Source organism: Thunnus thynnus, chromosome 20, assembly GCF_963924715.1.
Source record: "Thunnus thynnus chromosome 20, fThuThy2.1, whole genome shotgun sequence".
Taxonomy (NCBI): domain Eukaryota; kingdom Metazoa; phylum Chordata; class Actinopteri; order Scombriformes; family Scombridae; genus Thunnus; species Thunnus thynnus.
Window position 1 is genome coordinate 18449131 of NC_089536.1, and position 126544 is coordinate 18575674.

Sequence of the window (126544 nt, forward strand, 5' to 3'; positions counted from 1 at the left end):
TCTGATGACATTGTAGATGTCCGTATAGCCAATCTGACTCATTGGTAGTTGTGCAACGTATTCTGTGGCAACAGATGGTAGGCTTACATAAATCATGGATTCTTGGCAGTGTGGAAGTCATGTCCATGTTTTCCTACATTACAACACCAACAAACCTCCTCTGTTCTTTCTCTTTCCCCCCGTTTTATGACTTGTTTTACTCTCTGGCCCATTACACAGAATATTTAAGGGGACATTTAGGGCCAAATGTAGATGATGTGGTGACATTTTCCACTCAGGACAATGAAGCAGAAAATGAGACCAAATCTGAGACATGTACACTAAACATCGGCATTTTTGTCCCTCAAAGAGCCGAGGCTTCTTTTCACACTCGCTATTTCACGTCAGAGAGAATTTAGACAGTTCGTACTGTATCTAACACGAGTAAAATAATCTTTAACAAACCTATCATCCTATTATTATTACCTAGTATTTCACCTTGATACCATAGGTTAATTTTTAAATATACATTTTCTTTAACCACTTTTACACGAGACATATCTAGTACACCGAAATAAAAAAATAGAAGAAAAAACACTTAAATTGAGTTTATTTCTATTTTAATTATTTTCAACCACATTTCATGTTTTATTTGAATTATATTTGAATTATTTTTTGTTGTAATAAGGGGTGTCTTTGTATCTTTAATTTATGACATTGTACATTTAAAATAATAATTAGTATTTTAGGTCTACGTTTTGTAGATAATTCACCTCAAAACAAAAATCCTTTTTAAATCCCTTCAATAAATGAACAACTGTTAAAATGTTTTCTGTGACTGAAACAGGAAATGGACTTGGAGGAAAGGGGGAGCTTTTAAAACTATTATAACAAATTTCAGTTTAGTTCAATTGTAGGTCTGTACATATTGAAGAGGCAGAAAGAGACAGAGCATTTTTTTTCCATTCACTCTGTTGTGTTTTACTTAAAGTAAAGAAGAGAAGAAAAAACCGAGGGAAATGAGGAGGTGGACGATGAAGAGGAGCACGGGGACTGAGGAAGAGCCAGGAAAACCACCATGATGATTAACCCTCTTTCCTACAGGCATACACACACACACACACACACACACCGGGTTGTACATTACACGGAGCAGTTCTGGTGGTTATCGCTGATGCTGGTATTTGATATTTGGAATAGTAGAGGAGTCTTGGCCAGCAGGAGGCCGCCTGCCCCGACAGTCAGAATAGGTCAATCATCCTGTAAAGTCTTAGTGGACACAGCAACCCGAGCCACAGACACCTGATAGCTGCTGTGTAGGAATGTGTGTGTGATATTATATGATCTGGATGCAGGGTGGAATTTATACGGGAATGTGTGTGAGAGAGAGAGAGGGAGAGACACTTGATTGCCAAGCTGGCCAATTCTACCCCAGCGACAGTTGGAGAAAAGATTTGTACAGTATATTTATATAAAACAACCAGTACAAACTCGCCTACACACACACACACACACGCACACACACACACATTCCTCAAACTGCCCTGTATGTTCTTTCCTCCTGATGTGTTGTCAGCTACCCTGCAGGGGTCATCAAAATTCCTGTAACCGTACACCTGTCTGGATGTAATACGTACAGTAAATTAACGTGAAACCTGAACAGTGTGACAGTGTTCGAGGATTTATCTCCACACATGCCTCTGTCGCCGCTTTATATGTGAATTGATGCATCATTGGTGATGTTAACAGGCAGGTTGCATTTCCTTACATTTCATCAGATTTTTCTCGAACATACTCCACAGTAAAATAATACTGCACAACCTCACTGCAACTTGATAGCAATAAGACCACAGAACATATTTGCTAAATATCTGTAAATATCTCAAAAGTTTCTTTATTATAAAGGCTTTGATATCTGAAGGAATATTTTGACATTTTTGGAAATGAGCCCCTTTCCTTTCTTGCTAAGAGTTATGTGAGAAGATTGATACCACTCTCGTGTATGTATGCTAAATGTGAAGCTAGAACTAGAAGATAGTTAGCTGAGCATAAAGACTGGAAACAGGTGGAAACAGCTAGCCTAGTTCTGTTCGAAGATTAAAAAACATCAGCCTACTGTCACCATGTTTCACAAACAAGATATAGTTTTCTTTTTGGATAGAGCCATCCTAACTGTGTCCCCCTGTTTACGATCTTCATGCCAAGCTAAGCTAAATGGGTCCTGGCTTTAGCTTCATATTTAGCGTACAGGCATTAGAGTGGTATCATTAGAGTGGTATCTCATTTAACTTTCAGCAAAAAAGTAAATTATTTTCTCCTAAAATGTCCAACTATTCCTCTAAACATAAAATAGCAACTGGGATGCTTCTCCTGAATTTTGGTGTATTTTCTATTTTTATTATTAGTTTTATCTTCCCCTAGATAAGTAAAAGCAACTGTAGTCCTATTTTCACCTGTGAACCTCTTGTAATTCAGGAATTTGTGTGTTTACTGCACAAAACACAGACATAGTGGGTAAATTCCTAATATAGCCTCTTAGCAATTTAGACCATGTCCACACTAAGCCATCTAAACTTGTAAATGCATCTTTTTCTCCCCCAAAAATGGAGCTTTTCCAAAATGGCCTCGAGTGTGTTAATCTGAAACCGTGTTATAGTGTGTAAGGCAGGAATTGGAGCTGTGTAGAAACACTGTCATATCAGTGACAAAACAGTTTGTCAGTAACGTGGCACTTTATTGTTTTTCATTGGTGTTTTATTGGAAGAGAGAGAGGAAGAAACAATGACAATTACAACAATGGCAGATGGCTTCATGCGAGTGCTGTTCTACTTTGATAGCTTATTTAGAGTTAAAAGTTGCAGTCTATCACTTTTCTCTCGCTGAAATTGCTGTCATCTGCTTGCAATAAACAAAATGTCAGGAAGCCGCTGTAGAAACGGAAATAGCATACCGTTTCTTCTTCGCTGGTTTTCTGTGGCTGACTTGCTCATCTGTCCTCCGTGCATGCCTGGTGGGAGGAGAATTACCCGTTTTGCCGTTTTAATGTGGACGGAAGTATTTGCAGAAGCGAGCTGAAACTCCTGCTGTGAGCACATGTGGATTTGCTCGAAAACAGCATTTTAGAATTTAGCCGGCTTAATTTAGCCCAAATCTTAAGATAGCTTCTTTCCAAATGGCTCTCCAAAAAAAAATCCTAATTACTGAGACACTGAACTTATATTACCTAATGACCTGTGTGTTTGGTGAAACATGGGAGGTAATTTGTGGTGGAATTTTTACTTTACAGTTTACACGCATGCCTGATTCAAAGCAATTAAGAACACTGATGACCTCTGCAGATATTACCGATCACAAGAGAAGCCCAGGTAATGGTAGTCCCATGCACAGGGCCAGTGTCAAGACATAGTTACCATGATGATAAATGGCAGAAAATTAATTAACAATTTAGAGAATAATTGGTAAACATCATAATTATTAATAATTCTTAATAGAAGAGGGACAGAGAGCATTTTCTCTGGTGAAAGTAGCCTCAGCGGACCAGTTTCTCATCTTGAAGAAACAAACATTGATGTTATGAGCCATGTAAGACGCACAAAGAGCGAATGGTGATATAGTACAAAGACAACAGCTTTCCTACAATGTCTGCTTTACGTTCTCTGTCTAAATGTCTCTGCCTGTAGTCCCTGAAGCTGAAAGCTGCGCTGCTTGGTCTGTATGACTGACGATTCATCAACTGACAGCGATCCTGAGAGATTAAGACGCCACGCTGAGTGAGCAGAGCTGAAGCAACACACCAGGAATGTACAGTGCAAAATCAATGGAACAGTTAAGCTTCCTATATATCAGACACAGACAACAGAAATCAAGACAGGCGGGGGAAATCCTGGTTATATTTTGGTCTTTTGTTATCCGCATTGACTCAGCAAAGTGTGTGTGTATGTGTGTGTGTGTGTGTTTGCATGAGAAAGTCTGACAGAGGAAGAGACGAGGGATTATGTGTGGATTACGTGCAGTGTGTGTGAGGAAGTTGTTTGGAGAATTTGTGGGTATGTTCTTGTGGTAGTGAAAGCGCAGGATGGGTGTGTGAGTGAGACTGCAGGTTTAGGATCTGGGATTGTGTGTGTGTGCGTGTGTGTGTGTCCCTGGCAGCTGTTTGCCCTGCCCAGAGTGGTCTTGGCAGTGTTTCTTTACTGTAACTGCTCCCACATGTTGGCACAGCCTGGCACAGCAAGGGCACACTTCTCAGGTGCCAGGGGTGTGTGTGGTGTGAGTGTGTGTGTGTGTGTGTGTGTGTGTATGTTTGAGAGAGAGAGAAAGAGAATGAGAGAGCGAGAGAGACTGTTTCCACATCTGTTTGTGAGTTTATGAGTGGGAGTTTGTGAGTGTATCTGGGTAGGTAAAGGTCTGTACAAAGAGTGTGTGTGTGTGTGTGTTTATGCATGTGTGTGTGTGTGTGTGTGTGTGTGTATTCCAAGGGGTTGAGCGGGCCTCTTCCACACAGTGGTGTCAATGAACTGATTTACCAATCATTTAATCATCATTTTACTTTATTTCAGACACTGTGACAAAGATACAAAGACAAAGTGTGTGTGTGTGTGTGTGTGTGTGTGTGTGTGTGTCTGTGTGTGTGACCTGACCACAGACAAATTACTCTCCTCTCTGGAGGGAGTTGCAGAAAAAAACAAAACATTGCAAGTGGAAAGCAAAGGAAAAAAGAAGTTTACCACTAACTTTGTCACCAGCCTGAGTGATTTCTGTCTGTACATCTATGTAGCTATGTGTGTGTGTGTGTGTGTGTGTGTGTGTCCAAATGTGTGTTTGCAAACACGTATATGTGCAAAGCAGTACAGCCTCGTCTGTGCTATTCATGTCACGTTTCTGTTGGCTCAAAGAAAACGTTTCATCTATAATTGTCCCTTCATCTTCCACGGAGGTGTGTGTTAGAGTGTGTGTGTGTTTTTTTGCACAATGTGTCTTTTAGTTCTATAAGTTTGCGTGTCCGTTCAAGTACGCATGCATGAGTGTTGCCTACACATCAGAGGCCTCAGTCATGGGCTTCGTCTCTCAGCGTGTGTGTGTGTGTGTGTGTCGGCGTTTGCGTGCTGATGGCTCTTCACTCTTTCATCTCATCAAGCGTTCATCACTCCGTCCTTCATCAATCACACCATCCGGCAGATCACTCATCAACTGAGCGTCCTGCTTTTAAACGATAAGATCTCTCCGTCCACAGACTCTCTCTGTCTGTAACACACACACACATGCACGCGCACACACACGCACTGTGACGTGGAATGTGATCATAGTGACTTTCGAAGGTATTCTTGCTAACACAGTGGGAGGCCTCCTGCGTAGCACCTACACATTATTCCCCCTCCTCATAACACACACACACACCCTCCAGCTCACTGTTGGTCGCCGGTGCGCACACACACACACAAATGTGTACACACACACACACACAGTTTCCATGGTGACGGATAGGCAGCCATGCAGAATGAGTGCATAGTCCCTTGGGACATCTCCTTTGTCCATCTTTCCATCGTTCTCTTTTAGTGATGACAAGATGTCTCCTCTCTGTCTCTCTCTCCCTTCGGCCTCTGTTCATTATGCATAATGCATGTGTTTCAGTTCATAAGCTAAATTTCATCTGGCCCATCCAGTGGGTTGCAGCACATGCAGTCTTTGTTCCCAAACTCTTTCCTCCAGATTTGCCCAATGTATTGCCATAAACTCTGTTTCAACAATTGCAACTGAGACTTTAATCCCAACTGAACTGGCTCGTCCTGTAACCTCGCCGGTGTTGCAATAAGTGCAGCTTGAATCCATTTGAGTGACAGCTCCTCATTATGACAGAGTAAGTATGGTATGGATGGAAGGAGGGAGGGAGAGAACAGATTGGTTGCTCTGTCAGATTGTGAAAAGAGGCCTCGTCACACTCTGGTTGTGATTTATTCTAAAGACGATACCCTCATTTCCCGTGAGTCACTGCTGCTCGGCATGTTGGGGCTTTGCTGGGCAGAAGAATCGTCGTCAGAACGACACCAACCTGGACAACAGCCACAAGCATCAGTGTTCCTTTCTGGAAGAGTTTGTTAGAAAATCATGCCTGTAGCCTCTACAGTATATGTACAACTCACAGACGTGGACATTTGATCAAGAGGATCTGGGGCAGCATGATGTGTAACCTCCACCAGAGGCTTCTTTGTGGCCGCATATCACATGACCTCCATACTAAGAATGGAAGTCATTTGACCTTAACCAACTTTCTTATGAACTTTCTTTACTTTTTGAAAGTTTTAAGTTATTAAACAGCCCATGGTTGAGTGTCCCAAATGACTTAGCACCTCTAATTTTTTTCTCTTTCAGATGATTTCTGGCCCAACAGTAGAAGTTGAATCGTCCTGGATCAGGGTCCCCCATGAATATATTGTGAAATCTGAATACAAGACTCAAAGACGGTGCCAAATCATTCCAGTCAAGGCCACACTGCAAATGTTAAAAGCTTAACGTTTGTTAGTGCTTGCTGGCTTGCTGGCTGTGAAATGAATGTTGAGTTTGGATGGATTATTTTAGCACTGTGGTCTGGCATTTACATTGATTATCTCGACGCAGGTGTTAATTTCAAACAGTGTGATGACGTTTGGAGGGCTGACACATCTTACTGCCTAGCCTGAGGGAAGCCTGCTTCATTTGGGTCAGACACCATCTTGCTGTAACTCGTTGTTTCATGGTGCCCAACGGGGATCAACTTTGCCGACAGGGTTCAAAAGGCTGTAAATGCTTATTACGAATGTGGTGATGAAGTTGGTAGAACATGATCTCTAGGCCAATGTTTTGATATTTTCAACATCTAATTCTTGGTTTCATGACTGTTTTGACTGACATCTCTTAATAAGTTTTGGGTATGAACTTTTTTTCCCAGACAATCTATCATGAGTCATTGTTTAAGTGATTTTAAATTGTGAAAAAGGCCTCGAATCAGTTGGTTTTCATGCATTTTTTAAATGGAGGCTGGAAAATTTAAGTGTTACTTTCAGAAGTGTAAAGTGCTGTGATTTTTGCCATTTTAAAGCTACTGTATGTAAGTTTTTTTCTTTTCAGTTTATTTTTGTTGTGGTTGTGGAGAGGTGTTGTCAAGGACCTCTGTGACCGAAGCTCACCGCAAAGCATGCCAGCAGTACAGAGATATTCCCTACTCAAGTTTTAAAATGAGTCTCACCCTTCAAACGAATCAGAGATGGCCAAAGTCAGGGGAGCAAGCTCATGGCTGTTAATCATTATCTAAATGCTCTTCTGGCCTACTACTCATCTAGTACTGAGGCTCCAAGCTAGCATTAGCTGCTGGAAGTTGTCTCTATGACTTACTCAGAGGCAAGCAAGCTCCTGATAACTGCATTAGTCAAATCACAAGGATGCAGGTCATCTCATGCTAGCGCAACCTTAATTTCCAGAACTTGCATATTGTAGCTTTAAAGTCTAAATATTTGGGGGGGTTTCTGGACCTGTTCTTTGCTAAAAACTGCCTGGATCAAGTGTTGCAATTTGTATGGACTCTAAGCTGATCTACATCGCTGTTAACAGACAAATAACCTCAGAAAAAGAGACAGTAAATGATACAGTGCAAAAAACTTATCAGTGCAGTTATTTCAGTGATCATGTAAAAGGAGCAACATTGTTATACGTGCAAATGAATCAGTGATGCTGTGAGGATAAATTATTCCCTGCTTCTTTTATTCTGAGACATCTGAAGGCAGTGAAGCACCACATGCATCCTACACATTTGAGTTAGCTGACTTGAATCACACCAGGGTGATTCTATAACTCTGAGACATTTCATATCCGTGAGATATATCTCACATATATTTTTAACACCCAAGCAAGTTTGAAAAAAATGGTACCATTATGTATTGTATCAGCAGGATAAAGATATCCAGCTGTTCCCTGATTAGAAACAATAAGTCATGAAATCTTTTCATCATATTCATTTTGTAAACATCAGATAACCATACAGACATCTGTTGATACTGATTCTTATTTCTTATCATTCATTCAATCATTCGTCACACTTGCTCATACCTGAACTTGCAGTACACAATTTAAAGATTGCAAACTTAATTATAAATCAGCTAATTGAGCAAAGTTTAAAATAAAAAAAAAACTTCCCTACATTGAAAGCTTGGTATGTTCTCCGTCTTTTATCTTAGTAGTGTTTGAGTCTAGAATAGATTTTTTGAAGGTCAGCAGTGTTCATTCAATTGCTTTTTGGCTGATGCCGTATGGTATTTGATTGTATGACTCTATATGAGGGACCAGCCCAAAATCACAAAGATCAAATCAGTTCCTATCAACACGTATAGCTTGAAGTTGACAAGCAGTATTTACAGTACGTTGCATAAAACTTTGCTTTTTCTGCTCATTTAGAAAAGCTACATATCCTGCATCTTTAAAATCTACTACCGGTAACTCAACTGGTTTCCATCAAGATCCCCATTCTGTTTTTGTTGCTCAACCACCCCCTCAAAAAATGCAACAGTACAAAATGTTGTAACACCCGTTCAAGATTGTCATGTTGAGATTGGAATCGGAACGAGGACAGTGAGAGGTAGAGTGCAGTGAAACGGAAAGTTTGTGCAATGTTGGCTGTAACACGGCGAGATGAAGTCAGCCCTCCAACGTGGTTCACTGGACTGGACTGGATTTGTGGAGTAGAACCAGGAGATAATGTGAATGTGACATAGAAGGTGAAAGGAGAAGAGGAGCAGAGTTAGACACAAGTAGGTGTATAGCTGTTGACCTATCCAAAGCGGACTCGCGGAGATCTGATAGTTGGATATGACTAACATTCCCATGAGGGAGGAAGGAAGCATTTGATAAAGGAGCAGTGCATGAAACTCATCTGGGAATTTTATCATGAACACAGGTGCTGTCTGCTTTTGCGCAACAATAGTTGTGAACAGATTACAGTACTTCCTGAACTAATGGTCTTGAGCTCATTGTTGCACAAAAAAGATCCAGCAGGAGCCGGTTGAGGCCATGTGGTCACTAGCCTGAGGTTCGCCCTCCCCACAGGGAAATGTTGAAAATCTGATTACAGATGGGAGATGTTTGGATGTAATCAGGGGAAATGTTAAGAAAATATCATCAGGTTTTAGTCTGCGCTGCCCTACCACCCAGTGACTGTTCACCCACACCACAGGATCCCTAATAAATAAGAGTAAAACTCGACACTTCACTTTTATTGTGCGCGAGTGTGTGTGTATTTGTGTGTGTGTGCGCGTGTGTGTGACCTCCCCCCGTCCTTTGGCACGTGGAACATTTTGCTCTGCTGTTTTTACAAGCCGGGCGTTAAGCTGTCCATCAAATGCCAGGAAAATACCCCGGATCCCTTTCCCCCTATCACACACACATGCACAGATACACACACATCGATTCCCCAGAAACCACAGTCGCAGTAGCGGTAGCTGCTCCTCTGCCAAGCTCTTAAACACGCTGAAACCAACCTCTCCGCTCTTTACGGCCTCTCTCGTACATGAGCCTTCTCTTTTTACATCTCTCCCTCTCTCATCCGTCCTTCCTTTCACCTATCATTCATCGCTCTCTATATCGCTCCCTAAATATCCTTTCTGCTTAGATACAGGCCACGTTATAAGACCGGCACTCTGCTGACTAGATGGACCGTGATACAGCCAGCCTCGTCTGGCCTCACCACCTTAGATTGGCTTGTTGGGAGATATGCTTGTAAATGTAAAATACAGCTTGACATGGTGCTCGGCTCTCTATTACTTCTGCTTTTTACAACCAAAAAAGTGGGTGCAAAGGTTGTGTGTGTATTTGACTGTGTGTGTTTCTGTTTATTACAAGTAAGCCAATATATCAAACTGAAATTATCTTTATTTAATATTTAATATTAAATATTATACATCATGAAGCCTGTTTTGCTGTAAATTCATCCTCATGTGAGGGCTGTATTGCATCCCAGATTAACTTCTACAAAGCCATTTTGGTTATGGTGTTGTAAAGAAGTTTCATCTGTCTGGGTGTTTTGTTTCTGTGTCCCATGATGACCAACAGTAAATAGTTTTAGAGGTTTTTCCACCCTGAAAACAATTAATCTGGGGAAACACTGAATATTCTGGTTTTTTATATTTAAGATTGTGCATTTTTGCCTTTAATTGATCGTGTATAGTCAAGAGAATGACAGGAAATGTTACTTGAACCAGTTTACATGGTACATGTCTACCTAGACCACCGTGGACCGAGAATACTCATACTTTTTTTTTAACCAATTTTTATGATAGACTGTGTACCAGAATGGTTCTTGAGGAATTTATGCATGTCATTGTTCTATTTTGGCATTTTAATATGTAGGACATTCACAATATGTAGGATGCTGCTAATTTGATTTAGACAAAACCTTAGGAAGGAATGCATGTCATTTCTAATTTTTTAGAGCTATCACTGTTTCAAAAAATCAAGTTGGAATGAATTAGAACTAACACACAATTTATTTGGATTAATTCAAATGCAACCCAAGTTGTAGAATATACATTGAACAGTTTATTAGCAGCACCTCTGCTGCTTCACTCGAGTGACAAGATAACCTAAAATCAGCTAACAGCCTTACTTTTATCTGTGATTTTCTGGGGATCTGGGTTCACAGTGGTACATCCAAACTGTTTCCACACATTACTTTTCAGTGTCATTATTATCCGTTTAGCACAGCTTGCTAGTTTTCTTCATTTTGCGTTAGCCATTTTGGGTTAGTAAAGAAACCATAGTTTAGTTCATAGAGCAACAGGCCTTATTGTGAATTTTGAATTCAAACAGGTCAATCCTGAGCAAATACTTTATTTCTTTTTCACTTTTCGAATAGAAAGTGACAGCCTGGCTCAATTCAGACATTCTCCAAAAAATCACGTTTGTAGCCCTGAGAGTTGCAATCAAGAAACATGTTTTTCTCTTACGCTACAACTTTGCATCTGTCAGTGAATGACAATTTAATAGCTAATTTCTTAATCAGGGAAACTGTATGCTTTACAGATGCTGTATGTATTGGCCATCAGCAGTTTCACAACAAAAATCAGTATTGGTCTTAGCCATCCAAAACTCTGTTAAAACCCTGATATATCTATGCATCTGTGAGCATGGGAGAGAGCATACCTAGGGAGAAAGCACTACAGAGAACCATTTGACAAATAAAGGGTTGGAGACAAAGGGGAAAGCTAAAAAGAGGAAAAGCATCACAGGGGCCATGATAGAGAGAAAAACATCAATACTGTGCACATTTAGAGGAAATGAGTGAAGAAGAGAGAGAAAGACAGAGCCATGGGAGAGAGGCGGGGAGCTCCACTGAGAGAGAGAAGGAGGCTTGAGAATCAAGAGGGGAAGTCTAAATGAGATTATCTGAAAGAAGTCGAAGACAATGAAAGTAGGATTCAGGGAAATAGACAAAGGGAAGAGTGGAAGGCTTTCTACAAAATGAGCAGGAGAAAAAAATCCAGCCTCATCAGTGAGGTGTATTCTGCTCAAAGAGATCTTCAGTTTTGCTTTCAGGATGGACATGAAGACTCCATTAATGTGTGAACATAATTGACATCATCATCTCACCTGTGTGTGCACATAAGGTATCCAAGGTGAGAGGCTGAAAGACATATACAGAGAAAGGAAAGAAAGGCTGATATTCTACATTTTTCTTATTGTCAGCAGATCAACAATGCGTTAGTCCAACTCCCAATACTTTCCAACTTCACTATGCTGGTGATGTGCTTTTCATAGCTTTTGGACAACTATGGAGTTCCATAACACAGATGAGCAAGCTGTATCAGGATCCACAGGCAATACTTGTTATCAATTCTTTGTTGGTTATGGTCTTTTGTAGGATTTGTTGACAATAAGAAAAATATAAATATCACCAGCCATGTCCTCTAAACACCAGCATGTGTAAGCTCATGAGGAGCAAAGGCAGAGTTGACTGTATATACTGTGACTTCCAACATGAGCACTTTGGGACCCAAAGAACAATCCTATATAAGGATTTTAATCCCTGGGTGACTGAGGATCGTAGGAATGTAACGCACAGGTCTCAGGTCAGAGCTTACAAGTCTACCTCATTACTGGATCAGGGCCAGTTTTATTGCAAAAGGTCTCAGGTCATGTCGATTCATCCCATCAGGGCCAAGCAGCAGCTACCACGGCTTGAGGCAGAAGTGCAATACCACCAACAGCCGCCAGATGCTGGTTCCAGAAAATCCCTGGCTCCAACTGACTCCTATTCAAAAAGCATCAATTTCTCTAAGTCAGGGGTGTCCAAACTTTTTTTTAAAGAGGGCCAGATCTGATAATGTGAAGATTCCCAGGGGCCAGTGGTCTCTTCTGACATTCTTTAAACAGTAAAAGTTACATACAAGTGCACTGTTCTATAAAAAAATGTATTTTCATTGTCACAATTATCATTTTTTTAAATGGCAATGTAACCAAATCTAAGCCACTCAGGCGTGAACAAATAAAAAAAACAATTCTGCCTTTCTTCCACATCTGGAGTCAGATGACATAGAATAAACTGTATGGGATACCTTAAACTTCCATGAAGTTGATAAAAAATCTTAACCCCATGTTCATTTTAAACGTGACTTATATGAGTAATGCAAAGTCTGTTAACATTTAAGCTTAAAACATATGACTCTTGCTCTTGTCTTTCACAAGATCATTCAGAAAGTAATATTTTGTGTCACATCTACAGGTACAACACCAGCACTTATAGGCAAACCTTATTCAAAAGCTTAATATAATAAGTGCCAGAAGTCCAAGTGCATATATTTATAACTGTGCTTTTGGCTTTTCACTGTTACTATTGACAGATGTTACCATTCAAAACACTCAGAATTTCAGATTGACCAAGAGATGGGTAACTTACTAACACTAATGAGAAGGGTGATACTGAGATCTGGATTTCAGTAGACAGGCCAGGTCTGGTTTGAGGGAATTGGTTGAGATGCGTAAAATGTTACGTGGGTGGAAGTCATTTAGTCTTGACCTCAAGCAGTTCTTGTTTAAGTTCGTGACAGAGAATGTCTTCTCACACAAATATGTGGAGCCAAATAAGCTTAACATTTTCTTTGCAAATGTTCGCATTTCTGGAAACCTGCCTTTATCCAGCTGCCGGTAAAAGTCAACAACAGAAAGCTGCTGGTGTCTGCCACGCCACTCATTGTCACACTGCAGCTCAATGAGCTCCAGCTGCAGCTGTGGCGAAGCATCATGAGGGTCCACGGGGAAGGGAGAAGAAAAAAGCAACATGTCCTTTTCAATAGCTGCAAAATCCCGAAAGTGTTCCTTAAACTCCACAGAAAAAGATCCAATGGCTGCTGCATACCTCTTTGTTTACGCACCAATGTTTTCCTGTAGAAAACTGTCCATGACCTCTTGCAAAGCTAAAAAAATGTGCGGTGCAGGGTTCAGTTTGTGTCAAGTGTCTCTGGAAAAGTTGCAACTTGGTTCCAAAGGCCTTAATGTGCGCATACAGTTGGCTCACCACTGCGTCTTGTCCTTGGAGGCTAACGTTCAACACATTAAGATGCTTCTTTATGTCAACCAAAAAAGCTAAATCTGCTAGCCACACAGCATCTGACAGTTCTTGCATCGGTTGTCCCTTTTCAGCCAAAAAATGTCCAATTTCTTGTCTGAAAAAGAAAAATCGCTGCAGTGCGGAACCCTGACTGAGCCACCTCACATCAGTATGATATACTACATCTCCGTATTCAGCCTGGATGTCAAACAGGAACTGCTTAAACTGGCGATGGTAAAGGGCTTTAGAGTGAATAGAATTGATCGCCTTACCCATGGGTTTCATAACATGATTAAATTTGAGATGTTTTGCGCAGAGAGCCTGCTGGTGAGTTATACAGTGGAGTTTAATGGCGTTACCTCCTTCTTCGCTGACTTTGTTGCAGATCACTGTGGACAATACACTTCGTTAACCAACCATGGCGGGCGCACCATCGGTAATCATCCCACTAACTTTACTCCATGGTAGTTTCATATCATCAACAGCTTCACAAACAGAAACAAATAAATCCGTTCCTCGTTTGGCTTTTAAGGCTTTGGAGGTCAAGCAGCTCCTCTGTTACGTTCATGTCATCGTCAACTTCTCTCAAAAAAATCAGTAACTGTGCAGTGTCAGATGCATCTGTGCTTTCATCACAGGCTAATGAGAAATAATCAAAAGTCACTCCCCTGCCCCCAAGTTGTCTCTGAATATCTGACGATATGTCCTCTATTCTCCGTGCCACAGTGTTACGAGCCAGGCAAACATTAGCAAATTCTTGCTTCTTCTCGGGGCAAATGTTCTCCACCATTTTCATGACACAGTCCTTAATAAACGTACCTTCTGTGAAAGGTTTGCCATGTTTGGCGATTAACATGGCAACTTCGTAGCTTGCCTTGGTGACGGATTCATTTGACTCACAGGCCCACATGAAGAGTCGCTGTTGTGAGGCTAAAGCAGCTTGGAGTTGCTTCACTTTTTCTGCGCGCTCACTCCCTGTTAGCTTGTCGTATGTATTAGCATGTTTTGTCTGGTAGTGTCTCTTTACATTGAATTCCTTAATCAAGGCAACAGTCTCTTGACAAATTAGGCAAACACAATTGCCTCGATTTTCAGCAAAAAAATATTGTAATTCCCATCTCTCCTGGAAGCGGCGTCCCTCACGGTCAACTTTCCTCTTTTTATTTACAGGCGCCATGGCAGAAATTAGCGAGAAGGGTTCACAGCAAGGTCACAGAGCCTGATAGAGTTAAAGTGGTGCTGCCGTCATGAGGTAAAAGGAGAAATTGCATTTTGAACCTTTTATGATTTATTTATTCTGTTTGACAGTCCTAGCGGGCCATAAATAATACATTATAAAACCAAAGCTGCGGGCCACATAAAATCTGACTGCGGACCGTGATTGGCCCCCAGGCCGGACTTTGGACATCCCTGCTCTAAGTCGAATACTAAGTCAATGAGTTTTCAATGAGTTCAAAATAACTGGTGGTTATTTTGGAACACCCCACACCCCTTATTTGGCCCCTCTTTATTTCATCACTATTGTATCAAAAGATCTCGAGCATCTCGAGTACTTAGTCTACAGTATACACACTGAACTTTAATGGTAAACAGTAAGCATTTATAGTACTCAATGAGCCAAGTCATCTGCTCCATAGTGTCACATACTTGATGTCATTCATTCACCAAATAAATAACAATACAATAACATAAAACAGTTTTACATATAAAAACATATAGTTTATTGACTCATACCTCTATGTTACATTCTTAAATTAAGTTTAAATAAGGATTAGTGGATGTTCAAAAATGTGCAAACTGTGCTTGTGCAATTCTGGGTTATGGTGATTATGGACATGCGTACTACTACGTAGCAAAATCCACACAGAAGAGTTAAGACAGCAAGTAAGTGAGAAACAAGCAATGGTGTACAAGCACAATAGCAGATTTCAAAAGTGAAAATTGAAAGAAGAAGCCGAGAAAGAAAAAGCAGGCTGATCTATCACTATCTTGCCTTGCTATTATGACTCCTCTTCTATAACATGGCGGTCTGTTTCCCCAGTAATCATTTAGTTGTCAACTGCAGTGCATTTCGTTGTTGCCGGTTGTTTTAAAGCCGCATTCTTTCACTTCTTTCATTCGCTACTGACGTTACATTATGTTACATCTGATTGTGATGGGCAGCCAGGCTTGCTTTGACTATCTTGCATTCGTGTCCAGCGCTGACTCGTTAAGCCACTGCTGGGCTTTAAACTGGCTCCAATGCGAACCAGTGGGTGACGTCACACCTCACTGCACCCATCTTTATATACAGTCCAACTCTGGCTTTGGTTAAAAAAAAAAGCCACAGGCTCCTTTAGTGAGAATCTGTAGCATGACTTATGCCAAAATTATATTTCTGCACACTACATCTACACACAAAAAGTTGCTCTGGGTAACCATAGATCCCAGAGGAGCCATAGTGTGCATCTCCCAACTCCAAACAATGCGTTGAACAGCCTTACACATCAAATAAGTCGATCCAATTTCCTGTTGTGCAATGGGTTCAAAATGGAACACTGGCTCTGAGCTCTTTAAAGTTTTACCCAAAATCTGTACAACTGCAAAGGACAACATACATGAGAACATCGCCGGAGAGAAGCACGTTCCAACCTTTAATTGTATTTAACAATCTGCAACCTACCTTACAATCTCACAATTTCATTTAGCAGACGCTTTTATCCAAAGCAATGTACATCTGAGATGCACATCTACCAAACAGAAACACACAAAGATTTGAAACAAACTTAATTTACGAATGATCCTCCTAGAAATCCTCCTAGTGTAGGTAGCACATTAAGCATCAATAAACAGTTCAGCTAACATTCACATTTTCAACCACCTAAAATCTAGTTTCTGAAGAGACCACCAGAGGAGAGAAAGAGAAAGTGAGTGTGTGTGTGTGTGTGTGTGTGTGTATAGAGGGTTTTGGTGGGGTCACGTCAACAGACAGTCAGCGATATAATTGCACCTCATTAGGCATACAGATTGGCGCCTTCCACTCCCTCTCCATTTTCCTCGCTCCGGACGACCCCATAGGACGGCTGCCACTCAGAAGAAAGTCATTAACCAATCACAGCGTGGCGTTTGTCACTAAGGGAAAAATAATGATAATCGTAATCCTTAGGATCTCCTAGATAACTCATTTATTTCATTTAAAAGCCAAATTACAGTGCTCAAATGCAGTGGAGGCCACAGTGGCACTCAAAGCAGAGCGTCAGAGAGGGGGCCAGAGCGACGTGTTGTGTCTTCATTAACTGTGCGAGAGGGAACCAAAGACTCTGCACGCAATTAATGCAACATCACAGCGCTAACGTTTATCACTCGCCCCCATACACACACACACACACACACACACACACACACACACACACACACACGTACTGAGTGACACAGACATAACAGCGCACTGCTCATTACTCCTGTGCAGGTCTGGTCTCCATGGTCTAGGTGGTGTGATGGGGGCTGTGGGAGTAGCCTCCCAGTTGTCTGACACACGCGTGTGCGCGCACGCACACACACACACACACACACACACACACACACACACACACAGGCACGTGCATCTAGCTTCACCTGCTATAGGGGATCAGGATGAGGGAAACCTCTGATTCATAGCCTTTTATCTCAGGCACAGACACACAGAAACACACACTCTCTCCGTCTGTCTGTCTCTCTCTCTCTCTTTCACTCTCTCTCTCTCTCAAACACACACAAACACATGCAGTGGAGTCATATCTTGATTAGGCGGCTTAGGTGGTCCTGGGGAAATACACTCATCTCTGTCTGTCTCTCTGCCTCCTCTGGCATGCTGTTATCTCCAGGGTCCAAATGTTTGGAGATATCTTCACACACACCTGATGGCAAACAACCTCAGTTGTCTCCCCGGCCTGTCCTTCTTCTAACAGGCTCCTGCAGCCTTGACCAGACCCACAGCCTGTTTACAAAGGGTCGGCCCCAACATGCTGTTTAGCCCTGTTTGTCAAAAGGGAGAAAGAGAAAGGTAAATGCAAAGGCAGTGAGCTTTACTGGTCCAAAATCCTTTTCTGTAAAATTGGATTCCCGACTATCTGAGGAACTTCATTTACATAGAAAAAATCAATTGTTCAATTTCCACAGAATTTTCTTATTTTTCCTCTTTCCTCATGGATGCTATATTTATTCATTCAGGGTTACATGGAATAATGAACCTCCAATGGCTGGAGGAATTATGACTGTTGTCCATTGGGAACAGAGGAGAAAGTAGGGTAATGTTGTTATAGAGCCAGAAAGTCACAGGAGAAGGAGGTGCAGGTGGTTGAAGGGGTCAACGAAATGATTGACTGTGACACGGGAGCTGTTCATTTCCCATTTCTTACAGTGAACTTTTTTTTTTCAAGCCATGATTGTGCAATAACCATAACCAAGTAGTTCTTTTAACCCAAACCATGATCTTTCTCTAACCCTAACCAAAGTCATTTTTGTGCCCAAACCTAACAGTGTATTTTTGTAAGATCAGAAAAAAACTTTGCAACTTTGATGTTGTAACAGTTTTTGAAGGCACTGATAGAATAATGTTGTCCTGCTGTGGTCGTGTCAGACCAGAAAACAGATGTGTGTCTTTCTGGAGGGCAATTACAAACAACATATTTTGTCGTTTAATTTAAAGGACTTGTTTCTTGACACTTAGGGTTTTAACCTTAAAACCAGCTATTTAACATTTTCACAAGAATTTTTTGAGACAAATGTCTTTATCTTGTGGATATCCAGGAAAGAGCTAAACTGCAGCTTACTCATAGGTTAAGCTTAACTTTAAACTGCACACAGATGCCTAAGAATATATCCTGACTTTCATCCTAATATGTAGGTAGGAAAAAAGACTGAAATTACACAATATCACAAACCCAACCTATCCATTTACAGTGACAATGTGCAGCTGTTTCCCTTGAAGCAGGGAAGTGTATTATAAGACCTGCCTTCCTTCCTCCTCCTCATGTGAAGGAGGAGACGTGGCCATGACAAAAAAAAGACAGATCTGCCGTTGGTCAATGCAGCTTTCTCTTAAATTTACATTTTTGTGGGAGAAGTGAGCAGGCGAAATAATAGAAAGACATAAACTGACTCATGTTGAAATCAACACGTTGTGGAGCAAAGTAACCCAATGGTCAGGTTTTTTTTTTCCTCATTTTATTTTACAAAGCAGTCACCACAGAAAGTATGATGTTTTTTGGTAAATGAGTGCATTTTAACCTAAAAGCCTTCTCTAGTGTATCATATAATTTTCAAGCCTTTAATTTCAGCTGTGACAAAATAACAGGTGCACCTCACAAATTATTGAAAAGGCTTTCAGAGCAGTTGACCCAACCAGCTTCTCCACAGAGACAGAGCATCATAAAACTGTCACAGCAGTGTGATCACCTCCCTTCTTTTCCTATCCCCTGTATACTTATCAAAGACAATAAAATTGAAATGAAATTTAGTAGCTATAGCCGCATGAAGATACCAGATAGATTAACACACCCAAGACACAAGAAAGATAAGTTCCTCGTCAGTTATGTAGATAGTAAAATAACTAAATCAGGTCATCTGGGCAGTATGCAAAACTGACAGAACAGGTTTACTGGACAACTGACGCGTGTTTTACAGATGACAGAGTGTGAAAGGAGAAGTATTTGCATGATGTCATCTTTCCTCAGACCTTATCTTTTAAAGATCATCAGTCAATGCACATGGTGGCATGACTTGTGATGTCGTCCTCCCCTCCAGCAGCAGATCATCAACAGGTAAATTCAGATTCGTGGCTCAGTGGAGACATTCCTCTCCTCTGTAACAGTACCTTATTAAACTTCAGTACAAATAAGACCATCATTTTCAATGTTAATTAACACAATAAAAACTACATAATAAGACCTTCAGATTTTGTCCAAGTTTCCGTATTTGGTGCTCTTACCTAAGTTGTAACTGCTTACGGGAACTATGCCGTCCCTCCAAAGCTGTTTCCCAAACCAGGGGACACCTACTTCAGAGTCCATTTTTCCAAGACCAAAAACAGAACAGTATAGTAGGTTGAAAAGACCTGTCTTAATCCTCTAAAAGTATCCTCCAAACATGATGGCACATATCCAGTGGATACTGAACAGCCCTCAATATTTCAAAAGCCAGTCACTTCAATGTCATGCAGTCCTCGACAACTTGTAAAATGAGGAAATGTTGCAACCATGTTTTTCTTTATGGGGACATAGCATGCTTTTTGCGATTTTCTGTCATTTATATACTGTTAAAATGTCGGATGTCTATGCTAAAAATAGTCAAAGTTCCAAAACTTGAGGTGAACTTATGTGTGAACTTAATGAGTTCTCTATTTGCAAGTTACCTCTACTTCTCCATCGGTAAGACGTCAGATTGTTCGCACATGCCTACGAATGACAGTCAGTTCCATTGTCTTTGTTTCTAAGGGCTCATTTATGCTCCCTTTATGTACGAAAATAAATACATCCATTTCAAATGATGTAACCATCACTGTCCACAAACTTCCATGCATCCTTTATGTTGGCATGGATGTTGAGCAATACATCCACTAGAGTCAGAGTCACAAGTTTCGGACAACAAACATGGCGACAGTGGAGAAGGTCATTACAAGGTACCTGTTAAGAAAGAGGCAAAAGTGGAGGCAGTTTTCCAATACTTTCAGATGTCCGCTGGGGCATTCGATAACTTGCTTTGCCAGGTGAACCATCGCATCAAGCATGGGAATTCACACCATGCGCCTGTGAGTGAGGCTGAGCGACTAGCTGTCACCATCCGCTTTCTCACTTCAGGGATCAGCCAGCAAGCTTTGGCAGCAAGTTACAAGCTGGGTTCTGCAACTGTGAGCTGCATTGTCAGGGAGGTGTGCCATGCTGTATGTGATTGGGCTCAGGGATGAGTTTGTGGCCTTTTCAGAGGAAGAACAGTGGGATGTAATCAGGAGGGAGCTGTGAAATTATCCCAACTGCTTCGGGGCTATAGATGGTAAACATATCAGAGTGAGAGCACCAGCCAACAGTGGCGGTAGTTTATATAACTACTTAAGTTTCTTTAGTTTTATCTTGATGGCAGTCTGTGATGCAAGGTACAAATTCAGATACGTCAATATTGGCGCTTATGGCAGAGAGAGTGATGCTGGAGTCTTCTCGAGAAGCCGCTTTGGATCCCAGCTCATCCAGGGCAAGCTTCATCTTCCACCCACAGCTCCCCTGCCTGGACTGAGATAATCACTCCACCTGTCGTTGTGGGTGATGAAGCATTTCCACAGAAGGTGAACCTGATGCCACCATATTCAGGTCAGTGTACCTCAGATTTTGGTGGACAAGAAAGAAAAAAAAAACACTACAGTACAAAGGAATGCACATATTGTCTTAAAAATGAAGACAATATATTTATTCTCACAATTTTATCAGGTTTTGAAGTCTGTTATGGTATAGTGTATTGTGGCTTGTTTTATTGTACTCTTTTAATTCATTCATTCATTCATTATCATTTACTGATAAAGCATCAGTTGCAATATTTCTTTTACTAGCTGCTTGGCATTAGCTTCAGGAAGCTTACATGTTTAGGTTGGTCATGAAAGTTGCATACATTTTTGTTTGCCAGTGTCTCCTTGCGAATTTCTTCCAGCCTTCGGAGTGATGCATTGTCAAATGGATTTGGTTCCTAGCTTCTCTCTCTTTTTTCTCATGTGATGATGCCCTAGGTGGTGGTGGAGGAGGAGGAGGAGGAGGAGGAGGAGGAGGGCTTGCCACATCAGAGGACGATAATGTACCTGAGCTTGATGCAGGTGAAGAAGATAATTGACAAACTTTAAGTACTGGCCTCCCCATCATGTTCTGGCGGCTAGAACAACAGAGAAGCCACATGCAAGGCATTGGCAGTGTGAATCAATAGGTGCCAAGTTGTTTTTTGTGCAATTCATATTTATTTACAAAGTAGTCAATAAAAACATGAATCATTTATTAACAACCAGGTGTCAAATGATCTCATCTGTCATCATATTACCAATGTTAGTAATTGAGGTTGGTCAGTTGGCTTGGGTTTTGTTATTCTTGCACTCTCTCTCTTTCTCTCTCTGTGTGTATATTTTTCAAAAATGTCTTTTTAGTAAATATTTCTATAAAGTTTAAATCAAAGCAGGTGGACAAAACACCACATTATACGCTATATCTTTGAAATACCAAAACATAAAAAGTCAATTATCTTTCAAAGAATAAACACAAGATCTGCAGTTTTTTTAAGTGCTCATTATATAGTACTCAAAATATAATAGGCCTGAATGTAGTTATCCATCCACTCATTGCAGTCAGCATAGCATATGGTGCTGTATTGAAGAAACATCCCGCTGTTTTCCAAGTACCACAATGTTAAACAAGATACTTATCATGTCGTTATTTGGGTAATTGGTCTCTGTTGTTCGGTGATTAATATATACGTTGATGCATCCCAGATGCTAAAGAATTGGTGGATTCACCAGCTGCATCCCCACTCCGTTTGCCCCAACGATTTCCGGTGGTACTGCTCCATCTAATCCGTATCTGTAAGCTTTAAGAAAATGTGCACAAACACGGACGAAATGAATGCAGAGTATGTACAGAAGGCTCCATCCATACCCGTGTTTAACGTTGAGCATAAATGAGCCTTGAGGTTGTTCCATGGGCTGTTCAAGTTGTCCGCTTGCATATTTTGGATCGTATTCAGCTCAAACATGTAGGGATGTCACTGAGAAGTTTATGTTTTGAGTAAATAAATGAGGAAAAGAAGCGAAATGTTTGTTTGCGTAGCCTCAGGAGAAGGGCAGCTTCTGGAAGCTAACCAATCAGAACAGAGTGGGCTCACTGGGAGGGCAGAGACAGGAGCTTAAACCGCCTGTTTCAGACAGAGGCTGAACTGAGGGGCTGCATTAAGGGCCAGTGTAAGATAAATAAAAAGTGTTTTAAACTGTAAATCATGCAAAGATATTATAGTAGTAACCCCAGAATATGAATATTGATCTGGAAATGTGCATTATATATACTCTTTAAGTTCACATCACTGGTAATAACAAAACATTGACTGAAATAAGGAAAATTTCACCATAAAGTGTGAACAATAGAAGCTTCCTGAGCTGCTTGTTGTTTTCACGACAGATGTCATCTCCATCAACTACACACATAATGACAAGAAACGTATGTTATGGATATATTTACCATTAACCTGGTACGTTATTTTCAATCATATACATAAGTGGAACATTGTGACTACTGTATTGTGGAACTTGCCTTTTATTTATCACTGGCATTCTATCTTTGCTTTTATTATCGCATCTTCCAGCCCCTATTTAAGCAATTACAGAACAAACAGATGTACACACACGCAACATCACATTTACACCTGCTGACCTGGAGGTATTCAGCGCACACAGTCACTATTCAAGGCTGTATGGAGTTGGTTTACACAGCTTGCAATTTCACAGGACGAAGGAATTAACCTTGAATATCTGACTATAATCCTCACTGTACACCGTAGTCTGTAAAGAGGGACATAGCAAGGCGTGACGTCACCCATTGGTTTGTGGTCAGTGCCTTTTCTTTTTGGAGCCAGGACCATCCATAATAAGAAGTGTGGGTGTTGCCTTTCACGCTCTCGAAACACGCCCTGCTACCTCGGACCAAAGCTAAAGCTAACTCACCGGGAACACCGAGTAGTGCACACTTGTGCTAACATTAGCTAACTAACACGGCAGGTATCGTTATCAAGTAACTTACCGAATATTGCGACAGAAGCTCTGTGAGTCCCAGAGCTGGGGGGCGATCTGTCAATTACAGCTGTGACACGGTAGACATCAAAGGTTCTATTCATCTTTATATCTTATTAACGGAGCAATAATTTCCAAAATGACCACCAGCACACTTATTAGAGGGGAAGAATTTGGAGATTGAGACTATAATGACTCGATGGAAAAATTTATTGACTTAGTATTTCATGAGAGAAGTCCATGCTTTTTGAATGGAAAGCTATTGCAGCCAGGTAATTTTTGGGGCCAGCATCTAGCGACCATCAGTGGTACTGCATTTTAAGGGACATCCGCGATGCCTTCAACTTCAAGTGGTGGTTGTTGCCGCTTGCTGTACACACAAATGTGACTTTGTGTGACAGAACATAAACCATGATGAGGAAATTCCTTCAGTGGACCTGCAGCAATAAGACTGAAGGATGACTGACATGAGTACACACAAAAAACACAATTTGCACGTATTCTGTCTTTTTATCTCTCTCTCTCTCTCTCTCTCTCTCTCTCCTTACACACACACACACACACACACACACACACACACACACACACATCTCTGATGTGGTTGAGTTGTCTCTGTTCAGCACGTAATGACTGTGCTATGTGGTTTTTATTTTTCTTACTCCCGTAAAGTTGACTCATGCTCAACTGGTGCTTGTGGGTGTGTGTGTGTCGAAACGCTAACAGAGTTCACTCTTCATGTATTCACAATAACTGATGATGTGGTGTGATCAGTGACTGTAGCCAAAACTATTGCAGACATGTTTAAAAATGAGTTTGAGGAGGAGCTGTTCAATTTTTCAACTGACTGGCCGTTGAAAGCCTGAGCTGCTGTATAAATACACAAATGTGCACATACACACTCACATAGGTGTAGGCTCAAACATACAGATACAGCAACACACACACACACACAGCCTTGTAGCAAATAAGTAACCGATAGAAAGGCAGCATAAAAATAATTCACGCTACTTCATCCTCAATCTTTGTTTAGCTGAACAAAGTCATTTTACCCGTTTTGTTCGCGCACACACACACAAACACTGGCATGAAAACACACACATACACACACAGGGACAGGTATATCATGCATTCTGGGCCTACAGTGCCGAGGCGTTCAGTAATTGAAAACAGGGCTGAATAATCTGAGAGAATGACAGCCCTGAAAGATTATGTGAACTCAAACATTAACACAATTAAGTGTGTGAGCACTGGAGTATGTCGCAGCATTAGACACTGTCTTAATAGTCCCCCAGCACAAAGACAGAGGAATGTGTGTGTGTGTGTGAAAGAGAGAGACAGAGTGCATGCATGACAACCCATATCACCATTGTGTGATGAAGAAAGACCAGAAGCAAAACGGCTGTGTTTAAAGCGCCAAATGTTGCAAAACAAAGAAATATGCTGCCGTTTTAATATCAATTTGACCAGAAATTCAACCAGACTTCTGTGGAACCCTGTGAAGGGAAAAACACAGTGATAACAAATAGTCTTATTTTTTATAGCAGTGATCCGGTTGTTAAAGACAGACGCTTTATCAGACAGTGAGCAAATGATTCAATTGTCTCCTGGTGATTCCGTGCCTTAGCTACAGCCGCCGGGTCGGCGTGGCGACGGCCCAGTTCTGATTTATCTAGCGGGCTGCACTCAGGTGCTGTTTTGTTAACAGGATTGCAGCCATTTATAACTGTGTTTCATTACTGTACTAAGAGCCGATAAGATGATCACTCACACACACACACCAACACACACACACATTCGCACACACAGAGGCGCTAATTCAATCCGCTGACAGGGAAACACGGCAAACAACATCCATTATGGCCTCGGAGCTAATTGGCAATGGGGGGGTGAGGAAAAGGGAGGGAGACAGAGGCGGAGGTGGAGGGCTGGGTGAAGGGAGCTAGAGGAAGCCTGGGTTTGGTGGGGGATTTCTGCAATGAGATGTAAAGTACCTAGAATATTTCCTCTATTTTTCACCATCCATTGTTTGCAGTTATTCATCACATCTATCGCTAAGTCTGACTTTATACCTAAAAACAGGACAAGGCCTCCTCAAAGTGTTAGATGCATCTCTTCTTCCTCCGATCTCCCCCTTCTTTCTTTTTTTAGAAGAAGGGTATTGCCAGGAGGAAAAGTAAAAATGAGAATACCTGTCAATAAAGCACACGCTTCCATCTGACCAGCAGCAAACTGTAAGTCTAAGCCCCAAACAAAAGATGGCATCTCAGCCCCTAGTGTCATCAAACTGGTGGTGACATTTAATAATTCCCTCTCTCCCACTAACCCTCACCCCCTCCCTGCTCGATCACCTGACTCACTATTACAATTAGAGATAAATCTTCTCCTGTACGCAGAAGAAATAGGGAGGGAGAGACAAGGTAGTGATGAATTACCGTCATTCATGCAAAGACAAGATCTTTTAGGATTCCTGCCTTTGACTCTGTTTATTTACTTCCTCCATCACGCCACATCAGCAACAGAGTAATGGTGGATGAATGGCTGGAAAGGCAGGCAGACCATGAGACGGATGGAGTTGCAGGGAGAAATAAATAATATCAGTGGAGGTGTTTGAATCCAGAGAAGGAAAAGAGAGGGACAATTATAATAAAGAGAGAGAAGAGGAAAGAAAAGCACAGCGGGGGTAGGATTTGAATGCCCGGGGAAGAGAGACAGATAAACAGATAGAGGCGAGTAGAGACAGAAGAGGCAGGGAGCGATGGATGAGCAGATTTAGAGGCCAGGAGATAAGAGGGGAGATAAAAGCATGGAGGAAGAGGGAGGGAGAGAGGGGTGTGCTGCACCGTACAATGTTTACATGCACCAATATGTTGTTGAACATGTCTGCTTACTTATGTCATTAGCTAGAGCTACTGAGCATGTACACACAGCGGATGGTGCATGCAGGTACTGAGAAACACCAAAACGCATACACACACCTACACACAAAAACAGAGAGGGAAAGGGTGATGACATGTTGGTAAAAGAAAATTATGTGTTTTAGCAGTTAGACACACCCTTTTCATGTTGGCAGATCCTAATCTTGTTCAAAGGTTTGTGTATCTTGTGAACAGTCTTACACTCTCTTAAAATAATATAAGATAATATACACAGTGATGAAGTACTGACAAAGTGTAGGACACTTTTCAGCCATTTTCTTTCTCTTGTCATGCAAAACACTCTCATAAAATGTCATGAAACGGGCAGGATATTTGAAATCTGTTAGATTTATGTGACAACAACGTAGATTTCACATTTGTTACATAAAAAAGTTGGCTAAAAGTGTTTGGAAAAGTAAAACAACTTTGATGAGACACGTTTGGTTAAAATCACAAAAATATGTTAGCAGCTCTGTGAGACTGTTTAGATGCAGCGGTACTTTGAGCTAAATGCTTATGTCAGCATGCAAACATGCTCACAGTGACCATGCTAACATGTTGAAGCAACGCAGGTTGGCTATAATGTTTAACATGTTCACCCTCTTAGTTTTAACACTACTAATTCAATGCATAACTGCTGCCATTGTCACATTCCTTTTAGGGTTGGCATATGCGATTGCAAAATTGATATCAATCTACAACCTTATGATACACTGTGAAAAATGGCACAAATGTAAAGTAGGGGTGTGCCCGAATACAAACACGTTATTTGGCAAAGCACAAATAGTTGTTTTTTTACGAATATTTGTTTCATACAAATATTTTAAAAATGATTTGTTTCCGGGAAGAAGAAAAAAACATGTCAAATACCAGCACGCAGGTCAGTTACATCACTATCTCAGTCTCTCTCCTCTGCTACGCTGTTATGTCTATCAGCAGGTCTCAACGAGGGGAGTCACATCCACCTGCTACATGACGCACATTTCCTAATTTGGACATCACTCCCAGAGTTAGGGGTGTTCCCCAGAGATAAAGCTGAGCTACTGAGACACGTGAAGTGTTCCCAAGGGACTTCTCCATAACCTGTTGTTCCACTTCTTTCCACAAACTTAGGTTGTAAAAAATAGGCAATAAATGAAAAGTGCACAGCAAGAATCACCTTTGAAGTTCCTCCCTACACATTACACGGAGTACTGTCTCTGTGTCTGTGTTATGGGTGTATAAATAGGTAGAGATCTGTCTGCAATGAAGTGATGAGAAAAGTTTTAGCTCAGTAGTCAGCACAGTTGTCTATAATCTGGGAGACTCCAGTTCGAGACCCAGTGTGAGGACCTCCTTCATAAGGTAGCTTATTCATGAACACTTATTGTAACACTTTCATTTTTTAAAATTAAAACAAATAATAAAAACATAAACAGCTTTTAAACATTTTTATTCAAATACAAATACAAATAATGTTGCTGCCTCAACAAATACAGATACAAATACTGAGCCCTCTGCACATCCCTAATATAAAGTTTAAACAGTTTGTGCTTGATGGGCAAACATGCAAAACCAGTGGTATGCGACTTTAAAACATCTTTCTCTCTCTCATCTCAATAGTTTCCAGGTTGGTGTTTGGTAAGTTCTCATAAATAGCGCTGTCTTTATCAGAAACCAAGCAGCTATTCACTGTGTCCAGTGCATCATATTCAGCCGACATGGAGGTGATATCCAGAGCCATGTAGGAGTCACTGCAGAGGTCAGGAGGCTCTGGGACTGAACCAACACACGTTCTTCTCTTCTTCTTTCTCTTTATTGTGAGGACTAGTATAGCCACCATTATTGCAATAACCAACCCAACACAAATACTCACTACAAGCATTATAGAGAAGGTAAACATGCTTTTGTCTTTGGGTGTCTGGCAGTTCTTGGGTTTTTGGGCTGTGGAGTTGTGAACATCAGAGCTATGTGTCAGATTTTCTTCGCTGTCCTTTTTTGATCCAACGTCAGCCGACACCACAGTGTTTCTGGGACTTCTTTCGACTCTGAGATCGACAGAAGATGAGGAAAAGTTTTCGTAGCCAATCATGGCACAGACATAACTGCCCTTATCCTCATTTCTGATTGGATCCAAAGACAGGAAGGTCAAGTTTACTCGACTGCCATTTAATTGCAGTCTGTTCTTGTACCAGATGTAGTCTGGGTTGGAGTTCAGATTTGTAGTACAGGTGGGGACACAAGTCAGCATTATCTTCTGACCCTCCATCACTGTCCAATTTGCAACTGGCACTTTCTGCCCCCTAAAAATCTTGTCCAGCAGGATCCTCACAGGAGATGCAAAAACATGGAGTCTCACCCCAGGGGTACCTTCACACGTCATGTTGACCCCTGCAACATCTCTAAAAGAGTATTTAAAAAAGTAAACGGATGTGTCACTCTCTTTTAGGTCTTCGAGTTTCAGTGTGCAGTTATTGTTTCCATGTTTATTTTGAAATGAATAAACTGGCATCTGTTTCAGGGGGTTTGTTTTTGAGACAGAATGCAATTCTGTGGATTGTCTGGACCATCTCGACATCCAGATCATCTCAACATTATTGGGATAGGAGCAGGGAAACTCTACAGATGAGCCCTTTAAGGCACACATTGTACGGTTGTAGGTCACACATCGGATTGATGATTGTTGCACTGAAATAAAAATAAACAACCACAAAGTGTACAGGGATTACATGTTTTGTTAGTTACTATGTTGCTTTATTAATATACTTGGGACCATGAGGTGATTTCTAGAAATAACAGCAATGATGTGATGTGATGTGTACCTGCCACAGGAAACAGCACCAGGAAAGAAGTCCAAAATACACTTGCAGCTGCTCTCACTCCCATTGGTGCTTCAACAAAATTTAAAAAAAAAAAAAAAAAAAAAGGGTCTTGAAGGGAACAATATACACTCACAGTCAAGACAGCTTATGTTTTAGCATTTTGGGTTAAATAATTATGAATTGGCATCCAGAAATTAAAAATGGTAATATTAAATAAAGATAAAACAAGGAAAGGATTTCACTCATTTACAAAGGAAGTACACTGCTTAAGATTAAATATAGACTGTTCAAAACTGGCAGCATACAACATGTATTTTCACATAAAACTTTATCTTTGGTCAAGCACTTTTTCTTTTGTCCATAACATTACGCTACAAAGTAAATACACAGCTCAATTAAGATTTAAACTTGTTGTTTATGGTAACTTATCTTAAAGATCGAGCAGGACTGTAAAATCATGTTACAAACATCAAAATTAATAATGAATCACATTAATATCACACTTACATCTTAGATAGTAGTGCGCACTTGTCCGTGATCGTGAACACAACGCAGCAGGTTTGTTGCTGTTGTTTGATGATGCGGGTGTGGCGGCTTTGCCTCATTCACATTCCCCGCCCCCTCCCATCCTCGGTTACCATTACTCACTAAACTTTGCACGCTGGTAGACTATCAATACTGAACCAAAAGAGCTGAATTTACCACACTGATCATACGATTTGGAACAGTATGTATCGTTTACATGCTTCTAAATAGTTTTCAAAGTTGAAAAACTCATATGGGAGAATCAGACGTGTATATAACAACCATGCTTAAAGGATGTGGTGTGGACATACAAAACAAAAATACATGATGCTGTCACCAACATCCGACATTTCCTGTGTTTCGATTTATTTTTACTCCAACCTCTGAACAAAAAAACCCTATTTCTTCTTCCTGTTAAAGAAACATCACGTACCTCTTTACACAGGATACACTTTAATATCTTTTAGCAGATGTGCAGTGTTTTTACCCCCAAGGACATACACTGAAATGGACTAATTTGACATTATTTTCCTACATTTTGATTTAATTTGTAAGAAGTTATCTATGAAATATAATGATAAACTTTAAGGTCTATTAAATGGAGTGAAAGACCTGAACTCAATTTAGATAGATAAGAAGATAAACTACAAAAAATAATTACACTTTTAGCACCAAAGTAGAGAGCAATGCTTTTGATCAAAAGATGTAATTAGAGACAAGATCATTTTACTTTTAATTTTATTTTTTGGTCCAAAATACCACAAAATGGCATTGAGGATTTGCATCAGTCAAAATGTAACAGAGGCTGGATGGTTCTACTTCTTACTGAAAACAGGATATTCATTTATTCCACCCTTTGTGTCATTTTCCTTGACAACAGTATTAGTCCTCCTTCAAGCTTTGCTCTACAAGGCTACGCAGTGTGTAGTTTGATTTTGGACTTTTTTTTTTTTTTTTGCAAGATGAAAAAGCCCCCAGTTCTTTGAGAGACGACGAGGGTTAATTTCTTCACTACCTCCCACAAAGGGTCAGTGTTGTTTAGAACTGGTAGATGGTGACTGACATTTTGGAGCTTATGAAACCACTCTTCAATTCTCTAGCAGTGTGCATCGTCATCTTGGAATATGGGGAAATCATGCACTAAAATGGCCTCATATTGTTCAGCTCTTATAAAGCCATACAAACGACCCATCGGACCTTGCAGACTCTCATTTCACCTGGAGAAACATGAAGACAGCTCATTAGATCATCGTACTTCTGTCCATTGCTCAGGGCTCTAGGTTTTGTGCTACTAACACCAACTGCATCTTTGTGCACTGGCCTTGGTAATAGGCAATTTCTGAATGGCTACCTTGAATACCAGTTTTGTGATGCTCACGCTGCACAGTGATGGCTGACACAAAGTCATGGAGGGGTCAAGAGGTTGATTAAATTCTTCGGTCATTTCTGACAGTATTTCTAGGATGTTTATCCACTTTCCTGTAACAGTAAATCTTATCTTTTTCTATCCTTTTTGCTGAGCATTGACTTCCAACCACTTTAACTATTGGCCCTCTCATCCATTAAATTAATGCATGAAAGAATTTTGTAGCTTTTGTGACAGATGTACCTGTAGGTTGGGCTCATGCTACTATTAAAAACCTCACAAGGACTCTTGTATTATCAAAACATCAACTTCTTCGAAAATGTGTCTTATTCTTAAATTTATGGCTTATTTTTTATCTTCTCAACCCTTAGAAGATCATCTAACCCTTCAGTGAAAGCAAAAAATATAAAAAACATTTAGAGAACGCACCAGCAGCAACACAACAGCTGTGATTTGCAGTTTTTATTGTGTTCAAGGACACTTTCATCTCATATTTACAAAGGAATCTCAATCATCACTCTGCAATTCACTTTGAACAGAACAGTCTTGATGATTTATACATGTTATTGTATGTGTACAATACAGCGGCAGTTATATACAGTAGTAACCTACTGTACATAGCAGAAACAGTGGCAAGCAATTTGGTCATTTAGGCTTTGTTCAAACTAGTGTAGTGCCCGTTCAAAATGTGCGGAACAGGCCTATCTCTCAGTACCTAGAGAGAGTTATGCCCCTCCCCTAAACGCCTCATATGCAGGCTATCAGTAGACACTACAGTTCACGGATGCTCCCTAAACACCTCTCACGCAGAATATCTGGAGACTACAATTTTGAGTTGAGCTTAAGTTGATTGGATGAACTGTAGTGCCTGTTTAAAACGTGCCTGAGACATTCTGCACCATGTCTTGAACATACATACAAAGTTCCCGTGTGTGAGGAACGGGAATAGAGTTTAACTCCCTAAACTTCTTCAATTCATTCTCTATGGTAGTTCTTAACACTACAGATGTAATCCCACCTCCGACCACAATGAGGGTTGCAATGGCAGACTGGTGCTGTCCGTATTTCTGCTTGTTGAATCCACATGCAGAAGACAATGCAGAAGCAACGTTGTTTATGAGGGGTTTTTTATGTTTCTGAACGTGCCCGAGACGTCAAGCTTTAAGTCTTGAATATACATGCCGAGTTTCTTTATCAGTAACATTACACAGTTCAATGGTAGAGCTAAATCAATTAAACGTTTTCAAGTCTTTAATACTAAAGATGTAATCCCACCTCCGATCACAATGTGTGTCGCAATGGCACTGTCCTTTTTTCCTTTCATTGACTCCACAGGCAGAAGAAGAAGAAAATCAACATTTTTAGAGCAATATTTGAGGTATTTTTATATATTTCTCGAGAACTGCTCATCCAAACAACTTCAGTATTAACTTTTAGTATTAATGGAACAAATTGCTGCAAAATTTGAGCATAATCTTCATAATCTAATCTTTATCTGCTGATGGAGATAGCTCAATTGTCATAACATGACGGTTGGTCATGGGGGGGGGGGTCATAACCCCTGTTGCTGTTCAAAGTTGATCATTGGTGATGGCCTCACCTCTTTGTGCTATATCAAAACATTTACTTTCATACAAGTAACACATTTTTTGTAGCCATGCTAGCCACGTGGCTCTATGGTCTGTTGGTGTGTCGGTCGTCAACTTTGGCCCAGATAAAATATTTCAACTTCTATTGGATGGATTGCCGTGCAATTTGGTACAGATATTCATGATCCAGAGAGGATGAAACCTGTAGATCCCCTGACCTCTAGAGCCAACCACAGGTCATAGTTTTCCCCAATCCAGAAGTATCTAAACATCCACTCTATGAATTGTAACAAAATTTTGTTCACATTCATGTTCCCAGACGAAGTATCCTTAAGACTTTGGTGATCCCTAACTTTTTCTCTAGTGCAAACATGAATTTGACAATTGTGGTTTTGAGTTCGATGTCTCGAACAAAACTTTAATTTCTCCAATACTTTTGTTTATGACCAAATACCTGCAAAACAACATTCCCATCTGCCTCAGCTGTGTTGTTTTTATTGCTAATTGCTAAATGTTAGCATGCTAATACATTTAACTGAGGCTGCATTCAGATGGACATTAGCTCTGATCTTGGCTCACTGCAGCTAAAAGGAAGGTGGTTGTCGCTAAAAAAACCTCCACATTCGTTATTGATAAAAGAATGGCTCTTGTCATAGAGAGAGATTGCCCAACTAGAGCTTGTGCAAGGTCAAAAGCATCAAAACCTCAAAGCATTACTTGCTGGGCAGAGTTGCTGGAAAAAATTAGGTACTCCCTTGAAACTGCATGAATCACTGGTCATTATGTTATTGGTACATTTCTGTTTTTGTTTATTGTATAAAAGTTATTTGAACATGGACAAATACATGTTGATATTACCTGTGATATATTCGTATATGTATGTACATCTGTGATACAGCAATATTTAAATATTTCCATCAAACTTTAACCTCTGACTTTTACCCCTTACCTTGAAATAAGAGTCTCAGTGATGATAGAGTGATATTGGGGAGCAGGGGCAATGTCTTTGTTGACTTCATGTCATCTGGAAAGATGCTGCGTTGGCCAATCACATACATGCAAGCACACTCTCCTGGAAGATTAAGTCTTGTGCAAACCTGACCACCCCTGAATGAGACTTTAGCTTTAGACTTGTAATCAGACAATTAATTGAAACATATGAAAAGGCTTATAATTTTAGACAGACATATTGTGGCATGGCATGAGGTTATAGATGTGAAAGACAGCCTTCTGATAATGCCGACATGGCTTTCTCCCTATCACACAGTCTATCCCCAGACAGATTTCAATTAATTATTGTGTCAATGTCACACATTAAACCACTGGCTGGAGAAAAAAATGTTCCTCGGCAAACAAACAAAGCCAAGAATAAACTGATGAATTAATTTATTCTTGAGGCGATGGCAGAGTCAAACCCATGAAAACGGAACCAAACACCAACCATTATTCAGAGCAGGAGCAACGCCGTCTGGTTTGAGTTTATATCTCTATGTGCATGTAATTTGTGCTGTAGCTGATCCGAGTACTGTGTAAACACATTTTAATACACTGGTGGGGGAAAAGAGAGAAGAACATCAGGACAGAGACAAGTGATGGGGTACTGTTCACTTGTTTGTCTTTTTCTGTTCCCACATACTTTTTATATGATGATGGATACAGCACACTCAGCAATATTTCAAGGTATGATAGAGGTACAAAAAAAACCTTTCACGGCAAAAAAAACAGGCTTGGAGCTGCTTAGGCTTGTGTTGACAAATGGGGAGGGAGCATTAAGTACAGTCAGAAATGGCGATGTGAATCCCCTGAAGAATTGGGGGAAAAAAACCTGACTACTTGGTTAGACCATAACCATAACCATAAGGTTGGGTAAGTCTCTCACTGACACACACAAACACACACAAGCTTTCCTTTGAGGAGCCCAGGGCCTAGAGGGAATAATGGTTAGCAACCTGAAAAATGCCCTCATCACAAAAGGCCTCCAACAGTAATAAATGCAATATTTGAGCAAAACACATTAATCCATGCCGGTGCTTCTGTGTGTGTGTGTGTGTGAGAGAGAGAGAGAGAGAGTGTTTTTGCGTGTGTATGTGCACCTGTTTGTGTATTTGTCGGCATATTTGCTGTTATCTGTGAGTGTTTTTGTGTGCCCATGCATACATGCATATATACCCGTGTATGTGAGTGCACGTATGAGTGCCATGCCATTGGTCCAACGGCCCATTATTCGAAACCCTTATAGTTTGAAAAACTTCCCATTGGACCAAAAGCCCATTAGTCCTACGGCCTATTATCCCGAAAACGAAAGCCCATTGCTCCGAAGGCTTTTTGCTCCAAAAATACACACTCTCCCTGGAGTTTTTTGCCCTTAATATCTTCGTGTATTTTGACATGCAAACACGAAGGTACCGTTTACAAAATGCTTGCTTTTTAGAGCATTTAATGCATACTAACCCCAACCCTAACCCTAACCCAAAAGACGACAGAGGTAGAACGCCTAACCATAAATAACGGCAGTGTGTCCAATACCCTTCAGAGCCTTCGGAGCAATGGACGTTTGTTTTTGGGGTAACAGGCCCTCGGATTAATGGGCTTTCAGTCCAATGGGACATTTTTTGAACTATTGGGGTTTCAGAATAATGGGCCTTTGGACCAATGGGCAGCTCCCCCATGTGTATGTAACTCAGAGAGACGAAAAGGATGTGCAAAGTGCTGTGTCGAAAGCAAGCAGTAGTAACACACTTTCAGAGTAAATATTTTCACTCTCACTCTCTTCAGACAACATTCACAATGAGCAACTAATTTTGAAAATGCTGTTTAAATGTGAAAACGACATCTGTCCGCATGAGCGTTTTCAGGTTCACACTGACACACTTGAAAACAGAAAAATGACTAAATCTCTTCTTCTTCTGAAAGGGACATACCACTGATTTTACACATGAAAGAGTTTACTCGTCATGTTCTTCAATGGCTCTGGAGCTTTCTAAAGTTTTAAAGAAACTAATATTTAAAAGACAGCCTACGTTACATACTGGGGGCATGGAGTTTGAAAGACAAGCATTTACCAAAAAAAGAACAGTTGAATGAATAAGACAATCAAGTTGCATTATGGGAATTGTAGGATTCATCATTTTTTGAGCATACTAGTGATTAGATACATTGGCCTCTGCTGCCTCAATTTTGACCACTCTGTAATCTACTGTAATCTGTCTCTCGCAAGCCCGCCAAATTTATGGAAGGGCAATGCTAAATCGACGGAGTACTCCTTAATTGTACAAGAGGGGACCCAAAATTTCCTGGAATTGTTAGGAAAAAACTGTCATGGTGGTGAATCTTCTCCTTTTCAGTCCCAATTTCAGTTTCACCAAGCTGTAGGAATATGCTACCCAGCAGCAAATCCAATACCATCACCCTAATCCCATGCTATCGATGGCTTCTGGGAATTTTTTTGGTCCCTCCTCGTAGGCCCCAACAAGGCTTAAATCATTGTTTTCAAAAAGCTAAGTTTTACTTATTCACAACTAAATGCACAGTCAGTGTTTTCACTCTGGAGACCGTTTGTAGACGTACTTTCTCTTATCACTCATCACTACTCCTCTCACCCAATTTTGCATGTTTAGCCTCCCACTTCTTCTTCTGCTTTCCTCATCTCTATCACTTTCTAATCTGTATACATTTTTTCTCACTCTTTGTCTCTAAATTGTGTATTTTTAGTCACCATTTGGCCTCACCTTGTTCTTCCCTTCATTCTCTTTACTTGGGCTCTTTCCTTCTCTCTCTCCAAACTGTGTATATTTGGGTCTGTCTATGGGGAGTCAGGGGTCATTATTAATCTTGCTAGCTCTCCTTGCTTCAGGCATAACAGCAGGGCAGCATCTGTGTGCGTGTGTGTGTGTGTATGTAAGTGAGAGAGAAAGGAGTGGTTGCGAATGAGTCAGTTACACTGTTCGCGTTAAGGTGTGGGAGAAAATGTTTTTGTGAGTGCACCGTCTGTATGCCGTTTAGGTGTGTGAGCATGTGTGTGTTTGTGCGAAGAGGGAAAGTGCATTTTGCCATGATGGATCATGAGAGACCCACATTCTTAATGCACACTCGCACAAGACAGACACCCATGAGAAATGAAGGAGAGAGAGCGAGTGAGCAGAGAGGGGGAGGGAGTGAGAGAGAGTAACAGAGAAAGGAGAGCGGGAGCAGGGAGAGTCCCTGTTCCTCCTGAACTCATTAACCGTTGTCCTCTCCGCCCTCCCTCCTGCACTCCCACAATGCCGGGTAGCGGCGTGCATCAATAACGCTGGTGACAGCACAAGGGGGACGGGTCAGACAAGCAACCACCATCTCCCTGGTAACCACCACTACGGCCACCATCGCCACAACAACAATTGCTAAGCGCACACGGGGGGTATCCCCCTTCCCCGCTGGCCCAGCTCCCCTCCTGCAGCCATCACACAGCGAGGGCCGCCGTGCCTGCTGCTGCTGGATCAGAAGCAAGCTAAATCCGCAGCACGGCTCCGGCATAGGATGAGGCGAGAAAAAGCTGACTGATCTCGATTCTGAGGTGAACTGAATGGACGGGAGATTCAGTCTGAGCTGAATTTAGCAGCATTATTCAACAATTCAAGAGGAGGAGGAACGGTTTGGGGATGTTCTGTAGGCAGAAATCCCAAAAAGAGTCACTGTAGCTGGCCTGTGAGGCTCACGCAGTATTTCCAGCTGCATGGAAGACACAATCTCAAGAGAAGTTGCCCTACATTGTTGAAAAGCAAATATGCTTGTGCAAGTTCAGGATGTAATGACAAAGGTTTAACATGATTTAAATAAGCCTGATGGTTGCTGGTGATATTTGACCAGTCGACTGAAGGAACTTTCCCCTGGAAACCTTTTGAGGAACTCGCTTCCTCTACCTGTGTTTCCACTGGAGGAACCAGGGTCTAAATTAAAAAGTCCCAAAAAGTCCCTGCTCTCAGGGTAGATTTTCCAAAAATACAGGAACTTTGGGGGGATGACCATTGTTGATTGGTCAGACATAGACACAGAGCTGCTTCAACTTGTGTACTGCTTTATTCATAAAACAAGGAAGTGCTCTCTTATCAATTTAGGACTTTTAGCAAAAGCCCTAGTAAACTTTACGCTACTTGTAGGCCTATGTTGAACAACTTTATTGTTAGACCAATGCCTTTCGGCTTATGGCCTTCATCAGGGTCATCGTGAAACACATTACAAACAACATTTAAATGAATTAGGTATGAAGAAAAAGAAGTCAAAAAGGTAAAAAAAAAAATATATAGCTAAGTGTTGCTGGAGTTTTGACCTCCTTAAACTTTACTCTACTTGGCACTTTACGCTACTTTCCCAGCACAAAATAGCAGACAGACGAAGTTAGTGAGTAACTGGTGAAAAACCCCATTTGGAAAGCTTAAGAGTCAGATATTTTTCTCAGGTCCTGCAAATTAAACGTCAAAATACATTGTTGGTGCATGCACTCATGAACGTTTTCCGATCTGCCAGTAATCGGCAGAACAACAATACTTCTCTGTGCCTTCCAAAACCGTTACAAATCACTGCTGAGAAATAAATATGTTTTATGATGTGACAACACTGTGGTTAAGGTTTGGTTAGGTTTAGAGAATGATCATCGTTTGAGCTAAAATAAGTACTTTGTTAAGGTTAGAGAAACATTGTGGTTTGGGTTAAAATGACGACTGTGAAAGTTTAAGGACCGTAGTCCGATGTTTTGTTGACCCATCCATCCACCCCGATCTCCTCTCTACGCAGTGTTTGTCACTCTTTAATAACGTCCCGTCATTATCACTACATTTACACTTGAAAATAAACAAATTTCTTTTTGGGGCACTTGCTGAAACAACTGATTCTGTTGTTTTTCTTAGGGGACAGTCTCTTTTCTCAGGAGTCCGTGGAGACTATGATGAAGACCAATGTAGACCTAAAAGCAGAGTGGATGTTGGAGTTACATTCACATGGACAGAAATTTGACTAAAAATGCTGCCTTCTGGATGTGGAATTACACATGTTAGCAATTGTACATGTATGTTAGCAAACAGTTGTGATGAGGTAAGGCCAATTCATGCTTTGTGTCTGTGTAAATGTCATCATCCGCCCATGTCCACAAGAGTCCGTGTGGACCCCTCTGCGGACGTCTGGGCGCAGGCCAAAATTTGTGACCACATGGCCTGTACAAGTTGCAACTGCGCCAACTGCACATGTGCTAGAAAAGCAAACAGGAATGAATGTCACATCTACTGTATATATGTACTGTATTCCTGCTCTCATTAAACTGTTGCTTTATTGTTTTCGACTTTCTCTTCTTGTTCAGCAACATACAGAAACTCCTCAGCTGAAAACAGTCCTGGGGGCTGTGTTGGTGTGGGCGTGTTGTTTAAGCACCGGTGAGACAATGAAATACGATCCAGCAAGTCCGGTTGGAGTAACAGATTATTACATTTAAAGGCTGATCAGAAAAACGCATCACAGCGGTTTGTAAAACAGATTGGATTTTACAACTCTGGAAAGTTTTCACGCTGCAATCCTGTTTACTAGTGCGCACATGTGAAACAATTCTCTGAAAAATGTGTACGGAACCAAGCGCGCGACGGTGGTCGGTGTGCAAGTCCACACCTGTCCATGGACGTCGAACGCGGAAAGCATGAATTGGCCTGTGGTAGTGGGGTATCTGTCAATTGTTTTTTCTGCCCCCTAGTGGCAAAAACTCAATGCAGCATTTGTCTGTCATTTCATTTTTATCCTAATGAGCCATTAAATAGAGAGTGGAAGTCCTGCTGCCGCCAAACCAAGGAGGTTTTTGTAGATTTTTCTGAAACACTGGAGAGTTTTCTGTCGATTTTCAAAGCTGAGTTACTGTACTTCATAAAATAAAATCTGAACACCCCATCATTTGAACAAAGTTATTCGAACAATTGTTTTGTTAGCATTCAGCAATTTCCAGCACAGCTCCCAGAGTACCAATGTCAAAGCTTTTAAACTCTTAGGAAGGAACACACCGCACATGTTTTTGGCTCTGAGAATCACCATTTTGTAATTCAGCATTTTGTTAGCTTCTTATGTGACCGGGGTGCCTCACTTTTTATACACTCACTGGGTATTGCATTTTTCGTAAGGAAATATGCCTTAATCGCACCTAATTGAATATTCAACTTTGAGACAGACTCATATTTAGTCTGTCGGGGGGGGGGGGGGGGAAGTAAATAATGTCTTGGAAATGGTAGAAGTTTGTTCAGCAACATTTATCAAACTGTATCAGTGATAAAAATCATGATTTTTAAAAATGAAAAGAATGACGCTTGTAGTGTTGCAACTGAAATAGTTATTTTCTGCTTTAGCTAGTCAACCCCATTAAATATCACTAGCTTAGCAATAATGGACAAAATTATTTTGCAAAGAATAAAATAAAATTTGTAGCCTACACTTAAATATAACTCACTCACTGTTGTCCTCCATTAAATCATGGTCTCTTCATGAGAACAGCCATTAACCTATTTTGCAAGACAGGAATAAAATCTAATGAAGCCTTGTGCAAAATATTTTCCTAAAGACCGGTTTGAAAGATAATGTCATGCATATATGTGTAGTAATAATAATAATAATAATAATAATGTTGCGGAAAAGACCACTAAACTAAGTATCAGAATCCCATCCCATGCAACTAGTAGCAATCCATGTTGTTGTATCTCCTCTCTTGCAGTTTAAAGACAGGGATGAGCTGAGATTATCTTTTACAACCTTGTTTGTTACATTGGTTCATAATACTGCATAACTTTGCATCTCTGTGTTAGAAACGCTAAGATTGTGCATTTTTGATACGTGGATTTCCCTCTTAACTGCACCTGCATATTCACTAGATAGATAGATAGATAGATAGATAGATAGATTGATAGATGATGCAAGAGGCTATACTCTCACAGACCAAATTTGATTAAGCTCTCTTGCCTGTTAATCTTTACTAATATAATTAATTCATTAAAGGTTAACGGTCCTGTCACTGCAAAGCTGCACATATGAACATGGACGCGTATGTGTGTGTGTGTGTGTGTGTGTGTGTGTGTGTGTGTGTGTGCTTTGTATAGTGTGTGAGAGAGAGAAGCGCCTGGCTGCTTCATAAAGAGAAAATGAAGCAACAGAAGGAGCAAACGTCTCGGAAATTGGCGATAAAAACGAAATAACGGGAAACTCCTTGCACAGAGACGTTGACATTGAGTTAAATATATTTAGTAATCATGTTTTATTTCGTATTTTCGTACCGTTAAGAGGATCGGTGTGGAATGTCGCCTCGTGAAAGATGTGAAACGACGACGGCGGCGGCGCGGCTGGCCGTTTCCTCCCGGACGGAAAAACAAGGCGGAGGAGGGGGGCAGATTGTGGCAGCGTGGCCAATAATACAGTGAGACCCTCCACGGGCGGTTCTTAAATGCGGGGTCTCAGCCAATGAGAGCTCGAGTGAGTGTCCGCGCCCCCACGTGGGTCCTGAGCTCCAAACGACAACACCGGGCTGTGGGCCAATCACTGCTGCGCAAGGTGTTAATCTTGACGCGGATTGGCTCGCTGTTTTTTTCACAGAGTCCCCCTCACTCATCACGTTTAGCCCGTTGTTATTAACTCTTTCCTACCACACAGGAAGGAGCTGCTCTGCCCATAAAACACAAACCCGCACTGTAATAACCAAATGTGAATTAATGAATGATTCAGAGGCGGTTTGTTTTTAGAAAGGCGATACATCAGTTAATCCGGACTGTTTCAAAGCTTCGTTTCAGACACATTTAAAGAAAAGCGAGGGTAATGTACTGTACTATACTGGAGCCCGTGGGGCGAATAGAGCAGCCTGCAGCTTTTTAAGCGTGCATGTTGCCCTGGTCATAATCAAATCAGCATGCAAGAAAACCAATGGGATTAAAAGCACATGAGAAATGCATGCTTAGCAGTGAGGTATAACCCACATTTACACATTCAGGCTCTAAAATTGTGGGTCAAACCTGCTCCTGTTATGCCATACAGGCTGCACTACATGAAAGAGAGACACGCTCAGGTACGGGGACTGGAAATGATTGAAACAGGGGGGAAATACTCCTCCCCCGCTCCTCTCGTTTTAATTGCACTGATGTTTTACAGTTGATAACGCTTTCACGTGTTGTTGACGCCGTTCAGTTTCTGCAAAGTCCCCCACCACCACCCCCCAAAAGGAAGAGACATTAAAAGTAGCCATTTTAAATAGCACTATAAAGTCCTTCCCTCCTACGCTATGCAGTCACACAGGCACCAGCATCGACAAACCAAGCATCAATCTTCTCGCTCTCCTTTTTTAACCTCCAAAAAATATATAGGCAAGCTTCTCATAAAGGGGACAAAGTAGAAGGCTGACACCGCCTCTTAGTGGTGGCTTTGGGAATTACATTTGAGAGTATGCCAGGTCAGGGTGTTTGTGTGTGAGTGTGTGTGTAAGGATGCAACTGTCTCAGCATGCAAGGAAACTGCAATTAAAACGTTTATTTTTCTTAATACAGCTCCTAAATGGTTGCATTTTTAATTTTAAATGTAATGAATCATGAATTAAGACACAAATATAAATGCTCCCTTATATATTAAAGCGTATGGTCTAGGCCTGCTCTATGTGAAAAGTGCCCTGAGATGACTTTTGTTGTGATTTGGCACTATATAATTAAAACCGAATTGAATTGAATAGAATATTCTTTAATATTGTCCATCCCAAAAATGTGTCTTAGGAGGAGATAAGTTTAGGTAAAGGGATCAAAGCAGGGGGGGGGACAGGTCTCACACAGAAGAAAACTCCTGCAACTTTCATATTGGAAAGAGGCTGAAAGGTGTGAAAGTATGTTTGGTTCATTTGCATCGAAAGATGTTCTCCTTTTCTTCTCTTGAGCTGACATTTCAGTCAGATAGCAATTACAGTTTGTCACTGAAGCTCTTGCGGGTGACAGCTTCCTCAGACTTATTTTCACCCGTTATCACCCCTATTCATGTAAAAAAAAATACATGTAACAGCTAGAAAAGGGAAAAGAAAGAGAATGATGTAGACGTGACTTGTCATTTTCACTGTCATTCTCATATTTAGATCCTCTTTTTATTTGTGCCATGTCCAGTCTCAGAGAGGTCAGATACAGAACAGCCAGAGGTGGATGATATCAGGATGGTTCTAACAACAATTAGACACAAAATTAGCTTTACATAAAGTCTCCAAGTATTGTGCATGTGTATCCTGAATTCAGATATCTTTGGAAAGAAATAACGTAAATTCTTTGACAACAAACAAGGACCTTTGGAGTTTTGTCAGGTGTTCTCCATCTTGAAAAAACAGCTGTCAAAACAACTTCCTGCAGATTGTTTTTTACTTTTTCCCTTAAAAGTACCTTTTCACCTCAAACAGGGCAAGACAGTTTAGAAATAATCAGAATATATAACAAGGTTAGAGTGTTTTCTTGGTTAGCCATGTTTAATTGGATGACAGGTTGTTATGTATTGCATAAGTATACAATCTGGGTCCTGATACAACTTGATTTTTGCTAAAACTAAGTCAAAAGGTGTCAGAGATAAAGGGAGAAAGAGGAGGAGTAAACAGAAAAAGACATGAACTAAATGAAATAACTGCAGAACCCTTTTACCGCTTGTTTTGGCGTGCTTTGCAACAAGGACAAGCAGTGGACTCAAAGATCTGATCCAGCTGATCTCTCTTTCATCCAGTTCACAACCTCTGGAATTGAAGTGAAGACGAGAGACAGGAGGGAGGGAGGGGGGAGAAAAGTGGGAATAGGATGACTGGAGGAGGAAAATGATGAAGATCATGGATGTGTGTGTGGGAGGGGTGTCTGTAAGAGTAGGGGGACACCGTGGGGTATGAGGCAGCACCCCGCAGTCCCAAGTAATGGCAGAATAGAACTTAATAGGGTAGAAAAAGGCTGGAGGCTGTTAACTCAGAAATGGTCATTTTGAATTCCCCATTCTCTCTCTCAATCACTCTCTTCCCTCTCATCCCGTCTTCCATGCACCTTCTATATCTTTAACTTCCCATCCCTGTCTGCCTGTATAATTTTCCATCTCTCCCACCATTCACCTTTCATCTGTTTCCCCTTCCTCCCTGTTTCCTCCCTTCACCCTCTCATCCACTTCCTCCAGTTCTTTCTGCTACTTCTTGTGCTTCATCTGCTCCTCTACTGCCTCTTCTCCATCCTTCCTTCTTCCCTGCCTCATTCTCTCCTTTCCTTCCCTTCTCTTCTCACCACCCTCCCTCCTTCTCCTCCTCCCTCTGTGTCTCCTTGGAGGAGGTGTAATGATAGCTATTTGAGTGTCATCAGAGGACCGCTGTAATGGCTTCTAAAGCACCATCCCACGGTTGCCACGGTGAACCTGGCACAGCCGCACGTCCCAGAATAAGGGTTGAGAAAAAAAAAAAAACATCTGGTTGGCTATCGACAGGCGTCACCGTGCCGACGGCAGCAGGAGCGCCGGCACATCAGCAGACGATGACGCAGCCCCTGGGGGCCACAGAGAGCGAGCTAATGATGCGTGGGATAGGATACATATGAGGAGGAAGTACAGTAATAGTGATAATAGTGATAGTAATGAAAATAATAGCACTGATAACAATAACAGTATATGACTTTTTTGATTTGTGAGCAGTGTGTCTGCTCCCCCTCCTACTTCCTTTTTTTTCTTCCACCATTCTCTGCTGTATGTTTTTATATGTGTGAGCATGCATGTGTGTGTGTGTGTGTGTGTGTGTGTGTGCACATGTGGTTGTATTTAAGAGACAGTAATAGAAGATTTTGAGTATATGAATATGGGATGTGATTTACAATTCATTTCTGTTATTTTAAGATAAGGAGTTGAGTTCTCAGAAATAATTGCACACACATACACATATGCATTCACACTGCAGCGCCTCTTACCAAGCGGAGATCAGATGGCTTCTTCAAGAAGACAAGCAGGTGAATATTTATAGTGAACGGATTTCATCCACATCAGTAAGCCTGTTTCAGACAGGTAGACTTTAAAGTTTTTAAAATGCTTTTGTCCAGATAGATTTCACAAATAAGATGTGAAAACGTAAACTTATTGTAACCTGCTATTGTCCTTCAATTGTCCCCTTATTTTAATTTGACTGGCAATTGACATGTTGAAAGAAAACATAACAGTTTCAAATCTTAGAATAAGATGAGTTTGCAGGGTTCCCATCAGACTGTATAGTTCTGTACTGGATCTGTTGTCTGCAGAACAGGGACGCCCTCTGTAGGTTCAGTAGAGCCTGGAGTTGTACTGTATATCGTGAAGTAAGTTGTATTGTTTTGTTTTTTATTTGTCTAATTGCGAGATTCAATATTTTTTTTAAAAAAGTTCCTCTCATCTTTTAATGCCATGTATTTAATAGAGGGGTCACCAGTACAAATATGGCACGCTGGCCTTCATGATGAGCTTTGGGCGATTCATTAAATATTCTCACTTAGATATCAACAGTTGATTTAAATCTCTAAAACACTCACTGGTTATCATTTTAATTAGAACTTTTGATTACCTATGTCCAGCACACATATGACAAATATGACAAAAATATGACAAAAGAGGATTTTGTTTTGTCTGTTTTCTATTTCATTTTACATTAAGTTTTTGCCATGATAAATTCTGTAGGGATAGAATAAAAATGCCAGTTGGAAATCCTTTTAACAAGCCTCATTACAGCAAAGTTTCAGACTAGAAACAGGGAAGCCAATCTCAAGTCAGCACCTCAGAAAAGTTGGATGTCTGTCTCTTTTAGTGTTCCAGGAATGGACTCAGTGAACAATCACACCACTCATGTCCTTCAGTATCTGTGTTTGCGTGTGTGTGTTTGTGTGACACGCATTGTTTATCACATTTTGTGTAAAGTGCAGCAGTTCAAGTACGGGTCAGAAGGAGTAAATCTTTGGGTGGGTGGGTGTTTACTATGAACCCTGAGACCCTCCTCTGACCTTTGTGTGTGAGTTTGTGTGTGTATATATGTGTGTGTGTGGTGATGACATGCATGTTGCTGTGGGTCAGTGAGTCTATGTGCATGTTTATAGCCATTGACAAGCAGAGGGGGGAGCATATGTGTGTGTGTATGTGTGTGTGTGTGTGTGTGTGTGTGTGTGTGTGTGTGTCAGAGGAAATGGGGAGGGGTAGTACCGGTAGATTAGCCAGGTTGGGATGATTGGTTTGAGGATTAGATGGATTCAGGAACAGACACGTCTGTTTACTCTGCAAAGAAGACTTATAATAGGCTGATTGGCAAGGTTGATTACTCACACACACACACACACACACACACACACACACACACACACACACACACACACACATATAAACACACCCATATGTTGATTAGCTTGTTATTGTTGCCATCTCCTTTCCCTTTACTTGTCTCCCAAATTCAGATGTAAAGTCCAACTCCCTCAACCTCTCAGACACATTTCCCATTAGGACTGATCCAGAGAGCTTGCAATCAGAGAAGGTGTGTAACTAAACCCCACAGCATAGGCAGGTAAGGGGAGCTGCACTCAGGCAACTACCCCAAAGGCATGGGGGGTGCTCTGGTTACCCGACACTGTGTGTGTGTGTGTGTGTGTGTGTGTGTGTGTGTATGTGTGTGTGTGCGCATTGTTTCTACTTACCTGTCTTTATGTGTCAGAGAGAGAGGCGAGGAGCAGAGCTCAGAATAAAGCAGAGAGGCAGAGAAAGGCAGGATTATACACATGGCAGGTTAGAGAAAGGCAGCGAGAGAGAAGGAGAGGATGGGAGGAAAAAGCGACAGAGAGAGGCTTAAGATTACAGAGGCAAGCACCCTTTGTTGCTGAGTTCAGTTGTGATGGACGGCTTATGTTTAGAGAAAGAGTGAAGGAGTCTTTCAATGCACTACCATAAAATTTGCAGGACCGCTGAGGATGTTCTTCTTCACTGATCAAACTTCTGTCTAACAAATGAGGAACCTGGACTTCAAGGAAGGAGACGAAGAAGAAGGTCAGAGTGTTGAATGTGATAGAAACCTGCAGAAAATAGGAAGCAAATGAGCAGAAGGAGGGGGGAAAAACAAAACCTCAGGGAAGTCAAGTCTTGGGGGACCTAGTGATTGAGCCTTCAGAGTGAATAACACGTCAAGCTAGAACTGGAGAGACGCTGGATGAGAGAGCACTGTTCAACAGCAGAGAGGCAGTAAGAGGAGAGGAGGAGATAAGCAGTTGAGAGCAAAATTAGTGTACAAGGAAAGAGAGGTTGACGCCGGACTCAGGACTGAAGAGAGATCAGGGTTGGTAGAGGGGTTGTGGTGGAGGGGTGCTGGGAGACCCGATCAACAGAACGTGAGAACCCGCAGGAGAAGCAGAGGAGAGGGGCAGAAAAGAAGGGAAAGAAAGAATTACAAGAGGACGCTTGGCGAAAGAAGCCTCTTAAATCTGGGAGCTGGAATTAGAGCCGCAGAAACTACAGAGAGGAAGCCACAAAACCACAGTAAGTAAATTAGGAGAGCTGTGGCTGGAAAAATGTATAATGAAGCCATGGGCGGGGGAAGGAATTTGTGGTCTTGGGAGTGCTTTATATACTGTACCTTAATGAATTGATTTCCTGTCTTTAAGACTTTCTCATTTCATCATTCTCCATGACATCACCTCCATCCTTACTCCTTGCCTCTTAAAAAAAACATGTATTCCCCCTCTTTTATGCATTCCCCTTTCTACTGCATCCTATTTGAGGTCTATTTACCCCTCTCTTTCTGATTTCCCACTATTTCTCTTCCCACCATCCCCAACTTCTCTCACCTTCCTCTCGCTCTGCCACCTCCTGATTTCTGCAGTTGAAGATGCCGTCAAATGGGAATCGTCCCCTGAAGTTGCAGTTCGGTTTAATCAACCATGAGGGTCGCTACCTCACAGCTGAGACCTTTGGCTTCAAGGTACAAACATGACATCTACATATGAAATAAGCACTTTGACATTGTTGTATAGAACAAGACTTTGAGGGATACCTTCCTTGTCCTTCAGGTAAATGCATCTGCACCCAGCTTGAAGAAGAAACAGATATGGACTCTTGAGCAGGACTCTCAGGACACCCAGGTGGTCTACTTGCGCAGCCACCTGGGACGCTACCTGACCTCCGACAAGGATGGCAAGGTCACCTGTGAGGCCGATGGGCACAATTCAGACTGCCGCTTCCTCATCGTGGCTCAGTCAGATGGCCGCTGGGCCCTGCAGTCTGAGCAGCACCTCCGCTTCTTCGGCGGCTCTCGGGACTACCTGTCCTGCTTTGCCCAGGTAATAACAGATGCTGAGCTGTGGTCAGTGCACCTGGCTCTACATCCACAGGCCAACCTACTGTCTGTGGCCCGCAAGCGTTACGCCCATCTCTCCATGGAGGATGGCGAGATTGCTGTGGATCTGAACATTCCCTGGGGAGTGGTAGCACTCCTGACCCTTGTCTACCTGGACGGGAAGTACTGCTTAAAGACCTGTGACAGCCGCTTCCTTAGTAATGATGGGAAGCTCTTGACAGAGAGCGGCAGGGCCACAGCGTACACACTGGAGCTGAAGTGTGGGAAGCTGGCCTTCAAAGACTGTGAAGGGAAGTACTTGTCTCCTATGGGGCCCACAGGCACCTTGAGGTCTGGGCGGTGCTCCAAACCAGGCAAAGATGAACTGTTTGACCTGGAGGAGAGCCACCCGCAGGTGGTTCTGATGGCAGCCAATGGGCGATATGTCTCCATAAGACAAGGTAGGAAAACACAGACACATCATCAAGACATGGTTTGATTTTGCATTGCACGCATTCATGCACAAACTGCAACTCCGGCAGTCTGCTAGGATCCTAAAAGTCTGATTAAATGGACAAAGGTTGACCTTATGTGCCACTGAGGGTGGTCACATGAGCCTTCTGATGACATACACTGACCTACTCATATACATAATGAAGCAGAGGGGCAGCAACAACTACAACTACTACAGTTACTACTACTGGCCCATATACACTTACTGTGCACTGATACACCCCCAGAAAACTGAGCTTACAATGTACAGGAAGTACATTAACTGGTGGACATGCGGAGAATGCATGGTCTAGGGATTCGGCCACTCACAAATGACTGGCAGCTGATAGGGAATTCATCATAATTATGGGTAATGTAGTCTGCACATCAACTTGTGCATCAACATCACATTGGATAGTTGGATCTTTCCAGGAAGACAAGATAGATGAGGCTGATATGAGAGACTATCAGCCTCATCTGGGAGACCTGAGACGAATACGTCATTGGTTTTGCAGGGCTGCCCACTGATATAGATCAGTCCAATGTCTGTATGAAAGCCTCTGCCAGTGAGTGACTTGGCCAAATGACAGATTTATTGTGTATCCATGTTGGAAAGAATTATGTTACCCAGAATATATGTATTTCTCAACTTGTGGAAAAACCTATTTTCCACAGAATTCTATTTTAATTGTCCAAGGAGTTTTATGTGTCAGAATGGGTTTCATATCAATAAAATGGTGGTCATTTCTTTATAGAATGTAACAAATATAATAAGGGGTTGGTGAGAAAGTAGGACATTGTTTTCCCTTTCTTTGACCAAATAATCTATCATAAATGGTGATCTCTCAAAAAAAAAAAAGCCTCTCATTCCTTCTCAAATGTACGCCTTGGCTTTGTTGGGTAATGGTGTTAACACTATTTTCTTTTGCCCCTTGGGCTTACTGAAACAGCTGCTTGGAACATATATGCTGTACAGTAATGCTGTGTTGATACTGTATTATGTATTTACTCTTCAGTCTTGTGACAGGGCTGTTGGAGTGGGTTATTTGATCAGCATGCAGTCATGGCAGCACACTACTATACGGATGGATTACACCTGCTCCACATTGGCTTCAAAGTTATTCCTTATGAAAAACAAGGCTGAATTTCTTTGATCAGCGTAAAAACAAGAAAAACTGTAATTGTGAGGGTCATTTTACATCTAAACAGAAGTGCACTAGAAGTACTTGCCAAGTGTTCAGTTGCTGATGGTTGAAAGGGGTTTGCTGGTCTGATTTGAAACTGGATTTGGGGTGGATTAGCATACACCAACAGTGCTTGTCAGCATACTTGGCTATGACACCCATCCGCAGGCTGCAGATTCTTGTCTGCAGGGTCGAGTTACTCCAGCCCTGGGTGCTGTAACTGAATCTTTCCACGCTCATTGTTCCTGGTTAGCAGTGGGAGCTGCAGGCAGAAACCAAATGACTGGGAGCACTGTAAACTGATTGGTTGAAGGGAAGGAGTGATAAGGTGGAGTATAGAACACATATTCAGTATAGAGTAGCGTCATGTATGCATTGTGTGCATGCATTTACAGAAACACTTACATCATGCTCAACACCCCGTCTCTTCTACACTCTTCCTTTCCCTTTCTCTCTTCCTAACCTCATTCTGCACAAACAAAAGCTTTATCTTTCTGCGACACACTCGCCCACACACACAACCATACTGTCCGGCTGTGGTGAGTGGTGAGGTGAGGTGTGTTGAATTATTGATGAAGTTGGCCCCTGTTCCTGGAAGGCGAGGGGGGAGTCTGCTTTCAGAAACTCAAGCTGCCTCTCACCTGGGGCCAAAGCTTCTGCCCCGCCGAGCCCCCTAATCTAACCCGCTAACCCCAGCCTCAGTCAGAGTGCTGCTGAAAATCAAGGAAACACATTGTTAAAGACGGGGTAAATATGCCGTATTTAGCAACCGAAAAGAGACATCAAGATACCAGACAAGGTTTTTTTGTCATTGTATATGTTTTGCTGCTACCTCATTCCAGTTCAAGCTAGTAGATTGAAAAGGCTTCAATTAAGTTCTCACATATTTTGCCAGGCAGCACAGTTCATGGCACAAAATTATAGCTAGTAATCATGTCATAGACTAGCTATTGATAGGCAACAAATGTTCAGTAGATACCTTCTTCAGCAACTTGTTATTTTGCTTGCACTTGGTAACAATGAAAAAAATGAGCAAGGGAGCATGGATTATAGTTTGCAACCAACAAGGATGAATTATTACATTAGACTAAAAGTGGGATATAATAACAAAATGGAAAATATTTAAGTGCCAGTCCCTAAACTTGTGTAAATATACCTTGTTACCTTCAACCTCTGGGTTCAACATGATGATTCAAGGAGAAAAAGGGGGAAACGGAAAGCAGAGAAAGGAGGATACACATGTAGGAGGACTCTCAAAGGACTTAAGAACAATAGGAGTATGTGTGGAGACAGGTGGGCTCTTCATCCTCCCTAATATCACCAGTGTCTTTACACATAAATTAGCACCTCCGTTTAAGCTCCCTCCAGAGCAGAGGAGTGATGTTGGCCTTCTGTTTTAAAGTGAGTACAAATGTAGTAAATGGGTCTGTGATAAAAGAGGGTCAGCTGTTATAGGGTTGAATTTTCTATCTGTTCTGAGTTGCTCTGTAGTGCCTGCAGTGTGTGTGTGTGCGCGTACGTGTGTGTGTGTGCCTTAACATGTCATGTAGATCTGTCATCATGTCTCTCGTCACCTCTCAGTGTTTCTCGGGTCTAAGTGGTCCACTCTGCCCTGAAAGTGAAAAAGAGATGATACCCCAAAGACACAAACTTTCCATTAACACACACGTTAACATACACACATACATACAGTATACACACACAGGATGCATGCATGCACAGACACACACACACATACACAAAACCCAGGAGCAGATAAGCAAGAAAGAAATGAAGAGACTGAAATAAAACAACAGAAAATGCAGTTGTGAAGGATAAAGGATTGGGAGAAGGAAGAAAATAAGGGACAGGGGGATAGTGGAATCAGCTTACCATTAATAATAGATGTCAGAGCCATCCATCGTTGATGGATTAGTTAGGCCTGCTCCACTTGCAGGCAGCAGGTAGGACAACACCAGAAAGTGGAGCTGGATCCTGGGTCTGATCCAAAATGTGGCACTACTAAGGACACTGTGCGTGTGTGTGTGTGTCTTTGCAGATCCACCGGGGAGTGTATTGATAGGTGTACTGTTCGATGCTGCATAGTTTAACAGTGATCATGGCTATGATGACAACATCTTATTTTGTATGCTTGACCAACTGGTGTTCCAAAGATGGTCATCAACAGAGCTATTGATATCCTCAGATTGGTAGCTTAGATTTCAGCGTATCCAATCTCTTTCTCCCGCATTCTCTGTTTCTTTTCTCTTCCTCCATCCTTCTCTCCTTCCTCTGTCTCCTCGTCTCTCATCTATCAGATAGTGGCAGTGAGGTCCCAGCTGAGCCCTGTCTGAGGATAATTTCTGGGTTGAATTAGTGTGAAATGGACACATGGAATAGGTAGACAAAGCATGACATTGAGTCGGGATGAAAGAGAATGAGAGTGATGGGCCCCCAGGCGTAGGTGCAGAGGAGAGGGGCAGAAATTTATGCTTCAAATGCACTTAAGATCAATGATAATTTAACCAGACAGTTGTATGACCTCATGATATCTAGTTTATCAAGTGTGAATAAGATGTGATTAAAGCGTCCAGGTAGCTCGGTAACCATGACATCTTTGTCGCGTGTCATCCCCCTTTCTCTCTCCTTCAGTGTGTTTCTATGGTCTGATATTAAATTGAAGCAAAAAGCCTCAAAAGAATCTTAAAATAGATGGAATTAGACTGCTTAAACAATATCTAGAGCTTCTTTTTTTTCTGTCAAAAAGGTGTTTATCCAGGCTGGTACGTGCAGGTATGTGCATCTGCGTTGGATTATGCAGATGTAATTCACATCCACCACTTGATGGAATGTATCATGCTGAGCTCAGATTTATTACTTGTGATAGGTCTACACTAACAACACATCTCCATAAAATGTAGGCGAAACCTGGCTTGACCTCAGTAAGGACATGCAGACAATATCTTTGTCATATATTTTTATGGATGGCAATGTCAGCCAGCCAGTCGGCCAGTCCGTCCTCCACTTTGTTCCAGACTGAAATATCCCAACAACTATCAGATTGATTGCCATAAAATTTCATAAAGACATTTATCATTCCCACATGATGAACCCTAATCACTTTAGGGAACCCTTGAATTTTCCTCTGGCACCACCATGAAGTTGACATTTGTAGTTTTGGGTGAAATTTCTCAGTTGTACTTTGTGTTTAGTGCTAATTTGCAAATGTTAGCATGCTAACGCACTAAATTAAGATGGTGAACGTAGTAAGCGTTATACCTGCAAAAAATCAGCATGTTAGTGTTGTCATTGTGATGTTAGCATGCTTATGTTTGCATTTAGCTCAAAGTACTGCTGTGTATGTACTCTCTTTAAAGAAGTCAAAGAACTGTATTGTTCTTTGTAACCCGTGAATTATATTTGGATGGGTTGAAATTACATTTTTCTGCATCTTTTAAATGCAGTCACCTAAAGACACATATGGTTTCAATCTTCTTTTTTTAAAAACTGAGCCAACATTGTCCAATAGAGTTTGGTTCCTATTGGATAAATAAAACTATCTCTCTACATATGGTTATACTTTGGGTGTCCAATATTTGTGAAAGACAAGCAGCTTAAAACAACTCTGTTTGTCGCTTATACATGTATGCATAACATTTCAGGCTGCAACAATATAGTTAGTTAATGTAGATACACTTTTTTGCATATACTCCCTATGTTTGATCATTCATAGCTCCGTTAGCTTGCGGGTTGAGAGGGGTTGGTAATTATCTGTACATCCTGCTAAGTGTGGACCATGAAATCCTTTATTCTTTCATTGAGGGGATTGAGGGATTGGACGGGTAGCACTCGAAAGCTGATTATATCAGAGCCCCACTGTGAAGAGGGCAGATAGGCAGGGCCGGAGGTGGGGTGATGGTGGGAGGTGTGGGTTGAGGGGGTCAGGGGGTAAGGAGGGAGAGGTGGGGGAAGGGAAGAAGGTTGAGAATGATGACGAAAAGAGAGCAGGGGGAGATAAGAGGGGGGTGAAGCATACAGATAGTTATTAAAGGATTAAGAAAATGTATTTGGGATATTATTGGATGCAACTAATTTAGAATTTAGCCTTCTGCAATCTGTCTCTTGGTGGTGAGACAAACAATTGCTTTCTATACTTCTAACAATTATGATAATACTAAGAATTAGCCAGTAAATCACAAAGGACTGTATCATAAATGAGTAAAGGTTCAAACTATAACTTGTCGTTAACATAATGACAAAAAAAAGCTAAAATAAAAAGGTATGATATCAAGGTTATCAGTCATGATTGCAGCATATGGATGAGAGTGATATAAAATACTAAAGTTGCCTATTGACTTGTAAACCTGGAAGTCAAACCACTAAGCAAAGCAGAACGGGATGGATGTCTCTGTGTTTGTGTTGGTTTGAATTTCTCACATGTTTGACACCAACTCTGTTACATATGTTACCAATTAAAATGTTAAAATAATTGGTTTCTAAGCGGTTTCTATAAAATGTTTGTCAATCAGAGGTGTGACTTTTGTTTGAGTGTAAAGTAGTCTCAATGTAATTGATGCAGAGCATTGCGGTGAGAGTGTCATCTCTGTATGGCTGATAACACATAATACTGTGAGAAACATGAGAAACATGCAAACTTGTCTCCATAAGATTTTCCTTCATGGTTAAGTTTAGTGTTACAGTGCATTTATTTTATACACTGTGTATTTTATCCCTAAATGCATCAAGACCCACTATTACTGAACATGTTTTTACCCTAAGAAAGCTTTATGCTTAGCATGTCAGATCAAGTGCGCAGTTTAAGACTGAACCACTTAAAAATAACCTAACATCCTGGGATCAGACGTGATTACCAACTCTTTCATGCTGAGCCAAGTTCAATACAACAATACAACTTGATTAGCAAGCTGCTATGGTGCTGGTTTCCCAAACTACTACTACAACTTATTCAGCAGTAATTGCACATATGCAATATGAAACACTGACATGGAGGGGGAAATTGACTGTCAACAAACACTGTGAGCAGCAGTTGATGGATGCATTCCTCCCACCACTACATAGCCCTTGAGTTTTCATGCTGTATTAATGAAAAGATATGCTCACTCTGCCCCTCCCAGGAGTAAGCCTTGCAGCCAACCAGGAGGATGAAACAGACATGGAGACGTTTCAGATGGAGATTGACAAGGAAACCAGGAAGTGTACATTCCGCACCAGCCAAGGGAACTACTGGGCCCTGGTGGCCCACGGAGGCATCCAGAGTACCGCCACTGAAATGTGAGTGAATGCTCATATATAGACTGTACAGAGGAAAATGAATAAATCAGCTCCACATTTCATATCACAGATATTTGTATACAAAGGAGACTGTCCTGCATGTCTGCATTATGTCACTGGCTAAACCTGAGTGACCTTACTGTCTAAACATGTGTTTAATCCAATGCAACTCTCTGCTATTCTCTATACATTTTGACCTCAGAGTTTATAAGTTATGAAAGGAAATACTCACAAATGTTTTATAATAAATAACAAAGTGGAACCTATGATAATGTCTGTCTGTTATGTCTTTATTTATTAAAAACACAATGTGACAGCTACAACTTACCATCACTGGTTTTCTCACATGATCTCTGCTCCCTAAACGTCACATGTCATCAACTCAGATTTTATAATAAATTAAGTCTCACTTTGTATGCACTCATTATATATTAACAGTATTACCAAGAGCACTTCAAGGCAGGGAAAGTCTCACCTTCTCTCTCTTGTGATGCCCATCTTCAGGTCAGCAAGCACCATGTTTTCAGTGGAGTGGCTTGGCCACAAGGTGGCACTAAAAGCCAGCAATGGAAAATACATCTGCACCAAGAAGAATGGCCAGCTACTTGCTGTCAGTGATTCCCTAGGTTTGTTCCACTGCTTCTTCCTTTTCTACCCAACTTTTCACTAATGTACCTCCTCCCCTCGAAACCACATCTGACCTCTCTAGTTTCCCTCTGATTTTATTTTCATGATTTTGCTGTCATCTTTTGTCAGGTGAGGACGAGCAGCTCACTCTGAAACTGATCAACCGGCCCATGCTGATCCTGAGAGGAGAGAACGGTTTTGTCTGCCACCACAAGAACTCCAACACGCTGGATGCCAGCAGATCCGTCTACGACATTTTCACCCTGCAATTCAGTAATGGGTCCTACCACATTAAAGGTCAGGACACACCCACTCCAACAAGACTGATTTAATCCCTGTATCTCTTTTGCTCTCGTCTCTCAAACTAGGCTCTGTTTAAGAAATGAGAAACATCAAGCGCTAAATAAAACACAAGTATAAGATGTTTGAGAAGTTTCAACCTGTTCAGAGCCATTCACCAGCACATTCCTACTCTGTGTGACTTCCTGCAGGTGTGGATGACCGGTTCTGGTATGTGAACAGTGCTGGGCTGGTGTGCTCAGACGGTGAGACCCCTGAGGATTTTACTCTGGAGCTCCTGGAGCACGGCCGCCTCGCCATCCGTGGCAAGAACGGCAAATACCTGCGTGGAGACCCAGGAGGTACGCTGAAAGGAGACGGACTCAGCCTTAACAGCTCAGCTTTGTGGGAGTATTAATGCAGAACAGAAGCGAGGCCTAAAACTCTTACTCCTGTTATCATAGAGGTGACTGCTAGTCACTACTGCTGGGCCAGCATCAATACTTTATGGAAAACTAAACTCTGTGGCATTATGAGGTGTTGTTGCTCCTCAGCGATGAGGTGCAGCCTCTACTGACTTCATTCCACTCTTTTCCTCTTCCCTGTTGCAACAGAGGACTCACAGAGACAACAAACTCATACAGGGAAGAGAAAGTGCAAGAATGCATATTGAGCCAAGAAAAGTCTTGATGAAATGAACAGTGTTTTGAGCCACTGCTTGTTCTTAAAACAGCAAAATTGGTGTGACTGAACATTAGAGTTTTTGTGTTCTTACTTAACATTTTTTTCCAATTAGCGTTTGCTGAACGATTAAATTGTTGTCTGATCTTAAAGATGGAAAAAAAGTCTTCCTCTCAGTCAAGACATGTAGATTTTACAACATCTTTTCAACCCCTGCAGATGTAAAACGAAGCATCATTGTCATTACAGGTATTACATGAATGACTACAAGGAAACAAAGTGGTGACACAGGTGTGTAATGACACTTGTCACTTATCCAGTCCAAGAAGTGAGTCAGTAGGCCATTTGAGACAGTCACCATTAAGCATGACGTCACCTTTTAAAGGAGTTCAGTCATTAGCATGGTACTACTGTCTGAGGATGTTTATTAGCAGACAAGAATGATTGGGTTTCTAGTAATTGCCTGTAGAAACAGAAGAAGACTGTAGCCAAGACTGTACTGTATATGGTAGCAGAACTAATTGGATCATTTTAACCTGCAGCTGGATGTGGGAGGATTTTTCATTTGTCTCTCTGTTATGTTTTTCTACATTTCTTCTTTCTTTTATGAACTTAGAGATAAAACAATAAACTTGTATGGCTGGTTATGTTTTGTTTTAGTAATGCTGCATTTCTATCAGGATAATAACAATCAAGGCTGATTTAAGGGCACTTTCACACCTTTTAGTTCTGGTCCAGTTCATGTTATGAAGGCTGTAACTCAAGTCAACAATACAATAACCAATTACAAAGTACTACTTTGTGTAATATGCTTTCCTTGTGACTACAGGTAAACAACTGGAATCTGATCATCTACATGCACACATATTTGTAAAATCTTCAAAATAACACAGTGTGAGAAGGAAAAATCACTTTTTGGTTGAACTGCCCACCAGTCATGTACATCCTATAGGGCCATAATCTGTGATTAGGGGTCACAAGTAGACACTGCATTATTTTAGGTGGTCACAAGCCCAAAGAAGTTGGGAAGAACTAATATAAGAAGTATTGAGATTAACTTACTTGGAAATACCTAAATGTGAAAATACTCCGTTACAGGAGTAATGTAGTTCTGTATTTATAAATTACTTAAGTAAAAGTACAATAGTATCAGCAGCAAAATCTGAAGTAAGAGTAGTAGAATGACCCCTGAAAAAGTGTTTCATTACATCGGATTGGAAGTTACTGCTGATACATTACAGTGTAAGAAGCATTTTAATGGTTGAATTGAAGCTAATTGTACTTGGGCATCATGTAAAATCACAATCTTCAAATAACTTAAGCTGTCAAATATATGTTGTGCAGTGCAAAGTGCAAACCAGATAGAAATGTTCCTGAGTGTCCCTGTGATTCAGGAACTTTGGACATGTGGAGACCAGCAGCTTAAACAGCTTACAGTTTGATGCAAGCAGCCATTGCTGTTGCTGTTTTTATGACTTTCATGACTTTTTAAGCAGCTGCTGCCATGGTGATAGCAGGAGGTGCCAACAGTTTCTCACCAGTTATGGTTGCTGTTGTGCTGGTTTTCTTTTTTGGACAGTTACTGGTGGATGAGATCATTGTGTCTCTCTCCAGGTCGGCAACTGCTTTTAAGGAGATAACTGCTGTTACAGCACGATCATTAACAGGAACTGTTCCTGCTGTAGTACAAGCAGGCTTAAGTGCTGATGTATTGTTCTTAATTTGAGCTCAAAGAATCAGTAAGGGCCCAAATCTCATTTTTGCCTGAGGGCCTAAGTTGGCAGGTTAAACTGACCCTGGTTGGAGAAAAGCAAGTTTTGTTTTGTTTTTTGGTTGTCTTAAATGAAAAAAAAAACAGAGCATCAGCCCCCCATAGTTCATCGACACAGATGTTTTCACTTGTTGCCTATTTAGGCCTTTTCTCAGGACTGTGTAGATGTGAACTGGCTGTGAGATGGGACATGTTCACAGTTCTTTTCTGATTTTGTTGACCTCAGCAAACTCCCAGCATGGCTCCACCCAAATTCAATCTGAGAACAGATCTAATTGGCCCAAGTAATCAGCCTAATTTTTCAGGAATATTTGACTAATTTGTTCAGTGTTGAACATGGTGACTCAACAAGCTCCAGTGGCGCAATCGGTCAGCGCGCGGTACTTATAAGACAGTAACCTGCAGAGTGATGCCGAGGTTGTGAGTTCGAGCCTCACCTGGAGCAGCAGAGTTTTAACATGCTGCTGAAGAAAATAACACCATAACTCAAGATACTGATATTAACTGGTAAATCCTGATAATCACACTACTTATTTGAATAACTAAACTACTCTAACAACAAAGACTACATGACTACAGGCCTTCGTTCAGTAGCTGACTCAATTAAAGGAAAGTAGTGCATGTTTGTCCTTTTTCAGAAAAATACTACTGTTGATGCTCACCTTCAAACTGTATCAAGATTCTCTTTAAACTCTCTGTACCAGCCTCACTACTGATGTACTAACTCACACTGATCACAAGACTCATGAATCAACACAATCAAGTCACAAGTATTCAAGGAGCAAAGACATCTGCATGTATTCTGAGCTCTTTTTGAAGGTGTATTGATTTTCACTTGTAAGACTCGTGAGAACGTAGAAATAATAGAAACTGGTTTGGAGTGCTCAGTGGTCCAAGACATTACAGTAGTTTGGATGTATGATGCTTTTCTGTTAATCAACAGCTTTCTAGTGTGAACCACATCATTAGACTTTGAACAGAAGTAAGGGGGCAGCATACATGTATTCCAGTGGTACAGTTGGTTAGTGTATGGTGCTTAGAAGACAGTGAACAGCACAGTGATGTAGAGATTGTGAGTTCAAATCCTCACCAGGAGCGGTTAACTTTTACCTGTGGCAGGTGAGGTGAAATGACAACATTTCCAACTTATAAACACTCAGATGAATCGATCAGTCTACAAATAACTCATGAGAAAACAGTCTGAAAGTTGCCTTTGTGTGTTTCATTTCTAAGATTCTTAACTGATCACAGGGCGGCATCTCTAATGTGAGCATGAAGGAATTTGGTTAAATCACATTAACTAGTACGGCAAAACATGATGTACTCATTAATCATGTTTTGTTTAATTCAGTTTCATTCTCACTGACAAGACCAGTGACCATAAAGTCACATCACTGCCACCTAATGGACAATATGTTCATTTTTGAGATCAAGCGCTGCAAATGGTCAACATTAAAATACATTTTAAAACCTCATAACTGTCCCTTCAAGAAAATACGTAAATTGTGGTGCATCTGTGTCTTTTACAGAAGAGACAATAACAAAGTTAGTATAATAATATGATGATATTATAAAAATAGAGTGGAATAAAATAGTGTTGGTGAAATGAAAATAAAATTTCTTTACTTGTATTTTTGATATACATGCAGCCTATCTCATTGTAATAAAAGACATGACTGTGCATTTTTGTTAAAGGGCATTATAAAAGCACATGAGATCCTCCCGTTATGCTGAGTCATCCTTTATATGACTTCACTGGGTAGCAAGCTGACAGAATATGAGGTATAAATCAATAAAAAAAAAAAAGATATCTCAAAAATAAAATGCTGCATTTGTCTTGGATTTATACTTAATGTTAAATAATTTTATAACAATAATCAATTATGTTTATAAAGTGGCGATTATTTAAGAGATTAGCCTGTGTTAGTCTGTGTATGATCTTGCACAGCATCAAACACCACCGCCAAAGCACCAACACTAGTATAAAACCACACAAGAGATTTAAAACAAGAGCTGCTGCATGTCTTTCCATATGTAAGGGTGGGCGGAGGGGGCATGCAGGGTCACCGTTATTACTGTAGTGGCTTCTAGAAGTGATGAGAGGGATAACCTCACTGGCAGAGGTTACACACTCTCAGAACAGGCTTTCATTGCTTCTTTTTGCCCACAGACACACAGCAGCCAAGTGGCCCAATCCATCTCCAAAATGGTGCAGATTCAATTCCTGGTATAGTTAGCATGTCTTTCAGAAAGGGCTGTTTGGTGCCACTTTTCTGATCTTCAGTGTACAATCAGTTTTGTAATTGTGTAATTGTATAATTTCTCTGTTAGTATCTTGTTCTAGTTTTAATTCCTCCAAAATTATCCAGTCCTGTGTTGAGGAACATGTGGAATTTCTTTCCTAAGACAACCTTCCACTCAAAAATAAAAATAACAACAGAAATGTGTTGTTTCTGCAACTGGCTCCATTCATAACAAGAGCTGATATGCTGTTATGTGAGGGGTTTGACAAACATGTAGAAACAGTCACAGTCTACATAACCCATTTGAAGAGGACTGAACTTTAAATTCTGTTAATAAATATTTGAACAACCTCAAATGAACATCAACAATGCCTCTGTTATATTCATATGTGCCAGTGAGCCAGCATGCACAATACCAGGACTCTGAAACTGCAGAAGCTAATTTGCAGACTTAATTTTATTATTCAGTGCTTTCCCCACTCAAACATATAAAAATGTCTTCTCTGTTTTCATGTTCTATGTTATTTTGGTGAGTCTCTGTACGGTTCAAGTGACAAAAACTCATTTATCTGAGTGTGACTTGCTTGTTTAGTGCTGCTCCAGACAAAACCTGGGCCTAAAATCAGGACTGGATCATCACTGGGGGAACTGCCCAATAGCGCCAGACTCAAAGGGGCCTCGATAGCCTAAAATTCATTGTGTGGCAGTTGGTTTGTGGTAATATAAAGTTGTAATTTTGCACTAGACAATGACAACAAGCTTTATTCAAATGAATTGCTTACTTTTTTATTTGTTGGTCATTCACAATCAAGCCCCTGCAATCTACCAGTCAACTAAATGCATTTGTCTCCAATACCAATCTAATGACACTATGTGAAGCGGAGGGCTTTCACCCAGCTGTAAGACTGAGTCTTCCCATTTGGATTGTAATTGCGTATATTTTTACTCCACCTGAGCTCTTCTCAAGCACACAAACTAACAAAAAATGGTGATGTGAGTGACCATTATTATTACGGCTGTAGAACATACACAACAGCAAAATAATAATGGAAAAATAATCACATGAAGAAGAGAGTTCACAGAAATACAGTAGTTGTTCATTTAATTTATTGTCATGTGACTGGAACCAAATAATCACTCCTATACATCGGCAAATAAGATCATCTTCAAAGTCATGCCACAAATTCTTCTTTGTGTTAAATATAAAATGTTCACACTCAGTATTTACACTAGCACATAGTATTATGGACCATGAGTGGTTATTATTTTTTTAATCAGCTGCAAAGCCAGATAACATAATACGAAGAAAGGCCAAGGGCAGTGGTGTAGGCTCGGCTGAGATAAACATTAAATTATGAGGAGAGGATTTTCTCTCAGTTCTCGGTACACACTGAGGAGAGATCGGGTCATCTGCCCTGCGGACACACCCACACCAGAGGCCCCAGAGATACGACTCTGCTGGATCTGCTGCAAGAGGCGCTGACATGAGAGGAGGGGAAAAGAGTTAAAAAAGACAGAAGCAGGGAGATCATTTTGACAAAAACATAAAAATGGAATATTTATGCAAATGTAGATGTACCCAGTGCATCTCTGTGTTTTTGGCCTGAATGTTTGAGGCAAAATGACAAAAAATATTACAATGGATTACAAAAATATATTTAACACACTGGTCAAATATTGAACATTTTCTTTATTTATAAATGCAGTAGTAAATTAAATTAACTTTAAAAAACAAGCATTTGCTGGTCAGAGCTTCTCATACTTGAAGGTTTGGTTGTTTTTCTTCATGTCACATCATTGTACTTTGAAGACCTTTGGATTTTTTGGCCATTTGTCAGGCAAACTAAGCACTTTGGCCTCTGGGAGCCCTCAGCTGACACTTGACATTATATTTACAGGCTGAATTAATAACTGATCAAACTGATAATCAACACATTTGTCAGTAATGAAATCTAATTATTAACATAATAAAGTTGGTCTTACCTCAGCCTGCTGTGGTACCTGTCTTAAACCTGAATTCTGCATCCCCTTTGAGGAAGCAGCCCTCTCAGGAGCCCTCTGCAACAGAGTCTGCATCAAACACAGCAGATGTTCAAACACGAGAAATTTTAAATATTAATTCTGAGAAACCTCTTTTACCCATTTCTGTGTATCTGAAGGCAGGTACACCCTACATACATCTTTTCATAATCCTCTAGTCTGGGCTAGAGATAAATAAATAAATTACAGTAAGAATTTTCAATAACTAAATAAAATTGAGTTTGGAAAAGAGGATGGAGGTCTATTCTCCATTACATGTTATTATAGTGCTTCAGAGCTTTCCTGCATTAACAAATAGCCTAGAATAGATACAGTATTTTGAGTGTACAATGATGATGATGATACAATTGTGTGTGTGTGTGTGTGTGTGTGTGTGTGTGTGTGTGTGTCAAGTACAACATAAAAGACTCCAGATGTCCCACAAACATCACTGTCTTGTCTAAATGTACTAGTAAGCTTGTGTGTGTTTGTACCTGTACTCTACACAGGACGGCATGGTGCAGCCCACACACTGCCGCCATAGATGAGCTCTCAACCTGAACCTCCACTGTAGCCGGAGAATCCTCCCCTTCATTTACCTGTAGAACAAAGGCGAACAACACCTCCCTGTTTTATCAAATGCATCTACACCATCCAAGATAAAATATACAGGGTAAACTGTTGTGAAATATTAGGTGATGCTTTGCCTCTTTTGCAGTCAGTTTGACTGTGTGTCCGTTCGGATCTTGAGCATGGATCACTGAGCTGTTGATCCTGTCTCCTTGCTGTCCCCTCTTCACTCCTCCAGGACCTTCAGACAACAGCCAATCCAGCAGAGCGAAGCACACATTTGGAGGAGCCAACTTTGCCCCCTGAGGGTCCAAATCTGAGGTTTTCAACATTAGTGTATCCCTTAGCAACTCTGACGACACCCTTACACTTGCCAAATACTGCTCTTTCTCAGGGTTTGCAGCTCTCTCTCCTCCTCCTCCACTGCGCCTCATCTGGCGTGAGATTAAAAAAGCTTTGATGGTATCAGTGGTGGTGATGTTGTGGGATTGAGATGTGCCGTTCTTGTGTGTGGCTGTGGGACTGTTCACCTGCAGGGCATGCAACCAATCCACTGTCAGTGTGTTCAAGGGCAAACTGATACAAGTACTCTGCGAGCCGGGGAAGTTTGCCGCCCCCTCCTCTCCAAGGAGACTCGCGAGTGAGAAGATGAGTGAGCAGCTAACTGTAATGGGGAAGGATGTGTCGCCTGTAGCTGCTAGTGGCAGTGACACCTCTAGCTTTTCTCCTGGATGCAGATTGTGGAAAGGGAATGAAAAATTTATGGAGGAGCTTTCCCCTCCTGCCCTGAGGGAGCAGGAGAGAGGAAACACAGTGAGGTTTAGTGTCCAGCCTCGTTCCAGAATATAAGAACTTCCATTATCCAGGAAACACGTTAAGTTCAAGGAGTCTTTCTGAAGCAATCTGCTCCATGAGGTCACAGCATGACATCTGATTGGCTTCTCCTGGATGGGAGGCTGCTCTACACTGTTTGCACTGGCTGTCAGCAGGAAGCTGATGTTGAGCACCTGATTCAGGTGCCTCAGAGTTTGGTTTTTGGATTTGATGGCAGTTTTCAGAACGGATGCTCTAAAAGGAAAACAAGTAAAAGCACATTTATCTCAATATTTGCTGACTACAATAATTCTACAGTGTTTTGTTTCAGAGTTGTATTACATTAGCAGTCAAAAAGGGGATCATGTTGGGTGTAGCTACCTTTCACAAACGTCCCCGATAGCTGACAGGAGGTCCCGGACGCAGCGGCCCACCTGTGTGGAAAGGAGCGATTTTGCACCGTCTCTCCCCACAGGCGAGGTAATCGTCTGCAGCCGCCCTCTGCTAGACAGCCCCAGCAGCTGGATTTCCCCTGGTATGTAAGAGCGATTTTCAAAGTTAGAAAAAACATTCTAGAGAGCACATAAAAGGAGTTCAGAGTCAGGAGTTAAACAAAGATATAAGATGAGTAGTTAATAAGAAACTGAGGCAGCAATCATTTAGGGCCAATTAAATCACTGTACAACATAATGGCCAGTGAACTCACAGAGTGTCTTAGAGGCAGAAGGCAGAGCAACACAATGGTTCAATAAAAAGTCTTATTACCTCATTGTGATGTCAATCTCTAATCAAATACTCTTATCTGCCACACATATCATATTAGACAATTGTCAAGAATTAGCATCATGCGCTTTGCAACTTGTCTGCTTTTCTAACGTCTTAATTGAGGCAGAAATGAGTTGAAAAACAGACATCACTGCTGATGAAATGATATAAACCAGAGTAGAAAACTCTCATGTTGACGTCCGCAACTAATGATTATTTTCATTAGAGCTGCAACAATTAGTCAAATAATCGATAAGTTGATTGAAAGAAAATTAATTACCTACAATATAATGTGATTAATCGATAAATGGACAATCGATTAATCAAATTAAGTAATTCTTTCAAGCAAAAACACCAAACATTTGATGGCTCCACGTTCTCAAATGTCAGAATTCACTGCTTTTCATGGTTCTTTTATCATAGTAAATTGAATATTTTAGGGTTTTGGACATTTGAAGACATCACCTTGTGCTCTAGAATACTGTGATGGATGTTTTTTTGGTGTTTTCCGATGTTTTAAACGATTAATTGATTGATCAATAAAATAATTGATAATGAGATTAATTGATAATGAAGAGAATCATTAGTTTCAGTTCTAATTTTCATTATTGATTAATCTGTTTAAAATATCAGAAAATAATGAAAACTGTTCATCTGAGTTTCCAAGATGACCTCTTCACATGTCTTATGTTGAGCACCCAACAGTCCAAAACCCAAAGATAATCAGTTCACAGTGATATTAAACATAGAAAGCTGCAAAACCTCACATTAGAGAAGCTTGAGCCAGACAGTGCTTGTCAATTTCTGTTTGATAATTTACTTTTTAGTTTAATTTAATTTTTTGGTGAATATTTTTCTGGCGTTTGACTCATCTATGAATCGACAGATTGTTTCAGGATTATTCAGCTTTCCCTCTTCTACGTGAAACAGAGGCTTGTTGCAGACTTGATTCAAACCTTGACGCAGAGCTAAACAGCATAAAGAGATGATCCACTGGCTTTCAGACGGACCCCGTTTTCATATTTCACTATCATATGACTTAACTTGCAGATAACTGAAACCTGAAATTGAATTAAAATTGAAACAGTGACTGTGAACATTTAGTCAACTTTTTCTAACTTAGTTTTTTGTCAAAGTTGTGTTAAAAGCAGCTTGAAAGAGATGCTTTCAGATATGATGTTGGAAAATACATAAATACATAATGAACACTGTGAAAAGGATCATGTTAACTTAGTGATTTCTTTCATTAAAAAGTTGCTGTTTGGCAGCTGATTCAGATTCTGGAGTTTCCCACAACAACACAATACCATATCTATGGTATGGTTACGGCTGCCAGAAAGGAAATCATTCTAAAAATAAATTCTTTGCATTTGTAAATTGAACATTTCTGTGTGTTTGCTTTGACAATGAGCCTCAGTTTGCTCACCTGCAGAGCTGCATGTAGGTTCAGCCAAGGCAACGACTCTACACACATTCAAACTGGTGGGGCTTTGAAGGGCAGCTGCTGTCTTACTGGATGCCTCCTCATCCCTTCCTGGTTCTGCTCTCCCAGATAATCCCTCTAATAGATCCAGAGCCAGCAGGTCTGAACCAGTGCTGTAGTAAAGACAGTGTTTATCCACACAGGCACACACCACAGGCCCCGGTACACACCCCTCAGTAAAACTGGCTATCATGCCCTTTCCCTCTGGCCCTCCCTTGTCAGCCTTGATCAGCAACACTCTCCCTTGTTCACCCGCAGCCACCAAACACTGTCCCGCACCCGTTTCCATGACAACAGATGCTCGAACAAATACGACCGGCTGCTCAAGGCTATGCATGACTCTGAGACGTGATCCTGGGAGACGCAGAGGTAGGAAACACAGGCGCCCGTCTGGCAGACCACAGAGGATAACCGGTGATTTGGCGAGGGCAGTGTCAATCCCAAACAGAAGTTTAAAGAGGACAGGCTCCAGGGGGGAGTGGCCGTCAGTTAAAGTTGCCTCTGATAAAGAAGTGCAGGAGGAAGATGGTGGTGTTGTATCGCCAGAGTGGACACAAACTAGCACTGGCCTTCTTCCTAGTCCTCCCTTTCCCTCCGTGCTATCATGCACAACAGCTGAGACCAGTGGGAGACTGAATGAACTGAGCATCTCATAGCTGCTAGGCGCTGGCAGTGTTGGTGTTTTGTACACGGTCAACAGCCAGGATGTGTCTCTCTGGGAAAGGTTCAAGAGCGTAGAGCCGACAAGGAGCAGAGATAACACTCCTTCCTCTTCAATGACAAGACACTCTGAGGAGATTTTAACCTGAGCAAGACTTGAGGATACATCAGCCATTGAGGTTTGAAACCTGCAGTGGTGAAAAAGTCAAATGAGTGAGGCATTAAATTTAACAGTTTGTACAACACATGGACAATTCTTCATACATGGACCAGTTTATAAACTATTGTGAATGCTGACAGCCTATATGAAGGCACGGCTCATACCTGGATAGCAGAAATGATGAGCTGACACAGTAAACTCCACTCCTGCAGGCTACATAGAGGAACTGCTTGTCATGGCTCTCAACCAGGTCTCTCACAGCACCAGGAAACTGGAGGACAGCCTGCAAAAAAAGTGACAGAACACAGTAAATCTTAGAAAATGTGGAGACAGATTTTTCTTGACTCTGCAGTGTAATTGTGACACCTGATAAATGTATAATACTGTACACATCAGTTACTTACCCTGAGTTTTCTCTCCTTGGTATTGAAGACATACACCTCTTCACTGCCAGTGCAGATGTACACATCTGTCCCAAAACAGCACTTGACTTTTGTTGTGCATGACGTTGCTGAGAAGCCAAACTCTGCCAAAGTCTCAACAGCACACCTTCCTTCCATAGCCACAACAGAGGAGAAGAAGAAGCAGAAACTGTCGAGTCAGCATATATAACTCACTGTGAACACCTCTTAACTGACTGAGGTGTACGAAGAGTAATTGGTAACGCGAAATAATCCCGAACCGGTTGTTGAAGCTCTCGCAAAGTTCCGCGCGTCGCATTTTGGACCAATAACCGTCAAGAACTACATTACCCATGATGCTGGCCGGCGGATGTGGATTTTATAATCGAAATTCCTGCTCGGCTCATTGAAGAGGATGAGAGAAACATGTTCGGACTTCTTTTGAATACAATTTAATATTTATTGTATATTTGTTCCTTCTTTTTGTTCGACATTTAGCGCCATTAGTCTTCACCATGGATGTAGTCTTGATCCCGACGCGGCGTAGCAACGTAACGAAGAAGTTACGTACAGTACGTGATCTTATCCGCCAATCAAAACAGCCAAAAGAGAACATTCACCAAAATTTGAAAACGCCCTGTAGCTCGGTGGCTGCTTTAACTGGCGGTGATACAAACGTTGTTGACATTTAACCGTATTTAACGCTAAATACGATGGAGCCATTAAACGAAGAGGACATCAAAATGTATTTTTATGAGCACAGGCTGAAGACTTTCGAGGGCTGGCCGTTCGACGAAGACTGCGCGTGTACCCCGCAGAACGTGAGTAAACGTTGAAACGGTTGACTTTTGCTACTGTTAGCTACCACTCGCAGGCTAACACAACAACAATTAACGTCAGCTTTAAAACAAGACAAACACTAATATTCAAATGAAATACGCTGTAACCTTACCTATGGTTTAGCTGTGGGTTTAGTAGATACACTAGTTCACGGTAGTTTTCAAATCCATAACGCAAAGTCGCCTTGTCGTATTTAGTACAAAGCTTAACGCTAACAAGTCAAAGCTTTGAGCTTGTTAGCAGTAAACAAGCATTTAGCTTAAGTACCACAGTGTTGTCGCCCATATGATTATGGTAACTTAGCTCCAATTTGAGGTCAGCTAACAAAGTAACTTAGCCCCAGTTTGTGCGTCACATGTATGGGTCCAGGTGTCATCTGATAATTCGTAATTCAAAAACCGTGTTTGTCATTGTCAGAATCGAAATCTGTGTATTAGCATGTATAACTTACAACATACAATGAGTCTTTGCGTTTGCTCCCAAAAATAATAGCTTTGAAATAACAACAAAAAATAAAAATTATAAATCTTGAAATGTAATATTGACTGTACAAAGAAAATATGGATTGTGCTATGGACAAAGAAATGAAGTGTATGAAATATATGAAGGTGACAAGTGCAAAAATTAAATGTGACGTGCAGAAATAATTAAATTATGTAACAGTGGAGGTTGAATACAATGTACAAGTCTGGTTTGATGAAATATATGAAAATGACCATTGCAGGGTTTAAACAAGGAATGTGAAATGTAAAGTCCAGTTTGATAACAGTACAGTTAAGCTATTTAGTCCTGTGTATAGCTGCATAAATATGTGAGAGACACAAACAAAGTATAAATGCTGTAGTTACTGTTATTATCTAGCTAGCTATTGTGTTGAAGGAGTAACGTTACCAGCGTACCTGAGCTTCAAGGCACAGAGTTGACACAACTAGGGATGCACGTAATGCTTAGTTTCATTATTGACTAATCTTTTAGTCTACTAGGTTAATCTATAAAATGTCAATGTGAATTGACTAATCATTTCCACATATAAATACAAAACCTTTTTTATTTGCATGTCTGTTCATTTGTTTCATCAGATGGCCAAAGCTGGCTTCATCCACACCCCATCAGAGAACAGCCCAGACATCGCTATGTGTTTCTTCTGCCTCAAAGAGCTGGAGGGCTGGGAGCCAGAGGATGACCCAGAGTAAGACGACCATATTACTGGGTGCAGGAGCCAAAACACAAATAAAAGGACAAGAGATTTGTGCTGCTTAAATACTTTGTCATTAAAGTTCCTTTCAATTTTCTAATTAGTCTAATTCTCTTGGGAAATAGGGGAAAGGTGAAATAACAACAAGCTATAAATACAAACACAGTAGTAAAGCAGATTGTAAAGTACGGTGGTCTTACATTTATTATCAGTATATGCATGTAAGGCCAAACCGAGATGATGTCTGCTAATCACAATATCATCAGGGTTATTTTCTCAGACTTTAGAAAGTTCCTCCAGAGCCACAGAAGACATGACTCATCTAATATCTTAAAACTAATTGGTCAACTCCGTGTTCAAATTAGCACAAAATGATTCATGTAAACACATTTATTTAAGGCAGCTAGATATCTCTTGATCCTGGGACATTTTCCCATCTTTCCTGAGCAGGAGACCTGGTGATAAAGAAATACAACTATAAACAAAATAACCAAAGTTCTTTCACGATTAAAAAGACTATTATTACTATTATTATTAGTGTAGAGAAGCCCATTAGTGTTTGCTTTTTTCTTTTTTTTTTGCTGTCCATTTTTGAGGCCATAGTTTAGAATATTTTTAATCACGTAAGTGTACTAAAAGCCAGTGTAGAAAAAACACAGCAGCGCATTTTGCATGGCACGATGTCCGTTTCCTCCATGTGTTCCCAATTTGCATGTAACCCTTGTTAAGTCCCTCATCACTCTCTCTTGTTTTGTTGCCAGAAAGGAGCACAAATCTCACTCGCCGTCCTGTCACTTCATCACCCTGAAGAAAAAAGTGGAAGAGCTGACTGTGGAAGAGTTCGTCAAACTACAGAAGGAGAGACACAAGTTCATCACTGTATGTTCCTCAGAGGACACCTCACTTCCAAATTATTGACTTGCATAATGCTAGATGTAATCATTCCTCTTGTTCATACTGGCTATTAAAAGATCTCCTCCAAATGCCCTTACAGTGTAAGTGATCGGGACAAAGTCCACAGCTGTTGTTTTAGGGGAAAAAATTATTTAAAGGTTTTTCTGAAAATAATATGAGGCTCCAGCCATCTGTGTTAGTCAAATGAAGTGGATATCTTCCAGAGTTAGTCTTTCTAGTTAAAAAAAAAATCCCCTCTGTGTCTCGATGGACAGTGTTTTCCTGGTCAGTTGCAGTTGGAGGATTGTAACAAAAAGAGGGAATTTAGCACTAAAAAGACAGTAACTTTGAAGGATATTGACTTGATCTCACTAATTTGGACGAGTGAAGCCTTTCAGATAAACTTTTAAATACATTTATGCACAGCAGGATTGTGGATTTTGTCCCCCATCATTCACATTGTAAGTTCATTATAAAGGAATCTGATGACCAGTATGAGCAGGAGGAATGATTACAGCAAGAAAAACATGTGTCAGTGTCCGTTTGGGCATATGACTGTTGTTTTAGGACAGACTTGGAAAAATTGTGAACCTATCCTTTAATTGTACAAGCCAGATTAAAGAATGAGCTTGTCAGTATTTTTTTTCTAGTCATCTCTCTTGTCTTTTACCTTTTTTTTTTCACCTTTTTATTTTACAGCTTGACAAAAGTCTACAAATTATCCATTTCTAAGTTCCTGTGAGAGCACAAGACCTTTGCTTTATGTCTGATCCATGTATCCTTTCTCCCACTTACAGAACAAATCCTGTAAAGAGGCCATCACCAAGTTTGAAGATGCAGCCAAATTGAGAAGAGGTGATATTATCAAGACAGCCATGGGTGAAGAGTGACACAAGAAAAGACACAAATTTGTGGTCTCTCATGTCTGTATGTCTACTTTTTTCATGTAGTCTGTTTTTATTCATTAAACATATTATTCTTATTTTCCCTATATTGGATTGTTGTTGTTATTATTATTATTATTATTAGTTAAAGCCCCCCTCCACTCAGAAATGTGTTATGTTGGATGTCCTTTGACACTTTGACACTTTGCATATCTTAAAATCTGCACCTCCCTACCTTTCCAACCATTTTAATCCATTAAAAAAACAACCACTCCCACAACACTAGAAGCAGTCTAACAAATATTATTCCTATGAGATTTAAAACATGTTTTGGGAAAAATACATTTTTATACACAGCTTCATGTCATTGGAACAAGCTGCCTCTCTCACTCAAGCTAAACCCTGTTGTGAGGAGTTTTAAATCAGATCTCAATCATTTTTAGATGTACAATTGCTTCATGTTTTACTGTGTTTGGGTTTTTTAAGTCTAACGTCATTCTTGTTTGGCACTTATTCAATCTTCCATCTTGTGCTCCAATAGAGGACCACAATGGAAATAAGCCTTACTGCTTTTTTTGTGTATTTTAGTCCTTGACAATTTTAAAAATCTTACTTGGAGTCTGTCTTTGTGATCAGCCTGTCATTTATGTGTATACATCTATTGAGAGTGAAATTTTACTAACATGCAGCATCTAGTTGAGTCTGGAAATAATGTGAGAAAGCTATACAACCCATACACTGTAAAGGTTTGGATCTATTATTTTGTTTCTTTTATTGCATCTTTACAATAAAACTAACTTTACTTTTTTATTTTAAAAGCCCCAGACTAATAATTTTGATTGTTGTATCCAGTGTTGCTCATTTACCAACCTGTAAACTCCGTTGTCTTCTCCCGCCATGTCTTGCATATAAATGTGTGTGTGCGCCTCCCGAGTAAAATCAAGTCCCACCCAGACAGAAACTGCTTGCTCTGGCGGAAGGTTGTATCTCTCTGTGCAGCTCTGTGACTTGATTGAAGGATAAGTTCATCTTTTATATATTTAATTTATCACTGCTTCGACAAGAAAGCTTTCGGATAGAATAGAGAGACGAAAACATTGACGTGTGTTTATTTATTTCGCAACTTCTAATGAGCGCGTAAACGTTTTGGAAAGACTGGATTTCGCGTTACGCATGAGTTAAATCTTCACCTGTACAGGATGAGGGTAACTTTTGGCTGTCTGGTGATCGCAGCCGGTATCTGCGGTGCTCTAAGCTTCGCTTTTTTGGCTGCTTCCCTCGGAACCGAGTACTGGTACATCATAGAGATGAATCCAGTCAACATGAGCGACTTTGAGGACATGAGCTCCCACTCGGGACTGTGGAGCATCAACGAAGGTAGGGGACTCATTCGTAACTTTCATAATGATTGAGTTTTCCGTGCCATTTCAGCACCCCGCTGTCTTTAATAACCCAATTAGTGATGAAGATGAAGTGTCAACTATGTGTGTAATTCAGGTGCTTTTTCTCCGTTTCTAATTGCAACATTCAGGTGGGAAGATGTATGCAGACTCCATCGACTCTTTCACAGCTGACTACTCCAGATACTCCGAGACTGAGCTGCGTATGCTTAGTGAGTCCTCTTGCTTTTATGAAATCCATAACACACACACAGTCTTATTGTCAAGACAGCTGTATTGCCGCAAATGCGCCATAATCCATCTGTGTGTGTGTGTGTGTGTGTGCGTGCGTGCGTATGTGTGTGCGTGCAGACATGCACAGTGCCATAGTGGTTGTTCTTCCCCTCAGCCTGGTCCTCTTGTTGTTTGGAGGCATCTGCGGATTGGTCAGCTCCTTGGCTCGGAGCCCTGTCCTCCTCACTGGCACGGCCTCCTACTTCTTCATCTGCAGTAAGTGGAGGTTCAGGTCTGCTCTCACTTTATCCATGTTCAGCTGCAGCCAGTGATGGAGAGTAACTGAGTACATTTACTCAAGTACTGTACTTAAGTATTTCCATTTTATGCTACTTTATACTTCCACTCTGCCACAGTTCAGAGGGAAATATTGTACTTTCTACTCCACTGGATAATGGATAATATAACAAGCTTTTAAAATACAACACATGGTTAAAGATGAAACCAGTGGTTTCCAACCTTTTGGGCTTTTGACGTCTTGCAAAAAGCAGCGTGTAGTCGGGGTAACATTTCAGATGTCTATGAGTTGTTAACAGCTTCATCAAATAGTGATTTTTCCCTCTAAACTTCTCACATGGTTTCATTTCAATAAATGTTCAAATGATTCAATATTTCACCAAAAATCAAAGATTAGAGAAAAACAAAAAACAGATTTGTGTATAAGAACTTTGTTTTTCCTTCTTTCCTCTCCCATTAATCATCTCATGACCCCTCAGATTCATCTGGTGACCTTCTGGAGGGGCCTGACCCCTAGGTTGGGAACCACTGTACTAAACTAGCTAACTGTATATACAGTAGTTCAATCTAGCTCCACCTTAAAACAGTAACATGCTGCTTACACACTAGTGCTTAAGTATTAATAATCTAATGACGTCATATATAATAATATATCAGTCAGAGGGACCAAACCATTACTATTACTGCAATACTTTAACAAGCTCATAATACTTATGTACTTTTACTTAAGTAGTATTTTTCATGCAGGACTTTTACTTGTAATGGAGTATTTTTATATTGCTGTGTTGGTAAAGAATCTGAGTACGTCTTCCGCCACTGGCTGCAGTGAAGGGTTTCACTTCACTTTATGAGATAATTGCTGTATTTGAAAACAGAAAACACTCAGTTGTGGAAGGCTTTTTTTTTGTCCACTAAGATATTTTAGAAGCCATTCAAGACAGGTCCATTACAGCAAAAACCACATCGCTGTGTGGTGCTCATGCATAAAGTGGGGAGTTCCCATCCACACAGTACAGACCGCTGTCTCACAACTACTATGCCTGTGCTTTCTATCCAGAAGACAGTGCTTCTTTTATCTCGTTTAAGTTTCAATGGTGGTTGAAACACTTGAATCACACATTACTGCCACAAATTCACAGGAGTGATGTGTTAACAAAAAATGATATTGCATTAAATCAATTCTGCTTCACATCATTTCCTTCTATGTTAAATAAAACAGGAATCATTAGGTGCTTGTATAAATGAGCAAACAGTCAATTATACCGACACATGTTGTTGATCATTTCACTCAAATGGTTGTGTGTGCGGTGAGGAACATAATGCCTCAGGAGTGTGTACTCAATCTCTGTGCAATCTTCTCATGCTTTTTTTTTTTTTTTCATTGTCAACAGCATTTTCTCTGTAGGTGCGATTAGTAGCAGTGGTTCCTATGGATGGAAAATGCTTTAAATATCTAAATAAATGCTTATTTTTAGGGTGCAATTTAGTTGCACAAAACATTTAAGTCAAAAAATGTGGTAATTATAACACAGTCAATCAATAGATATTGACATAAGAATATAGATAATTGCCAGGTCCCTTTTGTTTGTGAATTTGATTTGATGCTTTTGTTGTTCTGATGGAAATCACAGCAGAAAGAGCACAGGACACATACTTCTATTCTTAGTTTTTTTGTTTTAGATTAGAAAATGGTCACAATCAGTGGAATCAGGAAAACACTAGAAAGTTGTGGAAGGTCTGGTGGAGTCTGTACAGACAGAGTGTGGTAGTAAAGGAAGGCCATGTGGTTAATTTGAGCAGATGGGAGCCTCTTTATGTACAGGGCTGAAATTGACCTCAGTTATTGACCTCATGTGGCCAAAGTGACTGACATTTATTACCACACAAGACTGACTGGTTGTTTGATTCGGCCATATTGGTTAAGTATGCATGAACAGGCAGGTGTGTGTATGTGTGTTATTGCTCTTGGATCTGTTACATCGGAAGTGATTCAGCACATACACTGTCAGATGGATTATGAGAGCTTTTATTGTTCTGTAGGGAGAAACAACAGTGAAGTGAAACTGCTTCAGATACAACTGCATCCCAGATTTGTCTATTTTTCTTTCATACTGTCTCTGATTTCACATTGCTCGTGTGGGACAGTTGAAGATAACGTCTTGTCAAGGATTCCTGAAACCTGCACAGGCCCTGACATCAAATCAGTGGTTTAGGTCACAAAAAGATTATAAACAAAGGATAGTTGGCATATGGTTGTTATAAATGTTATGGTATGTTTTTTTACTATTGATATATGTCTCAATATAGCAAATCTATGCAAAATCACACATAAAATAGCCAAAATGTTATATTTTGCATCAGACAAAATTCTTCATATAAAAGAAAATTTCATTTAATCATTGAATTTGTTTTTAAATTCCAATTTGTTTCAATAATTTTCTGATATAATTTTATAAAACATTGACTCGATACATTCATATTGTAACAATACTTTTGCAGTCTGCCAAAATTGAAAGATAATATTGAATTTGATGGCCAACCCTAATAAGTGTTTAAAAAACTATAAATTAATTACTGTCTCAAAAATAGGAAATAAGTATCAAATCAGCATAAATAGTGACCAGCAGAATATCACATCAAGCTTTTATGTTATATTCACAGCATTTCTCGAGTAAATTGTCTTTATAGATTTTGTGCTGTAATGGTTCATCATTCAACACTATTCTGTCGTTTGAAAGCCAGGAACACAAAAACTGCCGTGAAGTCGTCACTGTGGTTTTAATTTAATCCTGACTCGGTTCACTTCAGTTTGGTCGCGTGACGGACGGTTGAGGAAGGTGAGGATATAAAAAGAGGTTGACTAATTTTCAAAGAAGTAGGCAGTTGAAGTAGTTTTTAAGGGTTTTCACTTTTGTTTTGCATTAATTTCACACAAGTATTTAAAATCTAAAAAACACATTTGAGTATCTCTTAACCACACTTTCAGTAACTCACCAGCTCATCTGCACTGATAAGTGACTGTTTTTAGTTGCATTTTGTACAAGCAGCTTCTCTGCTAAATATACCACTGCTCTGATTGGCCGTCATGCTGCAGCAGACTGACTCTAGAGCTGATTTGCTCAGACAAACCCTCAATTTATATCTATAATATATAGCCAAAAAATCTGATTGGATTAGAGTATATTAAATTATAAGTTATTATACTTACAAAAGGACAAACATGCACATACAGTAAAAGAACAGAATAACAAATACCATCACATGAAAACCAACAAAATAAAGAAAAAAATATACACATACATAGAGTGTATTTTTAATAGTTGTTGATTCTTTACAAATGCTCACCCAACAACTACTGTTACTGCTTCACATGTTAAAAACATAAAATCCCCTTTAAAGTTACACGATATAACTTGTTAGTACTGTTCATTGTTCAAATGGAGACATTTCCGTCTCAGCACTCATCATGATGACGTGTTTAAATTGAAAAGGCGTCCAGGCTTAGGTTGAGAAAAGCAGTATCCATTTAGACACCACAAACTTCGTAAGAGCTGAGACAAAATGCTGCTAACTTGTAAAGACAAATAAAAAAACCAGCTGTGCCTAACAAGATTAAGAAAATACTCTAAATACTGCAACTGCCATTTAAAACCTTAACCTGATTATCTGATCCAAATTAAGCTCATAATCAGAGTAAACATAACTCGGTTACCATCCATCTTTTAAATTAAACTTGCTGTTCACACACTACAGTCTTGTTTCCTTAGGTGTGTGTTTTGATTCTGTGCTGTAAAGATAAAGCAGTAAACTGGAACGAAAAGCTGTGTGGGGGAAAACAGAGCATTAGCGCTGGTAGTTATGGACGTGCATATAGTTTTTTTGGGAAACAATGGCATCAGCTAAACCTGTTTGTGTTAACATCAGGAAATAGTTTAAAAGTTTTTCACAATTTCCCAGAATCCAAGATGATGTCTGTAAATTGCTCGTTTTGTCCAACCAACACTGTAAAAAGATATTTCATTCACATATGTTTAATATAAAACAGAGAAAAGCACCAAATCCTTACATTTGCGTTGCTGAAACCAGATCGTTTTTCGCTTGATAATTGACTTCAATGATTAATCGATTTTTAAAATTGCTGCTGATTAATTTTCTCTTGGATCGACTTACCCATCAATTGACAGTATGTTTCAGCTTTACAACATCGTCCCCCTCTTTCCTACTATATATTCCTGCTTCTTTCAAGCTACTACACATCTGATAATTATTTGACTACAGTATCAAATAAATCATTTCAACTCATGTTATTGGGAGAGTTAGATTAACGTTAACTATGTAAACGCCTTACACTATTACGTTAATTCGGGTATTAAAGTAATCAAGTTATCCGTATGCACACAAACGTAGCGACTGAACATCTCGCAGGGCTCTTCCCTCTGGACCTCTCGGATGCTCTCCTGCCAACGCCTTATGACCTCCATAAAGGGGACCTTGTGATAGATAAACACTTCACTTAAAAAGACTCTTTATAGTCTCCCTTTAATAAGCAGCACATGGCAATGTGTGGAATGGAATAAAGGCTTGAATTAGATTGGAGTTGTCTTGTGAACTTGTTGACTGTCCGACTTCTAAAATATCCCACCCTGTCCTGCCTCCAAGCCGGGCTTTTTTTTTTGGTTTCTTTGTTGTCCATAAAATTTCTCTTTGCCATGTTTGTTCTTCAGTAAAATTGTATTTCCTGTTGAGTTAGTTACCTTTTTTACATATGTGTTTTTTTAACAATTAGAAATTTGCTGTTATTTGCTTTGTTCTGTCTTCTTGTCCTAGTGTCGCAAGTACTTTTCTCACCAACCATTAAGCAGCCTTAATGACTTTTTGTCTGGGCTCCCTGCAGGGCTGTTTCATGGCTTCTCTTGTGCTTCATTTCCAGTGTAATTGACATTCTGAGCAAGGTTTCCTCTGAAATGAGTACATTACTAAAGTGCTTCCACGTTAAAAACCAGTCCCCAAAAATACACGATGTCATTAATACTGTGAAAGTGAAAACAGAACATACATTACTGCTGTTGTTACAATACATTTCCTGAAAAAAAAAAAGCTGATTAAACACGGTAGCAGCACCAGGAAGAACGAGGGGTAAAAACGCACTCGAAATATTTGTTGAGGTATTAATTGTTGTTGTGGTACTTTTTGAGGTAGTAGTAATAATAAATAGTATTAGTAGTTAGGGCTGAAACTAACAATTAGATCTATTATTATCTGATTGTATTTACCCTGTAACATTTGTCACATTTTGTATCCTGATAGAATATCCAGATACAAATTGCATGGTAATGCCAGGTGTAAATTGGGTATAAAAGTCAGAGGAATCACCAAAGGTATTTTGGGGAACATGAACGTCTGCACTAAATGTCATGAAAATCCATTCAAGAGACATTTCGCTCAAAAATGTCAACCTGCTGGAGGCATTAGAGGAAAAGTCAGCGACCAAAGTCAGTAGGAAACATAATCTGAGAACCATGAATGTCTGCACCAAATGTTGTGCCAATCCATCCAGTTGATGTTGAGATATTTTACTGAATAAGTAAAAAGCTTGACCTGCTGGTCTGCTTGATGAAAAGTCATCAAACACATTAGAATTCATCCTCTGGGAACCATGAATGTCTGGACAAAATTTAATGGCAGTCCATCTAATAGTTGTCCAGATATTTCAGTGTGGACCAAAATGGTTGACTGACCAATGACACTGACATTGCCATCTCTAGAGCTACGCTGCTACTGTCTAAAAATGTCCATCACTGTGTCCTAGAGCGCAAGTTGACTTCTTGCTTATTTTCTTTACTGTCTGAAAACAAGTCCGAACCACAAAGATATTCAGTTTCTTGTCATAAATGTTAAAGAAAAGGAGCAATTTTTCAGCTACTAAAAGCTGGTATCAAGCTGGTCTTTTTCCTTGAACAATGACTTAGTGATTATCAAAACTTTCTGTCAATCAATCAACTGTTCGTTTCAGCTCTATTAGTAATTAATTGTAATAATACTGTATGTATGTAATAATATAAGGAGTTATTACATTCAGTCTAATCTCTGTGTGTCAGGCAGCTGTGGTCTGTCTTTCTGTCTGTCCCTGTTCCTCTGCTTCTTTGCTCTTCACAGTGAAGCGCATAAAAATGAGACATCAGACGCAGCTTCCTCATCATTCTCCGCGCTCGTAGCACCTCGGGGTGTAATCATGATAAAATGATTATTAGTCCCACCCTGGGTATCCTCTTTGCTCTACTTGCATCCCCTTAAAACCAGTAGCAAGCCATCAAAATTAAAAGGGTTTCCAATGGCAACACTATGAAACACGTGAGGACTGTGTGGTTTTGTGCGTGTCTCAGTCTAGTCTCTGATGGCTGGGATGTTGTGTAAGCAGACAACACATGCGTCAGTGTATTTCCTGTCTCTCACAATATGAGATTTTCGGTAGCTAATGGCTTGATTTTATTGTTGGTTTTATTGATGACTTCTCAGCACAGAGTTCTGACTAGTATGGATTTCCGCTTTATAATTGCCATAGCACAATGCCAGCTTGTGCAGGGCTCCTGCCTTAAAAATTCTTGAGTGTCTGTGCCTAAAAACTATATATATATAACATGTTTTTCATTGATTTTATGGCCTTGACGATACTCACTTGTGAGGAAACAGGATGAGGATTTTTAATGTATAAAGTATCAATTTTAAAATTAGGGATTTGAGCAACATTTCTTTTGACAAGATAATTATAGAATAAGGCTTCTGTGTTGTCTGTATTTGAACTGATAACTTCCAAGTTTTACTTTGCCCATTTAACATTAAACATCAATGTCCAACCACGTATGGGAACCCAGGCAATGACTTAGTATTTTTTCTGTATATGTGTGTGTAATGCATCATCTCTCTGTAGGTCTGCTGACCCTGTGTGGCGTGAGCCTCTACATCATCTACTCATACCAGGCCCTGGCCGAGACAGAGAGGCTGGTCGGGCCGGAGGGTCTGGCCTATATCCACACCTCCTTCGGCTGGTCTCTGGGTCTGGCCTGGCTCTCTTACGGCCTGGAGCTCCTCAGCGGTATACTGCTGCTCATAGCAGCACGTATGGCCAAGCTGCAGCACAACAGTCCCACCATGGCCTGACAGAAGCCTCCACAGCGGATGCAACACATTCAGGATGGAGACTGAACTGAACTGAATTGTATGTGAACGCAGGACAAAGAACAGTCAGATACGTTACTGCCTGAGAATAAGGTAACACACAACGGCTGGACTGTCTTAAGGCTTTGACAAAGGTTGAACTAAAGATGTTTTGGACTGTTTTAAAAGTGTGATTTATAAGTTTAATGTCCTTGAATTTACTTCAGATTGGAGATTTACTTCTGGTGATTTACAATAAGAGAAAGCTTTAATTGTGCAGTGGTGGAGTTAAAGCTGACCAATTGCGCCACCTTGTGGTGAGAATTGGACTGGTTCGTCATATCCACTGTATGCATCTGACCATGCTGATTGTGATACTGTTGTAATGTAATTTGTGCCAAACTAAACTGATGATCTTACATTTTAAGATCCTTTTGTCTCACTTTAAATCTATAGATACATTTTCATTCTCACAGTATATCATGCAGATTCATTTAATGTAAACTGTATCTGTTTGTTCTGAATGTTTACAGTGACCACGCCTGAAAGTGTTGCATACATCCTTTTGCATGTCACATGTTTTTCTACTGATAGTGTCCAATAAATGTCTGAGATCAAATGTCAGAATGTGTTAAAAGCCTGTAACTGAACATCTCTCCAAAACTGCTGTCAATTTTTTTTATTTTATTTTAGGTAGGAGAAATTACAGAGCATCAGACACTGTTTTTCTTGGTAACCTTAACTGAGAAAGTTAGATAGTCCTGTCATATGGTTCTCGTGTCATTTTGATCTAAACTATATACACACCTACAGCGCAGATGTTGATGTGGTGCTTATGAGCTTTAATCTTGCTTCTAGTGTTTGCATCCAACAAGACTTCATATCATGAAGTGTAATCAGGTCTGGGCATGTCTTCAATTCTGTGATCATAAGCCAAAACATTCAATAAGTCCTTGTGTTACACATTTCTGAAACAGCTTTTTTAATGTGAAAAAAGGTTTTTGATTGTTAAAAGATCTTCTCTAAACATGTTTGAAGACATGAACATAAAATTGCTCTGCTTAGAATGATTATTTGTGTTGGTTATGGTTTTTATACAAAAAAATGGAAATCATGCATATCTTAAATTCACATTTGAGGTGAGCACAGACACAAACTTTCCTCCTTCAGCAGATGAATGTGAAAACAGCCTTTTAGTGTCAAACTCTGCACAGACATCATTCTGCACAGTGAAGCTGAAACATTCAATTGCAGGAACAAGAAGGAAAAACACATATTTCACTTCTTTTCCTACTCTCTTTGTTGCCATGGAAATTGCAACATTTTCAAAAAAAGAAGTAAAAATGAAGGCAAGGACAGAGCTGGTTATGTCACAGTGCTAACACGTGCACTTTAGAGTAAGTTACACACTGGCCTAAAACACACTAGATTCAACAATTCTGTAATACATTACATCTGTGCTTCTATGTAGTTAAGCCAGGTTACCATTGCACTAAGCTATGTTGGCTATAGTGAACAAAAGAGCACATGAAGTTTGGCATGCTAACTGGCTAACAACTGAATCATTCCTTGGTTACAGCACAAACCACATCCAGACCAGTTTGAACCGCTATATTTTTGTCTGGTGAAAAAAGCATATAAACCACACATGGGGTGAAGATTATTCATGCGTCCACTCAGCCAATCTATACAAGGTACACTTAGAAAAAATGATTCTCAGTGCTTAAAATAGCAGCATGGTGACTGTGAGATTTGGTTAGAATATCAGAGACAGTAGTGCCGGTTTGAATACTTGACTTTCGGCGGCAGTGTTGGGCAGAGTTAACACAAATAACTGGATTCCTGCTGCTGGCATCATACTGTAGCCTGCTGGATCTTTTCAGGAAAAACACACATCACCAAATACTTTTCTATGACGTTCCTATGGCGACCTAAAGATCCTGTGCATCCACACAGACAAAGGAGGGAAAGTGGGTGTGAGATTGTGCTCTAACCAAGATCTGCCTCACTGCTGATAAACATTAAAGGTAAAATAATTTGCATATAAGTTAAGATACATTTTAGCCACCAGCAGACGAATGTCAGCTTTTCAGAAATAAGGAAACCAGCCTTTTTCTATCTTTCTATCTTTTTTCTATCTTTAACCTTGAGATGTTTGTCTTTATCAGAGTAATAAAATGTCACATTCTTTGTGTGATAAATGCAACTCTGACGCTCGAACTTCTTGCTAATTCTGGCATCTGTCCTTCTGGCACAGAAACTCTCATTTTAAATTTCCTTGGATAGTAAATAATGACAGCATTATGGTCTTTCAAGACCAATATATTAATTAAAAAAAGAGACAATTAGTGTTCCAAAGATATTTTTAATGAGATGAGATCCACCATGCTCATTCATGAATATCATAGTGCTTCTATAAAATGACAGACTGGCTGTTTGTTCATTTATACAGAGATGAAGTCCCAGATGTATCAAACAAACTAGTCATAGATTTAGTCATTTCTTGATACAGTGTTCAAACAACAGGAAATATTCAATAAAGGTGAATAATACATTCACTACATCACTAAAATAAAAATGTTTTAACTAAGACCGGAACAGGTTTCACCTGTTAATGTCAGTCTTGCTCTGGTCCTGGACCCTTAAATTAGCTCAACATTCAACAGCATCATATAATCCGGCAAGAGATCCATGGACACAACTTGATATAGAGAAGTTTTTGAATGTTGACCAACACAATCATTTTGGACAGATGTTGATTTTACCCCAATTTATATTCCAGTTCATGTTTATGCTGACTCATTTCACACATCCAGAATTTTAGAATTGATCCCACATTAAAACCCTCAACTAAAACTCAACTATGTGGTAGTTATTTTAAGGTTAATAGCTCTTTAAGGCAAGGTGATACACAAGACATATTAATGGCAGGGAAACTCTGGAATACAACAGGCCTTTTAATAAAAAAAAAAAATACAAAATAACAAATAAATAAAGCAGTTTTTTCATGTACTCTAGTCATACTCAGGGGAGAATCTCATTATGTTGGAGGCAATTTTTGGCCGCAATCAGGCCTGACATCAGTCTAATCCCAATATGTGCATCTTGGTTGATGGGATGAGAAGAATTATCCGTCATTAATTCTTAAGATGACCAATAACACAGTAAATCCTGATGTTTTAATCCATTCCCATCAAGTTTTTTTTAATATTCTCCTGTCTGTTCACCACCTAACACTCATCACTCAGGACGGACAATGATGAGGGCCCAGCTCCCTGCACCTGCTCAGCCTCTGAACAAACAGATGGACAGATGCAACGCACTGCCTCCGGCTCCAGTTACAAGCATCGTGACGATTCAGTTTTGTTGTATTTCCAATGCTGCCACGGAGCAGTGAATTCTAACACAAGTTGCCTCCTATGGTGGGGGTTTTCTCCAAAGATACAAAAAGAGGAGGAGGGTATGTCAGCCGGGCAAGCATACCTTACCAGCAAACAGCAGTCCTACTATGGTGAAGAATATGGACAGAACGAAGAGTACATAGGAAGAGCCCACCACTGTGTTGTTGGGCAGCTTATACGGCTGTCCTCCAACCTCATTGATGTAGAAGCCGATTGGGAATATGAGAGCAGCCATACAGAACAGGACCACTGTGACAGAAGAAAAACAGAAGAACAGGAGGAGAAAATCATCAACATCCCCTCTAGACCAGTGATTGGAATAGCTAAACTAATATAAAAAAATACAATTTGAATGAAAAAATGTCAACATATCAAGTCAGCTATAACACCTTGACAATATATGTTGAGAGTGAGAGAAAACTACAATAGTTACAGGAGCAAGCATGCAGAGAAGTTGGAATAAGTAGCTAAAAGTGATAAATGGTTGAAAAGGAATAGATAAGTAGAAATATAATAGGCTAATAGTTCAAATAGCAGGAATGGATAAAAATAGCTAAAAATAATAATGATTATAGATAGCTAAAGTAATGGATAAACAGTTGAAATAGTTAACTAAAAGTAAATGGTTAAAACAGCTGAAAGTGATGGATAAATGGTTCAAATAAATAAAGGGTACTTGAATTCATCTGACAGGGTTATAGGAATACCAAAAATGTGAAAAACCACAGTTTCAATGTTTAATATTTGTTTTTACACGTCAGCCTGAAAACACTTGTTCTGATTCTGGGAAACTACCCACTTTTGAAGCTGCATTCATACGTGCGGGTAGAAAAACTGTCTTTGGAACTAAAAAACTGCCCCCAGTATTGATGCTCTACTCATGAGAATCTGCTTCATATTTTTCCATATTTAGCAAAGCTCCAGCTCTGGTCCTCCCTGACAGACAAACTCTGTCTCTTTCCTGTAAAAATAGAAACCGGCCCATCAATTAGAGCTCCTAGGCAGTCACTTTGTCAAGATGTTCATAATTACCAGACTAAAAGCTTTTCTGAAATGAAGCACAGGATTCTGATGTTGATGTGACCTCCATTTATTTCGCAGGAGATTCTCAAGATCCATCTCTTACTTTCACAGGGGATTTTATAGACTATAATGGACAGTTGAACCTTGACCAACAATTCATTTCTGACCCTGGTGTGGCATTTTATACCTTAAAAAATGCAACTTGGATACTCATAAATCCTGTCATGTAATGGCTGCAAACTGGGCAAAGGCCTGTAATGTTTACCAATCCAGCAGATTCCTGATGCTTTAGTCTGAGGGAAAAAGATGCAAAAGATCTTATGCTGATACATTCAGTCTTTCCATGACTACTTTTTGTTTTCCTCTAAACTTTGAATCACTTCCCGTTGCCCAACAATTGTCCTCATTCCTTGAATACCATATGTGAAAAGAGAAAGTCAATGACGTCTATATAAAGTGTGGATTGGATTCTGCCTGGACTTGTTGAAAATGAGTGAGCACAGCACAGAGTTGTATTTAGAGGTGGAAGAAGAGAAGAGAGCTGGCTGTGATGGGAGAAAAAGAAGAAAAGTGACAGTGAACACCCACTCCCTGTGAAGGCGATCCATCGGGCGTATCGGGTGGCCTCGCGGCGCCAGTGTGACATCACCAGCAGACCACAAGTGACAGTGAGGGAGATGATGCCCAGAATAATGAAGAAGAGCGTGGTGATCCACTCTGGGGGCAGCTGCGGGGGTATGCAGGTCCGTTCTCGGCCGTGAATAGTCTGGCACTGCCGGACCAAGCCTACAGTCAGAGAGCCTGGGTGGAGAAAGACAGAAGAAGAAGAAGTTTAAAATAAATTCATCCTTGTTGGATCCTTCAACAGAGCAGCGACAATCGAGGGTTGAGAGTCGGCTACAAAAAATGAGCTGCATACACAAACTGTACAGAAAACCAAGATCAGACTAACAATAAGCTGTGAACACACATCAGCATCTGGTAAATACAGACTATATTGATTAACCAGCACAGATATTGATGCTTACAGGCGACTTACAGCACCATTGAACTGGTACGATGGTCCAGGTCGTCCAGGAGTATTATCCTTCCACCTGCACCTTGGGAATAACCCAGACGTCTACCATCCTGATATTCAAGACAACATCTTTCTGGCTGACAGGGGAGACATGGTCGAAGGAGGCTGGCTAACACTGGTAGAAGCATGACAACTCATTTTACGTTTAGGATCAGACATTGTACCACAGACTGAGAGAAAACTTCAATGAAACCCTATTCAGATGGGAAAAGTGAGACACTGGTGATAAAACACATCAGTCCAGATGGTATTTTAGCCAGAAACTAGAAGAGTGAACTGTAGAGTGCAGATCTCCGCCAGGTGTGTAAAGTCAAGATGGTGGTGAAGATAACAAAAACAGGGATTTATTCATCTCATATCATGCCAAACTTTGGTGGATCATTATACATCAGGTATGAAATTAATCTGCAGATGCTCCAGTTCAAAATGACACCAAACCTTTCTATGGTTGTCAGTTTTTGAGCCATGACAAAGGCCAAAATGTGGCCTGCAACAGACTAAGTAAGCCTTGTTTTTAAGCCTAGCTAATTGCTGGAAATGCCTTTTGCTATGTCGTAACGCATGTCATAAAATGGCGAAGACTGAGAAGATGAAAATCTAAGCTTTATAATAGGGTCATAAGGAATCTTATAAATTTTTATTTGAATTCACAACACAACCTGCTCTCAAGGTACTAAAATTTGGCACTGATTGATCTAATGTGGCAACAAGGTATGATTGGTCGTCCCAACAAGATTCCAAATTGAAGCAGTTGTTGATCACTTGCCAGTTAAGAAAACTGAAGAGTCAGCAGTCAATGGTGTTATAAAATAGGTTTTTCAAAAATTGTGAATCACTGCAACCACAAGAGGTCCTTGAGCATGCAGTCATAAATGTGCACAAAAAATATTAGGCCTGTGGGTCCAGTAGTATACCAGATCAGTGGCGGACAGATACACACATGGACCAAATGCATGATCTTCTCCAGACTTGCGCCTGGCCGAGATAATTAGTGTCTCATAACAATATTCCAGTCTATTGCACATTAAATCCATTACATGAAATGGAGCTTACAGCCTACCTGTAGCAGACAGTACAGCAGTCAGTTTGTTGTCTTTACCTGCTTTCAATCACAACTTCATTCTAATGCACAGCAACACATGACATCATTGGTCCATATGTTGACTGTGGGTGCAGAACATAATGACCTCCCAGGAGTCCCCCTGATTCCCCACAGAGACTGGAGGCTGATGAACCAGTCGGTATGCAAACAAGGTTGACAGGCTGTGTGCCAGTGACCCGCAGTGATTCAGTATGACGTCAAACGGGTTCAGGGTTCTGGCATGAGCTGCCAAAACATCACACGGAGAGAAAAACGGCAGAATAACAGTTGGGCGACACATCACTCACAGCTGAGACAGAAATGGAGAGATCACTGACCCCCTCCTGTCTCCCAAAGCCTTGTGGGCGCTGTGTGTGATGTCAGGTAGGAGGATTTTTACATCTAATAAACACACATACACACGCACACTCGGAGCCCAACAGAGACTGCATCTGCTCAACTCTGCATCCAACTACACAAGAATCCACAGAACATGGCGCCATGTAATGAGACAAATGCAAAATGAAATCCTCCCACACCTTAATTTATTCTTTTGTCTCCCACCTTTTTCTTTTGTTTCCCAGAATTATCTACAGCCAGCAGTTAGGCGGCAGCCAAGCAGACACTGAGGAGCTTTATACATTTTATGCATTTATTCAGCAGAATTTAAACCCAGCGACTGTAGAATTAACATAATTGTCACAATGACCAAAATTGCAAGCAACCAATGTCACAAAGATGCAGGAAAAACACAGGGAGGCACTAAAACATCTTTTAATTGGGAGGAAAATTAAATGTTTTAGCTGCTTTTGAATAAACACCTGGTACTTAAAGCTATTAAGACCCCTTAATTTACACTGAATGTTTAGTATTTCTAAACCACATAAAGTGAAAAAAACATACAAAAGGAAAATTATGGACTTAGAAGACTAAAAAGAATATTTCTAAGTTTTATTCATGCTCATTCCACTGCTCAAGGTTAATTAAAAGTACTTTGTTAGCTCAGAACTTGCAAAACAACACAGTATTGAATACAGACTCTGAGTCCTAAAAAGATTTCCCACCATGAATAATTGAAAATAATAATAATGAAAATGAAATCAGTCTTTAAATATTTAATGTTGCCACGTATGGATCAGCTTCAGTTCCTGATCATGGATGTGATTCTGGGTGCTGAGGAGATCATCAGGCCTGAACCACATCCTCTTGCAGGCTGACCTGTTCCCCCTACACACAGGATATCCTGTTCCCTCTCAACACATCCTCTCATACCGCACGGCGGACATTGTCAATAGAGCAGGACTCCATACTCAGAAAACGTGACGGAAGAACAGTCATGTATCCGACTAAAAATTTTTTTTTTGCTCCCTGCCATTATGGAGAGCAAAATTTGTTTTAATACGAATATAAAGTAGGAAATGATAATTACATAAACTTTTGCAAGACTAGAGACATTTCTATTCATTGTCCAATATTAAAAAGTAACCAAAACATGTAAAAATGTTTAAAAAAGGAATCTAATTTCTATGTTTATACATTTTTTTCCCTCCTTCTTTTCTCTTTTAAGTGTAAATAAATCTAGAGAGCTGGGCAGACTGCTGAGACACAGTTTAATAGAAAGATATAAAACGCTGATTTGCACACAATTGTTCTTTTTATGTTTTTAACTTCTACATATACACTAAGCACTCATAGCAAAAATTAAGTACGTCATGACAGAGCCCGAAGAGTTTTTATTCTCCAGGTGGAAATCATTACTCTCCCCAGGAGGCCTAATTAAAAGTCACACATCTTCATTCAAAAACAACACTTCCTGCCTTCAGGTAATTACTATCCGGCTAATTAAACAGGAACAAAAGGCTTTTAGTACAGTAAGTACAGTAATCTCACAATTTCATTTACTGTGTAGAACAGGAGGTAAAACCCTCAGAGAGCCGTTTTGAACTATGACGATTGAGGAAGATTTGGTGTTTAATTCTGTAACAAAAACCTGCTTGTTATGTACTAAATACTAAGTGTTTTTTGTTTTTTTTGGAACAAATTAAATCCTTTAATAACCACCCAGCAGCAGCAGCAGCACACGTGTTACCTGCTTATCTCAGTTCCAGTGTACCATGAGGATGGAGGTTGACAACAACCTCTGACAGCTGTGCATATACTGTAGAGCTACTGTTTGTCTGTTGCATCAGTTTTAGTCAATGTTTAGCTTATGGACTTTGCATCAAAATATGACTCCGTTGCAATAACCAGGAATATTTGGTTAACACTTGAATCAGGTTGACTGTGCAATCAATGAAATCTGGCTTTCTGCAATTAACAACTGTGTGCTGCAATATGATCAAATAGTTGATGATAACTAATCATTTAATTTCAACCAGAACAGCTGCTAAAGTTATGATGTTGCTGTCAGATGCCAAAATATTGATAAAACAATATAGATCAAATCATCAGCAGCTGTAATTTTGATATCTACATGATCAGGATTATCATTTCAATAGTGAATGATAAATATATTTAAAGCCTCTGAAAACATGATTTCAAATCGTTTTCTCTATCATATTAAGTATTCATGACTAAATAATAATTAATCAAAGATGAAGTTCAGAAATTCATCCTTAGTAATGTATTAAATGTTATTTATTAAATCCACTTCATCAGGACCGCTTGACCAGCATTTATGAGGCATTCATGTGGTGTTGGAATAATTGTAAAAATTAGTTTCCGATGAAAATTCACGTGAACACCCCCTCAAGTCGGAACAACAACTCGGGAAGTCGGTGAAAATTTTGGTACACGACTTGCTGAAAATTGACGTCATGACACAGAAACATGGCGGACGAAAGTAAATGTTTGGTTGATGGCAAGAAACTTTTTACTAATTCACATATTGCAGATCATTTTTTTGCTCACATGTAATTCGTAATATGATATTAGGTTGTAACTGTTAGTAGCTGTCCACGTAGAATGACCTACATTAGTTAGAAAAGTTATTTAATAGCATTAACCCTGATAAGAAGTCAGATAAAGCAATATTTTAGTAGTTTTAGTGAATGTTCTGGTGCAGCAACAAGTCTGAGAGAAAATACATCTTCTTTGTAGCGTCCATGTTGTTTCCACACTATGACTTAAAAGCTCATGAACACAACAAAGACAGAAGAACGACTTCCCAACTTGGTAAATGGGACCATTTGAGGAGCACGCGAATGCAGCGTTACATCGTTACATTTCTATTCAAATGTTGCTAAATCCCGATTGGTACACAAAGTACATGACATCACATTTTCCCAGCCGAACCCCGCCCACTTCAAACCACGAGAGAAGCCAGTTTAAAAACCAAATGCAGAAATCTCTTAAGCAAAAACAAAACTGTTCTAACTTTTTCACAAAATTGTGTTTTCATGTAGGACTCCACGACTCACAGTAAGAGAAAATTAGTTTTCAGGGCCTTTAAAGTCGGCTGCGCTACTGTGACAGCATATATTTACAGCATGAGTGGCTCAAGGCTTCTTAGTTGGTTTAGTGGTTCCTGTTAGAGTTCAATTTTAAACAGGAAACCTCATTTTGTTCAAACTTGTCTGTTGTCTGGGTCATGGGATGATTGGTAGGAAGTTAACTACATCGAGGCTCGTTGTGTAGTCTTGAGGAACCATTTCATGCATCCTCAAAGAGTTTTTTACACTAGTACAAAAGTGTTTTTGGAGTACTGTCCCAGAGAGAGGTAGAAAAAAACCCTTATAGAGCTATAACCCTCATATAATCCACACATTCACACTAATATAGCATATACCCACTCATTCACAAATGTGCCGTGGCTACACTTGCTGTTAACAGACAGGTGGAGACAATCTAAAAGAACATGGACACTTTCACATGTTACAATAAAAAGCCACAGAGCAGGTGTGTTTGTTACTTTTAGCTATTTAACCAGCGGGACCGTCGTTACCTTCACTTGACCTTTGCTGAGCTCAGGAGACAATTTAATATTTAAGGAAGTGAAAATGCAAACTTTTCATACCATCAGCCCTCTATTATAACTGCACTAATTATTGTTTCCTGTTTTGTTTGTTACAACTCACTCACTCCATTGTCACATTCCTCTCCCAATCCTCTAAAACTGTGGTTCCCAGCCCGGGGCTCGGGACACTCCAAAGGTCACCAGCTACAGAAAATAGTTGTTTTATTTTTCTGACTTTTCACAAAAATCACTACTCAGGAGCCATGATCTCCTGTGATGAGGTCACAAGTGGAAAATGTTTCATTTTAAGGGTTCACAAGCCAAAAAGGTGAAGAACCACTGCTCTAAATATACCTGCATTATAACAATGTTTGTGTGCAACTGATGCAAATTAAGTAGATATTTATCTGAAAACACAGTTCATCCAGACTCTGAGCAGACTCTCATATTATGACTCATGACTTCTGACTTTTTATGTGATTTTTGTTGTTGTTGCAAAGCCTCACACTCCAGTTTTGATGATTTGTTTTTACAGCACAGGCTCATGAAATATTTAAAATATTATCATTTTAATGCATCACCATGATCTTTGTTCTATTGCCCTATGAAGTAACCTCATATCAATACCCAGAAACAATTATAAACTCCACTTCTTCAGCACAAACACACAGCTGAAGTGAAGCAAAGTGCCTTTAAACCCACCAGCTGATTCTCCAGTGTTGATCCAGTCCGGGTTGACGATGCTGGCGATGGCGAAGATGTCTGCAGCGAGGAAGAGACATCCTGATATCACGGTGAGTTTATCCATGTCTGTGGACACAGGTTGGAGGTCGGAGCGTCTTTGTGCCTCTATGTCAACCTTCTTTTCTTTAAAGGGAAACGGGACGTTCAAAAAGTCCCCAATGCCCCATCATCACCCCGGCCATCGCTGCGGTGATGGGGTCGGTCTGATTCACGATTAGTCCGCACATGCTGTTCAACCGAAGGTAGAAAGATCAGCTGTTCCCCTTAAAACAATCCCTTTTTTAAAATTATTTCAGCAGCCGAGCTTGCGCCGACTTGCTGGCCCTTCTCCAGCCCAGGAGGAGAGGCTCGCTGCCCGGGCTCATGCACTGCCTAGCCCCGGGATGCTCCGCCGCATCCCGGTGATATTTTGCCAAAAGACGGAGTGGAGATTTCATAGGAATCTGGGTGTGTTTGCCGCAATCGCTCAATAATCCTCCAGCAGTGAAGACGGATTCATGCATGCAGTCGACTTATTTCCTGAGTGTGCATGAAACCCCCCCGAGCTCTCTCCTCTCTCCCCCCATATGGACGCGTTTTCTCTCCTCTAGACGAGCGCAGACGGAAAGCGCCGCCCATGTTCACATCAAAGCGCTTTACTGGAGTTTACATATATTCCCGTTTACACACTGAATTCCTGCCTATAACCGGTTTTTTAAAAAAGCTTCCGAGCTCACGGCAAGTGCAATTTCTGTTGTTCGATGCTGTCCTCTCGCTGCAAAGCAAACTAAAAATTCCCTCAGGTCGCTTCACCATTTCTAGTGGGCAACTCTCGCGAGAAAATCTGTAAATAGCCGACAGCTCCTGCTACTTTTAGCGTCCCCGGGTCAAAAGGCATTTGATCAGCTAAAACACCTTTGAACACATTTTGATATTAAAGTTACACTCCCAACTCAAGGTCCATTATACTCTAGACTTTCAGCCATACCACAAGGTCTTCATCAGCAGATTGTTTCATAGTTTCAATGGAAGGGTAGATGTTTAAACTTTCCATGATTTGGAGCACTTCTCATTTATGTTAACTTAAAAGTTGAGGATCACTCTTAATTCGTTTCATACGGTAGAAAGCTGTAGAACAAACAAATAAGTGGACCTTGAGTTTAGATTGTTCTTGTTTCCAAGGTCAGGAATGAGCTAAAACTCACATTTTACACCACAACAAACCATAACTGTCACGTTGGTAGATAGAATTTATTCATTATTTTACATCAGCTATACAGTAAATGCGGACAAATGAGTGGAGCGTGACATTGTGACGCATCAGAGTAGCATCACCTGAAAATGTACTGTTACAACACCTATAAGTACCCTGTGGTGTTATGACACGATATCTCTCACAACAACAGCATTTGCAAAAAGGTGATGGTGTTGACGATGAACTTTGCTCGCTTTCTCTTTTTGTCAAAATGTGGAGGAAACAAATTCTGCTTTGCCGTCAAGAGTTAGGTACAGTAGGAGATTATAGGGAGGGCTTTAGATCTCATCCACGAAGGGTGTTTTCATGAGGTTGCCGTTGGATGCCATGGCCTTCTTGCCAGACACGAATTTCTTGGCAGCCTGGAAATAAACAGCAAGAAAGTTAATAAATTTATTAATAACAAAGCTCAAGTTTCACCCAGTAAAGCAAAGATTCAGCCCATCTTACAGTTATCTAACTGAAGTAATACAGTAATGCATCGACTGAGCCGAATATCTTACGTTGGCGACGTCGGTTAAGGAGACGTTGTCAATGTCTTTAGAGATTTCTGCAGAGGTGCGGTAGGATCCGTTAGCCAGGGCCTGAGTGCCCATGGCCTCCAGCAAACCCTCTGAAGTCTCCAGAGACATCAGGAAATCAGCCTTCAGCTGGGCCCTGCAGGGAAAACAAAGACGAGTTCAATGTATAACGTTTAAAAAGTTGAAGGTTTTTTTTTTGCTTATTCTGAGGTGTGATGGTTTTTCTGTGTACTGTGTCAACTATCCACTTCACTTTAAGAACATAGGAAGACTTACTGGCATAAGAGAACAAAGAATGGCACCACCCAGAGGCACCAAGTGGAAACTGTTTCATGAATGAGGACTTTGAACTGCCAGAAATCAGCTTGAGACAATTTAGCTTTCATTATGTTTCAATTAATCAGGTCTTGCAGGCAGATGATGATGATGATAGCCACCATTAGAAGGAATGAGATGCTTCTGAAGTCCGACAGTTATTTATTTAGTTATTTTTTTGTGAAAATAAAAGCCCGACCAGTACAGACCTGCACAAATCTCAGAGCAGCTATCATGAATTAATACACCCACTTCTTTCCAACAAGCAAACATTGAAATTATCTCGAACAACATGAAAGTAGTGCTACCATGGCTTCATCTCAGCTGTATAATTGTTCCTTATTAATTTAATTTTAATCCATCATTTCAATAGTAAATTAAAGAATGTGTTGTGTCATAGTGACGTTTCTGTCTGTCTGTCTGCATGTCTTACTTTGCCCGAGTGAGGTCAGCAGCTGTGACTCCACCATCAGCAACAGCCTTCACCTGGCCAACAGCAGCCTTAATCACCTTGAGAGACACAAAAACACAGAGGTCAAACAGTTTCTGGTTTCATATTCAAAAACGACTGCAGCTACATAGATAAAGAGGTGTTTGTCGTGGCTAAGAGATACTCACATCGCCAGCAGCTGCAGCCTGGGAAATGGTGTAGATTCCAAACATACCAGAGTCAGAGTAGTTTGCATTGAAAGCACTGACCTGTAAAGAAAAATGTTTTTACAGGTGCTGTTGCAATTAGGATTGAACATACATTCACGATTGAGTAACAAATATGTGATCTTGTCCTGTGTTAAGATAGCACACACACACCTCTGCAGATACTGCAATAGTCCCGTGTTAAGCCAGGGAAAGCCCTGGTGTATGAATGAACTGTTTCACAAGTTTAAATTACAAACTGACAACCACTCACATCGAAGGGGTCAGTAGTTGCCTTGGCAACACCATGCCCCAGTTTGCTGCTGGTGTTGGATCCCCGCTTTACATGTGGACCAGCTCCCAGTAAATGCTGCAGCACACTGAAGGCCAGAGCCTCGCCGGTGCCCGCTGCTGCTGACTGGCTCACCACCGCTGAGTGGACCAGACTGTTGTTGTTGGTCTGCCGAACCTCACCTGGAGAGACGCAAGAGGAGACAAAACAGGTGTATCACTTTCTTGTGTGTAACTAAAAACCAAGGACATGTGTATTGATTTTAAGCGTCATGCATCAAGTTCTGTCAGTACTGTAATTAATGGCCAGAGTGTAGAAACAGTGGAGTCTTTTAAATACTTTGGCACCATGACTTAGCACAAATTCTTATTTGAGGAAAACTCAAATATGCTGAGCAAAAAAAGCCAGCAGTGTGTTTTCTGCCTGTGACCGCTGGACAAGTTTGACAGAACTTAGATGATATTGTTTTATAGATCTTTAATTCAAAGTGTCCTGACAGTTTCTTTTATCTGTTGGTTGGGTTCTCTTAATCTGTGTTTCCCCTATAATTGTAATTTTTTTTGTAATGCCAAAAGTAGCGGCAAATATCCATTCATTTGGAAATCAATAATCATTTGCTGAGGGGGCCTCCATGCGGCGCTGCTCCAAAACATGAGTCAACCTCTGTGTTGTTGCCTGGGAAACTGTTGGTAGCATAGCTCCTTTAAGGAATAAGGCAGTGCGTAATGTGTGTGCGTGGTGAGTGTGAGAAAAGTGTCGGTAAATGTGAGCAGAGCAGAGGAAAAGATTAGCAGTAAGTTGTCAATCTGGCAGTGAATGTAGAGTACAGGCTACAGTGTGTCAGAAACACTGCTTAATGTTAAACAAATGTTTCCGTTTCCTGTTTTGTTCTACTGCTGCGCCAACAACTGCCCTATGGGGACAATAAAATGATTGAATGTTGAAAAGCAGCATCCACAACAATTTGGTTTTAGACCAAAATGTTCCACAGAAACTGCAAATTGTTATTTCATTGAAAACGTAAAGCATTCATTGGACAGAGGTAATGTCGTGGGGGCAGTGTTTCTTGACCTGAAAAAGGCATTTGACACTGTCAATCATGACATTCTCCTGTCTAAATTGTCTACATTCAATTTTTCAAAACAAGCAATTGATTGGTTTGAGTCATATATTCAAACTAGAGAGCAGTATGTGAAAGTTGACCAAGAAAAGTCATCCCTTTTGAACAACAGAATAGGTATTCCTCAAGGTTCGATCCTGGGTCCGCTGCTTTTCAATCTGTTTATAAATGACCTACCTACAGGCTGCCCAGAGGCCAACTGCCAGCTTTATGCAGATGACACGGTCATATATGTACCAGCCAAGTCACCTAGCAAGGCAGCGGAGATCTTGACTGCATACTTGGATGATGTTCATCAATGGCTGCAACGTAATCATCTTGTCTTGAATTTGACAAAAATAATTTCTATGTGTTTCTCCATTAGAAAACAGGGCTCACTTGAAAATTTTGAAATTAATTTACGGAATGAAGAAATAGAGGAGGTCAATGATTTCAAGTTTTTAGGGATAATCTTAGATTCGCAACTCAAATTTGATAAACATATAAAGAAGATTTCAAAAACAGTAAAGTCGAACCTTAATTGCTTCAAACTAATCAGGCACTACATCCAAAGACAAGACAGTACCAGAGTAACTAGGAGCATGGTGAATGGCAACTGTAAAATACCATATCGTACATCTAAATTTGGACAATCAGTCTTCTCCATACAGGGCTGTCAACTCTGAAACACATTACCAACTGAAATCAAATTAATTTCAGATATAAAATCTTTTACAACAAAGGTTGAGTGCTGGCTAAAAGCAAACCAGAGCTGTACCCATTTTTAGGTAATTGTTTTTTTTTAAACTGTACATGACAATCAATGTAATTCAGTGTGTGTATTTTATTGTACTCCCATATCTGTAGTGCACTGTGGTTTTTATGATGATGAAAGCTATATATTTTAATTACAATGTATATGTAAAGCCCAACTAGGGACAAGAGTTGAAAATTAGCAATAGCTATAAACTCTCTGTGCAGTACATCAGTTTCATGCTCTGTATTGGAACTATGTTAAATTGCATCATCCCTATCAAATAAAAAAAAAAAAAAAAAAGAGTTCTCTATGATTGTAAATGCAGCCAATGAGTCACTTTGTTATTGCAGTACTGATGTGACCTGGTTATAATTGTCTGCTTTTATTTTTGACTACACTACACCCACTTAATTTTGTTGAAAGTAAAATGAAAAATAAGTCAAAACAAAGTTGATCCGATTGTTTTTACAGTTGGTGTTTGTCCAACATGCAGTTTGTTAGAGTGTCTGTTCAGCTCACCTCCACGAAACTGAGCTTTGGCCCCTGTGGTGCCCACTCCACTGCGGATGTTGAGGAATTGCTCTCCAACTTGCTTCAGCACAGCATGATCAACACCTGGAAAAAAGAAAAAAGAGACATTAAGGCCTTCATAGTTCTTTGTTCATTCAATATAATTCTTTGTATGATACTTTAATGTTTACTTCCATCAATAGCCAAATAAAATCACATCAGGTTTACATCGTATTGTTATAGTATTATTATATACACATGTGTTAATAATGTAATGACTCTTACCAAGTCCAACAAGAGCCATTCTTGCACTTGTGAAATTATTCTGGACATACTGGTGCAGCTGGAGAAAAGATATAAACATTGAGAAGTGGGTTTAAATGTGTATATTACCAATATCAGCGTTAAAGAATAAATCCCTGAAAAAAACTACTCACATGGTCAGCATGGATGTTGCCAACCATATGATCTGGACAGTACAGGGAGTTGCACAGTGCGTTCTTGTAGGCCATGTCATGCAGACCTTCAATCACACCTGGAAAAGAGAGAAAGAGACATGATCATAAACTACAATTCTCCATAGAAATAGTGACTGGGTTTGGTGCATCTGTCTAATGTCATCTATTAAGTTAAGTTAAGGGCAATTTTGACAGTTATACATCTCAGTAAAACAATGCTTTTTACAGCATTTTCTGACACATACTGCTTGATAATCCTGTATAAATGTCTTTCTTATGGTGTAATTAAACATTAAAATAGCATCTTTGGTCATTAATCATGCTGAGCTCTGTGGTATATAAGTGGGATATATAAGAGAAGTAGTTCTATGATCAGTCAATGTGAATATTTACATGAGTGCAAGAGAACTTAATGCTCACCTATCTCAGCACTCTGTGCAGCCTGGGCCTTGTCAAGCTTCACTCTGGGTGTAAGTTCTGTAACCTCCCATGGCCGAAACTCCGGGGCTGTTGTCACGTTGATCAAATACTCCATCACTGTGTCACTGCAGATCAATAACGAAGGGTCAGAAAAAACATGTTCTGTTTACTGTGCCATCATCCTGCCCTCCTACATGAATTTCAACAAAAACAGTACTGCATGGGACATTTCTATCATGAGTCCCAGTTCAATTCTGACTCTGGCGTACAGGTTTTATAATGACTCACATGTCATCTCTCAAGCAGTCAACGGTGTAGACCATGTTCTCTCTGGATGAAGTCACACTGCAGAGGCACAAACATGCAGATATCCAGATAAGAATACTGCTCAGAAAAGACTGTACTTGTATTCATTGGTTTGTTATAAATGTTCTTGGATGTTACTGACCTCAGGCTGCCTCCTACTGCCTCAACACCACGGCATATCTTGAAAGATGAAGCTCCTTTGGTTGTCTGGAAAAAGCACAAATGCAAGTCTCACACAGAAGGCTATAATTATGCTTCAAATATATATTTGGTACATTCTCGCACTTGTGCTTTATAGCTATTTAAATACTAAAAGTAGGGCTGGAAAAAAGATCTTTTAAATATTAAATCAGCTGTTTGAATCTGCATAAAACTCAAAATACACCAAAATTGGAGAGAATGAAAACATTGGCTATCAGTGTTAAAGAAATGTGTGAGTGGAAAGTTCAACAAATTAATACTACATGTGCAAAGTCTGTCAATTATAACTTCTGTAAGTTAACATAAATATATACCGACAAGGTGCAGCTGCATTTATTTCTGTAATTCTTGAGCACAGAGGGGTCAAAGCAGATGAATGAAGACAGAGCTCTACAGGCTGTATTGATGTATCATACCAGGCTGGAGGCCAGTCGGAGGAGGTGGGTGACCCCCTGGTTGTCAGGGGTCTCATAACGACAGCCAGCCTTGATGAACACTCCGATCTTGGAGGCTGGGGAATAGTTCTCCAGAGAGGCGATCACCAGTCCACTGGGCAGTTTGGTCACCTGGACACATATAGAGATGTCCTTTTAGTCCCATCATTACATCAAGTATATATGTGTAGATATTAAGTTAAAACATGAAGCGTAAGCCGTAGTTTATACCTCAAAGGTCTTAAGACAATAGGACATTCAGTTAGATGACTTGTAAAGACATATTACCAGTATTTTTGACATCCTACTAAAAGAAAAGAATATTTAGAGAATACAACATAACTTTTCTATATTTTTTCTTATTTCTATAGGCAGAGCAATTTGTAACTATCTGGACCCTGCCAACCCCACAGAGGTCCCGAGAATAACCATTCCACTCAGCAACATACATGGACATCCTGGGAGGAGTGGGCAGCCCCCGGAGAGAGCTTGACGCCAGCCAGGGGCTGGGCAAGGGACTGGCTTGTTCTGGCAGCCGCATAGAAGCGTCTCTGTGGAGAAGAGAGACAAGTCAACAACCACTGACCTGCACATCCTGCGGCTGAAACTTAACGTGTTCGGCGGCCCCGGTGAAATCCACCTTACGGGCAGCCTGGGCCGCATAAAGCCTCGTCTGGAAAAACAGAGAACATGGGAAGGCGGGACATTACAAGTAATGTGTTACTGGCTTGCTGACTCTAGGCACGGCCAATCTGAGGAGAAAGGAAATCTGAGCATGAAAGATTTTGAAGTGATGGATTAGGGACGTTACATTTTATTGATATGATTTCTGTCCAAATGTTTCTCATATACAACATACATTAACAAACATTTTTTATTCATTTTGTACATCCTTCCTCTTAAACATAGAGTGTAGCGGGATGCTCTATTCTGCTATTTAAATACTGTATGTCTTCTAATTCTTCATTATTGCAGTAAAACATAGAGAAAACTGATGTTTCAGTAGTTATTGGCCCTGAACTGAGACAGAAAGACAAATGACTAATCTCACAAGGTCCATTTAGTATATGTTCTGGAGCTTTCAATCATTTCACATCTTCTTCATCAGTTGTCTTTGAAGCAAACATGAATGAAAAGTCCTTAAAGAGCTCAAAAAATGGAAATTTGAACATCTACAGTTGTATGACAACTGGGCACACTCCACCTCCTGATGAAGATTATACAATGTGATCGAAAGCTCCAAAACAGCTACTAAATGGACCTTTTTTTTTTTTTTTTTTTAATTAAAAGAATTTCAGATAATATTACCTCCCATCTATGGACTTTGACAGCATAAAGCTGTCAGATATCTTGGAAGTCTGTAAATCTATGCCTGTATTTCAATCAGATCTTATTTCAATACAAATAGGAAACTGTTATCAATGCATTTTTGTTTAAAATATGTTAAAAGACGCAGTGCTCTAGTTGTTGAGCTGAAGTTATGTGTTATTCCACCATTGGAAATTAGTTTTGTTATAAAGCACTGTCTTATGTTTTGGCCAATGTAGTAGTACACTGCAAAACCCAAGCGCCAGATACTATAGTCTGATAAAGTTGCACTTAAAGTGGAAACTTAAAGATCCCCTCAGACATGTGTAAAGATATGAGAAAACTAATCTGCTTGGAACAATGATTTGTGTCTGATATGAATTTTCCACAAAAAAAGCATAATTACCACATTAATATCCTTAAAATGGCATCTGCTCCTTCTCACTCATTAAAAATCCCAGAATCTATGAATATGCAAATATTTTTCATTTCAAAACTTTAACTGCTGGATGCAAGATGTCCCCTACTTCACTGTGAAGTCCATTCTCAGTGTATGTGTACTGGGGCCTTCAAGTTTCCACATCACACTTGTGTAAGTTGAATATTGGACCAGGATTATCTTCCAAACCAGTCGAGATGTCACAAATCATGCTCAAACCTCCTCTCAGGGAATATTACTGAGAAAACATTTCCAGTAGGTTTTTACATGTAGAAAACATATTGATATCAATTACACATTTCGCTGTAGCTCCCCTGAGACTGCTGTTTAGTTATTTTGGTAGGCTACTTCCCATTTGTGAGACTCTTTTGGAATAACGTGTATGTTTATCAACAGCCATATTGTACATTTTGTTGTAGTATCCCTTAAAATCAGATTTTCAGTGAGCACAGAGAAGTTAGTTGATTACTTCCTGGTATGAATCCTCCGTATAAATTGTTAATATGCTATGAATTCTTACTATTTGTTACCAGCAGTCTTGTATTGTTCTGGCTGGAGGAGTCTGAGGGGAGGGTTGGTGTGGATGATGGGGTTAAGGGGATAATATAATATGATTCAGGCTGTATTATATTAGTTTTACTTCAATAATTCCCTTTTCTCTTTGTCCCATGTCTATTTAAGTTTAAAAAATAATTGAAAAATATTTTCAATTAAGTGTCAAACTCTGCACATACATCATTCTGCACAGTGAAGCTCACACATTTAACTGTAGGAACAAGAAAAGAAAAACATATTTTTGAGTGGAGGGGGACTTTAAGGTTAGCTGTGGAGGAGATGCTCAATCATATCTAGTTACACAAACACGAAGCGAGCTTTCACCTCTAAGGTAGCTAACTGTTGGGTATTTTAAGGTACTGTAAACTGAGTATTACAAGTAACGACTCGACCTGTCTGGTGTTTATGATGTAACTTAGCTAACGTTTCCCAGTTGGTTTGGTGCTGGTTGAGCTCAGTCATCTCAGGCTTCACCGAACAGCTTCTTTACAGCTTTTTACACCGTCTGACAACCACGCAAAGAGTGAAACAGACGACGAAACGGTTTGTTTCACCGGTAAAACGACGTCCTTACCGATAACTGACTGATACCCCGGATCCCCTTCATCTCCCGTCTCTCTCTCCTTCAGCCAGGACGATGAAGCCAATATGGCCGACTTGAAAGTGCCCTACCCAGCATGCCCTGCGCGATCTTTGCTCCCAAAAGTACCGCTGAGCCAATGAGCGTGCGCCCTCTGTTGCCACGGAGATGAATAAAATGAGACAGAAGTATAAAATGGTCGTGTCTAGCTGGTAACCCTAGATTTGCGAAACTGTAATATTCGAAACACATAAAATTATCGACTAATGTTACTTAATTGTCAATAGTCATAACTGAATTCCCTGGCACTTTGTTTCCACTTTTTGTTCTTTAAACTTGTTCATATGTCACTGTTGTTTGAGTTTCACTGTTGTCAATGAAGTTGCCAAAATAAAAAAATAATAAATAAACTGCACAGATTTTTTTCCACTTTATTAAGAACATTAATGGACATGAGACACATTCTTAGGAACAAAATGCCAGGGCAGTTCACAAACAATATATGAGAAACAGAAAGAAAATCAGACAGATAGTTAGATAGATAGATAGATAGATAGATAGATAGATAGATAGATAGATAGATAGATAGATAGATAGACATATCATAGACGTATCATAGACACATCATTTTCATACTCATCCAACCATTCAGTGACCCCTCGTGCCCTGTGAATTGAGGCATTGTCATCCTGGATCAGGATAGAAATGTTTCATCATAGGATAAAGGTAATGACTCAGAACAACTTTGTATTGATTTGCAGTGACACTTCCCTCTAAGGGGACAAGTGGACCCAAACCATGCCAGCAAAATGCCCCCTACAGCATAACAGAGCCACCAGATCCCCTCACTGTAGGGGTCAAGCCTTCAGACCTGTACCAGTTTTTCCTTTAATTTGTCACCTATCTGTATGGCAGGTAATTCAATTTAGAGTCATCTTCTAGTATTCCAAACAGTGTATGTTTCCAAAATAGTATATAATGTTCAGCAATATGGCTGTTGATAAAGGTACGTGTTATCCCAAAAGAGTCTCACAAAAAGGCAAAATAAGTGAACAGCAGTCTCATTTGGGGTATAACAAAATGTAGTACTGATATCATTATCTTTTCTACATATAAGCACCTACTGGAAATGTTTTCTCAGTATTATTCTTTGAAAGAAGGTTCGGCTATTGCCTCACAACCGTACCTCTTTACAAATATGATTTTAAAAAAATATGCTGTCCCAAAGTGAGGACAAAAAACAATAAAAATAAACAATACAGGCAGATAATAAAAGTTTACAAGTTAGACAAAGAGTATTCTTCATATATATGGTCTGAAACATACCTATTTTTAATAGTGAATTGTCAATAAAAAATACAGCATTTAGCAAAAAATGCTGTCAGTTATAGAAATAAAGATTGATTAACATTATAACATTCTATAAGATACAGAATAAGATTTTTGTGCATAGATTAATAAAACCACAAGGACATGTATTTACATGAAATACTACTAGGACTAAAATGCCAGTTTAAATTAAATCATGAACATTTAAAAATAAATAAATAAATAAAATGAAGTAGCAGTACTATGAAAACAATTAATCACATGTCCATATAGGCTTATACAAAATAGTAGAAGAAAAATGATATGAAGAAAAAACACTTGCAATGAATAAAACCATAAAAACCCTACTTAAAGCATAAATACGATACACATTTTAATGAATAATTAATACTATTATTATTGTGTTTATTATTTCAGTTGTCATATTAAATATTTACACAGATGAAGTTTAAAATCTGATCGCATTATTGATAAAATCATTTCAAAACATAAATAGGTCTTTTTTAAAATCAGAAAAGGGCAAAAAAAAAAAAAAAGAAAAGAAAAGCATTTCCTGTCCTTTTTAGCGGTTGTTACCAGTGCGCATGCGTGTCACTCCACACGTGTGGTAAGCTTTCCTAGGACGGCAACGTTACGACCCGCCCTATTCTGCCTTTGATTGGTTTACTCTGATATTCTTACACTAACTCTAGCCAATCCAACTCCTCATGCCTAAACCTAACCAACCCAGCCAACGAAGACAATGATTACTAGCCAATCAGAGGCAGAGTTGGGCGATTCATGACTTCGCCATCCTAGGAAAAGAAAATAGCGTCCGGCAAACGTTTTAGACCTGCTGCATGCGACAGAGCTCCTCGAGTTAGTAGCTAACGTGACTGAACTAAAACTAAAACATTACCTCGCGTCTTGTTGTTCCTTTTATATCTAGGAGACAAAAAATAGTCCTCCGTGAAGCATTTCGCCGAGAGGGCCGGAATACCAGAAAAAAAACATAATTCACAATGGTGAGTGTTGTGGAGCGAATGAACTAAGAAGCTAACTGTTAGCCAGCAAGTTGAAGAAACTAGACTTTAGAGGGAAATGTAACCTTAAACGTCATACAATATCCTCGTGTTTTTTAAATTTACACAGCGTCTCTGCTTCCACGTGGTCACTGTGGTTATATTTTGTTTTATTTCCAGACTGAAGCTCCAGTGAACCCAAAGGCCTACCCCCTGGCCGACGCCACGCTGACCAAAACCATTCTGGACCTGGTACAGCAAGCTTCAAACTACAAGCAGCTGAGGAAGGGAGCTAATGAAGGTGAGGAAAAATAAACATCTGTGTGAGCTATAATGTAACTAGTCAGTGCGCCCACTTAAAAGCTGGCAATGAATATTATTCTCCCACTCTCAGAGGCAATGTGACATCAGAGAGGTCTGAGAAACGTGGTGTCTCTGCAGGGTTCACACAGCGCCAAACAGCTGGGTTTCCTTTTAAAGCCTCTCACATGTGTGCGTGTAAAAGACCTGGAAAAGTATCTTCAAGCAACAACAACTGATCAATTTCATCACTGATTAATCCACCTAATTTTTAATTGATATATGGAGTGATCAAAAGCTGACCAATTTAAATGTCTTGTCTTTGTATTGCTTATTTCATCTCACCAATAGCCTAAAAATCTGAAATAAATACTGCATCTATAATCCTATATTGACACTGGCATAAACGACAAATCAACTGCAAATGTTTGCTGTATTGATGAGTGAGGAATCACTTATTATTGTTCAGCTGTAAAATTACAGTAGATATTTTGTTCAAAAGACAACAAACCTTATTCTGAATGAATGCAAAACAATGTTGAAGTATCTATACTAAAACTAAACACTGTACAACAGTGTAAAGCGGCAACATACTTCATTTGTGAAGTGTACAGTATTCCAATGATAGTCATTGATTGTTAGATAGGTGTTGTTTCTTTGTGTTCGTTCAGAGACTGAAATCTGTGGTGTTGTCTCAGAATCACTTCTACAACAAGTGGGGAGTCAGTGTAAAGCTGCTAAAAGGGGTTTGAACTGTTATTATATTGTACTTATGGTTCTCTACTTCTTCCTCCAGCTACGAAAACCCTGAACAGAGGCATCGCCGAGTTTATTGTGATGGCTGCTGATGCTGAGCCACTGGAGATCATCCTCCACCTGCCATTGCTCTGCGAGGACAAGAACGTCCCGTACGTGTTTGTCCGCTCCAAGCAGGCCCTGGGTCGGGCCTGTGGGGTTTCACGCCCCGTCATCGCTACCTCAGTCACCATAAAGGAGGGATCTCAGCTCAAGCCACAGATCCAGTCTGTCCAGATGGCTATTGAGAGACTGCTTGTGTGATTTTTGTTGCACTGTTGTGACAATGTCTCCCTTTTGAAGAAAGATGAAGACAAATTCCAGAGCAAATATAATGTTGTCTTATGTTTGATAAGAAACAGTTGTTGTGCATGACAAGAAAGTTAAGCTTTTTTATTTTTTAGGACTGTGAGTCCACTTCAGTGTATCAGTTTGCCATGGCATCACCTGATTCATAATAAAACATTTTTTATTTAAACTTGATGTTTTTATGCAGTTCTGTTCAGTGTTTTATAGTGGTTTTCATCCAGAGTGTGTAGTTGTCCTTTAACTATATCAAAAGTGTCCACAAAAAAATAGTTATAGTAAAATAGTAACAGCTGATTTCACCAGGAGGAGTTGCTCTATTCCAGAAAGCAGGTTTAACAAACTGAGCCGAACCCTGAACTGATGAATCCTGAGATAGAAAGTCTGAGTTTTGGATTTCAAAAAAGCTGATCAGAGTTTGTTCAGTCAAACTTGAGTATGTTCACTCTGAGTTAAGTGTGGTGAATGAAAAAAAGCCATCATCAATGGAGCTCTAATATCACAATTCGCCATGGTAATAGGTGAATAAAAGGCAGAGCCTCCATTTGAACCCAGTTGAGGTAGAAACATCCATGCATGTGTGTGTGGCCTGTGAACATATATCTTTAAAAAAGATAGCGGTCAGAGCAGGGAAAACAGTCAAGTTAACACAAAGTTTCATTCAGCTTAGTCCATTAATTCATCATTTACCAGACTTGAGTTTCCTTAATGGATGTTAAACTGGAATCTGTATCAGGCTAAAGACTACATAGCATTTTTACATATATGTATTCAGCTTCAATCTGACAGGGACAAAGATAAAAAGTATATAAAAATAATAGATATGTCACACAGAGACTTGATTGTAAGCTGACAATCTGATCCAGTAATAATGAGTTTGGTGATTTGCAGTTGAAAAGGTTCAAACAGGGTTCAAATAGTACATTTTTAGGCGTGTATTTGGTTCTTGACTCAACAGCATTCAGTGATTATATTTCAACTATTTCAATAAATGTAAATTTAAACAGTCACAGAAATGCTATTAAAACAAATAAAGACTATATGCAGCCTGTTTAAAAGACTCACTTTCAAACTACATTAATTTGCAGTCTGCAGGTGCAACACAATCCTGCTCACTCTGAAATATTAACATATATGACATGAAAACTATGATAGGAATGTTCAATCAGTGCGACCAATCACATCATAAGTGATAATTATTCATTGATTTTATGTGTCTAAAGCTTCATGCCGATTTTTAACATTTAGAAAGATGAGAACTCAAAAAAAAAAAAAAAAAAAAAAAAAAAAAAAGTGCTGTCAACTAATAAAGTTATTCCTCATACTACAAGTGTTGCGGGAGTTCTTATCTTTCTGGACTTATTTCCCTTCTCCGTGCACCTTGGAAGTAGGTGAAGTTGTGCCAGAGACCCTCACTCTGCATCTACAGATTTTTAACATTTAAACTGAGATTACACATTATGTGCAATAAACATTTCAGTGCGGCTCTAACAACTGGAGTCACAGTGCTATAAAAGAAAGACATGCAATGAGATTATTCTGAGCTGAGGCGGTCGGGGTCAGTTCATTTTTATAATGAACTCTTAAAAGTTCGCTCAAAATTGAAACAATGTAAAACTGAAGAACAAATGCTCCATTTACATGAGTTAAATTGATCATGATCGATATCAGTGGTGGAAAATAACTAACTAGATTTACTAAACTACTGTGCTCAGGAACAAATCTGAGCCACTTTACTTGAGTATTTCCGATTTATGCTATTTCTACTCCACTGCATGTGTTTAACACAGTTGCGAACTATCAGGTGAAACAGTGCGGCTCTTGAACGCAACCCCAATGCACTCGAACTTTGCACCCAATACTTGGTCATTTGTGAATAAGTTTCTCTTCCTTCCTCACTCAGAAGCGGAAAATATGGCCGGACCTCCTGTTGTCATATGGGAGCATGAAGTTGAGCGCTTGCTGCATTACAGACAGCTGATCCCGCGTCTTGAGGACGCTTTGGGCAAATTCTCCAAACGAGACAGCGCAGAGGTGATCCAGCCTGTGCGCACCACGGTACCCCTGCAGAAACACAACGGGTAAGACTGGCTGCACTGTGACTCCAAGTGTAGTTAAAACAAATTAAACATTGACAATCTGTCACTTTTACAGGTTCCTGGGCGTGATGCCTACATACATGGAGAATGATGGAGTCCTGTGCTCAAAGTTTGTGTGTTTCTACAAGAGGGAGGATGGTTCAACTTTGCCAGCCACTCAAGCCACTGTGGTGCTGCTGGACCCAGAGTATGGGAATGTCAAGGCTGTGAGTGCAACTGATGCATGCATGATTCAGCATACATACTGCAATAGGCTGATTGTAGTCATTTACAAGCAAACACATGACTGAAGACCTGTTCCAGTTAACATTTCCCACAACTTGAACGGTTTCCAATGTGCAGGTCATGGATGGAGACGTCATCACAGCCATGAGGACAGCTGCAGTGTCAGCCATCTCTGCTAAGGTAGGGTTCGGTGACTGTGTTGTCTATTTAAACATCTATTCACTGTTTTTTCTGTTCTAACTGTGAAACTCTTTTGTTTCTGTCCCGCTGTGTGTTAATGCAGCTGCTGATGCATCCTGGAGCAGAAGTGCTGGCCATCCTGGGTACAGGAAAACAGGCCCTGAGTCATTACAATGTGTTCACTGAAATGTTTTCATTTAAAGAGGTACAGTTAACAGCATAGTCTGAACAGAAGCCTGTTTGTCACAAAATATACACAAAAACCTTTAGCTGTCCCACTTTAAGTCCCATTTTTGCTTAACCCCTTTCTGCAGTAGCAGTTTTGAGCCTTTTGCTGCCTGATTTTACCTACTGCTGTTTAATACTTCTCATGTAAATGTCACACAGAACATTGGTTAATGGCTTAATTTGAAAACTACACTTGTACCATTAAATGTGTAAGCATAGATTACTACATTTATTAGTCTCCATGAAGATTTAGGACATTGAATACACTTTTTTTTTTTTACATTAAACATACTAAAATATGATTCATAGAGCTGTTTAAGTTGTACACTTTCTGGTTACCACATGTCTTGTCCTCAAATGCACCAAATTTCAGGTTGAAAAAAATGTAATCTAAAAGTACTAAGCTTTTAGCATCTTTCAGCAGTGTAGCTAGGCGTCCTTTTGTGTGCCAAACCTCTCAAATATGGCCAAAATGTGTTCCTCAATATTTCAAATAAACAAATAATCTAGTACAGCTAATGATGAGCATATTTTACCAACCACAAAATCAGGGAATTTTAATTTAGTATAAAAAATTGGAGGGTTAGATATTGTATGCATGTATCCCAATCTGAAACCTTTCTTAAGTGTAGACAAACCTCTCTGAAGCAGTATTGTTCATTTGTAGCATCAGAGTAACCTTAACCATACATACAGTATTAAGTCATTTCACTAACAACAAAACTCATTGCAGAAATTTGAGCAGTAATCAAGTTTTCTGAGCGTGGAGAGATTCAAAACCAGTGTAGGCTTGGAGAGCATCAGCTGTTTTTAGACCTTTTTGTGCTCTCCAGTCTGTCCCATAATAGTTCTGCAACTGTTTATATATGTATAATGTTTGGTTGGTTATACGCTGTCATACTTTCCTGGCTCTTTACCACAGGTGCGTGTGTGGAGCCGCAGAAAACAGAGTGCAGAGAGGTTTTGCCAGTCTGTCAGTGGCCCTGTGACGGTATGTGGCTCAGTGGAGGAGGCGGTGAGGGGAGCAGACGCTATAGTGACAGTAACCAGATGTACGGAGCCTGTGCTCTTTGGTCAGTGGGTCAAACCAGGAGCCCATGTGGCTGGTGAGAAGAAAAAATGTACACACACATACACAATTAAAGGGCAAATATGTGAGATTTTGAAATCTCTGCAATATGTGCACAATTTAGTTGAGTGTTTGACTCTCAAAAGACAGATTTAGGGTGAAATTTACCACTTTGTCACAAGTCTGTGTTTCTTTTCTGTTGCTGAGCAGCTGTGGGAGCCTGCAGGCCAAACTGGAGAGAGCTGGACGACGTGCTGATGAAGCAGGCGGTGGTGTACGCTGACAGCAGGGAGGGAGCAATGGCCGAGTCGGGTGACGTCGTCCTCTCTGGGGTCAGTCTATCATTGTGCTTTCTAACTGACGTGATAAGATAACTGAGGCTGAGTATGTTCTTGGCTCCCTTTGCAGAATAATATGTGTGTGAAAAAATGCGACTGTGGATTGTTTTCAGGCGGAGGTGTTTGCAGAGCTTGGAGACGTTATTAATGGGACAAAAGCTGCACACAGAGAGAAGACGACTGTGTTTAAATCCCTCGGTAAGCCATACCTTATCATGAGACGTGTGCTTTATTTTTCCAACTCAGTATTTCAAGAATCTACTTCAACTTTAAAATGTTGTTTTCTTTAAAATAACAGGAATGGGAGTTGAAGATGCAGTGTCTGCGAAGCTGGTTTTTGACCAATGGGAAGCCAACGCCCGCAAACCATCAAGTGACCATTGATTTGAATCCTGACCTTTCTGTTTGACCTTTGTGCTTCACAAGCTGGATCATAAATGCTGACATTAACATAACATGCTCACGATGACAGTGCCTTATATGATGTTTTACAAGTCATAATACATTTACTATCTTAGTTTAGTGTGTTATCATGCTAACATTTGCTAAGTATCACAAAACACAAGTACAAAGTACCAAGAATAGATGTCTTTAGTTTTGATAGTATTTGGCCATAAACTGAGGTATTGGACAATCCTTGACCTGGTTGTGGCTAAAGGAAAATCTGGGGATTACCAAATTAGGACTCATCCTCTGGGAACCATGAATATCTATACCAAATTTAATGGCAATCCATCGAACAGTTGTTAGCATACTTATTTTAGTCTGGACCAAAGTGATGGGCTGACTAAGTGACGTTGCTGTCAATGTAGCTAACGTGGCTAAAAATGCCAAACATTTGCTGGTTCCGGCTTTTTGAGCATGAGAATATGCTCCTTTCTCTTCTTCTTCTTTTTAAAAAAATCATTGTAAATCAATTATCTTTGCATTTTGAGGGCATCTTCCCTAATGGGAAACTGTGGTGGGCATTTTTACTGAACGAAAATTCTGTCTTACTTATATTCTTTCCCTGAATTATGTGTTTGGGCCGTTGACTGTAAACAGAAGACATAAAATACAAAAGAGCATTTTCAAAGAATTTATTTACTTCTTAAAAAATCAGCACATTACAATGTGAAAATGAAACCACATTTAGCAAGAAAGTAAATCCATGTGTGCACTTCCACTGCGCCAATGAAACACTGATAAAATTAAACTGAAATGATGACTTACAGTGGCTCCCCAAAGCATCCATGCATTTTGATCTTTGCTCATTTAAAAATAAAATGCATTTGCTGAAAAGTTACTACTGAAGGTCAAATTGTACAACAGAGACATTAAAATCAGTTGCAACCTCTGAGTGTTTATACTCTGGCTCATTAACTTGAAACACAGTAGTAGATTGGATCAAAATGACATGGTTACACACCATCGAGATAGCAAAGTGAGCATCATATATTGAATAAAAAGCCTAAATATCCAAAGAACTCTCTGAGCAAGAATTTAGTGAGAACTTGAAATGTTGGGTATAACCTTTACAGAAAAATGGAGAGTGTGTACCAGGCCAACAACACTGGAGAGTAAAGATGTGTTTCTGACAACACAACAGTCACATCTCAGGCCAGGGAAGCAACAAACAAAAATAATTAGGTTGATTAAACTTCACAAAGGAGCCTCTGCTGACTGAGAATCTCCAACCGGCTGCACTGCACCTTCACATGCCCAACAGTCAGTCATGAAATACTGTGTGTGTGTTCTCTTAACACGTAGTGAGATGAGAAGCAATGGGCACAGGGATGGCGTGGTTCATCTAAAAAGCTTTAAGGGACAAAATAAGCAAACTATCTGTTAAATATCTAAAAGAGACTGTTTTAAATGCTCATTCACCGTAGAGAGTAATCATTACTTATCTTAGCAGCTGCTACAACACTTGTTATTTAAAGTTCAAAAAAAGTTCTTCACAAAAGGGTTAAACCGTTTCTTCATGACTGCATGGTGGTATCTTGTACAAGTTAAAGCAAAAAAAAAGAAAACATTTTAGTGTTCATGGAGTGACGACAAATTGATGACCGTTGACTGAGATTTGGCGACACGTCAGTCTGGTCAGGTGACAAATGTAAACAAAATGGTCCGTCAACAACAGCTGACAAAGAGACTGACCATGAAAAAAGGAGAAATTAGATGTTCTAAAAAAAAAAAAGAAAAAAAGAAAAAAATGCTTTCTTAAAGTAAAATTTCATCAAGGCAGCAGGAATCTCTTAGTGTGTAGGGGAAAGAGTGCAGTGCAGGACGTCCTTCTCTTTAGAGTTAAATCTATGGTAATTTTTTTTTGATAAAAATCACGTTCAAGTAGTGTTTCTTCCAACAATGTCTGAGAAAAATGACATGAATGTTTGTTTGTTTGTTTTTTTTGGAAAATCCTCCCTCTTACTCCTTAAACCCAAATCAAATCCCCCTCACATTCACCAAGGCCTTTGCAAAGTCACTTCATTCTTGTCGTGTCTGAAAGGACTGGACTGATGTAAGCAACCAGGAACCAGATCTTACAGAGAACCTTCAGTGCTGCTTAAATCTGTCGAGTTCTTTCAGACACAAGTCTGATCTACCGGAGCGTCTATATAAGCAAGGACACGGGGAGGGGGGTGAATTGATATTTGGGGAAAACCTCCCCCCCCCCCCCCACCACCAACATCTTCCCTCCGAGTAGGTGAGTTCTGACTGCAACTGTATTTTCTACTCCCTGTGGTTCTCCATTACAATACTACGCACTTCCTCTTCCTCTTCTTGATGGGTGGGGGGCACAAGACCGCCCTGATGGCTTCGTCGAACACTGTCTTAAGGCCGCGCTGCGTCAAAGCTGAGCACTCCAGATACTTCACTGCACCTGGTGGGCAGAGGAGGGAAAAAAGGCAGAGAAACAAGTCAGCAAACCAGCTTTTTTTTTTGTTTGCATGGAACAATGATATCGTGATGATGTCATCAAGGTTTTCTCAGCTTGAGTTTTAAAGTAATTTTTTTAAAGATGGCCTGCATTACAAACTGGAGGTGTGGAGTTTCAAAGAGGTGGACGTTTAGGAATCAGGGGTCTAATGAAAGACACCTGTGTTGCATTATGGGAGATGTAGGATCCAGTGTTCTCGCAGCTTGACCTGTACTAGACTAGCATTTGCTGTATTTGGCAAATGTTGCAGAAGGTGAGGAAACTGCAAATGCCACCATCTGATTTTATAGCGCCATTAAAAAAGAATAACACAATAGCTGCTATATTTCTGATATTTTAGTGATTTTAATTCAAATGGACTTTTTTTTTTTTTTTTTTTTTTTTTTTTTTTAAATCTGAAGATACGCTGCAATAGATTTTAGCTGAAAAATAGAGTATTATCATATGTGAACGCAACTAATTACATCTACATCATGCTGAAATTATAATATTTGTGACTTTGATATACAGTTAACTCTGACAGAGACAGAGAAGGCCTCAGCATAATTTCTTTATGAGTTTAGGAAACTACCAGAAACACCACTCCCTCTTTCAGTTTGAAACCTTAACAGACAATATTATGATTTTAAATTTGAATCCGTGTATGTGTTAAGTGACTACTGACTTATTTCTTTAGCCATGGCCAGGCCCTGCGGGTAGATGATGGGGGAGAGTTTCTTCTCCTTGAGCTTTTCGATAGTGTCCTTGTCGTCTCTCAGATCCAGCTTGGTGCCCACCAGGATGATGGGCGTGTTGGGGCAGTGGTGTCTCACCTCCGGGTACCACTGGGTGAGGTCAGAGGACAGAGTCAGAGACCTTAGAGAAACTAGACTGCAACAAACCTCCACTAACGCCGAACAACTGTCAATCCAAAATAATCACCATCAATTTGTTCATTTTATCTAAAGAAATGTAAAAATTTAGATTTTTCCTCCCTGTAAATATAGGGCCACCATGTATCTGCAGGTGACCAACATCAACAGTTCCTTTGTGGCTGGAAATATGATTGTGATGATTTGTTATGGCTGCATTATTATATACGTACATGTTAGATGTCAAATAATCTTGTTAAGTTCAACGAGCAAATCATGTAATTGATTTGTTGATTTTTTTCAACCTTGCAAGCATCCCTTAAACAGTTTATTTAAATATGTAAACCTAATACTACCATTATTGGCAGAGTGTACTCACCTTGGCACGGACGTTTTCAAAAGAGGCTGGACTGACTAGTGAAAAGCAAATCAGGAACACATCCTGGGGAGGGAAAATCACACCGTTAGCAACCTTTGACGACAGCAACATCACAAAATAAACTTCGATTCAACATGTAAAACTTTATCAGCACTGTGGAGACGTGTCTGTTACCAACTGAGGCGAGAATAACCAGAAACTAATCTCAAACACATAGCATACATTACTGACTTAATAGACTCCAAACGTTCAGACATGAGGATTCACAAATCTAGACAAATCTGGACTAGTCCTGTTAACTATGAACCGACTCCCATTTTCAGCTCCCTGTGGCACAGAGGCCAGTTTGTTGTGAGGACAAAGGGGACAAACAAGAGCTCCCTTTCACTTCCTCCAGCCGTCCTCCAGACAGTGTATAGGTACTGTGGATACAAGGCTCTACTCTGCTGAGTGCACAGACTCTGTCTTTAGCATTACGGGGCCAGTGAATAACTCCAAATCAATGCTGGTGAAGTGAAAACCGTGTTCATGCTAACATTGTGCGGTTGTTTTTACTGGTATACATACTGTCTGTGGGTAGGACAGTGGCCTGAGTCTGTCGTAGTCTTCCTGTCCTGCTGTATCCCACAGGCCCAGGTTCACTGGTTTCCCATCAACCATCACATTGGCAGAGTAGTTGTCGAAGCTGAAGGGAGGGACATTAAGTTCCAAAAATGATGTTATTACATTTCTCAATATGATTATTATCTTTCCATCGCTCCGGTGGACTAGCTTCATCACCTAACTGATGGGTGTGTGTGTGTGTGTGTTACTTACACTGTGGGGATGTACTCTCCAGGAAAGGCATTGGTAGTGTAGCTGATGAGCAAGCATGTTTTACCCACCGCCCTGAGAGGAGGAAGGAGGAAAGGGAGGGAGAGAAGGAAAGATTGACGGAGAAAATACAATGAGAACTGATGATTGCTGCTTGATTTAAACTCAATCTCATTATTTCAAGAATTGCAGTGAATTGTTCAGTCAAATAAAGGCAACAAGAAGTCGTTTTTATAGTATGTAGAGCTGCAACAATTCATCCATCGACAGAAAATTCACTAGTTGGTGATTAACTTTCTGTTCTTGATTAATTTTGATAATTGATTAATCGTTTTGAGTTATTTTTTCAGAAAAAATGCTAAAATTGCTTGTTCCAGCTTCTCAAATGTGAAAGTGAATATCTTTGGGTTGAGGACTGTTGATTGGGCCGAAACAAGACATTTTAGGTTCCATCTTGGGTTTTGGAAAAAGGCGATCGACATTTTTCACCATTTTCTGACATTTTATTGACCAAACAATAATCGAGATTTCAATTAATCGAGAAAATAACTGACAGATTAATTGAAAATGAGAACAATTGTTAGTTGCAGCCCTAATGTATATTATGTTCAACTTATCTTGCCTGACAGGTTAACAAGTCAGATGTAATGAGTTTAACCTGACTCAGGAGAGTGTTTTGAGGGAAATTTTATGCAATTTTGTGCAAAACAATTTTCTCATTTTTTGTTTTCTGTTTGTTGTCAATGTTACTTTGTTTGATATGTGAGGATTTGAGATATCACTCTGTTGCTTAACACACATGTAGCTAGAGCTAAAACTATTAGTTGATTGATCAAACAGTTGTTTGGAAGTTGATTGACTGTTTCAGTCATTTTTCCAGTAAAAATGCTTCAGATTGACTGGTTCCAGCTTGTAAAAAGTGAAGTTTGTTTGTCATATATCAGAATCACAATGAGCTTTATTGCCAAGTAGGTTTGCACATACAAGGCCTTGGTGTTGTGGTGCATAACAGTCAAAAATATACACAAAATGAAGTAGTCCTAAATAATATAGAAAAGAAAGAATGAAATTTACAATAAAACAAAAGTAAAATATATTCTAAGATAGTAACTGAGTATCTTTTATTAGATGTATAAGGTAAAACACCAAACATTTACAAGCTACAACTAAGAAAATCTGCTTTTGGCTCACTTTCACAACATGCCAAATTAGGGCTGGGCAATATATCGATATTATATCAATATCGTGATATAAGACCAGATATCGTCTTAGATTTTGGATATCATAATATCATGATATGGTGTAAGTGTTTTCTTTTCCTGGTTTTAAAGGCTGCGTTGCAGTAAATAATGTAATTTTCTTAGCTTACCAGACTGTTGTAGCTCTTCTATTATTTGCCTTTACCCAGTTAGTCATTATATCCACAATACTGGTGATTATTTATCAAAAATCTCATTGTGTAAATATTTTGTGTCATCCCTATAATATTGCCGCAATAACAATATCGAGATGATATTTGATATTCCGTCCTTCCTGCCCAGCCCTACTGAACTTACTACTGAACTTATTTGGATGTTTTAGTGTTGTTGGTCAGACAAAATAATTTACCAATATTTAAAGTTACAACTTTATGGAGTAACTGATGGACGTTTTTTAGGGGGGTGGATATCCCAAACAATTAAAGGATTAAATGAATAAGTTGCCCCGAAGCCAAAAGTTGGTAAGGTAGATAAAACAGAGACTACAGCTCAAAGGCTAGCGGTCGGCAGACTTTGATATAGGTGTCTGTCGACATGGCAGCCTGCGTCATGTGTACTAAATGTCTGTGTGACCCAGCTGGACTGAGAGCAGGACCAACACCAGCTGTCGCTCATGTTGGCATGTTTATCTGAGGCTTGTTAGCCGCTAGCCAACTGTTGCTAACTGGGTCAACGAAAACAACCATGTTAGCCTTTAATTGTTACCATATGTGTATAAATGAGCACTTTAAGAGGTCAGAGTGACGAGAAAAACACAGTTTCACTTACCCGTCCCCCACCACCACACACTTAATGGCCTGCATCGGACAGCTCGATCTCAGTTAGCTTCGCAAGCTAACGGCGGCTAAAATAAACCGGTCAAACGTGTGTCACGTTAAAAGTACAGCGTTAAAAAAAAGTGAAGGAGCCTCGATTACGTTCCCGAAAAGTTAAAAATGTTGTCGTTGCAGATATTGGCCGACTTGTTCCTCTTTCCGGTGAAACTCCAAAGTTGTAAACCAGGCAGGCAGGCAACACCCAGGAAAAAAAAAGAAAAAACTCTGGAGTCAAGACTGAGGAAGAAACGCCCACAGTTTGGAAGCTGCAGATCCCGAGAGAGAGGATCCCTGCAAGTCACATCCGGCCAAAACCTGCCATCTGCTGGTTATAATGTAATACTACAAAACTGCATCTCAAGCGATTAAACCTACACATATAGCTCTCAATAAGTACTTAGTATTACAACAAGATCAATATGCTGCTGAAATGATACTTCACATCTGGTTTAAAGGCCGTCTTTTATTAGCAGTGGTGGGAAGTAAATATATATTATATATATTTGTAGTACAATTTTGAGGTACTTTACCTGAGTATTTCCATTTCTACGTCATACTTCCACTCCACTACATTTCAGAGGGAAATATTGTACTTTCTACTCCACTACATTTATTTGACAGCTTTAGTTACTTTTCAGATGAAGATTTGACACAATGGATAATATAACAAGCTTTTAAAATACAACACATTGTTTTTGGCTTTTGACGTCTTACAAAAAGCAGTGTGTAATCGGGTCACATTTCAGATGTCTATGAGTTGTTAACAGCTTCATCAAATAGTGATTTTTCCCTCTAAACTTCTCACATGGTTTCATTTCAATAAATGTTCAAATGATCCAATATTTCAGCAAAAATCAAAGATTAGAGAAAAAGTCCACAAACTGAAAACAGATTTGTGTATCAGAACTTTGTTTTCTCTTCTTTCTTTGCCCATTAATCATCTCACGGCCCCTCAGATTTATCTGGTGACCCTTTGGGAACCACTGGACTAAACTAGCTAACGGTATATAAAGTATTTGAAACTAGCTCCACCTGCAGCAGCTACAACAGTAGCATGCTGCTCTAACACTGATGCTTCAGTATTAATAATGTAATGATGTCATATATAATAATATATCAGTCAGAGGGATTACATGAGTAATCATGTAATTACATGAGTAATCCCTCTGACTCCCTAAATAAGTACTTTAATACTCTAAGTACATTTTACTGTTAATACTTACATACTTTTACTTTGGTAGGATTTTTCATGCAGGACTCCATTACTCCTTGTAATGGAGTATTTTTACATCATTGTATTGGTACTTTTACTTAGGTAAATGATCTGAATTTTCTAAACTTGCATCCTTACAGTTTTTGTTGAAATACTAAATTGCTGTAAATCCTTGTAAAGGGAGTTTGCAATGTATTAGTTGGAATTCCTGCATGTGTTCTCAGCTTTTTAAGTTCTGGTCCCAGTCTGTCCTTTTGACAGATTCATAAAAATAATAACAGAAAAATAAGATTATTTGTATCAGTTATATGTAGCATATGCTGGAGTTAATTTGTACAGGAAATACATTGGAAGAAAGTAGTTAATTAAAGTCTGTTTAGGAGTAAAATGAGAGAAATATGTTTCTCCACAACTTACATCCACCAAAATGTTCAATCCATGGTGGATATCCAGTTAGTTAAATGTGAATGACACATTTTTAAGCAATTTTAAGAATTTGAATTTTTATTTCATTGGCAGTTCATTGAATACTTATGAACATGTAGTTTTCTGAATGAAGCAAAATGCAAAATTGAAGCTGGTTATATGAAGTGATGTTATGTATCTAAAACTCTTCCAAAGATAACAACACGAGGCACCGACTTTATTAGCGAGTATGATTATTGTGTTGCTTGCAGCCAGATTTCTGGTCATTTAAGGTTTATTTTGTTCTCAATGTAAAGTCTTTTTTCTCTTAATCTCTGGGCATAGTAGGAAAAAATAAAATTTCAAATATTAAATATCCTGAAGAAATAAAAAGAAGAATTGAAAAAAAAGTAGTAGAAAGTACAGTCACCAAACTACAATTGTACAATTTTGAGGTACTTGTACTTGAGTATCTTCATTTTTCATACTTCACTGCACTTAAGAGGACAGTGTTTTACTTGATACATTTATTTGAAAGCTATAGTTAATGATTATTTTCAGATTAAGATTTTACATACAAAAATACATGTTCAATTCAAACAAAATAAAATTATCTACCCAGCAGTACATAAAGTAATTAAATTAGCTCCACTTCAAGTGAACAGCAAGTATATTTTGCTGGACCTTTACATAACACATGGAGTAATTTCACATAGGAGTGTTGCTACTTTTACTTAAGTAATGGACCTGAGTCCTTTTTCCATCCATGGTAATAATGGTTTACTCCTTCCTGTAATACTACCAAAATAATCACATTTTGCAGTTTTGTATATGAACATAAGGGGGCAGCAGTTTACAATCTTACCGTTTTAAAAATGGAGGCTTCTTTATTCTTTATTCACACACACACACACACACACACACACACACACACACACACACACACACACACACACACACACACACTGCTTAAAGTCCTAACCATCATCTTTGCAATGATCTTACATCAATTAATCAGTGGCTCCATGGCAACTACTCAGTGCAACTCTGCACACACACACACACACACACACACACACACACGGATATTAGTAACCTTGAGTCTGGATTATGTCATTGGAGGATTTCTTAAGCAAACAGCACATTAATGGGATAAAGTCACCACTAAATGGGGGGTAAAAGCAGAGGAGAGAGATTAATGAAGGATAAACAGGCCTGTCACCAGCACATCAGGGAGGATGTAAAACACAGAGGAGGGAGTCACACCACGAGACCTCTGGATGTCAAACTTAGAAAAGACATTAAAGGGAAGATCTGCTCTGAGGCAGGATTCACACATACTCAGGGGAAAACATATTTTAGAGTTTGATAAGTCATTAATGGGTTTCATAAACCTTTGACATTTCTAGTGCTACAAAGGTTGGTTAAATAAAAACTTCACGAAATAATTCACATCCAAAGCAGCATTCGTCAGCCCCCCTTCTACTGTATTTACTCATCACATCACTGTTGGTTAATATCAAATTATAACTAGTTCCTCTTTTGGATGCAGTAATGTCTGTGTCTGACAATTGTTGTCATTATTTTCCAGGCTGCCCTACTGACATATTTATTAAATTAGCATTTTTTCTTTTTACCAATGCACCTGACTGCACTTTGGCTACACTTGATTTGGTCTCTATTCAGTCTTTCATGTGACTTGGAAAACTTATATCAAAGTGTGTCTTGCCAGACCGATTTTATACCTAAAAAATGCTGCTTTAACTGTCTTTCAACCAAATATGACCCATATAAGTAGCATGTTTTTTTGTGTGATTTGGTTACTTCAGATTAAAAGTTATTTTCTATGAGTTGCTTACATTATTTTGCACATTAAAGTGCTCTGCTACACTTGTGATTTCAAGTAGATCATACAAAGCTTAAAATCATCAATGCCTTGAGTCATAATTCAGACAATCTCATCTCTATTCTCTGTTGACATTTGAGCATTGCTGCACACTGACAATCAGTGGTAGGAATATGTAATCAATTGAGTCATATGATTAAATTATAGATTCCAGTCTTAGTTTTCTTTATGCTCAGCTTGAAGAGACCTTTTACGCCTTTAACGCCCTACTTTGAGCTCTGTGTTTGGTGTTCTCTTGCTGTTTTTGGGAGAATGATTGTTACAAGAACTTCACATCAGACGTGGGAGGAAAGAGGAATTTACAAGCCAGAGCCACCATTGCTGACAGCTCACCTCCTGCCTCCTCGTCGCCTCCAGTCCATACACATCTTCCCTCAAACTGCAGTTCAGAGAGTCATTTCATTGGATTATTATGTTCTAACATTAGTTCTCTAAATAATCACCCAGATTTAATGACCCCCATCACAGCATTCTCATTTGCATAGCAGTCAGATTGAAAGTCTGCAGGCAATCAGAACTTAAATGGCTGAATGTGCTCTGTAATGGTGAGTCCGCAGGATGTCCGCTATCACATAATATGGAGAAAGTCAACATTTTCAACAGAGTGACAGTCAGGAAGCAAAATGATGAGAGAGGATTCATAAAGTAGTTGCCTAAAAATTCATCATTTCAGCTGAACTGAGCACATAAAGCAGATGGCTGAGCCCAGCTGAAGCTTTGGCATTTGAGTTGCTGCTATCTCTGGTTTCCATATGATCAATGCAATCCTATATACAGCAGTAATAAGATCCTGTGGATAACTAGAATTGCTATGAATCATTCAACATCTCAAACTGTGACATCTGATGGATTTTTTTTTTTTTTGTCTGAGAATTTATCCGTGGAAGTGAGTCTAGCCTGCAAATGTGCATCTCTGATCTGATAAAGTGAGTTTCGTAACAATGACTTTTCGTGTCACAGCTGCATCAAAGAATAACATTTTCTCATGCACAAAGGCCTTACTGTCAAACTCACCCACTCACTGTATGGCACCTGCACATAAAGCTACACTAAATCTGTATATATAGCTGCATTCATGTGAAAACACAACAAATTAAACCTGAAAATGTCTCAGCAATGGGATTCAATTCCTTTTTTTAAAATTCTTTTAAAGATTGCCTCCAGATGCTCCCTGCAAGCTTGCTCAACCTCTCACTCGACTGCATGTTGAGCTTTGACACAGGGATGGTTTCAGGCAGCTCTGTGCAGTTTGTTTATTAGCCAGTTACAGCAGATGTGAAGCTCCCTAAAAATAAACTGCACTTTTGAAGAAGTCTTCCCTCTGCACAAGCATTGGCACGAAGCATATGAGGAGCTATACCCATTAGTCATTAGATGAGAGGGGAATTCTGCGTGATTACTTGTGTCCAGTCCCATCTTGTCACAAAGCTTTGCTTATCTGATGACAAAATGCGAATGTGATAAATATAGCACTCTAGCAATCACCCATGAGTCATTTTTGCAATCAGATTCGATCAGATGTGATAGAGCTGTGAGGTGAGTCACATGCTGCCGCGGTCGATGTGATGGGAAGTTTCCGGCCGCTGGGTCACACAACAGTAAACTGCAGCATTTTTCTCCCAGTTGTCCCACACATTTCCTTTGTCCTCCCTCCCCTGTTTCTCTTTCTCCAGTTTCTTCTCCATTCTTGCCTGCTTCACCCTCTCAACCACTGTGAGAAAGGAAGTGTGTCACGTTACTTGTGTGTTTGCATTAGCAGGAATGTGTGTGGGACTGTTCGTGATGGTTTTCACAGGATTCCTCAAAAACTCACTAAACACATGATCTGTCCTCTCGAGATTTGACTATGTTTTTCCTGCAACAATAGATATTATTGCTGAGTCAAACTCAAAAGAAAACCCACATTTGTTGCACACAGACACATACACAAGAGCTGTGTTTTATCTCGGATGAGCCATTGTTTTACTACATGTTAAACAGACATGTAGTATAGTATTGGAGGGCTGTGACAACACTGAATGATCAGGTTATCTCACTCAGCATGCCTCAGACTGTTTCATACAGACGACTGAAAATCAGTTGTTTGGCTCAACATGTACCTCATTATAACAGTATGGGTCATGAAGCAGGTTAGTCCCTTATAATGTCGCTGCAGCCAGGAGATGCACTGGATGAATCCGGTTCCAAGCGGCACACAAGGTCATTTCCTTAATGAGTGCAACAAAAGTTCAGGGTATGAAATTTTGGATGAGGACAGAAAAAAAACGGATGAGGTACTGTGCGGAAATCTCGAAAAATATATGAAGACAACAGCTTTGGAACAGATCTCAGCCTAAAGGTCGGGGTTAGGAGGTATTTAGGTGTGTCTTTGTGTGACTTAGCAGGTACAGCACCAGTCACACGATTGGTTACATCAAATTTTTGGCTGGTACTGTACCTGCACATGTCTCTGTTATGATATGATAAAAGGCAGTTATTGCTCTGTGGTTATTTTTATTTATTGTTGTACTTTTTATTTTAGTGTACCTATATTTTCCTTTTTTTTGTGATCTCCTGCATTTCCCAGAATGCCTTTTCAACAACTCCCAGAAAGTAGAAGTTGTTGCATGTTCTTGATTAGGGGTATTACTTTAGTCACACTTTGGTCTCTCCAGTGAAGATAAAGAGAGTCTCCAAATTAATTGAAGAAATTAGCACTGAATCTACATTACATCTACATCTACAGCTGAATTGCATGAATCCCAACATGACATAACATTGTCTACAATTGGCTACTTGTTTATGGAGATTAGAAGAATACAAAACACCCAAATAGTTCAGCTACTGTATATATTATGCTATGATGGTGCTTTTTCTTTTCAGGCAAGTTAAAATTTTCAGATTGCAGATTGTCACTGATGAAACAATTGAATAAAACCATATCCTCACCACTACATCAGCAGTAATTCTCCACCATCTTTTTTTTTTTTGTTTAATCTCAAAAGAACATTACTAGCAAACTGATATATCAGCCTGATCAGCCTAACCCCCGCTCTTACATGCATGCATGCTAAACACTTCGCTGCAGCTGACATCAAACCGCAGCACATGAACATGGTCGTCCATAACCTCTCAGCAAGACTCTGGGTCACTTCATCCACTTCCTGGCCCTGCATGTGACATGTTGTAATGTGTCTGACATGTGCTGGCTTGTAGGAACCCGCTTCCAGTTAAATATGGAGCGCATATACAAAGTTTTTTTTTTTCTTGCTGGCTTGTAAATGAGGAAAAAATAAATAGTGCGGGCAAAGATGATGTAAGGGAGAGTCCAAGTTTATGGATCAAAAATTAAACAAGGAGGTCGAGCCAAGCAGAGGCTGACTCTTACAGTTTCTGTTCTGTTTTGATTCTCACAAGATATTTTCTGGCATACAGCATGCCCTCCTTTCTTGGAAGAATATGCTTCATATCCAAATGTTCCTAATCCTGGTAAACACAGCGGGCATTGTGAACAGCAGATGAATTAACTCCAGTGTTCCAGCGATTACAGGGCAATAATTAAATTGTATGATCAAGAGAGCTCTTTCTGAACTCCACCCTGTTGGTTCCACTGAAGCTGGAAGTGGGGCCTCTTCCTGTGCTGGTCCGGACATCTGTACTTAACACAGGATTTATTCCCAAAACTGACGGCCTTCACTGCCCTGACACTGCATGCGAGGGAGAAAAATTACAGATGGTAATGAAGATTTCATGTGTCCAATCAAATTCTCCCATGAGTGTCTCTGTAAAGACTCACATGAAACCAGCTCTGTTTAGTTCCTGGCTGCAGGCGGGGCTCTGAGGGTGTGTGAGGGGGATTTTATGGGCACATGCTGTAAATTAATTGTAACTACCAATGCTGTGGAGTCAGTATTTGTTTATGCCTGTGGCATTTGGGGGGGGAAAAAAACAACTGAGACCATTAATTTTCTATTTTTAGGAAAGAGAGGAAAGTTGGTTTGACAGTATACGCTGTCATCCATTTGGAGGAGAACATTAACAAGTGTTCATTATATATCCTGACATATCCTGTTTGCATCAGTAACATGTGATCAGATCATAAGACTGCCACTCTTTTTTCTGACACTGAGCTAATCAATATTTAAAGGTAATTAAACCATGCCAACTCTTTGACTTTTAACCGTTTGATCATTTGACCATGCAGGCTAATGAATCGAACGTATTGTAGTGTACTTTAAGCACCGAGATATAAAAAGTAAGAACATAACATTTGTCTTAATCTGCCTTTTCACAAGATACTGTCACATCAAAGACAACCCTTGAAACTAGTGAAACTGAGTTGAAAAAGGGAAAACACCAACATTTTTTTTGTTTCTTGTTTTTAGACCCAGTATTACATGTTATGAGTTTGTGTATTTGTAATTGTATTATATCATAAGTACATTTACACAGATTGGAAATATGTGTACTTTTTTTTTTTTTTCTGGAACTCATTCCAGTAACAGTGAGGTCATTCCTTGTGTATGAAACAATGAAGACTTGCATCAGGTGTGTCAGTCTGCCAGTAGCCTTTGAAATCAGGAGTGGTGTACTATAATTGTACCTCAGAGGGGAAACTAAGGGAGGGACTCAGGAGTTATGTACAATTACCCATACTTATTCTTATTGCATAATAGTTGAAACTAGTTCTGCATGAAAAAAAGGAGAATCAGATATATTCAAACTGTCATTCTATGACTCACAACAAAAACCAGACTTGGCCCCTTACATGAGTAAAAATGTAGGGATGAATGAACCTAATCTGATTCAGATGAAACTAAACATATTGCACTCTTCAAATATCATAACACATACACACAGAAACCAAAAATTCTCAAATCCATAAACTTATGTTACTATAACAAGTTCAAATCATACATAGACCACCTTTAATGCACATTCTGTTCACATGATTACAGTTTGGATGTTAGATGGAAACACATAACACATCAACTACAGGAGGCATTATTACCTAATGTTACCTAAAATGACGACAAGTTTTATTTTTATTTTTTCAGTTTATATTGTGCTCCAATGGTGTGTATCCCATATTAAATTGTGTTCAATCAAATAAAAAATGCCCCCAAATCTTTCAGGCAACAATTTCAAACATGGATAAAATGCACTTTGTAATTAGACACTCAAATTTAAAGCGTCACGGGTCAGGTCAGATTTCATAACACTGTGAGTGAAGAGGAGGGCAGCCCCATCACGCCACTTCCTTTTCTCTAACTTTCTTCTATTGTCTCCTGAAGTTCTATACAATGAGTCCTCAGCACAACTCCCTTCCTGAAAACTGGACTGCATGCTGTGTCCTGCCTTCATATTCCTGCCCGCAGTAGATCGGTGCCGGTTAGGCCGGGATCTTCCCCTGAAAAAAGCCTGAGTGAATCATGAGCTCACATGGGCAGGGACAGATGGGAAGTGTGTCAGCTGGATTCCTTTAGCCATCAGCCTTGATAGGTGTCGTCATGCCTGCATGTATGAGGTCAGAGGAGCAGTTTTAGAAGTTACAGTGTTTTTTTTGGAGGGCCTTTTGGTACAGTTTAAGATCTTGAAACAGAAAAGTGACACAAAGTGATCATTCTTCATTGTTCCTGTATTCCTATACTCACATTATTATGATTTAATTGAAATGTGCACACATGGATTGATGTGAGGTAAAACAGCTAGACAAGAGGCTCTTCTGACCTCATTGAACTTAAAGAGTAACTACACACAGCCTGAAAATCTTCAGTGTGTTGAAGAGAGTCTCTAAGTTACAGATGGTTCCACTTCTTTGCTGCCTTTTGCTGGTACTGTTGAAATGTTTTCCTTGCTAAATTTTCTCTGTGGTCAAACGTAGTCTACATGTTTGACTATGTCTCCAGTCTGGTTAGACTTGGTTAATCTTGTCTACATATAATCCAGGCACTGTGTCATCACTGGTTTGATATCTTCGGTTCAAATCGCAAATCACGTGCTATGAGCTTTTTAAAATGCTAATTTGAGACTGAAAGGTCATCTTACCGCAAACTGTACTGGAGCCTTCGATCATATCACACAGTCTTCCTCTGTTGTTTGGTTGTCATGCTAATGTTCTGTGAAATATTGGAATCTATGAATCCATGAAATCAAATGGAAAAGTCTAAATGTCTTGTGCAGCATTTCTTACATCTTATGAAGAGAGTCAAAAAAATTTTCATGCATTTTCAAAGTATTTTTTCTCATTGCTACTATTCGCCATTATACCCACCAGTAATAACAAAAATATACTATCTGGAGGCCTGAAAACATCGCTTCATCAATTAGGGGGGGCCACATGAATGGCCCGACAATCTAAAAATCCACCCCCAGTTTCACCCAGTTATCTAAATCAAACTGGAAATCAATTGATTTACATTTACAATAGAACAGGTATTAATTAACATTCACCTTTATTTTAAACTTCCGACTAAGTTGTTTAGACACTATGTTAAAACTGAGCATTTATTTATGACATGTTTATGTGCAACATGTCTGATTTGACTCCTCAGGACTCAGCAGTTATGTCAGTGAGTAAAATGTTAACTTAGCAGAGACATGTTTTAACACATATAAAAATAATCTGCTTTAAATGATAATTTGTGTCTTATATGGGGTTTTCCACTAAAAAAAAAAGTTCAGTTGCCTTTTTAA

The 126544-nt window shown here is 39.9% G+C and overlaps 10 protein-coding genes, 2 long non-coding RNA genes and 1 other non-coding gene across 14 annotated transcripts; 7 read left to right on the forward strand and 6 right to left on the reverse strand.

Annotated features, from left to right (window-relative positions):
• Nucleotides 1-17580: 17580 nt before the first annotated feature.
• On the forward strand, nt 17581-21538 carry LOC137172341 (uncharacterized). The gene is made up of 2 exons (XR_010924948.1): nt 17581-20862; nt 21285-21538. It is a non-coding gene; the product is annotated as an uncharacterized lncRNA (long non-coding RNA).
• A 6106-nt stretch (nt 21539-27644) lies between these two features.
• On the reverse strand, nt 27645-29620 carry LOC137172317 (uncharacterized). Its single transcript, XM_067576691.1, has 3 exons — nt 29530-29620; nt 29023-29091; nt 27645-28888 (listed from the first exon to the last, which is right to left on the reverse strand). The coding sequence occupies exons 2-3, from the start codon at nt 29084-29086 to the stop codon at nt 27792-27794; spliced, it is 1161 nt and encodes a 386-aa protein (XP_067432792.1). The 5' UTR covers nt 29087-29091; nt 29530-29620; the 3' UTR covers nt 27645-27791.
• Nucleotides 29621-37535: 7915 nt separating this feature from the next.
• On the reverse strand, nt 37536-41108 carry LOC137172301 (uncharacterized). The gene is made up of 2 exons (XR_010924934.1): nt 40773-41108; nt 37536-38440 (listed from the first exon to the last, which is right to left on the reverse strand). It is a non-coding gene; the product is annotated as an uncharacterized lncRNA (long non-coding RNA).
• Nucleotides 41109-47130: 6022 nt separating this feature from the next.
• On the forward strand, nt 47131-57091 carry fscn2b (fascin actin-bundling protein 2b, retinal). The gene is made up of 6 exons (XM_067576019.1): nt 47131-47440; nt 47529-48255; nt 54585-54741; nt 55246-55367; nt 55498-55665; nt 55860-57091. The coding sequence occupies exons 1-6, from the start codon at nt 47348-47350 to the stop codon at nt 56063-56065; spliced, it is 1473 nt and encodes a 490-aa protein (XP_067432120.1). The 5' UTR covers nt 47131-47347; the 3' UTR covers nt 56066-57091.
• A 1359-nt stretch (nt 57092-58450) lies between these two features.
• trnai-uau (transfer RNA isoleucine (anticodon UAU)) lies at nt 58451-58544 on the forward strand. Its single transcript has 2 exons — nt 58451-58488; nt 58509-58544. It is a non-coding gene; the product is annotated as a tRNA-Ile (tRNA).
• Nucleotides 58545-61427: 2883 nt separating this feature from the next.
• Nucleotides 61428-67705, reverse strand: faap100 (FA core complex associated protein 100). The gene is made up of 8 exons (XM_067576305.1): nt 67217-67705; nt 66977-67095; nt 65936-66840; nt 64126-64276; nt 63069-63999; nt 62856-62960; nt 62326-62412; nt 61428-61821 (listed from the first exon to the last, which is right to left on the reverse strand). Exons 1-8 carry the CDS (start codon nt 67370-67372, stop codon nt 61690-61692), a joined length of 2586 nt encoding a protein of 861 aa, XP_067432406.1. The 5' UTR covers nt 67373-67705; the 3' UTR covers nt 61428-61689.
• Nucleotides 67706-67803: 98 nt separating this feature from the next.
• On the forward strand, nt 67804-71133 carry birc5a (baculoviral IAP repeat containing 5a). Its single transcript, XM_067576309.1, has 4 exons — nt 67804-68034; nt 69133-69242; nt 70010-70127; nt 70940-71133. Exons 1-4 carry the CDS (start codon nt 67927-67929, stop codon nt 71030-71032), a joined length of 429 nt encoding a protein of 142 aa, XP_067432410.1. The 5' UTR covers nt 67804-67926; the 3' UTR covers nt 71033-71133.
• Nucleotides 71134-71259: 126 nt separating this feature from the next.
• On the forward strand, nt 71260-81083 carry tmem235b (transmembrane protein 235b). The gene is made up of 4 exons (XM_067576308.1): nt 71260-72403; nt 72558-72638; nt 72778-72915; nt 79865-81083. Exons 1-4 carry the CDS (start codon nt 72226-72228, stop codon nt 80092-80094), a joined length of 627 nt encoding a protein of 208 aa, XP_067432409.1. The 5' UTR covers nt 71260-72225; the 3' UTR covers nt 80095-81083.
• Nucleotides 81084-82436: 1353 nt separating this feature from the next.
• LOC137171549 (uncharacterized protein C16orf52 homolog B-like) lies at nt 82437-92198 on the reverse strand. Its single transcript, XM_067575550.1, has 3 exons — nt 91332-92198; nt 85104-85316; nt 82437-83741 (listed from the first exon to the last, which is right to left on the reverse strand). The coding sequence occupies exons 1-3, from the start codon at nt 91435-91437 to the stop codon at nt 83557-83559; spliced, it is 504 nt and encodes a 167-aa protein (XP_067431651.1). The 5' UTR covers nt 91438-92198; the 3' UTR covers nt 82437-83556.
• Nucleotides 92199-92584: 386 nt separating this feature from the next.
• uqcrc2b (ubiquinol-cytochrome c reductase core protein 2b) lies at nt 92585-101577 on the reverse strand. 2 transcript variants are annotated; one of them, XM_067575549.1, is made up of 14 exons: nt 101433-101577; nt 99143-99229; nt 98539-98688; nt 98064-98128; nt 97904-97960; nt 97616-97740; nt 97175-97272; nt 97023-97080; nt 96747-96842; nt 94354-94553; nt 94062-94142; nt 93877-93953; nt 93111-93264; nt 92585-92969 (listed from the first exon to the last, which is right to left on the reverse strand). In XM_067575549.1, exons 1-14 carry the CDS (start codon nt 101463-101465, stop codon nt 92886-92888), a joined length of 1365 nt encoding a protein of 454 aa, XP_067431650.1. In that variant the 5' UTR covers nt 101466-101577; the 3' UTR covers nt 92585-92885. The 2 variants fall into 2 exon arrangements, with proteins under 2 accessions (XP_067431650.1, XP_067431649.1); XM_067575548.1 differs by lacking the exon at nt 99143-99229 and adding an exon at nt 99006-99107 and having other exon boundaries at nt 101433-101569.
• Nucleotides 101578-103614: 2037 nt separating this feature from the next.
• On the forward strand, nt 103615-105341 carry LOC137172215 (NHP2-like protein 1). Its single transcript, XM_067576516.1, has 3 exons — nt 103615-103771; nt 103949-104069; nt 104865-105341. Exons 1-3 carry the CDS (start codon nt 103769-103771, stop codon nt 105125-105127), a joined length of 387 nt encoding a protein of 128 aa, XP_067432617.1. The 5' UTR covers nt 103615-103768; the 3' UTR covers nt 105128-105341.
• A 1643-nt stretch (nt 105342-106984) lies between these two features.
• On the forward strand, nt 106985-110644 carry crym (crystallin, mu). Its single transcript, XM_067575519.1, has 8 exons — nt 106985-107250; nt 107324-107474; nt 107611-107673; nt 107777-107878; nt 108824-109007; nt 109181-109302; nt 109422-109506; nt 109607-110644. The coding sequence occupies exons 1-8, from the start codon at nt 107006-107008 to the stop codon at nt 109690-109692; spliced, it is 1038 nt and encodes a 345-aa protein (XP_067431620.1). The 5' UTR covers nt 106985-107005; the 3' UTR covers nt 109693-110644.
• rac1a (Rac family small GTPase 1a) lies at nt 110374-116592 on the reverse strand. Its single transcript, XM_067575521.1, has 6 exons — nt 116299-116592; nt 114275-114346; nt 114026-114143; nt 113459-113521; nt 112893-113052; nt 110374-112171 (listed from the first exon to the last, which is right to left on the reverse strand). The coding sequence occupies exons 1-6, from the start codon at nt 116331-116333 to the stop codon at nt 112041-112043; spliced, it is 579 nt and encodes a 192-aa protein (XP_067431622.1). The 5' UTR covers nt 116334-116592; the 3' UTR covers nt 110374-112040.
• Between the last annotated feature and the right edge of the window lie 9952 nt (nt 116593-126544).

Excerpts from the sequence above, each read along its gene's own strand:
- crym (XM_067575519.1), top strand. The coding sequence starts at position 107,006 with ATGCACTCGAACTTTGCACCCAATACTTGGTCATTTGTGAATAAGTTT. Across the intron at positions 109,008-109,180 it reads ACCAGGAGCCCATGTGGCTG|CTGTGGGAGCCTGCAGGCCA; the intron begins GTGAGAAGAAAA and ends GTTGCTGAGCAG. Across the intron at positions 109,303-109,421 it reads GTGACGTCGTCCTCTCTGGG|GCGGAGGTGTTTGCAGAGCT; the intron begins GTCAGTCTATCA and ends GATTGTTTTCAG.
- rac1a (XM_067575521.1), bottom strand. The coding sequence starts at position 116,333 with ATGCAGGCCATTAAGTGTGTGGTGGTGGGGGACGG. Across the intron at positions 114,144-114,274 it reads GGAGAGTACATCCCCACAGT|CTTCGACAACTACTCTGCCA; the intron begins GTAAGTAACACA and ends CCCTCCCTTCAG. Across the intron at positions 112,172-112,892 it reads GGCCATGGCTAAAGAAATAA|GTGCAGTGAAGTATCTGGAG; the intron begins GTCAGTAGTCAC and ends TCTGCCCACCAG.
- uqcrc2b (XM_067575548.1), bottom strand. The coding sequence starts at position 101,465 with ATGAAGGGGATCCGGGGTATCAGTCAGTTATCG. Across the intron at positions 98,689-99,005 it reads ACTCCTCCCAGGATGTCCAT|GTGACCAAACTGCCCAGTGG; the intron begins GTATGTTGCTGA and ends ATATGTGTCCAG. Across the intron at positions 94,143-94,353 it reads CAACTACTGACCCCTTCGAT|GTCAGTGCTTTCAATGCAAA; the intron begins GTGAGTGGTTGT and ends TTTTCTTTACAG.
- LOC137171549 (XM_067575550.1), bottom strand. The coding sequence starts at position 91,437 with ATGGATAAACTCACCGTGATATCAGGATGTCTCTTCCTCGCTGCAGAC. Across the intron at positions 85,317-91,331 it reads CAACACTGGAGAATCAGCTG|GCTCTCTGACTGTAGGCTTG; the intron begins GTGGGTTTAAAG and ends TTCTCCACCCAG. Across the intron at positions 83,742-85,103 it reads ATGGATCGCCTTCACAGGGA|TGGTCCTGTTCTGTATGGCT; the intron begins GTGGGTGTTCAC and ends CTTCTGTCACAG.
- LOC137172215 (XM_067576516.1), top strand. Across the intron at positions 104,070-104,864 it reads GAGGAAGGGAGCTAATGAAG|CTACGAAAACCCTGAACAGA; the intron begins GTGAGGAAAAAT and ends TTCTTCCTCCAG.
- fscn2b (XM_067576019.1), top strand. The coding sequence starts at position 47,348 with ATGCCGTCAAATGGGAATCGTCCCCTGAAGTTGCAGTTCGGTTTAATC. Across the intron at positions 48,256-54,584 it reads ATATGTCTCCATAAGACAAG|GAGTAAGCCTTGCAGCCAAC; the intron begins GTAGGAAAACAC and ends TGCCCCTCCCAG. Across the intron at positions 55,368-55,497 it reads TGCTGTCAGTGATTCCCTAG|GTGAGGACGAGCAGCTCACT; the intron begins GTTTGTTCCACT and ends ATCTTTTGTCAG.
- faap100 (XM_067576305.1), bottom strand. The coding sequence starts at position 67,372 with ATGGAAGGAAGGTGTGCTGTTGAGACTTTGGCAGAGTTTGGCTTCTCA. Across the intron at positions 62,961-63,068 it reads TCAAACTGACTGCAAAAGAG|GTAAATGAAGGGGAGGATTC; the intron begins GCAAAGCATCAC and ends TTTGTTCTACAG. Across the intron at positions 62,413-62,855 it reads CCGTCCTGTGTAGAGTACAG|ACTCTGTTGCAGAGGGCTCC; the intron begins GTACAAACACAC and ends TGTTTGATGCAG.
- tmem235b (XM_067576308.1), top strand. The coding sequence starts at position 72,226 with ATGAGGGTAACTTTTGGCTGTCTGGTGATCGCAGCCGGTATCTGCGGT. Across the intron at positions 72,639-72,777 it reads GACTGAGCTGCGTATGCTTA|ACATGCACAGTGCCATAGTG; the intron begins GTGAGTCCTCTT and ends GTGTGCGTGCAG. Across the intron at positions 72,916-79,864 it reads CTCCTACTTCTTCATCTGCA|GTCTGCTGACCCTGTGTGGC; the intron begins GTAAGTGGAGGT and ends ATCTCTCTGTAG.
- LOC137172317 (XM_067576691.1), bottom strand. The coding sequence starts at position 29,086 with ATGGGAGTGAGAGCAGCTGCAAGTGTATTTTGGACTTCTTTCCTGGTG. Across the intron at positions 28,889-29,022 it reads GGTGCTGTTTCCTGTGGCAG|TGCAACAATCATCAATCCGA; the intron begins GTACACATCACA and ends TTTTTATTTCAG.
- birc5a (XM_067576309.1), top strand. The coding sequence starts at position 67,927 with ATGGAGCCATTAAACGAAGAGGACATCAAAATGTATTTTTATGAGCAC. Across the intron at positions 69,243-70,009 it reads GAGCCAGAGGATGACCCAGA|AAAGGAGCACAAATCTCACT; the intron begins GTAAGACGACCA and ends TTTTGTTGCCAG. Across the intron at positions 70,128-70,939 it reads AGAGACACAAGTTCATCACT|AACAAATCCTGTAAAGAGGC; the intron begins GTATGTTCCTCA and ends TCCCACTTACAG.